The 121,896-nt window shown below is 42.7% G+C and overlaps 4 protein-coding genes across 16 annotated transcripts; 2 read left to right on the forward strand and 2 right to left on the reverse strand.

Annotated features, from left to right (window-relative positions):
• Positions 1–3,976: 3,976 nt before the first annotated feature.
• BCL2A1 (BCL2 related protein A1) lies at positions 3,977–9,179 on the reverse strand. Its single transcript, XM_083371406.1, has 2 exons — positions 8,634–9,179; positions 3,977–4,155 (listed from the first exon to the last, which is right to left on the reverse strand). Exons 1-2 carry the CDS (start codon positions 9,042–9,044, stop codon positions 4,045–4,047), a joined length of 522 nt encoding a protein of 173 aa, XP_083227532.1. The 5' UTR covers positions 9,045–9,179; the 3' UTR covers positions 3,977–4,044.
• A 31,524-nt stretch (positions 9,180–40,703) lies between these two features.
• Positions 40,704–94,499, forward strand: ZFAND6 (zinc finger AN1-type containing 6). Of its 10 annotated transcripts, none has more exons than XM_083371389.1 (7): positions 40,704–41,022; positions 78,935–79,104; positions 84,209–84,320; positions 85,835–85,941; positions 88,870–89,091; positions 93,267–93,380; positions 94,300–94,499. In XM_083371389.1, exons 2-7 carry the CDS (start codon positions 78,951–78,953, stop codon positions 94,446–94,448), a joined length of 858 nt encoding a protein of 285 aa, XP_083227515.1. In that variant the 5' UTR covers positions 40,704–41,022; positions 78,935–78,950; the 3' UTR covers positions 94,449–94,499. The 10 variants fall into 10 exon arrangements, with proteins under 10 accessions (XP_083227515.1, XP_083227514.1, XP_083227519.1 ...); XM_083371388.1 differs by lacking the exon at positions 40,704–41,022 and adding an exon at positions 41,324–41,563; XM_083371393.1 differs by lacking the exon at positions 40,704–41,022 and adding an exon at positions 42,636–42,647.
• A 3,975-nt stretch (positions 94,500–98,474) lies between these two features.
• Positions 98,475–114,357, forward strand: FAH (fumarylacetoacetate hydrolase). 4 transcript variants are annotated; one of them, XM_083371363.1, is made up of 14 exons: positions 98,475–99,129; positions 101,124–101,234; positions 102,565–102,686; positions 103,727–103,776; positions 104,825–104,915; positions 105,662–105,759; positions 105,866–105,918; positions 106,658–106,757; positions 108,451–108,581; positions 109,370–109,445; positions 110,250–110,296; positions 110,400–110,501; positions 111,354–111,471; positions 112,719–112,888. In XM_083371363.1, exons 3-14 carry the CDS (start codon positions 102,583–102,585, stop codon positions 112,793–112,795), a joined length of 1,047 nt encoding a protein of 348 aa, XP_083227489.1. In that variant the 5' UTR covers positions 98,475–99,129; positions 101,124–101,234; positions 102,565–102,582; the 3' UTR covers positions 112,796–112,888. The 4 variants fall into 4 exon arrangements, with proteins under 4 accessions (XP_083227489.1, XP_083227488.1, XP_083227487.1 ...); XM_083371362.1 differs by lacking the exon at positions 98,475–99,129 and adding an exon at positions 99,864–99,983; XM_083371361.1 differs by lacking the exon at positions 98,475–99,129 and adding an exon at positions 114,041–114,357 and having other exon boundaries at positions 100,732–101,234; positions 112,719–112,798.
• A 2,364-nt stretch (positions 114,358–116,721) lies between these two features.
• CTXND1 (cortexin domain containing 1) lies at positions 116,722–116,901 on the reverse strand (the record flags this gene model as incomplete). The annotated part of the gene is made up of 1 exon (XM_083370961.1): positions 116,722–116,901. The coding sequence occupies one exon, from the start codon at positions 116,899–116,901 to the stop codon at positions 116,722–116,724; it is 180 nt and encodes a 59-aa protein (XP_083227087.1).
• Positions 116,902–121,896: the final 4,995 nt, after the last annotated feature.

The following is a 121,896-nucleotide window of genomic DNA, read 5'->3' on the forward strand; positions in this document are numbered from 1 at the left end:
TGGGGGTGGCTGGGTGGGGGGGTTGTCTTTCCCGAGGTCCCTGAGCCCCCGGGAAGGCGGGCAGAGAAGCGGCCGCTGGCTCCCCTTGACTCGGAGAGGTGCCAAAACCAAGTGACGGCCCCCAAAGTCCAAAGATGAGCGATCGTCGATTTGTAACGTATGAGTGAGTTGCGTGGGTTGTTCTTTTTATATATATATATATATATATATAAAAGGATTATTTATTAAGCCGACATGTATCGATTTCCTCCCCCCCCCGGGTTTTTTTTTCTTAAGACAAACCTCTGGCCGATTTGTGCAGGGTGCAAGGGATAGCACGCTTGCAGCTCTATACGTGACTGATAAAACGGAAAGGAATCAATGAGGTGGTTTCAAAGGTGATGCAGTTCCTGCGGCAACTGTCGCGCCCCCGGTTAGGTTTGTGCATCCCTCTTCTGCAGCTTTTCATTATTATTATTTTTTTTAAATTCCATTTATATCCCGCCCTTCTCCGAAGACTCAGGGCGGCTGGGTGGAGGGGGTGGGAGATGGGCACCTCGCTGCAAGTTCTTTGGGGACGATCACCCACTTGCCGAGAACCCGAACTCCCTTCCTAGCCGATGATGGGTGATGCCACTTCATTTGTACCAGGGTGCTGCTTTTTGTAGATTGTTTTTAACTGATTGAGCTTAGTGTATTGTGTGGACCCATCCTTTGTAGGTTGTATAGTTTACGGTAGGGTGGCCCACCTTTTCTCACCTGGAGGTCATATGTCAGATATATGTGTTGGGATGGTGGTAGATAAAATGATTATGGGGGGAAAAAAGTTGGAGAAGGAGGTGCAAACTTTGTGGCATGGAACATACTATTTTCCCCAAAACATTCCGTTTTCCCTCTGGAACAGGGTGATCCAGTTGCTCACGGATCCGGCTGTTCATTCCCATCTGGAACATGGCAACCAATTTGCTATTCTGGGAGATTTACTTTACAGACTTTTCAGGAATGGCCAGAGTGCCCCATTCAGAGAAAAATACAGAATGTTCCATGCTTAGAACGAAGAGTTTTGCACGATATCCTGGAAGATGGTCAAAAGAGGCTCCTGGACTACACTCAAATCCTAACGTCTAGCTCTGTAAGGTCAGTTCTGCTTTATTCTGCATCCCTATTTCCTGAACAAAGTATCACTGTGCTATGATTTCATCTCATAGTTCAAGATTATATATTCATAATTAAGCAAACCACAGCCAAGCATATGTGGACCCAAGCAATGTTTAGCGGTAAGGTTGGCTGCAATTAAGGAATATAATGCCTATTATAGTCCACACAGTGAAGATTGGAGGAGTTGGGGTTGAATGCAGCTGGTCTAAGCAACACACTTAAGTTGTAATATTGGTTTGCTTGCACTTTGTCATGTCCTGTGAGTCAAGCCATTGTGCTTTATGACTTTGTGGTTTAAGAACTAAAGATTTACCACGTCAGGTGTAATGGTATGTGAGAAAGACCTTGAGAGCTAGGGTAAAGAAAGGCTTCCTAGGCCAGGGGTCCCCAGACCCCGGGCCATGGACCAGTACCGGGCTGCAGCATGCCAGCAACCGGTCCGCACAAACAAGCAAAGCTCCATCTGTGGGATGCAGGCAGCACACAAAACCACGCACTCTCCGGTCCCTGGTGCCCAAAAGGTTGGGGACCTCTGTGCTAGGGAATAATCAGAAAAGAAAGGGCTTTGCCCTCAGCTGCATAACGGGTAGAGAAAGAGACTCGAAAGGACCCTTCTTAGCTTCTCAGGCTGTATAGGAAATGATGGGAGATTTGTACTTTCAGACTTGCAATATTGATGTCAGTCTTTCTAGGTAGACCAGACAGTAAACACAACCAGGTGAGCTAATTTGGCTTCGTTGTAAGGCTACATTAACAGAATCTTGCTGGTCTGAAAGTAAAAAAAAAACCTCCTCTTATCTGTTCGTTCCCTAAACAGCATTCCTTCATTTGCTTCTCAAGGCCTTTCTCACATACCAGCACATTAAGCGGACTCAGAATACAGAATAAAAGAGTTGGAAGGGACCTTGGAGGTCTTCTGATCCAGACCCCGGCTCCAGCAGAAGTCACTATACCAGAAGTCACAGAGCCTTGGTGGAGCAGTGGGCTAATGCCTCCTTAAGTAACACCAGCTGCCTGCAATTAGTGCAGGTTCGCATCCCACCAGGCTCAAGGTTGACTCAGCCTTCCATCCTTCCGAGGTAGGTAAAATGAGGATCCAGATTGTTGGGGGCAATAAGCTGACTTTGTAAAAAATGCCGCTTGGGAGGGGGCGGAAGCCCTAATAAGCAGGCATATACATAGAATGAAAGCTATTGCTAAGCACATTGATTTGTGCTTCTTAGATTGTAAGCCGCCCTGAGTCTTCGGAGAAGAGCGGGATATAAATGGGATTAAAAAAAAATTCAGACAAGTGGCTGTCCAGTCTCTTCTTAAAAGCCTCCAGTGATGAAGCCACCATAACTTTTAAAAGCAAGCTGTTCCACTGGTTAGTTGTCCTCACTGTCAGGAAGTTTCTCCTTAATTCCAGGAGAAATTCCATTCTCTCCTTGATTAGTTTCCATCCATTGCTTCTTGTCTTGTCTTCAGGTGCTTTGGAGAATCGGCTGCCCCCCCCTCAACCGATGGCAGCCCCTCAAATACTGGAATACTGGTATCATGTCACCCCCTAGTCCTTCTTTTACTCTAGACCAGTGATGGCGAACCTTTTAGAGACTGAGTGCCCAAACTGGAACCCATAACCCACGTATGTATTGTCGTGTGCCGTGTGGGCATGGCCCATTGGGTGGGTGTGGCCAATTTGGTGGACATGGCCCATTGGGCGGGCGTGGCTGCGGTGGTAACAGCAGACTGGGTGGGACTAAAAAGTTCAATCAATCAATTCCAACTTTGCGAGAAGTTGAAATTGATTGATTGATGGAACCTTTTTTTTTTTGCACACAGCGGCAGAGGCCTAAAGCGAAAAGGTTTTATAAAACCCAGCTGAAGGCCTAGGACTGGGGCGACGGCATGCGTGCCCACAGAGAGGGCTCTGCGTGGCATCAGTGGCACGCGTGCCATAGGTTCGCCACCACGGCTCTAGACTAAACATACCCCATTAATGCAACCATTCTTTGCATTTTTAGCCTCCAAGGCAGGCCCTTAATCGTTTTAGTTCTTCTTCTCTACTCAAGCCACATATGATTATTTTCTTATCCAGACAACTTCTGGGACTGAGTTTGGCTTAGATTTCCTAACCAAGGTAAAGATAAATGTAAAGGTTCCCCCGCACATGTGTGCTAGTCGTTTCCACCTCTAGGGGTCGGTGCTCATCTCCGTTTCAAAGCCGAAGAGCCAGTGCTTGTCTGAGGATGACTCCGTGGTCATGTGGCCAGCATGACTAGACGCCAAAGGCGCACGGAATGCTGTTACCTTCCCACCGTAGCGGTCCCTATTTTTCTACTTGCATTTTTTACGTGCTTTTGAACTGCTAGGTTGGCAGACTGCGTAACAGGCGCTCACTCTGCTACGCGGCACTCGGGATTCGACCCGCCAAACTGCCGACCTTCTGATTGACAGGCTCAGCGTCCTAACCCACTGAGCCACGGCGTCCCTAACCAAAGGGTGTGTCAATGAAGCAGCTAGCCAGTTTGGAGGAAAGAAGGACCCCACTCTGGCCTCTTTTGTGTAACACACCAACATAACACAGCTCCGTGCTGCTTAGAGATGGCTTGTATCATGGCTTGTGTCACCTAGGGTAGCCCCACCATTCTCAGAAATCTTGAGAATCACCCTTGACAAGATAGAAATCATGTCTATGTTGAGTTGCTCAATGATTTGTTTTTCTGCACACTAACATCTGCACGCATTTGCACGGAAGGAAAAATATATATTATAAATAACATATAAATAAAGTTTGAAATATAGTATTCTCCCCCCCCCCTGCCCTTCCCACGTGAGCTCAATAACCACTCTCTCAGTCTTTTGCTAAGAGGAAATGTTTCTGGAAGTCATCCCAGGGTAACATCCTCAAGAAAGCATTGACCAGGTTTATGAGTGATATTGATTGAAGAGGGAAAAAACAGCCAAGATCTTTGTCTTCAAAGTGGACAAGGATATCCAGGAGCTTTTATCCTCAAATTTGGTAATAAAGCCATTGTCCTGCCAAACAAAGAGAAAAGGATGATGAGAACCAGTTTTGTCTAACGGTTAAGGCAACCTGGCCAGAAACCAGGAGTTGGCAAATTCTAGTCAGGCATAAAAGTCAGCTGGGTGACTTCGAGCCAATCATAGAAGACCATGAGTTCTAGTCCCACCTTAGGCAGGAAAGCCAACTGGGTGACGTTGGGTCAAGCAGGAGGAGACTCTGAGTTCTAGTCCCACCTTAGGCAGGAAAGCCAACTGGGTGACGTTGGGCCAATCAGGAGGAGACTCTGAGTTCTAGTCCCACCTTAGGCAGGAAAGCCAGCTGGGTGACTTTGAGCTAGTCTCTCTATCTCATCCCAGCCCACCTCACAGGACTGTTGTAGGGAAAATAGGAGGAGGAAGGAGAATTACGTATGTTCATCGCCTTGAGTTATTTATAAAACGTAATAAAAGTGGGATAAAAAGAAATACATAAAAATACATTATACATAACTTGCAATGAGTAAGAGATTCCCTGGGTGGTGGGGGGAATAAGTCTGATTGATTACCCTGGGTACACTCTTAAATATTGGATATGTTCACTGCCTTGAGTTACTTGTACAAAAAATAAAGGTAGGATATACATAAATAAATAATAACATGGTTGTTAAGATCTGAAGCGGTGTTCATAGTATATAAAAGCCACATTTGGCCTTCTCCTAGTGTTGGTGTGAACCCAGCTGTTGTGGCTTGCAAATCACACAATGTTGGGATCGCCTTGCTAAACATCTTATGTCTTCTAGTATGGTGCTGGGGCCAACCTGCCTGGGGCAATAATAACTTTAAATATTTCATATGAACAGTAAAAAATGAGCCGGATCTGATGAGATCTCTTTTGACAAGAGTTCAAGTCACCGTTCCTTAAGTGTTAATTCTGTCATTTTAAAAAATGGCAGTGTTTTATTTTTGATTTTGGAGATTTATTGCTGCCGTCTAGCGAATTTGGAGGTATTACAGTGCCCTCAAGAGTGAAAGGAAATTTTTGAACAGACTTAAAAGAAAAAACAACAATCCCAAGATTGCCATTTTTTTAAAAAAAAATGCATACATGCATCACAGCTATATGTTTTAAGGTTTCAGATAATTCCAAGATTTTTATTCCAGCAAGAAGAATCTGAGTCACAGAAGCTGTGGAAGAATCAGAAAAAAGGCAACTTCCTATGTTCATAGAACATAGAATAACAGAGTTGGAAGGGACCTTGGAGGTCATCTAGTCCAACCCCCTGCTGGAGCAGAAGTCGCTATACCATTTCAGACAAGTGGCCGTCCAGTCTCTTCTTAAAAGCCTCCAGTGGTGGAGCCACCACAACTTCTGAAGGCAAGCTGTTACACTGGTTAATTGTTCTCACTGTTAGGAAAATTCTCCTTAGTTCTAGGTTGCTTCTCTCTTTGATTAATTTTCATGCATTGTTCTGCCCTCAAGTACTTTGGAGAATAGATTGATTCCCTCTTCTTTTGGGGCAGTCCCACAGATATTGGAACACTGCTGTCATGTCCCCCCTCGTCCTTCTCTTCATTAAACTAGGCATATCCAATTCCTGCAACTGTTCTTCATATGTTTTAGCCTCCAGCCCCCTGATCATCTTTGTTGCTCTTCTCTGCACTCTTTCCAGACTCTCAGCATCTTTTTTATATTGTGGTGACCAGAACTGGATGCAGTATTCCAAGTGTGGTCTTACTAAGGTGTTTTAAACAGTACTAGAACTTCACATGATCTTGATTCTATCCCTCTATTAGTACAACCTAGGATTGCAGTGGCTTTTCTGGCATACTGTTCACACCTTACGCTGTCCAGATCCACTAAAGACCAACCTGATGTCACATTGCACGGTTAACTTGGTTAGCATTGATTGTGGTTAAGTCTTATTTGGACCTTAATAGTATAAGTTCTTTTGCTCCATTCTATTGGTTATTATTTTGGCTCAGTACATTGCCTGAAGCCAAGCTGACCACAATAAACAAGGTGCAATTTATTGCACTGTGGCTCAAATGATTTGAGAGAGATTTCTTTATTTTATTTTAATCCCATTTATATCCCGCCCTTCTCCGAAGACTCAGGGCGGCTTACAATCTAAGAAGCACAAATCAATGTGCTTAGCAAGAGCCTTCATTCTATGTATATGCCTGCTTATTAGGGCTTTTGCCCCCCCCCCCCAAGCGGCATTATTACAAAGTCAGCTTATTGCCCCCAACAATCTGGGTCCTCATTTTACCTACCTCGGAAGGATGGAAGGCTGAGTCAACCTTGAGCCTGGTGGGACTCGAACCTGCACTAATTGCAGGCAGCTGGTGTTACTTAAGGAGGCATTAGCCCACTGCTCCACCAAGGCTCTATTTTATGACTGCCGCAATTTACAATGGAAATTGCAGTCCTGAATGTGGTTGTTAAGTCAAGGATGCCTGTATTTCCAAGAAGGCCAATTTGATACACTGGACTTCCTAATTCAGTGTTTCTCAACCTTGTCCACTTTAAGATAGGTGGACTTCAACTCCCAGAATTCCCAGCCAGCTATCAGGGGACTGGAGGCTCAAACATATAAGGAACGATTGCTGGAATTGGGTATGTCTAGTTTAATGAAGGACTAGGGGGGACATGATAGCAGTGTTTCAGTATCTCAGGGGCTGCCACAAATTTGCAAAGGCAAACAGATTTGCCTTCTGTTACAGGAGCCTGGTTCTATTTGGTAGAAATTGAATGGAAACTCCAAGGGAAAAGCACAATATACTTTAGATGTAAATGTCACTCTCATATACACCCACTCAGACATCTTAGTACAGATCAAGATTAATAGAGGAACAGTCATATACAGGAATGGAGAATTTTTACAATTCCCTGAAAGAAAGATTAGGGGTTTCCCCCAAACATCAAAGTGAAAAAGCCATTTTAGATTTGCAGAGAATACAGTGAGGTGTCTTTTTCTATATGATTCACTTTTGGGGAATTCTGATTTTTTTTAAAATGCAGGAGCATTTTTTCTTTTCCTTGACTACAGTGTGTCCTTGAAATAACAGGAGACAAGAGTCCTGTCTGAAAGATCTCAGCAAGGCTGCTGTTAATTGAGAATCAATGTTTTCAGGATTGCACTGTACTTTGCCAATATCGTACCCTTTGCCACAAAAAAACAAATCAGGCATTTTGTAAGTTCCTGTTCCCTTGAGGAAGAAGAATACGCTACTGTGTGTTTGTCTGTCTTCTGCTATGGAAAGTTTCTTTTGCTGTGTTTCAAAGCAAATAATTAGCAAACGTAAAACCTCAACTTAGACGAGCCAGAGTTTTATTTAATAAGTAACAATCTGAGGACCCAGATTGTTGGGGGCAATTAAGCTGACTTTGTAATAATGCCGCTTGGGGTGTGTGTGAAAGCCCTAATAAGCAGGCATATACATAGAATGAAGGCTACTGCTAAGCTTGTAAGCCGCCCTGAGTCTTCGGAGAAGGGAGGGATATAAATGGAATTAAAATAAAAAAAATAAAAAAATAAAAAACTTGTTGCCTATTAGCTGCCTGGAAGATTCTATTTAAAAGAAATGTGTGTGTGTGTAGATAGATAGATAGATAGATAGATAGATAGATAGATAGATAGATAGATAGATAGATAGATAGATAGATAGATAATAGATAGATAGATAGATAGATAGATAGATAGATAGATAGATGATAGATAGATAGATAGATAGATAGATAGATAGATAATAGATAGATAGATAGACAGACAGACATGCACGCACACGCACATGCACACACACACACACAGGGGGAGAGAGAGAGAGAGAGAATTTTAATAAATGCCAGTTACCCATTCAGAAACAAAATTTCAATGAGATGCACAGTATTATTACCACACTATTGAATTTTTCTGATCTTTAGGAATAATCTTAGCCATATTGCATAGAAATAAACTCTTTGAACTCTCTGGGATTGCATTTTAGATAGTATTCTACTGGCTTGTGCTATCGAGTTGTAGGTACTTTATAAGACAAGATTTACTAGAATATTCATTCAAACCCCTGGTCACTAATGTGAGTTTTCCATTTTAATTTGCAAATAGATTTACAGATGTTATAAGGTAATGTTGAAGCAAACAATGCAGTACCCTAGACGCTGTGAGATCAGTGCAAAAATTCAGTATTGTTAAATTAATAAAAGACGTGCCAGTATGCTTTACACAGTTATGGTTGTGTTAAATTAATACCCGTTCATGTGAGCTTTTGGACTCACGTTCTGCATGAAAAATGAGTGAAGCTAAAAGGCCAAACTTTGAAGTTAAGAAGAGAAGGGGCTGGAGAGGATGAGATGTTAGTTAGTGTCATTGACACAATGGACATTTGGGCAGAGTCAAAGAGACAAGGAAGGAGGGGGGGTGTTGGCATGCTGTGGTCCACAGGGTCACGAAGAGTCAGACACAACTTAGCAATTTGAACAACAAAAAGACGAGCTCGGGCTGAGGACTTACCCATCCTCCGTTGTCACTGATCCACTTTCCTTTGGTGCCCACGATATAGTCTGTGATGAAGTAAGAGATCTGTTTCAAGTTTTCTTTGGCCAAAGGCCCTTGCAGTTTTTTAGCCAGGATGCCACCAAACAGGAATATGGTCAGAATGCGTCCCCAGTTAATTGTGCCATCCGCAAATTCATTTTCCATCACTTGATTGAAAATGTCACTGGCTTCCTCTACAGAATGAATCTCCAATGAGTCCACGTAAGGTCTCAGGTTGCTCTCAACTTCTTTCTGAACAGAAGATCCAGCTTTACGTAGGACTTCAGCGACTCTGTTTGGGGCCGCCGCAAGTTGAGCCTCTTGGCAAATGTATTTCAAGTAATCTTGCACCAAGGTGTTCACGTAAAGGAAATTGTAGCTTTCCATTTGAAAAAAAAACCAAAAAAAACAGCTGCAGAGAAGAAAGAAGAAGAACTTGCTTCGTAGCAGTGCTCTTGAGAATGTGCGGTCCCGTTGCTGGATAATTCACTAAACAACTTCAGCTTTTTCCATCAAAGGGTGGATTTTTCCTTTTTTCAAAGCCTTGTCAATAACCATCACTGTACGGTGTAAAATATCCATATGTAAATCAACATTGCACATGTGATTAGGAAGTGAAAGCTTGTGATCTGAGGGAGGGGGAAAAATTCAGCAGCTGTGTCGCTGAGCCTTCTAACATGATTTACTCTCGAAATGCAGTTAGAGGAAGTGTTGAAACCCTCCTATATCAAATAAAACATACAATAAAATCTGGTTTAAGGTTACCAAATCCAGGAGGCTTATATTGGTACAGTACCGTGTGTTGGGTAATATTTAGACATTTCACTAACATACTTGGAACATGGCAATCCACACGCTCTGTTTCTCTGTTTTCTGCCTCTTGTATGTCAAGCTTTTAATTTCCTTGGGACAGGGATATTTTTCTCTGCCAAACACGACTGAGAGCATATGTGGCTCTGGTAATTATTGCTATTACTCAGCACATAGCCATATGATAGTTATTTAAGAATGGGAAATGGGTAGTTCCCCAAATTATGGAATACCAACTCAGACAAACAGTCAAACAATAAACAACAGCCTAATCAAGAACTCTCCCATCACTACTGACAGGGCAAGCCATGAGTATATAAACAGTGAGCGCGCTTCTTCTAAGCACTTGATGATGGTACCTAGTTGGGTGATGAAAGGTCTGCAGGAAAACAGCCATGCTCAGAGAGGGCACCAAGGGCCCCTCAGTTCAACCTGAGCTACAAATATGACTTTCTATTGGTATTTCCTCTATACTCTAAGTTTTTTTCCCCCTGTGCTCTTTTTCCAATTAGGGCTTCCGTATTTGGGCTGGAAAAAACCAGCATCCACCAGATGGTAGCAAGGATTTCCATATTTCTCTCGGCTGATATTTAGCAATCATTCTAGATCAGGGGTCCCCAACCCCCGGTCCGTGGACAGGTACCAGGCCGCAGCATGCCAGCAACCAGTCCACACAGACAAGCAAAGCCCCATCCACGGGATGCCGGCACCACACAAAACCACGCACTCTCTGGTCCACGGAAAAAACTTTCTCCACGGAACTGGACCCTGGTGTCCAAAAGGTTGGGGACCTCTGTTCTAGATACCATCCAGATACTATCCCCTTTTTACTTCTTCCTAACAGGGAGGAGAGAGAGAGAGAGAGAACTCTCACCCAAGGCTGGGATAACTGTTTAGAAGGTCTTTGAAAATTTGGGGAAAAGCTGCCAGTTTTCCGGCTTTGCTTTGAGCTCCTTGGAACCAAGTTGGGCTAAGGCCAAAAAATAATGCACCTCTGTCTTTGTGAAAAATGAATAGATGTGCCCGTTTATAAAGGATTGTCCCTTTAAATCCTATCCAGCATCTTTTAACTTTTGCCCAAGAGGCAATGGAACTTTTTGTTCTTTCTCATTTTGACACGACCAAACCAAAACACCCTTTCCAGTACATATAATTTGATGATTTATTGCCATCGGGGAAGTCCCAGCTTGTCAGAGAGGTAATAGAATAAATTTATGACACTGGTTCTGCATTCATTAGATAAGTGGGTTGCATCCTGTGCTGGGAAAAAAAAGCTGAACTAACAAGAAGTTGGAATTTCCCAGTCTTCCCATTACATATCGGTTGTTTCCTAAGCAGCCCCTACTGCTGATTAAAACCTAGATCCCCATCCCTCTGCTTGCTGAAATGATCTATTTGAAATCTTTGTATGACTGAATCAATAAGCTGCTGCTCCTGCTGAATTAAGCCCCTCCTCCCAACCCACAAAAAAAATCAGAAAACCATTTCAGAGGGCCAAAACCTAAGGGCCGTGTTCAGAGTAGGTTATGATGTTACCCAGATAGGGATCTCAGTAATGTAGGAGCTTGCAAGAGCCCTGGTGATGCAGTGGTTAGAATGCAGCATTGCAAACTTACTCTGCCCACAGCCTGGAGTTCGATCCTGGCAGGAGTCCAAGTTGACACAACCTTCCACCCTTCTGAGGTCGGTAAAATGAGGACCCAAATTGTTGGGGGCAAAAAGCTGGCTCTGTAAACCGCTTAGAGAGGGCTGTCAAGCTCTGTGAAGCGGTATATAAGTCTTAGGTGCTATTGTCACTTAGTTATAAGTCACTACCTAAGAGCATGGGGGTGCAGTGGTAAGAATGCACTATTGCAGATTAACTCTGCCCACTGCCGGGAGTTTGATCCTGACCAGCTCAAGGTTGACTCAGCCTTCCACCCTTCTGAGGTCAGTAAAATGAGGACCCAGGTTGTTGGGGGCAATAGGCTGACTCCGTAAATTGCTTAGAGAGGGCTGTAAAAACTTTGAAGCTGGATATAAATGCTATTGCTATTGCATCATAAGTCCAGGGATCGCTCAGTTTAGAGTAAATGCAAAGTAATAAATATTTCTAACTAAATAAGGGACCCTAAAGGACCATTAAGTTCAGAGCTTAGAGTTATTAACTGCCTTTCCAGTTATGCTCCAGCTTTCCAACTGCCTTCAGGTTTAGTAAAGTACCTTTAATGTTTACAAAGTACAATGAGCCATTGCACAGAGGTGTAATATTGTGGTGCTGCTTTTCTTGTTTGTTTTGTTGTTGTTTTGGTTGGAAACATACTTACTGTCTTATTATAGAATATTGTGCATTTTCAGCTATATGGCACAGTTTACAGCTTAATATAAACCCAGTTGTGCTTTAGTCTACAAACCACAATTCAGCAAAACCAGGTCATTGAATACTGCATTTGTGATTAAATTTTGGTTCAAGCATATGCTTACCATAATAATGACAGGGGGTGGGGGGAAGCATCTGTAATTACTTAAATATGTGCATCATTTGTCTGCCTGGTTTTGCAGGATCAAAGCTGCTCTTGCATTCATAGACTATACAGTATATCTGATACATATTTTCAAGCGAATAGGAATTTTGGCAGCCCTGTCCTGGTTATTATGCTGCAGGACAGTGCCACCTAGCAGCAAATGACAGGTTTTCAGGCCAGCAAGCGACATCTCTAAGAGTAACAAATGTCATTTTTAAAAACAAGGTAGGATGGGGTGATTAACCCAAATTTAAGGAGAAAGGAAACACAGTTTTGAAAACCACGGAGGTCTTTGCCATATGTTTAATAATTCTTAAGAAACAAGGCAAGTAATTCACAGTAAAAACTGATTTATCACCCAGAAGGCCTATCTCCAGCCCGCCTCCCCCCCATCCCTTCAGTTCACATGACAAATGAGGATCGAGAATCACCAGTTATGGACAGAGCAGAGATGGCTTAAAATTCAGTGGCCATGAAGACCAAGAAAGGGTAGATTCATTGTAATTGCATTGCTTTAGTATAGATTAAAGCTGCCGTTAAGGGGAGCCAGGAATAAAGCATTCTATCAAGATCTGCACATTGGAATTTAGCAACATACCATATTCTGCGGTGATGGGATTCGAATATGTGAAAAACCGGTTCTCTGCGTTGAAGTTGCTTCCATTCTGGGCCTGGGCAACAAAAAATTAGCTACCGGTTCTGCCCAATAGGTGCGAACCGGCTGAATCCCATCACTGATATTCTGGCAACTTTAATGGACACCCCATTGCCAACTCCTCCAAGTCTCGTGCACCGATCATTTTGTCTTAACGATCCTATCTGGATTCCACTTTTTTAAAAAAGAAGAAGCCATTGCCATTTAAAACAGACTCAGTAATGGGATTCTCATGTAACAGTCAAGCAACCTGGGTATGCTGAGTCTCCTCTTCCATTCAGACAAGCATTTCACAAAAGGCTGTTGGTTTTGGAAAGATGAGATCAGCAAGCAGAGAACCCAACAGGCTGAGCCCAGCCAATGTGTCGAAACATAGTTTGTCTAACTAGTGTTTACTGAATAAACGTGAGGATGTTTAAACCTCTGCAGGGCACATGGTCAAGCTGCACAATATTCTATAATAAGACAGTAATTTATGTTCCCAACCAAAAAATAACAACAAAACAAACAAACAAACACAGCACTACAATATTACACCTCTGTGCAATGGCTGGATTGTACTTTGTAAACCTTAAAAGGTACTTTACTAAACCTGAAGGCAGTTGGAAAGCTAGAGCTTAACTGGAAAGGCAGTTAGCAACTCTAAGCTCTGAACATAATGGGTCCCTTAGGGTCCCTTATTTAGTTAGAAATATTTATTAATTTGCATTGGACACCAGATCTGAAAGGAAGGGTATACTTTGGGTCTGGTCTATTAAACAATGTCATATGTGGGATCACTGAACTGTGTTTTCACGGTTGCAGTGCCTGTCCTATAGAATTGCTTCTCCTCTGGAGATTCAAAAGACCTTCTCTGGGTCAGTCTGGATCCTTGCACTCGGCCGTCTAAATGTCCCCTTCCACTCTTTATTAGAGTAGCAGTGCATCGTCACAATGCAACACCAACAACTTGCTTTTCTGGAACAATACACTTCCTTCTCGTTTCCCAACAGTGTTATGACACACTAGGGATCAACAACACTCTCTGGATGACAGTGTGGCGAAGGTACGCTGACTCACCCTCCCGCAACTTAAGCAAGACCAGGGCTTACAACTTATTCACACCTCCCACACTTCACAGATCCTGGAGTGACTAGCCGGGATGGCTCTCTTTGCATTTTTTTAGGAGAGTGGGTGGATCACCTGTTTTTCAATTCACTTTGAGCCATGCAAGTATCTTGTGGACATCGGTAGTGGCCAGAAATCAATTCTTCCTTCACAGATGGATGCTTTGCTGGCTTTTTTTTTTTTTAAGGAAGATGAAATCCTATCTTTTGGGCATTTTACAATGTCCTTCTTTAGAGAAATGTCTTTTTCCAGGCTTGGTAGCAGAGGTAACTGGGATTCATTTTATAAGTGTGTGTACGCAGTGGTGGAAGTCAGCCGGTTCGCAACACTTTGGCAGAACTGGTAGCTAATTTTTTTGTTGCCCAGGCCCAGAGTGGACTTCCGGAAGCGGCATCCATGCAGAGAACCGTTTGTTCACCTATCTGAATCCCACCACTGTGTGTACGTGCTCATTCAAAGGAGAAAAAGAAAAGTTTAGACGTGCGATGGGGAGGGGTGATGGTGACCTGGTGGGAGGGTCCATCAGATATGAACCAATGAATGGCACTGATTCAGTGGCAGTTTTCCATGCTCAGCTGTTTACTAGGAGGAACAGACTCCCGATCAGCTGATGTTTCTCTGTAGGCTTAGGACCTCTGCAAGCAGTCAAATCCCATCAATCCAGCCATGCTCTCAAGCAGAATTGGAAGAGCTGGGTGACCAAAAGGCTTGCTGTCTAAAACAGGGGTAGGCAACCTGGGCTCTTTTATGACTCGTGGACTTCAACCCAGAATTCCTGAGCCAGCATGGCTCAGCTTGGAAATCTCTACTTTTCCCCTCAGCATGGCTGGCTCAGGAATTCTGGGAGTTGAAGTCCATGAGTCATAAAAGAGCCAAGGTTGCCTACCCCTGGTCTAAAAGCACCCATGGAAACTGCTTCTCCCAGGACCCATTTTATAAAATAATGCCAGAGCAGTAGAGCCTCCAAAGAACTGGATGCGTTCTTGTACATTTCAGTCCTCTGTTCAATAGGCTTCATTGTGCAACCATCTCCTTGAATATAGTCTACCTTAGCTTCCAATAACAAACAGTTGGGTCTCTTAGGAAAGCTGGCATATTGCCAGCTATGAAATCAACAGTCTGTAATGGGTGTGTGTGCATGAAGTCACTGTTGTGTGCCTATTCTAAGTGCAAATGTCTAGCTATAAGGGTATGTACTAAGGTCATATCTGAATTATCAGAGAACCCACCCAGAATATAAAAATATTCAGATTACACTAGCCAGATCTGCTGATGTAATAATAAATGGAGAGGATAACAAAATATAAAGACCTGCAAGTAGAAATGGAATGACTATGGCAAAAGAAAGCAAAGGTAGCACCAATAGTAATAGGCACCTTGGGTGTAATCCCAAATCAACTGGACCACCACTTGAACACCATTGGCATTGACAAATTCACCATTGGTCAATTGCAAAAGGCAGCTGTACTTGAAACAGCTTGTATCCTGGGACGATATCTGCAACAACATCAAACAATGACATCTGCCTATTTGGTTATTAAATTTGTTTGCTACTACCCATCTCACCACAAGGTGACCAGATCCTTGGGAAGGACTTGATAGGTGGACAAAAATGCCAAATCCAGTCTGAACATCTGGCTGACTGTGCAATGAACAATGACAATAAAAAACAACCAGACTTCAAGCCGAGGACCCAGAGAAGAAACTTGTACAACTGGAATTAATCTATCCTAACAGATTAATGTTGCCTTTTCTGTCTCCTTTTGGTAATTAGGCTATTTCATTTCTGACTTTACTCTTATTTTTAATTTTAATTCTTAGTTGTATTTCTGTGTACTACATTTGACTGGCTAATAACCACACATAAATCTCGGTGTTCACTTTTTCAATTCAATTTTAGCTCTGAAGGACAATAAATTGCAGGAAGGTGCCATAAAGTCCTAAAATATAGAATTAGGAGGTGTTGCAATTACCAGGAGCAAAACTTTATGCACAAGGTCTACAAAGTATCTGCATTGTGCCTCAATGGACCTATGAAACTGACACATGTCAGTGCTTATTGACCTAACACAATCCTTGACCCAGCCAGAATCCTTATGATGGCAGTAATTAGGATCTGTGTTGGGTTCTTTCTGACGTGGACGGTTTTCCTGCAGACGTTTCCTAAGCAGGCTATATAACCATGGTGGCAAACCTATGGCACGGGTGCCACTGGTGGCACGCAGAGCCCTCTCTGTGGGCACGCACACCGTCGCCCCAGTCCTAGGCCTTCAGCTGGGTTTAATAAAACCTTTTTGCTTTAAAAAAAAGGTTCAATCAATCGATCAATTTCAACTTCTCGCGGGGGAAAAAAAACAGATCTCGCAAGGTTGGAATTGATTGATTGAACTTTTTAGTCCCACCCAGTCTGCCGTTACCACTGCAGCTACGCCCACCAAATGCGCCCACCCAATGGGTCACACCCACCCAATGGACCACACCCACGCACCTGATGATACATAAGAGGGTTTTGAGTTGCAGTTTGGGCACTCGGTCTGTAAAGGTTTCGCCATTGCTGCTATATAATAATATCAGTGCACAGGGGAATGCGGTTTGCTGGCTGTTCATAGCCAGCGCGTGCCCTGTGGTTACACAGCCTGGCGACCAAACCCCTGCAGAAAACCAGTCCCAGCTCAAGAAACACCAAGAAGCCAACCCTGTGGTGTTAAGGATCAACCCCGAGCAACATATATACTTTCCTGTAGGATCCATAGACCCCTACCCTTGCAAATATCTGAAAAGGGTTTCTCGGGGGAAAAAGCATTCCCCTCTGCTTTTGTTAAGAGAGGAGGAGGAGGATAAAGAGGATGACCACCCATTGAAGTCATAAAGCTCTTGCTGACATCACCGCCTTGCTGCTTAAAAGGACATTTGTTCACAAGGCAGCAGCAAGAAGGCAGAGGACGCAAAGCTGTCCCGAGGGTAGAAAGATGAAGAGGGAGAAGGGGCGAGGTTATAAGAGGGGGCGTTCTAAAGGTTTGATGTCCTCAGATGCCTGACAAACACTTTCTGCCGTCAGTTGTAACCGTTTGATCTTAGGCTGTCATTTTATTTTATTTTTGCTTGCTTGTTTCTTCCACATTTCGGCAAGTGTGATGTTAAGGATCAACAGCGCCATCTCCATCCATCTAAGTCCTCTCCTCTATGTTCCCTGTATGTTTATCGACAAAGTCCTGCCTGCCATGTCTTGTGAATGGTTGATGTCAGAAAGGTGAGTTTTTTGTGTTTTGTTTTTTTCATACAGAGATCAGCAGTTCTCTTTGTAGAAAGGAAGGCTTCACACACGGGTTAAGCTCTGGTGGTGGACTGCTAGCTTGGGGCCTTGGTATGTTGTGTGAACTCGGTGGTTATGGCTCGTGAAACAGAGTTAAATGTTTAATGAGGGAGAATATTTGTAGCCCCCAGGGTTGATATGAGGGGTCCTTGATGTTCCTTAGCTTGCTTGTTTCCTCGCAGACGTTTCCTTAGACAAACTAGGTAACATCATCAGTGTTAAGTTACCTAGTTTGGGTAATGAAACGTCTGCGAGAAAACAAGCAAGCCCAGAGAACACCAAAGACCCCTTCAGAGATGAAGGTTTAACATGTTGTGTGAACTTAGCCAGTGATGGTTTGTTTAAGAAATCATGCTTAAATCAAGCCCTACCTGAACGATTCTGTAACCTGTATATCCTAGAATTTGAGAAAATGGCCAAGTTGTGACTTTCCCCTATAACCTATTGATTAAGTGTGGCAAATGGCAAAAAGTATTAGTATTTGCAGATGTTCATTTATAGATTAAGTTTCAGATTAAAACATATCATGATGATTCAAACAAAGGTTTGTGACCAGGTAATCTAGATGCTTATTAACTTAGGCGACTTAAATTTTTAGTAACTGAATATCTGGATCCTGGTCTGAATATCCTATTATTTGAGAAAATAAGCTATAACCTATTGGTTATATATGGCAAGAAGCAAAAAAAATATTAGCATTTGCAGGTGTTAATTTATAGTTTTAGTTTCAGATGTAAACATGTTGCCATAATTCAAACAAAAGTTTGTGATTGGGTGATCGAGATATTCACTGCTTTTTTTGTAAAAGAAAAAGGTGCCGGAACTCACACATGTCATACAATCCGCCTTGCCTACCCTACAAGGTTCCATCCAAGAAAGGTGCCGGAACTCCGTTCTGAGCGTTCTATGAGAAAAAATGCCCTGGAGATATTTACTAACTTAGGTGACTTAAAAAGCTGGTGCTATCTCTCTCTCTCTATTCTATTCTAGTAGAATAGAATAGAATCTGGAAAGGACCTTGGAGGTCTTCTAGTCCAGCCCCCCACTTAAGCAGGAGAACCTATATTATCTCAGACAAGTGGCTGTCTGGTCTCTTCTTAAAAATCTCCAGTGATGGAGCACCCATGATTTCTGGGGGTAAGCTGTTCCACTGGTTGATTGTCCTCACTGTCAGGAAGTTTCTCGTTAAATCCAGGTTGCTTCTCTCCTTGATAAATAAATAAATTAAATAAATAAAAAAAATGCAATGCACAATACACCTCCTTTTTAAAGGGCAAGCCTCTGTTTGCTTCTTGTTAATGCAGGCAGGTGAACTAGCTTCTGAAACCACGTGAAAATCCTATGCAGCAACTATTACTAGTGTATGCACAGAGAGAGAGAGAGAGAGAGAAAGATCAGGCTGATAAAATTGCATAGATGGGGCAATTTTGAAAGCGATGCTCTAGGAATCCTGTCTCTTCTGCACTGTTTATGTTTGATGACTTCTACAAAAGTCAGCAGTCACGCAAGACCTGAGCCTCATATTAACTTAGGAAAAATTCATTACACAAAGTCAGTAAGTTTGGCCTGCCCTCTGCTTGAGAAGTTCCCTTCAAAATCTGAACCACGGAAAACTTGAGCAATCCAACCCACTTTTTTTTCTCTACATACACATAGTCCTCGTTTAGCGACTCTTCACTTTGTGACCAGTCTTTGCATGGACAATCTTTGCAGGTCTGCAAAGCAAAGGAAAGCTGAAACAAGATCATCAGCCCAGTTGCGGTTTCTCTTAGCCATTGCTTTGCTTAACGACCAAATGGCTGGTTTTTAATTGTGGTTACTAACCGAGGAATACTTGTAGGGAGAAATGCTGCTGAACACCTGGAACGGTGTATAAAGCGAGGGATCCCAGATCCCCTCCTTCAAGAGATCCCAATGGCTGAGACACTTAAAACACCAATGGGGGGAAAAAGAGTGCCTTGTTTACAATGGAGTGGCAACTATTAAACCACAATCATAACTAGTAATTTGCAAGGGATTACACCGTAATCCTGTACAACTCTATTGAGAAGTAGGACTCATCAAATCCAAGGACTCGTTCACCAGCAAGTTAAAAGGCATCATTAACTGAATCAAATCCGAATGCTTAATGAGAAGCCTCTCAAGGATTGCCAGTTCTCTGGCAAGTGGTATCAGCAGAGAAGGCGGCTTAAATGTTTGATCACTGAGGTCATATAAGCAGCAAAAACACACCACTGATATTTTAAAGTGCTTGGTTGCCTTAACTGTAGACGCGCGGAGTTTGGAAGTTTTGCTTTATAAACAAACGCAGCCTCCTCAAAACAACTTGGCAAACAAGGCGTAACTTTGGCCAACTCTGCCTGCAAATACATTAAGCCAGGGGTCCCCAACCTTGGCAACTTTAAGACCTGTGGACTTCAACTCCCAGAATTCCCCAGCCAGCCATGGATGGATGGATGGGGAATTCTGGAAGTTGAAGTCCACAGGTCTTAAAAGTTGCCAAGGTTGGGGACCCGTGCATTAAGCTGTTTGCTTGGCCTGGCTGTGTATTGTGTGAACCAAGCCATCTGTGATGTGTAAACGGTCATGAGTAGCTTTGTGCATCACGGGGACCCTCCTATCCGTTGTCAGCGACTCAAGACCCTCCTATCCGTCAGTCAGTGACTCAATAAATCATCACGTTTAACAACAATGTGAGATCCCAAAGGTGCATTTTTCACGAGGCTGCTGGACTTTCTTGGTGTTCTTTGAAGACGTTTGGCTTCTCATCCAAGTTTAGCTTCTTCAGCTTCTTGGGTGAGAAGCCAAACGTCTTCAAAGAAAAACAAGGGAAGTCCAGTTACCTCAAGAAAAAGCATCTTTGGGACAAGTACATCTGGAAGACTGAGAATCTCCATTGACATTTAGCAAGGATGCGTGATATCGCTTGGAATTGCATAACAGCCAATGCATGAAGCCGCTTGCTCGTCTTGAAAGCCTCTGCCACTTTCTGGGGTTGCAGGGTGGTGCAAGGATTCACAAGATTATTCTCTTTTCTGTTCCAATGTCGGTTCCCAGCCAGAAGTGGCTTATTGGGTCCGATCCCAAAGGTGCTTTTTTTTCTCCCCCACGCGAGGCAACTGAACTTTCTTGTTTTTCTTTGAAGACTTTTCGCTTCTCGCCCAAGAAGCTTCTTCAGCTCTGACTAAAAGGTGGGGAGTGGTGCCAGCCCAGCTTCCTTCTCCCCCAGCCTTTCCCCAGCCTGGGTAGGACTACAACTCCCATCGTTTTACATCAGTGGGGCTGCTGTCGGTCGCAGCCCAACCCATGCGGGACCTCAACAGCCCTGCCCTACCTCGCGGGGTGGTTGTGCACAGCCCCTCCCATCCTTGCAAGCGTCCCCGCGACCGTGCCGGGGCATCCTCTTGCCTTCAGCCTGTTTGGCATGGGCATCTGGAATCTAGAATCGAGCTGGAAGGGACCCTGGAGGTCGTCTAGTCCAGCCCCCTGCTCAAGCAGGAGGACCTTTACCATCCGATGCTTCCCACCCTCCTCCCAGAAGCTCCGCCGCGCATCCTCCCCCCAACCCCCCTTTTGCAATTCCCAGAGGGGGGGGGGAAAGGGCAAAAAAAAAAAAAGCGGAGGGACACCAGGAGGCGACGGCGCCGCCTTCTCCCGGGGCGGCACGGGTCCGCTTTCGCCCGCCCGCTCGACTCCCGCCAATCAGCGCCCGCCCGCGTCGCTTTTTCTTTTTCTTTTTTTTTTGTGGAGGGGCGGGGCTGAGGAGGCAGGAAGGGAAAAAGGAAGAGCTGCGCGGCGGGGGGCGGAGAACTGAGCGGAGACGCGGAAAAGAACGGCGGCGACTTCTCCGGCGCGAGACCACCAAGCCCTTCCTCCCTCCTTCCCTCCCTCCCTCCGCGGCGGCGGCGGCGGCGTCAGGTGAGCGAAGTGCGCCTGCGTGGAGCCAGGTTTTTTTTTTCCCCCTTGCTGGCTTGCTGTCTGTTCTGCTCTTCCCTTCTCTTCTCTCCACCCCCCCCGCGGTGGTTGCAAGAAGGGCCTGGGGAACCTCCGTTTCCCACTTCCTTTCACTTTCTCCTTTCCACAGCCCCCTCCCCCTTTGCAACAGGCCCCTCCTCCCGCACGCCCCTCCCCCTTGCATGCACGAGCCTGGACCCCCCCCCCCTTGCAGCCACGTGCATGCCCAAACCTACACCCAACTCACTCCCCCCCACCCCCTTCTTGCACCCCGCTCATTTGCAGGAGGTAAGGAAGGTTTGGGGGGGGGTCTGCATTGCCCTCTCCGGAGAAAAGAGTTTGTGGGGGGTGGAAACTTAAGAAGGGAAGCCCCGGGCTCCTCTTTCCCTCTTGCACCCCATAAATGCAACTAAATCTGGAGCTGGGCAAGCAGCGTTTATTAGGATCTCGCCTAAATCCGCGCTGAGCCGCTTGGCTGGAGATGGTATTTTCGGCGCAAGCAAGAGTGAGTGAAACGATTTGGGCTGGGGGGGGTTGGGGGGGGAAGAGAAATCTTTCTAACAGTGCAGTAAACTATTTGTAACAGTGCAGTAAACTATTTGTAGCAGTACACTATTTGTAGACCTCCCCTCCTGGGTGTATTTCGTTTTTGTTTTTTTTTGCATTCAGAAGCAAGGAAAAACGGTCTGGAACGGTGTCAGCTGGCTTTCCTGCCTGAGCAAGGGGGCTGGACTAGAAGACCTCCAAGGTCCCTTCCAACTCTTGTTATTCTATTCTGTTCCCTTCTATTCTAATGCAACGGTTGGGATCGGTGGAAGGGGGGTGTTGTGTGAAGCCAGGCGCAGTTGGGTTCGTTAATCCAGCTTGTGAAATAGTAAAAGTTTTGGCTTGAGGAAGTTTTTTGACTTCTCGACCTTTTTTTTAAAGAAACTTCTGCAAAGGAGGAGATCAACTGCCCTACAGAGATGTCAGATTCCAGGCAAGGAAAGATAAGGGGGGGGGGTAGATTGTTGTTATAGTTGGGTCACAAATCAGGAAAATGTTTATATGGGGAGGGTTTGCTTTGGATTGTACTGTTGTTTTTTGAGAGATCTTCTTGGAAGGGAGATCAGAGGAGAGAAAAAAGGACAGCTGATGCCAAGGTCACTTTTTAAACATTAAGGGTCAAGCGAGGGTTTTTGGTTTTTTTTTCCTGATCAAAACCTGAGTGTGAAGGGAAGTAAGGAGGGGAGGGGGAGGAATTCCAACTGCAAAGTTCACTCCTTCGGTGGGGTGGGATGAGTTGCTTTTCGCCTGGGTTTCTCTGGACGAAGTGATCAGATTTCAGTTTTGATAAATAGCCTACTTTAAGAAGCTGGAGGAAAAAAGGTGTAAAGTTGAGGATGAAAGGGGGGAAACCAAGCAAAGAGGTGAACTCTTCCCATCCCTTCCCAGCTTCTTTGAGGGCTAGGAAGAGACATCTCTGAAATTTGAGGACTGAGGAAAGCCCAACTAAGGGGTGAGGAGAACTAGAACCCATTTTCCCCCCCTCTCTCTCGCAGCCAGAAAAATAACGTGTGTTTGGAGAGGCGTACGAGCATCACGCACCTGTAAGGAAACTTCAGATTGAGAAAAGGTACAGGAGAGATTCACTTAAGAGCCAGCAAAAGCCTAAGTGGACCTCCGTAAAGTAAGGTTGGGTGTAAGGACCAGGTTCCCCCCCTCCAGTGTTCTGGAGCAAAGTGATAATGAATCTAAATGGATGGGGATGTTTCTTCCCTCTTCATTAATTCCCCCCCCCCAAGTTCCTTTATTCTCAGTCTTTTAAGATTTATTTTATCTTTATTTTTTTATTTTAATTCCATTTATATCCCGCCCTTCTCCGAAGACTCAGGGCGGCTTACAAGCTTAGCAGTAGCCTTCATTCTATGTATATGCCTGCTTATTAGGGCTTTCACACACACCCCAAGCGGCATTATTACAAAGTCAGCTTATTGCCCCCAACAATCTGGGTCCTCATTTTACCTACCTTGGAAGGCTGAGTCAACCTTGAGCCTGGTGGGACTTGAACCTGCAATAATTGCAGGCAGCTGGTGTTACTTAAGGAGGCATTAGCCCACTGCTCCACCAAGGCTCTATAGATCGAACTTCCAGGTGTGGTTTCCTGTGAGAAATAGCTCCATTGTTTTCAGAGGGGTTCTACAAACAGCGTTGAGGTTGTCACAGGTTGCCAATGTCTATAATAAGGGATGGTCACTTTCATTAGGTTGAAAGGAGAAGCACAGGATGGCAGCCTGCCGCCCGATGAGACAGCAGGTTGCCATCCTTAGCTTCCCCTTTCAACCTTATGAAAGTGACCATCCCTTATTAACAGAGGTCCCCAACTTTTTGGACACCAGGGACTGGTTCCGTGGAGAGGGCTTTTTCCGCAGACCGGAGAGTGCGTGGTTTTGTGTGCTGCTTGCATCCCACGGATGGGGCTTGCATCCTGCGGACCGGTTGCTGGCATGCCGTGGCCCGGTACTGGTCCACGGACCGGGTGTTGGGGACCCGTGCCTTGTTACAAAGAACTTTTTTTTGAAGGGCAATAATTCAGATCTGATCTGGGAAGCGGCAAAGGATGCTACTCTTGGTCCCCAACTAATAAACAAGGTGACGGAAGTGAACTGAACCTTAAATAAGTTGTTGTTGTCCTCAGGTGCCCTGCCCTGGGAGCGGATGAGTCAGTCAGGTGACTAACATCCGTGAAGCACTTAGCTGTGCACCTGCTGGAGAGAGTTGTTTGCAGCAAGCAACCTCAGCTCTCCTGGGCAGGGCGAGCGATTCCTACGTTTTTAGGCCCTGCCGTAGTTTCTGTTCATCCTCTTTCGTAGAAGTCTAGAACTGGAAGAGGTTCACCAAGTTCCACCTCCTGCTCCTTGCAGGAATCCAAAATTGAAATGAGGGCTATCCAGACTTCTCTTGAACATGTCCAAGGAAAGGAAGGCCCACCACTGCTGGTCCTTGACTTACCACGCTTCATTTAGTGACTGTTTGAAGTTACAACGGCACTGAAAAAAGTGACTTTTAAGACTGTTTTTTCATACTTGCAACCATTGCCGTATCCCCCTGGTCACATGATCAGAATTTGGATGCTTAGCAACTGACTCCTATTTATGGCGGATGTAGGGTCCCAGGGTCACGTGATCCCCTTTTGCGACCACCTGACAAGTAAAGTCAATGGGGAAGCCAGATTCGCTTAAAGACCATCTTACTAACTTAGCAACCGCAGTGAGTCACTTAACAGCCGTGGCACCAAAGGTTGTAAAATGGGGCAAAACACATTTAACAAATTCTGCACATCGGCAAAAATTGCAGGCTCAATTGTAATTCACAGACTACCTGCATCTAACTGTGCAGGTTAACGCTGCCCACAGCCAGCAGTTCGAGTCTCACCAGCTCAAGGTTGACTCAGCCTTCCATCCTTCCGAGGTCGGTAAAATGAGGACCCAGATTGTTGGGGGCAATAGGTTGACTTTATAAACCACTTAGGGAGGGTTGTAAAGCACTGTGAAGCAGTATATAAGTCTAATTGCTATTGCCCTTCCTTCCTTCCTTCCTTCCTTCCTTCCTTCCTTCCTTCCTTCCTTCCTTCCTTCCTTCCTTCCTTCCTTCCCATTACTCTGCCAACTGCCAACAGTTCGATCCTGACTGGCTCAGGGTTGACTCAACCTTCCATCCTTCCGAGGTCGGTAAAATGAGGACCCAGATTGTTGGGGGCGATAGGCTGACTCTGTAAACTCCTTAGAGAGGGCTGTAAAGCACTGTGAAGCGATTATATAAATCTAATTGCTGTTACTATTATCTGGGCCAAACTGAAGGTTTTTCTAACTCTTATGATTCTGACATTGATTGCTCTCTATCTCTTCTCCTCCAGCATGTGGGACTTTGGTTAACCTGCTTATGATTGCAAGTATAGTAGTCCTTGACCTAGGGCGACAATCGGAACCAGGATTTTCATTGCTAAGAGCCAAGTTGTTAAGTGAATCACACCCTATTTTATGACCTTTTCTCACCCCACAATTTTAAGCAAATCACTGCAGTGGTTAAATGAAGCATGGGTTTCTTCAGCAAAGCTGGCCCCTATTGACTTTGCTTGTCCGAAGCCAGCTGGGAAAGGTGCGAAATGGCAACCACGAGAACCTGCAGCCGTTGTAAACATGGCCGGAATTTTGATCATGTGACCATGGGGGGGGTTCCTGTGTTGTAAGTGTGAGAACCACTTGTAAGTTTTTTTCAGTGCTGTTGTAACTTTGAACAGCCGCTAAACTAATAGCGGTAAGTTGAGGATTACCTGTGTTATAATCAATTAAACTTGATTATGCCCATTTCAGTGGGGTTACTTTTGATGTATACCTGGGATTAAAGACTCCATGTTATTTTTTTCGAATCATATCTTGAGAAATTTATTTTTGACTACATGCTGTTGCAAGCCTCTGGATGATATGGAGGTGATTGTGATAGTCTTTTGCAACGATAAGGTTGTGAGGTACCTTAGAAACATGCTAATTTATATTTGCATAAGCATTTGTAGGCCATCAGGTAATATGCAAAGTCTATGTTGTAGTTGTTTTCTCTGCAGGACTATAGCCCCAGTGTTAACAGTAGACAATGTGTCGATTCACACATTGCACTAAGTCTGTAATGCGTTTGATTTAGGCTTAGCATATTGTATGAATCCAGCCATTGTGGGTGGCGAAGTATAATTTATAGCTTGCGCAAAGTAGCCAATTGTGTCTTATCGGCAAAGGATAAATACATTTACAAATTTACACTGGCTGAGAAATACTGGGAGTTGAGGTCCACAAGTCATAAAAGGGCCAAGTTTGAAGGCCCCTGCTCTTGGCGATTGGGATGCTTAATTGTGTTAAGCTATTGAGCACAATGCCTGCCATTTTTGCAGTCATGATAAATGGCTTGTTGAAGGGTTTTTTTGCTTTTTGCGGGGAGTTGTTTTTGTTCCTGGAAACCTAATTTGATTTGTTAAAAATCCTTAAGATACTTTTAGACGGTGCTTGTTCCCATGTCTTTGTTGACAGAAGCACCGGTGGTTGGCAACTATCCCTCTAAAATGAGGATCCAGATTGTTGGGGGCAATTAAGCTGACTTTGTAATAATGCCGCTTGGGCATTACATAGAATGAAGGCTACTGCTAAGCTTGTAAGCCGCCCTGAGTCTTCAGAGAAGGGCGGGATATAAATGGAATTAAAATAAAATAAATAAAATAAAATTCACAAGTATGCCAGACCTGTTTCCTTTGAGCTATGCCTGGACTTGTTTTGGACAGTATCCTTACTCTGAGATGTGTAAGCTGATAAAACACTCCAGTACTGAGTATTACAAGAAGTCCTAGACTTACGACCGCCATGGAGCCCAAGTGAGACATTTGTTAAGTGAGTTTTGCCCCATTTTACGACCTTTACTGCCACAGTTGTTAAGTGAATCACTGCAGTTGATAAGTTAGTAACCCGGTTGTTAAGTGAATCTGCCTTCCCCATTGACTTTGCTTATCAGAAGGTCGCAAAAGGAGATCACATGACCCTGGGACACTGTGACGGTCATAAATATGAACCAGTGGCCAAGCGTTTGAATTTTGATCACATGATCGTGAGGAATCCTGCAAAGGTCATCAGTCACATTTTTCAGTGCTGTTATAACTTTGATCGGTCACTAAATGAACAGTTGTAAGTCAAGGTCTACCTGTAGTTCGCTTCATGAAAGGTATCAGGAAAACATTGTGTCTTTACTGATTGCCATTTCATGTGTGTGTGGATTAAATCTTACCAGTGATAAGTTAGGACATTGCAACTTTTACAGTTGTACTGAAACTGCGGAGTGCCAAGGATTGCTTACTTATTGCAAAAACTGCAAAAAAATGCATCTCTCTATAGCTTTGTCCCTTTCTTGGCTGTGCTCATTTCTAATCAAATCTTAAAATTGTTGGTGTGGGTGTCTATGCATGTTTTAAAGATGAGTTCTAGCTTTGGTAACTATGCCTCAGAATCTCTTTGCTTTCAACTTTGCTGAGAAATTCAATTGCTGTCTCATTTGTTGATGTTTTTTCAGATCTTGACATACCCCAAAGTCTGAAACTGTTTTTGGCATGCAAAATAAATACATTACAAACCAAATATTGATGGGTGGGGCATAAATGGAAAACATATCCTGGTATGGAGGACTGTGAATGAGTGCATGTTCCAGAGAAGAATATCCGTGGTGCAATTGGATGCTAAGCTTGTTTGTTCCAAAGCCAATTTTATTGATCCAAGTGGATCTTATTGCATAATATATTGTGTTTAGGATTGTGGGCTTGAGCTCCGGCAACCAACAGGTAAACTGACTTATGGTAGATAGTGAATTAATATATTTATTGTAATGATTATTGATTAGCCATTAGGCCATATCAGGATACAAAATACAGAACAATACAGGCAGGCTTCCCCATTGCTTGTCAGAAGGTCGCAAAAGGGGATCACGTGATTCCTGGAGACTGCAACCGTCATAAATATGAGTCAGTGGCCAAGCATCCAAATTTTGATCAGAAGATCATGGTGATGCTGCAAAGGTTATAACTTTGAAAAATGGTCAGAAGTCCCATTTTTCAGTGCTGTTGTTAACTTTGAACGGTCACTAAACAAGCTGTTGTAAGCCGAGGACTACCTACACTAAGATCAGGTGTAGCAGAGTACAGTAAAAGACAGAACTAAAAAAAAATGTGAATTATTTTTCTGTGTTACGCCTACAATTTATGCCAGTCAAACCCACCTATGCTATTCTCAGTTGTACTTGTTTTGTTCAGATAAAGGACTGTGTTTGATATATAATATTTGGGTTTTGACCACAGATGAAGTATGTGGTTTTAATATATGGATCCAGCAAGTTGTCCCTCTAATGCAGGGGTGTCAAACTCAATTTCATTGAGAGCCACATGAGCATTGCGGTTGCCCTCAGGGGTCCGGGTGGGCATGGCCTGGGTGGGCGTGGCTAAAGTGCGTATGGCCTACTGGGTGGGCGTGGCCAGCTCTACATCGTTCGCATCAAGGGTGCCTATGGGGGCCTGGGCAGGAGTGGGACAGAGGGTCTCTGGCAGGAGGAGGGTCTCTGGGCCAGGGCCAAGGCAGTGGGGGCCGTTCCTTCACTGTTTCCAGGATGGCTTCGCGGGCCGCATGAAACCACTTCGCGGGCCGGATCTGGCCCCCGGGCCTTGTGTTTGACATGTCTGTTCTAATGTGCAGTCCAAACATTATTTATTTATTTATTTTAATTCCATTTATATCCCGCCCTTCTCCGAAGACTCTGGGCGGCTTACAAGCTTAGCAGTAGCCTTCATTCTATGTATATGCCTGCTTATTAGGGCTTTCACACACACCCCCAAGCGGCATTATTACAAAGTCAGCTTAATTGCCCCCAACAATCTGGGTCCTCATTTGACCTACCTCGGAAGGATGGAAGGCTGAGTCAACCTTGAGCCTGGTGGGACTCGAACCTGCACTAATTGCAGGCAGCTGGTGTTACTTAAGGAGGCATTAGCCCACTGCTCCACCAAGGCTCTCTTCATATTTATTGTATTTTTTTGGGGGGAGGGGTTTAGGACTATCTTTCAATACTATTCTCAGGTCATCTGTGTCAGGAGGCATTGTAGATGTTTGTATTGCTTTACTGGGTGTTTTTTTTTAAAGAGGTGTTTACTTGGATTTTTGCCACCTCTTATCTTAGCTTGGCAAAGGAACACATGTTTATGAAAAAGGAACACTTCAAAGATCTCATGTTGAGATGCCACATCAGTAGTATATGACCCATTACTTAATTAAAACCATCAGCTGGATTTACTCCTGTGTTGACAAAATAACAACGTAATAAGATTATTTTATTATTATTTTGAAGTGGCTTAATAAGCTGCTTTGTGATTTGATAGCTGGGTTTGTGCATCTTGGGGAAACGGTTTTATTTCTATTCTGTTTTATGGGTCACAGTGATCTTGCTTGTTCTATTGCTCTCTCGGTGACGAAAGTTAGCAAATTGGGAGTCAAAGTGAACAAAAGAGAGGTGCGTTATTTCATTTCTGGATTTTTATTTAATGCAGCTGTTGGTTTGAGAAAGCAGGTAAATGTTTGTCTTCCATTTATTTTTCTTCCTGGGTAAGACACCAGTTTGGGGAAGAGGAAATGGGAGGATGGGACTAGTTGAGAACTGTTTTCCACCAAATTATGTTTGTCTTCTTTTTCAAAGCTTAAAAAAACAATTCCGATTTGTTTTTGGTTGGTTGATCATATCTGCTTTGTGCTCTCACGGTATGATAATCTGAAATAGGGAGTGTGATAATAACTGTTTCCAGCTTGTGTATTTAAATAAATGAACTATTCTTTTGAACTGAAACTGCTGAAAATTCATTTGACATAATAATAATAATAATAATAATAATAATAATAATAATAATAATAATAATAATAATAATAATAATAAAAATTTGGAAGGGACCTTGGAGGTCATCTAGTCCAACCCCCTGCTCAGGCAGGAAACCTTGTACCATTTCAGGCAAATGGCTGTAAACTTGTAAATTTGTGTTTGTTTTAAGCAAGTGAACTTGAACTTTTTAAACTGATTGAAATGGTCACACTTCAGCAGAACACTCTTCAACCAAATAAATATTTTACAGATCAAGAGATACTTTAGAATAGTTTTGAGTTTGTTGAGTGTTATATTTGGAAGGCATTGGCTAGCATATCTCTTTTGAAATGTCATGATACCCTAGGACTGAGAACACTGCCCTGATGTGGCATTGAGACCTGTTTAACTTCGTTGTTAACAAAATTTCCTTGCCTTATTGTGTGAGATTGCAAAAAATTTCGCTCTCTCTTTATTAAGCTGTGGTGCCTGTAAAACTATCTCGGAACTTGTAAGGACTTTGTGAATGCCATTTAAAATGACTGTGTTTTGAGAATTTTAATCTATATATTTTTCCTTGCATTACTGTAATGATAAGGAACAGCTGTAAACTGAATCTAATTCAAAATGTTTTGTGTTTTCAGATTGCTCTATAAGACCAGTTAATATTTGCAACGGCCCCAATTTCAGTAAGATTGACTCTGAGGTGGAGAATAATCTAATATTGACCCTGGCTTCAAATCAAGCCTTTATTATGGTCATGTGGACAGCAGTCTGATAGAAACAAGCTAGTGAAAATGAACATATGTAAGGCTAAAAGTGTCAGAGGCAGATGGTCCATATAGAGACAGAGAATTGGACAAGCCAAACATATAGATCCAGACAGTGGTTACACAAGAGAAGTGAGAGATTAATCTCATGGTATCTGCCTGGACATTTTTTTCAGGATAGAGTAGATAGAAAATCATCCAGGATTTCCTGTAGAATGGGAGCAATGAAAAAGCATATGACTCAAGGCCTCTTTTGAGTTGATGGATGTAGAGGAATGGTTTTGTGGTCTTCCAACAGAACGGCAGGAGGCAATGCATCACCCTGACTCAAAAGTCAAGGAAATTTCAGGAGGATGGTATCTACATTTAAAAAAAATAACCCAAGTGTTGGTGAGGCTGGAAAGCAGAACTAGATTTGAAAATAAATCTCTCCAGACAGACTTTTAGGAATGTTTCAAAGGCTTTTCAGTGAGAGTCCTAAGAAGTAATATTCAGATGTTCCTTTGACCATCTGTGGCCGGGGAGGGCAGAATTAAGAATTGTGTCTAGTTTAATGAAAAGAAGGACTAGGGGTTGATAAGATAGTATTCCAGTATCTCAGGGGCTGCCCCAAAGAAGAGGGAGTCAAGCTATTCTCCAAAGCACCTGAAGGCAGGACAAAAAGCAACGGATGGAAACTAATCAAGGAGAGAAGCAACCTAGAACTAAGGAGAAAATTCCTGACCGTTAAAACAATCAGTGGAACAGTTTGCCTTCAGAAGTTGTGGGTGCTCCATCACTGGAGACTTTTAAGAAGAGATTGGGCAACCATTTGTCCAGAATGGTATAGGACAGGGGTAGGAAACCTTGGGTCTTTTATGACTCGAGGACTTCAACTCCCAGAATTCCTGAGCCAGCTGTGTTCATAAAAGAGCCAAGGTTGCCTACCCCTGGTATAGGATCTCCTACTTGAGTAGGGGGTTGGACTAGAAGACCTCCAATGTCCCCTCCAATCTTGTTCTATGAGGCTTGCCATCAACTGTTTTTAGCTATATTGGCTTAAAGTGGTCTTTAAGAACAGTAGGGACGCATCCTCCTTTTGTCTTGATGCTGTACTTTTATTTTAATCAGCTGTGAATTTGTAGGTGGTTGTTTATTTGTGGAGAAAAAGGAGCTACCTTTTTGGTGCTGTGTAGGCAGTTGTAGCAGTTGTTGTATTCCTCTTAAAATTTGGTAGGCCTAGAAAACTGTTCAGTTTGCACTCCGGCCAGCATGTCAGGGTATTCTTATTTACCAGTCAGATTTTGGCATGGCCATCTTAAATCTCCTTTTCCTTAGTCTGTACAATACTAGAGGGGTCAGTTTGGGAAATGTCCCTTAATTAATTTGTCATTCAGCTGCCAAAGCCACTTGGGCACCTTCATTCTTGAGCCAAGGAATGGAGCAGCTGAGTTAAGCAAAGGAGAGATTCCCAACACAGCAGCCGAGAAAGAGAAGAAAGATATCTGTGTCACAATTTGGGAGAAGGCAGCTGCTGCTTATCATACTTCTGAGAATTAACTAGCTAATGAAGTTAAAGAGCAAACGGAGTCATTTCTTTGCCTGGCTGATTTCTGTTAACTGACGAGAGTTTTAGTTATTGTTTGGAAAAGAAAGTTCGAGCTGTGGTACCAAAGAGTCTGGCGTTTTTCCATAGCAGAGAAATTAACCTACAAGGGGTCCTCGGTGCTCTCTGAGCGAGCTTCTTTTCTTGCAGATGTTTCATTACCCAAACTAGGTAGTATCGTCAGTTGAAACCCTATTCCAGACATGTCAAACACAAGGACCGGAGGCCGGATCCGGCCCGCGAAGAGTGGTTTCATGCGGCCCGCGAAGCCATCCTGGAAACAGTGAGGGAATGGCCCCCGCTGCCTTGGCCCTGGCCCAGAGACCCTCCTTCTGCCAGAGACCCCCAGATCTGTCCCACTCCTGCCCAGGCCCCCATAGGCACCCTTGATGCGAACGATGTAGAGCTGGCCACGCCCACCCAGTAGGCCATACGCACTCTAGCCACGCCCACTCAGTAGGCCACGCCCACCCTGGCCATACCCACCCGGCCCCCTGTGGGCAACCGCAATGCTGATGCGGCCCTCAATGAAATTGAGTTTAACACTCCTGCCCTATTCCCTTCTAGCTCTGATGATGATACCTAGTATGGTAATGAAATGCCTGCAAGAAAACAGACAAGCTCAGAGAGACCACCAAGGAAGGACCTTTCCTGTCAAACCTGAGCTACAGATATTCTCCTTTATTGAAACTAACCTAACTTCTTCATCTGTGCAACGGTCAAGTTACACTTAAGTGTTCAAGTGAGAAGGCCAAGTCATGTCACTTTTTTCAGTGCCGTTGTAACTTTGAACAGTCGAAAAACAGATGGTTGTAAGCCCAGAACTATAACGGGTCTGAGGTTACGTCTTCTGCTAACAAGGGGGAAAAAAACATATTAATTTTAGACCAGACAAATTATATTTGAAAGATTGTTAAGGAAATATCATTATTTAGCTTTCTGAATTGTTGTTCCTGCCTTCCTTTTCAACCGTATTAATTGTGCTGATTTCAAAAGTTTTAGAAAAGGTTATTTTTGCTAAAGAAAGTCAAGTGTTCAAAAGTTAAGTTTTAAAAGGTGCTGTGCCAAAGTAAAAAAAAGGGTTTTTTCCCCCCATTGCAAAACAGTCATTCTAAGACTCTACATAGAATAATCTTCTTTTATTAAAATCTGGGACAGATGAGAAAACTTGTCACCTGGGGGGCCTAGCCTGGCCCACTAGACTAGATGGCCTGTCTTAAGTCTTGCTCTTCTGCCAAATCACAGCATATTGGGGGGGGATGTCCTATTCCTAGTGGCTCCTTATCAGGCATACTTTATCCCTTCGTTGTTGCTGATTTGGCACACCTTTCCCAAATGGGGGAAGAAAAAAAAAGCCAGATTAACTGCTTTTGTGTGACCTGCATGAAAAAGAAAATAAAAGCCATAATAACAGGGTGTGGCATGCAAGAGGACATGGCTCTGTGATATTATTCAGCCCACCAGGACAGGTGAGAAGTTGATCCCAACCTGTGCCAGATCCAGTTCCCCCTCCTACTTTAGTTTGTGCAGTTAAAGTTAATTTTTATGCAGTTGAAAAATAAGGAGTTCGCTACAAAAGAAGGATTGAGCTACCCAAATTATTGTTCCCGGAACAGCAAGAACAAGATTGCCAAATGCACAAAAGGAGACATTTGAATAAATAAACTGTCCTTAATTTACAACGTCGGAAACCTTTGGCTACTGGAATTGTGCAATGAAAGTCAGATTTCTGGATATTTTTAGTGTACAGTACTGCAGAATTTCCTGAAAGAGCAGTCATGTTTTCCTATAAAAATATAATGGCCTTTTCTGAAGAACACGACCCTGAATTTAAGACAACCCATGGTAATGGAGGCCAATAGAAAAAAAAAAACACCCCAAAATCTGCTTGTATTACTGAAGTTTCACTCAATTTAAAATGATCGTGTTAAAGGTAAATTACGTGCAGGGAAAATTGGATCATTTTCAGATAAATGCTGTATCTTCATAGAAATATATAAAGCATGTTAAAATACCTTAGTAGAAGAAATTTAGTCCATTTTTAAATTTTTACCTTCCCATGCTGTCAAATCGATCTTCCTAACTCAAATTGTCCCATTTTTTTTATCTTTTTCTCCCATTTGTTGCTGTAAACTCCCAAGCTTAATTTTGTTTCTTAGGCATTTTTTCTCCCCAAAACCTTAGATGCGATTCATGTCCCTTCATCATGTCCTAAGTAATAAAAATAGAGATTGATATCCATTAAGGAAGTTGTTTTGTTTTGTTATCTGATGCTGGAGATCTGCTTTTTAATGTGTCAACGATGTAGTAACATTTAGAAAGTTCTTTTCAGACAGAAGGTGCTAACAAAAGTCCATACATCTGAAAGCTGCACAAATAAGGCATTGCTTTTGAGAAAAGCAGGGTGCATGTGGAGCCAATTAGGATATTGCTGTACATTTCTAGAAAAAAATATTTTTACTGAAATATGAAAGCCAGAAACAGTGCTGAGGGTTAAAAGGCAGTTCGTTTTGTTTTCACACCTGTCTCGGGAAGTAACTTTTTATTAGAATACAATTCTTTTAATAAAATTATAAAGTAGCCGAAAGTAGAAAACATCTGTGGTTGGAAATGCTGTGAACTAATTTTTAACTTTTTGTATTTGCTGCTTGTCTTACAAATGCTTGTTTCTTAAGAACAATTCCTTTAAATAAGAACGCTTTTTTTTTCCTCCCACCTGTTTCTTCCTTACAACAACCCTGGAAGGGCAGTTAGTCTGCGAAGCGAGACTGGATCATAGAGATCACCCAGTGATCTCTCTGATTCAGTTGAAATTTCCACCTCGGATCTCCCTGATTCAGGTTCGCAGCTGTGCAAAAAAAATCCCAATTATCTTGTAAAAATCTGCAGCTTTATGCTGCAGTACAAGGTCGCAGTGGATTCAAGAATCCAGACAGTCCCCTCCTCGGATGAAGACTTTCTAAAGTTCTGCAAACTTCAGCTTCTCATGAAGCTGAACCCTCTGCCTTGTGTGTAAGACAAAGCACGAGAATGGATGCTGGAAAATGTGTTTCTTTTGTGATCTTTTGTTTATTCATTCGTTATATTTCTTGACACCCATTTTTAACCTAACTGACTCTCCTTAAGTCAGCCGGGGAAAGCATTTTCCTAAGATAAACTCACCATTGAATCTAGACCAGCGTTCCAATTTTCTGGACAAGTACTCTTCGGTTTTTACGGCCACAGTTGAGCCCAAAATTTTATGTTGCTAAGTGAGACATTTGTTAAGTGAGTTTTGCCACCTTTCCTGCCCCAGAGCTTAAGTTGGCAGCACGGTTGTTATAAGTGACTCTGCCTTCCCCATGGACTTTGCTTGTCAGAAGGTTGCAAAAGAAACCCTTCACCATTTGTCTGAAATGGTGAAGGGTTTCCTGCCTGAGCAAGGGGTTGGACTAGATGACCTCCACGGTCCTTTCCATCATCATCATCATCATTACTATTATTGTTGTTGTTGTTATTATTATTATTATTATGGATCACATGTACCCGGGACACTGCAACCATCATAAATATGAATCTGTGGCAAGGAGTCAGAATTTTGATCACTTGATCTTGGGAATGCCGCAACAGTTGTGAGTGTGAAAAAGAGTTATAAGTCATTTTTTTTTTCAATGCTACTGTAACTTTGAACAGTCCCCAAACTTTGAACGGTCCCTAAACGGAACAGTTGTGAGTCCAGGAATACCTGTACGCAAAAACAGCAATAATAATAAAAAAAACTTGAAACAATTTCTCTTCCCAGAATTTGTTCGCAGTGTCTGTTTTCCAACAAATCTGAGTATTTCTTAAAGATTACAGGGAGCTCTCGACTTAACAGCAGTTTGTTTACTAACCATTCAAAGTTACAACAGCACTGAAAAAAGTGACTTACGACCGGTTTTCCTATTACAACATCCCCAGGGTCACGTGGTCGAAATTCAGACGCTTGGCAACTGACTCATATTTATGACGGTTGCTGTGTCCCGGCGTCGTGTGATCGACCCCCTTTTGCGTCCTTCGGACAGGCAAAGTCCATGAGGAAGCCAGATTCCCTTCACGACCGTGTGACTCGCTTTAACAAGTGCCGTGACTCACTTAACAACTGCGGCAAGGGAGGTCGTAAAACGGGGCAAGGCTCCCTTGACAGCTGCCTCACTTAGCAACAGAAACGTTGGGCCCTAAGCAGGCTATATAACCATGGTGGCAAACCTATGGCACGGGTGCCACTGGTGGCACGCAGAGCCCTCTCTGTGGGCACGCACACCGTCGCCCCAGTCCTAGGCCTTCAGCTGGGTTTAATAAAACCTTTTTGCTTTAAAAAAAAGGTTCAATCAATCGATCAATTTCAACTTCTCGCGGGGGAAAAAAAACAGATCTCGCAAGGTTGGAATTGATTGATTGAACTTTTTAGTCCCACCCAGTCTGCCGTTACCACTGCAGCTACGCCCACCAAATGCGCCCACCCAATGGGTCACACCCACCCAATGGACCACACCCACGCACCTGATGATACATAAGAGGGTTTTGAGTTGCAGTTTGGGCACTCGGTCTGTAAAGGTTTCGCCATTGCTGCTATATAATAATATCAGTGCACAGGGGAATGCGGTTTGCTGGCTGTTCATAGCCAGCGCGTGCCCTGTGGTTACACAGCCTGGCGACCAAACCCCTGCAGAAAACCAGTCCCAGCTCAAGAAACACCAAGAAGCCAACCCTGTGGTGTTAAGGATCAACCCCGAGCAACATATATACTTTCCTGTAGGATCCATAGACCCCTACCCTTGCAAATATCTGAAAAGGGTTTCTCGGGGGAAAAAGCATTCCCCTCTGCTTTTGTTAAGAGAGGAGGAGGAGGATAAAGAGGATGACCACCCATTGAAGTCATAAAGCTCTTGCTGACATCACCGCCTTGCTGCTTAAAAGGACATTTGTTCACAAGGCAGCAGCAAGAAGGCAGAGGACGCAAAGCTGTCCCGAGGGTAGAAAGATGAAGAGGGAGAAGGGGCGAGGTTATAAGAGGGGGCGTTCTAAAGGTTTGATGTCCTCAGATGCCTGACAAACACTTTCTGCCGTCAGTTGTAACCGTTTGATCTTAGGCTGTCATTTTATTTTATTTTTGCTTGCTTGTTTCTTCCACATTTCGGCAAGTGTGATGTTAAGGATCAACAGCGCCATCTCCATCCATCTAAGTCCTCTCCTCTATGTTCCCTGTATGTTTATCGACAAAGTCCTGCCTGCCATGTCTTGTGAATGGTTGATGTCAGAAAGGTGAGTTTTTTGTGTTTTGTTTTTTTCATACAGAGATCAGCAGTTCTCTTTGTAGAAAGGAAGGCTTCACACACGGGTTAAGCTCTGGTGGTGGACTGCTAGCTTGGGGCCTTGGTATGTTGTGTGAACTCGGTGGTTATGGCTCGTGAAACAGAGTTAAATGTTTAATGAGGGAGAATATTTGTAGCCCCCAGGGTTGATATGAGGGGTCCTTGATGTTCCTTAGCTTGCTTGTTTCCTCGCAGACGTTTCCTTAGACAAACTAGGTAACATCATCAGTGTTAAGTTACCTAGTTTGGGTAATGAAACGTCTGCGAGAAAACAAGCAAGCCCAGAGAACACCAAAGACCCCTTCAGAGATGAAGGTTTAACATGTTGTGTGAACTTAGCCAGTGATGGTTTGTTTAAGAAATCATGCTTAAATCAAGCCCTACCTGAACGATTCTGTAACCTGTATATCCTAGAATTTGAGAAAATGGCCAAGTTGTGACTTTCCCCTATAACCTATTGATTAAGTGTGGCAAATGGCAAAAAGTATTAGTATTTGCAGATGTTCATTTATAGATTAAGTTTCAGATTAAAACATATCATGATGATTCAAACAAAGGTTTGTGACCAGGTAATCTAGATGCTTATTAACTTAGGCGACTTAAATTTTTAGTAACTGAATATCTGGATCCTGGTCTGAATATCCTATTATTTGAGAAAATAAGCTATAACCTATTGGTTATATATGGCAAGAAGCAAAAAAAATATTAGCATTTGCAGGTGTTAATTTATAGTTTTAGTTTCAGATGTAAACATGTTGCCATAATTCAAACAAAAGTTTGTGATTGGGTGATCGAGATATTCACTGCTTTTTTTGTAAAAGAAAAAGGTGCCGGAACTCACACATGTCATACAATCCGCCTTGCCTACCCTACAAGGTTCCATCCAAGAAAGGTGCCGGAACTCCGTTCTGAGCGTTCTATGAGAAAAAATGCCCTGGAGATATTTACTAACTTAGGTGACTTAAAAAGCTGGTGCTATCTCTCTCTCTCTATTCTATTCTAGTAGAATAGAATAGAATCTGGAAAGGACCTTGGAGGTCTTCTAGTCCAGCCCCCCACTTAAGCAGGAGAACCTATATTATCTCAGACAAGTGGCTGTCTGGTCTCTTCTTAAAAATCTCCAGTGATGGAGCACCCATGATTTCTGGGGGTAAGCTGTTCCACTGGTTGATTGTCCTCACTGTCAGGAAGTTTCTCGTTAAATCCAGGTTGCTTCTCTCCTTGATAAATAAATAAATTAAATAAATAAAAAAAATGCAATGCACAATACACCTCCTTTTTAAAGGGCAAGCCTCTGTTTGCTTCTTGTTAATGCAGGCAGGTGAACTAGCTTCTGAAACCACGTGAAAATCCTATGCAGCAACTATTACTAGTGTATGCACAGAGAGAGAGAGAGAGAGAGAAAGATCAGGCTGATAAAATTGCATAGATGGGGCAATTTTGAAAGCGATGCTCTAGGAATCCTGTCTCTTCTGCACTGTTTATGTTTGATGACTTCTACAAAAGTCAGCAGTCACGCAAGACCTGAGCCTCATATTAACTTAGGAAAAATTCATTACACAAAGTCAGTAAGTTTGGCCTGCCCTCTGCTTGAGAAGTTCCCTTCAAAATCTGAACCACGGAAAACTTGAGCAATCCAACCCACTTTTTTTTCTCTACATACACATAGTCCTCGTTTAGCGACTCTTCACTTTGTGACCAGTCTTTGCATGGACAATCTTTGCAGGTCTGCAAAGCAAAGGAAAGCTGAAACAAGATCATCAGCCCAGTTGCGGTTTCTCTTAGCCATTGCTTTGCTTAACGACCAAATGGCTGGTTTTTAATTGTGGTTACTAACCGAGGAATACTTGTAGGGAGAAATGCTGCTGAACACCTGGAACGGTGTATAAAGCGAGGGATCCCAGATCCCCTCCTTCAAGAGATCCCAATGGCTGAGACACTTAAAACACCAATGGGGGGAAAAAGAGTGCCTTGTTTACAATGGAGTGGCAACTATTAAACCACAATCATAACTAGTAATTTGCAAGGGATTACACCGTAATCCTGTACAACTCTATTGAGAAGTAGGACTCATCAAATCCAAGGACTCGTTCACCAGCAAGTTAAAAGGCATCATTAACTGAATCAAATCCGAATGCTTAATGAGAAGCCTCTCAAGGATTGCCAGTTCTCTGGCAAGTGGTATCAGCAGAGAAGGCGGCTTAAATGTTTGATCACTGAGGTCATATAAGCAGCAAAAACACACCACTGATATTTTAAAGTGCTTGGTTGCCTTAACTGTAGACGCGCGGAGTTTGGAAGTTTTGCTTTATAAACAAACGCAGCCTCCTCAAAACAACTTGGCAAACAAGGCGTAACTTTGGCCAACTCTGCCTGCAAATACATTAAGCCAGGGGTCCCCAACCTTGGCAACTTTAAGACCTGTGGACTTCAACTCCCAGAATTCCCCAGCCAGCCATGGATGGATGGATGGGGAATTCTGGAAGTTGAAGTCCACAGGTCTTAAAAGTTGCCAAGGTTGGGGACCCGTGCATTAAGCTGTTTGCTTGGCCTGGCTGTGTATTGTGTGAACCAAGCCATCTGTGATGTGTAAACGGTCATGAGTAGCTTTGTGCATCACGGGGACCCTCCTATCCGTTGTCAGCGACTCAAGACCCTCCTATCCGTCAGTCAGTGACTCAATAAATCATCACGTTTAACAACAATGTGAGATCCCAAAGGTGCATTTTTCACGAGGCTGCTGGACTTTCTTGGTGTTCTTTGAAGACGTTTGGCTTCTCATCCAAGTTTAGCTTCTTCAGCTTCTTGGGTGAGAAGCCAAACGTCTTCAAAGAAAAACAAGGGAAGTCCAGTTACCTCAAGAAAAAGCATCTTTGGGACAAGTACATCTGGAAGACTGAGAATCTCCATTGACATTTAGCAAGGATGCGTGATATCGCTTGGAATTGCATAACAGCCAATGCATGAAGCCGCTTGCTCGTCTTGAAAGCCTCTGCCACTTTCTGGGGTTGCAGGGTGGTGCAAGGATTCACAAGATTATTCTCTTTTCTGTTCCAATGTCGGTTCCCAGCCAGAAGTGGCTTATTGGGTCCGATCCCAAAGGTGCTTTTTTTTCTCCCCCACGCGAGGCAACTGAACTTTCTTGTTTTTCTTTGAAGACTTTTCGCTTCTCGCCCAAGAAGCTTCTTCAGCTCTGACTAAAAGGTGGGGAGTGGTGCCAGCCCAGCTTCCTTCTCCCCCAGCCTTTCCCCAGCCTGGGTAGGACTACAACTCCCATCGTTTTACATCAGTGGGGCTGCTGTCGGTCGCAGCCCAACCCATGCGGGACCTCAACAGCCCTGCCCTACCTCGCGGGGTGGTTGTGCACAGCCCCTCCCATCCTTGCAAGCGTCCCCGCGACCGTGCCGGGGCATCCTCTTGCCTTCAGCCTGTTTGGCATGGGCATCTGGAATCTAGAATCGAGCTGGAAGGGACCCTGGAGGTCGTCTAGTCCAGCCCCCTGCTCAAGCAGGAGGACCTTTACCATCCGATGCTTCCCACCCTCCTCCCAGAAGCTCCGCCGCGCATCCTCCCCCCAACCCCCCTTTTGCAATTCCCAGAGGGGGGGGGGAAAGGGCAAAAAAAAAAAAAGCGGAGGGACACCAGGAGGCGACGGCGCCGCCTTCTCCCGGGGCGGCACGGGTCCGCTTTCGCCCGCCCGCTCGACTCCCGCCAATCAGCGCCCGCCCGCGTCGCTTTTTCTTTTTCTTTTTTTTTTGTGGAGGGGCGGGGCTGAGGAGGCAGGAAGGGAAAAAGGAAGAGCTGCGCGGCGGGGGGCGGAGAACTGAGCGGAGACGCGGAAAAGAACGGCGGCGACTTCTCCGGCGCGAGACCACCAAGCCCTTCCTCCCTCCTTCCCTCCCTCCCTCCGCGGCGGCGGCGGCGGCGTCAGGTGAGCGAAGTGCGCCTGCGTGGAGCCAGGTTTTTTTTTTCCCCCTTGCTGGCTTGCTGTCTGTTCTGCTCTTCCCTTCTCTTCTCTCCACCCCCCCCGCGGTGGTTGCAAGAAGGGCCTGGGGAACCTCCGTTTCCCACTTCCTTTCACTTTCTCCTTTCCACAGCCCCCTCCCCCTTTGCAACAGGCCCCTCCTCCCGCACGCCCCTCCCCCTTGCATGCACGAGCCTGGACCCCCCCCCCCTTGCAGCCACGTGCATGCCCAAACCTACACCCAACTCACTCCCCCCCACCCCCTTCTTGCACCCCGCTCATTTGCAGGAGGTAAGGAAGGTTTGGGGGGGGGTCTGCATTGCCCTCTCCGGAGAAAAGAGTTTGTGGGGGGTGGAAACTTAAGAAGGGAAGCCCCGGGCTCCTCTTTCCCTCTTGCACCCCATAAATGCAACTAAATCTGGAGCTGGGCAAGCAGCGTTTATTAGGATCTCGCCTAAATCCGCGCTGAGCCGCTTGGCTGGAGATGGTATTTTCGGCGCAAGCAAGAGTGAGTGAAACGATTTGGGCTGGGGGGGGTTGGGGGGGGAAGAGAAATCTTTCTAACAGTGCAGTAAACTATTTGTAACAGTGCAGTAAACTATTTGTAGCAGTACACTATTTGTAGACCTCCCCTCCTGGGTGTATTTCGTTTTTGTTTTTTTTTGCATTCAGAAGCAAGGAAAAACGGTCTGGAACGGTGTCAGCTGGCTTTCCTGCCTGAGCAAGGGGGCTGGACTAGAAGACCTCCAAGGTCCCTTCCAACTCTTGTTATTCTATTCTGTTCCCTTCTATTCTAATGCAACGGTTGGGATCGGTGGAAGGGGGGTGTTGTGTGAAGCCAGGCGCAGTTGGGTTCGTTAATCCAGCTTGTGAAATAGTAAAAGTTTTGGCTTGAGGAAGTTTTTTGACTTCTCGACCTTTTTTTTAAAGAAACTTCTGCAAAGGAGGAGATCAACTGCCCTACAGAGATGTCAGATTCCAGGCAAGGAAAGATAAGGGGGGGGGGTAGATTGTTGTTATAGTTGGGTCACAAATCAGGAAAATGTTTATATGGGGAGGGTTTGCTTTGGATTGTACTGTTGTTTTTTGAGAGATCTTCTTGGAAGGGAGATCAGAGGAGAGAAAAAAGGACAGCTGATGCCAAGGTCACTTTTTAAACATTAAGGGTCAAGCGAGGGTTTTTGGTTTTTTTTTCCTGATCAAAACCTGAGTGTGAAGGGAAGTAAGGAGGGGAGGGGGAGGAATTCCAACTGCAAAGTTCACTCCTTCGGTGGGGTGGGATGAGTTGCTTTTCGCCTGGGTTTCTCTGGACGAAGTGATCAGATTTCAGTTTTGATAAATAGCCTACTTTAAGAAGCTGGAGGAAAAAAGGTGTAAAGTTGAGGATGAAAGGGGGGAAACCAAGCAAAGAGGTGAACTCTTCCCATCCCTTCCCAGCTTCTTTGAGGGCTAGGAAGAGACATCTCTGAAATTTGAGGACTGAGGAAAGCCCAACTAAGGGGTGAGGAGAACTAGAACCCATTTTCCCCCCCTCTCTCTCGCAGCCAGAAAAATAACGTGTGTTTGGAGAGGCGTACGAGCATCACGCACCTGTAAGGAAACTTCAGATTGAGAAAAGGTACAGGAGAGATTCACTTAAGAGCCAGCAAAAGCCTAAGTGGACCTCCGTAAAGTAAGGTTGGGTGTAAGGACCAGGTTCCCCCCCTCCAGTGTTCTGGAGCAAAGTGATAATGAATCTAAATGGATGGGGATGTTTCTTCCCTCTTCATTAATTCCCCCCCCCCAAGTTCCTTTATTCTCAGTCTTTTAAGATTTATTTTATCTTTATTTTTTTATTTTAATTCCATTTATATCCCGCCCTTCTCCGAAGACTCAGGGCGGCTTACAAGCTTAGCAGTAGCCTTCATTCTATGTATATGCCTGCTTATTAGGGCTTTCACACACACCCCAAGCGGCATTATTACAAAGTCAGCTTATTGCCCCCAACAATCTGGGTCCTCATTTTACCTACCTTGGAAGGCTGAGTCAACCTTGAGCCTGGTGGGACTTGAACCTGCAATAATTGCAGGCAGCTGGTGTTACTTAAGGAGGCATTAGCCCACTGCTCCACCAAGGCTCTATAGATCGAACTTCCAGGTGTGGTTTCCTGTGAGAAATAGCTCCATTGTTTTCAGAGGGGTTCTACAAACAGCGTTGAGGTTGTCACAGGTTGCCAATGTCTATAATAAGGGATGGTCACTTTCATTAGGTTGAAAGGAGAAGCACAGGATGGCAGCCTGCCGCCCGATGAGACAGCAGGTTGCCATCCTTAGCTTCCCCTTTCAACCTTATGAAAGTGACCATCCCTTATTAACAGAGGTCCCCAACTTTTTGGACACCAGGGACTGGTTCCGTGGAGAGGGCTTTTTCCGCAGACCGGAGAGTGCGTGGTTTTGTGTGCTGCTTGCATCCCACGGATGGGGCTTGCATCCTGCGGACCGGTTGCTGGCATGCCGTGGCCCGGTACTGGTCCACGGACCGGGTGTTGGGGACCCGTGCCTTGTTACAAAGAACTTTTTTTTGAAGGGCAATAATTCAGATCTGATCTGGGAAGCGGCAAAGGATGCTACTCTTGGTCCCCAACTAATAAACAAGGTGACGGAAGTGAACTGAACCTTAAATAAGTTGTTGTTGTCCTCAGGTGCCCTGCCCTGGGAGCGGATGAGTCAGTCAGGTGACTAACATCCGTGAAGCACTTAGCTGTGCACCTGCTGGAGAGAGTTGTTTGCAGCAAGCAACCTCAGCTCTCCTGGGCAGGGCGAGCGATTCCTACGTTTTTAGGCCCTGCCGTAGTTTCTGTTCATCCTCTTTCGTAGAAGTCTAGAACTGGAAGAGGTTCACCAAGTTCCACCTCCTGCTCCTTGCAGGAATCCAAAATTGAAATGAGGGCTATCCAGACTTCTCTTGAACATGTCCAAGGAAAGGAAGGCCCACCACTGCTGGTCCTTGACTTACCACGCTTCATTTAGTGACTGTTTGAAGTTACAACGGCACTGAAAAAAGTGACTTTTAAGACTGTTTTTTCATACTTGCAACCATTGCCGTATCCCCCTGGTCACATGATCAGAATTTGGATGCTTAGCAACTGACTCCTATTTATGGCGGATGTAGGGTCCCAGGGTCACGTGATCCCCTTTTGCGACCACCTGACAAGTAAAGTCAATGGGGAAGCCAGATTCGCTTAAAGACCATCTTACTAACTTAGCAACCGCAGTGAGTCACTTAACAGCCGTGGCACCAAAGGTTGTAAAATGGGGCAAAACACATTTAACAAATTCTGCACATCGGCAAAAATTGCAGGCTCAATTGTAATTCACAGACTACCTGCATCTAACTGTGCAGGTTAACGCTGCCCACAGCCAGCAGTTCGAGTCTCACCAGCTCAAGGTTGACTCAGCCTTCCATCCTTCCGAGGTCGGTAAAATGAGGACCCAGATTGTTGGGGGCAATAGGTTGACTTTATAAACCACTTAGGGAGGGTTGTAAAGCACTGTGAAGCAGTATATAAGTCTAATTGCTATTGCCCTTCCTTCCTTCCTTCCTTCCTTCCTTCCTTCCTTCCTTCCTTCCTTCCTTCCTTCCTTCCTTCCTTCCTTCCCATTACTCTGCCAACTGCCAACAGTTCGATCCTGACTGGCTCAGGGTTGACTCAACCTTCCATCCTTCCGAGGTCGGTAAAATGAGGACCCAGATTGTTGGGGGCGATAGGCTGACTCTGTAAACTCCTTAGAGAGGGCTGTAAAGCACTGTGAAGCGATTATATAAATCTAATTGCTGTTACTATTATCTGGGCCAAACTGAAGGTTTTTCTAACTCTTATGATTCTGACATTGATTGCTCTCTATCTCTTCTCCTCCAGCATGTGGGACTTTGGTTAACCTGCTTATGATTGCAAGTATAGTAGTCCTTGACCTAGGGCGACAATCGGAACCAGGATTTTCATTGCTAAGAGCCAAGTTGTTAAGTGAATCACACCCTATTTTATGACCTTTTCTCACCCCACAATTTTAAGCAAATCACTGCAGTGGTTAAATGAAGCATGGGTTTCTTCAGCAAAGCTGGCCCCTATTGACTTTGCTTGTCCGAAGCCAGCTGGGAAAGGTGCGAAATGGCAACCACGAGAACCTGCAGCCGTTGTAAACATGGCCGGAATTTTGATCATGTGACCATGGGGGGGGTTCCTGTGTTGTAAGTGTGAGAACCACTTGTAAGTTTTTTTCAGTGCTGTTGTAACTTTGAACAGCCGCTAAACTAATAGCGGTAAGTTGAGGATTACCTGTGTTATAATCAATTAAACTTGATTATGCCCATTTCAGTGGGGTTACTTTTGATGTATACCTGGGATTAAAGACTCCATGTTATTTTTTTCGAATCATATCTTGAGAAATTTATTTTTGACTACATGCTGTTGCAAGCCTCTGGATGATATGGAGGTGATTGTGATAGTCTTTTGCAACGATAAGGTTGTGAGGTACCTTAGAAACATGCTAATTTATATTTGCATAAGCATTTGTAGGCCATCAGGTAATATGCAAAGTCTATGTTGTAGTTGTTTTCTCTGCAGGACTATAGCCCCAGTGTTAACAGTAGACAATGTGTCGATTCACACATTGCACTAAGTCTGTAATGCGTTTGATTTAGGCTTAGCATATTGTATGAATCCAGCCATTGTGGGTGGCGAAGTATAATTTATAGCTTGCGCAAAGTAGCCAATTGTGTCTTATCGGCAAAGGATAAATACATTTACAAATTTACACTGGCTGAGAAATACTGGGAGTTGAGGTCCACAAGTCATAAAAGGGCCAAGTTTGAAGGCCCCTGCTCTTGGCGATTGGGATGCTTAATTGTGTTAAGCTATTGAGCACAATGCCTGCCATTTTTGCAGTCATGATAAATGGCTTGTTGAAGGGTTTTTTTGCTTTTTGCGGGGAGTTGTTTTTGTTCCTGGAAACCTAATTTGATTTGTTAAAAATCCTTAAGATACTTTTAGACGGTGCTTGTTCCCATGTCTTTGTTGACAGAAGCACCGGTGGTTGGCAACTATCCCTCTAAAATGAGGATCCAGATTGTTGGGGGCAATTAAGCTGACTTTGTAATAATGCCGCTTGGGCATTACATAGAATGAAGGCTACTGCTAAGCTTGTAAGCCGCCCTGAGTCTTCAGAGAAGGGCGGGATATAAATGGAATTAAAATAAAATAAATAAAATAAAATTCACAAGTATGCCAGACCTGTTTCCTTTGAGCTATGCCTGGACTTGTTTTGGACAGTATCCTTACTCTGAGATGTGTAAGCTGATAAAACACTCCAGTACTGAGTATTACAAGAAGTCCTAGACTTACGACCGCCATGGAGCCCAAGTGAGACATTTGTTAAGTGAGTTTTGCCCCATTTTACGACCTTTACTGCCACAGTTGTTAAGTGAATCACTGCAGTTGATAAGTTAGTAACCCGGTTGTTAAGTGAATCTGCCTTCCCCATTGACTTTGCTTATCAGAAGGTCGCAAAAGGAGATCACATGACCCTGGGACACTGTGACGGTCATAAATATGAACCAGTGGCCAAGCGTTTGAATTTTGATCACATGATCGTGAGGAATCCTGCAAAGGTCATCAGTCACATTTTTCAGTGCTGTTATAACTTTGATCGGTCACTAAATGAACAGTTGTAAGTCAAGGTCTACCTGTAGTTCGCTTCATGAAAGGTATCAGGAAAACATTGTGTCTTTACTGATTGCCATTTCATGTGTGTGTGGATTAAATCTTACCAGTGATAAGTTAGGACATTGCAACTTTTACAGTTGTACTGAAACTGCGGAGTGCCAAGGATTGCTTACTTATTGCAAAAACTGCAAAAAAATGCATCTCTCTATAGCTTTGTCCCTTTCTTGGCTGTGCTCATTTCTAATCAAATCTTAAAATTGTTGGTGTGGGTGTCTATGCATGTTTTAAAGATGAGTTCTAGCTTTGGTAACTATGCCTCAGAATCTCTTTGCTTTCAACTTTGCTGAGAAATTCAATTGCTGTCTCATTTGTTGATGTTTTTTCAGATCTTGACATACCCCAAAGTCTGAAACTGTTTTTGGCATGCAAAATAAATACATTACAAACCAAATATTGATGGGTGGGGCATAAATGGAAAACATATCCTGGTATGGAGGACTGTGAATGAGTGCATGTTCCAGAGAAGAATATCCGTGGTGCAATTGGATGCTAAGCTTGTTTGTTCCAAAGCCAATTTTATTGATCCAAGTGGATCTTATTGCATAATATATTGTGTTTAGGATTGTGGGCTTGAGCTCCGGCAACCAACAGGTAAACTGACTTATGGTAGATAGTGAATTAATATATTTATTGTAATGATTATTGATTAGCCATTAGGCCATATCAGGATACAAAATACAGAACAATACAGGCAGGCTTCCCCATTGCTTGTCAGAAGGTCGCAAAAGGGGATCACGTGATTCCTGGAGACTGCAACCGTCATAAATATGAGTCAGTGGCCAAGCATCCAAATTTTGATCAGAAGATCATGGTGATGCTGCAAAGGTTATAACTTTGAAAAATGGTCAGAAGTCCCATTTTTCAGTGCTGTTGTTAACTTTGAACGGTCACTAAACAAGCTGTTGTAAGCCGAGGACTACCTACACTAAGATCAGGTGTAGCAGAGTACAGTAAAAGACAGAACTAAAAAAAAATGTGAATTATTTTTCTGTGTTACGCCTACAATTTATGCCAGTCAAACCCACCTATGCTATTCTCAGTTGTACTTGTTTTGTTCAGATAAAGGACTGTGTTTGATATATAATATTTGGGTTTTGACCACAGATGAAGTATGTGGTTTTAATATATGGATCCAGCAAGTTGTCCCTCTAATGCAGGGGTGTCAAACTCAATTTCATTGAGAGCCACATGAGCATTGCGGTTGCCCTCAGGGGTCCGGGTGGGCATGGCCTGGGTGGGCGTGGCTAAAGTGCGTATGGCCTACTGGGTGGGCGTGGCCAGCTCTACATCGTTCGCATCAAGGGTGCCTATGGGGGCCTGGGCAGGAGTGGGACAGAGGGTCTCTGGCAGGAGGAGGGTCTCTGGGCCAGGGCCAAGGCAGTGGGGGCCGTTCCTTCACTGTTTCCAGGATGGCTTCGCGGGCCGCATGAAACCACTTCGCGGGCCGGATCTGGCCCCCGGGCCTTGTGTTTGACATGTCTGTTCTAATGTGCAGTCCAAACATTATTTATTTATTTATTTTAATTCCATTTATATCCCGCCCTTCTCCGAAGACTCTGGGCGGCTTACAAGCTTAGCAGTAGCCTTCATTCTATGTATATGCCTGCTTATTAGGGCTTTCACACACACCCCCAAGCGGCATTATTACAAAGTCAGCTTAATTGCCCCCAACAATCTGGGTCCTCATTTGACCTACCTCGGAAGGATGGAAGGCTGAGTCAACCTTGAGCCTGGTGGGACTCGAACCTGCACTAATTGCAGGCAGCTGGTGTTACTTAAGGAGGCATTAGCCCACTGCTCCACCAAGGCTCTCTTCATATTTATTGTATTTTTTTGGGGGGAGGGGTTTAGGACTATCTTTCAATACTATTCTCAGGTCATCTGTGTCAGGAGGCATTGTAGATGTTTGTATTGCTTTACTGGGTGTTTTTTTTTAAAGAGGTGTTTACTTGGATTTTTGCCACCTCTTATCTTAGCTTGGCAAAGGAACACATGTTTATGAAAAAGGAACACTTCAAAGATCTCATGTTGAGATGCCACATCAGTAGTATATGACCCATTACTTAATTAAAACCATCAGCTGGATTTACTCCTGTGTTGACAAAATAACAACGTAATAAGATTATTTTATTATTATTTTGAAGTGGCTTAATAAGCTGCTTTGTGATTTGATAGCTGGGTTTGTGCATCTTGGGGAAACGGTTTTATTTCTATTCTGTTTTATGGGTCACAGTGATCTTGCTTGTTCTATTGCTCTCTCGGTGACGAAAGTTAGCAAATTGGGAGTCAAAGTGAACAAAAGAGAGGTGCGTTATTTCATTTCTGGATTTTTATTTAATGCAGCTGTTGGTTTGAGAAAGCAGGTAAATGTTTGTCTTCCATTTATTTTTCTTCCTGGGTAAGACACCAGTTTGGGGAAGAGGAAATGGGAGGATGGGACTAGTTGAGAACTGTTTTCCACCAAATTATGTTTGTCTTCTTTTTCAAAGCTTAAAAAAACAATTCCGATTTGTTTTTGGTTGGTTGATCATATCTGCTTTGTGCTCTCACGGTATGATAATCTGAAATAGGGAGTGTGATAATAACTGTTTCCAGCTTGTGTATTTAAATAAATGAACTATTCTTTTGAACTGAAACTGCTGAAAATTCATTTGACATAATAATAATAATAATAATAATAATAATAATAATAATAATAATAATAATAATAATAATAATAATAAAAATTTGGAAGGGACCTTGGAGGTCATCTAGTCCAACCCCCTGCTCAGGCAGGAAACCTTGTACCATTTCAGGCAAATGGCTGTAAACTTGTAAATTTGTGTTTGTTTTAAGCAAGTGAACTTGAACTTTTTAAACTGATTGAAATGGTCACACTTCAGCAGAACACTCTTCAACCAAATAAATATTTTACAGATCAAGAGATACTTTAGAATAGTTTTGAGTTTGTTGAGTGTTATATTTGGAAGGCATTGGCTAGCATATCTCTTTTGAAATGTCATGATACCCTAGGACTGAGAACACTGCCCTGATGTGGCATTGAGACCTGTTTAACTTCGTTGTTAACAAAATTTCCTTGCCTTATTGTGTGAGATTGCAAAAAATTTCGCTCTCTCTTTATTAAGCTGTGGTGCCTGTAAAACTATCTCGGAACTTGTAAGGACTTTGTGAATGCCATTTAAAATGACTGTGTTTTGAGAATTTTAATCTATATATTTTTCCTTGCATTACTGTAATGATAAGGAACAGCTGTAAACTGAATCTAATTCAAAATGTTTTGTGTTTTCAGATTGCTCTATAAGACCAGTTAATATTTGCAACGGCCCCAATTTCAGTAAGATTGACTCTGAGGTGGAGAATAATCTAATATTGACCCTGGCTTCAAATCAAGCCTTTATTATGGTCATGTGGACAGCAGTCTGATAGAAACAAGCTAGTGAAAATGAACATATGTAAGGCTAAAAGTGTCAGAGGCAGATGGTCCATATAGAGACAGAGAATTGGACAAGCCAAACATATAGATCCAGACAGTGGTTACACAAGAGAAGTGAGAGATTAATCTCATGGTATCTGCCTGGACATTTTTTTCAGGATAGAGTAGATAGAAAATCATCCAGGATTTCCTGTAGAATGGGAGCAATGAAAAAGCATATGACTCAAGGCCTCTTTTGAGTTGATGGATGTAGAGGAATGGTTTTGTGGTCTTCCAACAGAACGGCAGGAGGCAATGCATCACCCTGACTCAAAAGTCAAGGAAATTTCAGGAGGATGGTATCTACATTTAAAAAAAATAACCCAAGTGTTGGTGAGGCTGGAAAGCAGAACTAGATTTGAAAATAAATCTCTCCAGACAGACTTTTAGGAATGTTTCAAAGGCTTTTCAGTGAGAGTCCTAAGAAGTAATATTCAGATGTTCCTTTGACCATCTGTGGCCGGGGAGGGCAGAATTAAGAATTGTGTCTAGTTTAATGAAAAGAAGGACTAGGGGTTGATAAGATAGTATTCCAGTATCTCAGGGGCTGCCCCAAAGAAGAGGGAGTCAAGCTATTCTCCAAAGCACCTGAAGGCAGGACAAAAAGCAACGGATGGAAACTAATCAAGGAGAGAAGCAACCTAGAACTAAGGAGAAAATTCCTGACCGTTAAAACAATCAGTGGAACAGTTTGCCTTCAGAAGTTGTGGGTGCTCCATCACTGGAGACTTTTAAGAAGAGATTGGGCAACCATTTGTCCAGAATGGTATAGGACAGGGGTAGGAAACCTTGGGTCTTTTATGACTCGAGGACTTCAACTCCCAGAATTCCTGAGCCAGCTGTGTTCATAAAAGAGCCAAGGTTGCCTACCCCTGGTATAGGATCTCCTACTTGAGTAGGGGGTTGGACTAGAAGACCTCCAATGTCCCCTCCAATCTTGTTCTATGAGGCTTGCCATCAACTGTTTTTAGCTATATTGGCTTAAAGTGGTCTTTAAGAACAGTAGGGACGCATCCTCCTTTTGTCTTGATGCTGTACTTTTATTTTAATCAGCTGTGAATTTGTAGGTGGTTGTTTATTTGTGGAGAAAAAGGAGCTACCTTTTTGGTGCTGTGTAGGCAGTTGTAGCAGTTGTTGTATTCCTCTTAAAATTTGGTAGGCCTAGAAAACTGTTCAGTTTGCACTCCGGCCAGCATGTCAGGGTATTCTTATTTACCAGTCAGATTTTGGCATGGCCATCTTAAATCTCCTTTTCCTTAGTCTGTACAATACTAGAGGGGTCAGTTTGGGAAATGTCCCTTAATTAATTTGTCATTCAGCTGCCAAAGCCACTTGGGCACCTTCATTCTTGAGCCAAGGAATGGAGCAGCTGAGTTAAGCAAAGGAGAGATTCCCAACACAGCAGCCGAGAAAGAGAAGAAAGATATCTGTGTCACAATTTGGGAGAAGGCAGCTGCTGCTTATCATACTTCTGAGAATTAACTAGCTAATGAAGTTAAAGAGCAAACGGAGTCATTTCTTTGCCTGGCTGATTTCTGTTAACTGACGAGAGTTTTAGTTATTGTTTGGAAAAGAAAGTTCGAGCTGTGGTACCAAAGAGTCTGGCGTTTTTCCATAGCAGAGAAATTAACCTACAAGGGGTCCTCGGTGCTCTCTGAGCGAGCTTCTTTTCTTGCAGATGTTTCATTACCCAAACTAGGTAGTATCGTCAGTTGAAACCCTATTCCAGACATGTCAAACACAAGGACCGGAGGCCGGATCCGGCCCGCGAAGAGTGGTTTCATGCGGCCCGCGAAGCCATCCTGGAAACAGTGAGGGAATGGCCCCCGCTGCCTTGGCCCTGGCCCAGAGACCCTCCTTCTGCCAGAGACCCCCAGATCTGTCCCACTCCTGCCCAGGCCCCCATAGGCACCCTTGATGCGAACGATGTAGAGCTGGCCACGCCCACCCAGTAGGCCATACGCACTCTAGCCACGCCCACTCAGTAGGCCACGCCCACCCTGGCCATACCCACCCGGCCCCCTGTGGGCAACCGCAATGCTGATGCGGCCCTCAATGAAATTGAGTTTAACACTCCTGCCCTATTCCCTTCTAGCTCTGATGATGATACCTAGTATGGTAATGAAATGCCTGCAAGAAAACAGACAAGCTCAGAGAGACCACCAAGGAAGGACCTTTCCTGTCAAACCTGAGCTACAGATATTCTCCTTTATTGAAACTAACCTAACTTCTTCATCTGTGCAACGGTCAAGTTACACTTAAGTGTTCAAGTGAGAAGGCCAAGTCATGTCACTTTTTTCAGTGCCGTTGTAACTTTGAACAGTCGAAAAACAGATGGTTGTAAGCCCAGAACTATAACGGGTCTGAGGTTACGTCTTCTGCTAACAAGGGGGAAAAAAACATATTAATTTTAGACCAGACAAATTATATTTGAAAGATTGTTAAGGAAATATCATTATTTAGCTTTCTGAATTGTTGTTCCTGCCTTCCTTTTCAACCGTATTAATTGTGCTGATTTCAAAAGTTTTAGAAAAGGTTATTTTTGCTAAAGAAAGTCAAGTGTTCAAAAGTTAAGTTTTAAAAGGTGCTGTGCCAAAGTAAAAAAAAGGGTTTTTTCCCCCCATTGCAAAACAGTCATTCTAAGACTCTACATAGAATAATCTTCTTTTATTAAAATCTGGGACAGATGAGAAAACTTGTCACCTGGGGGGCCTAGCCTGGCCCACTAGACTAGATGGCCTGTCTTAAGTCTTGCTCTTCTGCCAAATCACAGCATATTGGGGGGGGATGTCCTATTCCTAGTGGCTCCTTATCAGGCATACTTTATCCCTTCGTTGTTGCTGATTTGGCACACCTTTCCCAAATGGGGGAAGAAAAAAAAAGCCAGATTAACTGCTTTTGTGTGACCTGCATGAAAAAGAAAATAAAAGCCATAATAACAGGGTGTGGCATGCAAGAGGACATGGCTCTGTGATATTATTCAGCCCACCAGGACAGGTGAGAAGTTGATCCCAACCTGTGCCAGATCCAGTTCCCCCTCCTACTTTAGTTTGTGCAGTTAAAGTTAATTTTTATGCAGTTGAAAAATAAGGAGTTCGCTACAAAAGAAGGATTGAGCTACCCAAATTATTGTTCCCGGAACAGCAAGAACAAGATTGCCAAATGCACAAAAGGAGACATTTGAATAAATAAACTGTCCTTAATTTACAACGTCGGAAACCTTTGGCTACTGGAATTGTGCAATGAAAGTCAGATTTCTGGATATTTTTAGTGTACAGTACTGCAGAATTTCCTGAAAGAGCAGTCATGTTTTCCTATAAAAATATAATGGCCTTTTCTGAAGAACACGACCCTGAATTTAAGACAACCCATGGTAATGGAGGCCAATAGAAAAAAAAAAACACCCCAAAATCTGCTTGTATTACTGAAGTTTCACTCAATTTAAAATGATCGTGTTAAAGGTAAATTACGTGCAGGGAAAATTGGATCATTTTCAGATAAATGCTGTATCTTCATAGAAATATATAAAGCATGTTAAAATACCTTAGTAGAAGAAATTTAGTCCATTTTTAAATTTTTACCTTCCCATGCTGTCAAATCGATCTTCCTAACTCAAATTGTCCCATTTTTTTTATCTTTTTCTCCCATTTGTTGCTGTAAACTCCCAAGCTTAATTTTGTTTCTTAGGCATTTTTTCTCCCCAAAACCTTAGATGCGATTCATGTCCCTTCATCATGTCCTAAGTAATAAAAATAGAGATTGATATCCATTAAGGAAGTTGTTTTGTTTTGTTATCTGATGCTGGAGATCTGCTTTTTAATGTGTCAACGATGTAGTAACATTTAGAAAGTTCTTTTCAGACAGAAGGTGCTAACAAAAGTCCATACATCTGAAAGCTGCACAAATAAGGCATTGCTTTTGAGAAAAGCAGGGTGCATGTGGAGCCAATTAGGATATTGCTGTACATTTCTAGAAAAAAATATTTTTACTGAAATATGAAAGCCAGAAACAGTGCTGAGGGTTAAAAGGCAGTTCGTTTTGTTTTCACACCTGTCTCGGGAAGTAACTTTTTATTAGAATACAATTCTTTTAATAAAATTATAAAGTAGCCGAAAGTAGAAAACATCTGTGGTTGGAAATGCTGTGAACTAATTTTTAACTTTTTGTATTTGCTGCTTGTCTTACAAATGCTTGTTTCTTAAGAACAATTCCTTTAAATAAGAACGCTTTTTTTTTCCTCCCACCTGTTTCTTCCTTACAACAACCCTGGAAGGGCAGTTAGTCTGCGAAGCGAGACTGGATCATAGAGATCACCCAGTGATCTCTCTGATTCAGTTGAAATTTCCACCTCGGATCTCCCTGATTCAGGTTCGCAGCTGTGCAAAAAAAATCCCAATTATCTTGTAAAAATCTGCAGCTTTATGCTGCAGTACAAGGTCGCAGTGGATTCAAGAATCCAGACAGTCCCCTCCTCGGATGAAGACTTTCTAAAGTTCTGCAAACTTCAGCTTCTCATGAAGCTGAACCCTCTGCCTTGTGTGTAAGACAAAGCACGAGAATGGATGCTGGAAAATGTGTTTCTTTTGTGATCTTTTGTTTATTCATTCGTTATATTTCTTGACACCCATTTTTAACCTAACTGACTCTCCTTAAGTCAGCCGGGGAAAGCATTTTCCTAAGATAAACTCACCATTGAATCTAGACCAGCGTTCCAATTTTCTGGACAAGTACTCTTCGGTTTTTACGGCCACAGTTGAGCCCAAAATTTTATGTTGCTAAGTGAGACATTTGTTAAGTGAGTTTTGCCACCTTTCCTGCCCCAGAGCTTAAGTTGGCAGCACGGTTGTTATAAGTGACTCTGCCTTCCCCATGGACTTTGCTTGTCAGAAGGTTGCAAAAGAAACCCTTCACCATTTGTCTGAAATGGTGAAGGGTTTCCTGCCTGAGCAAGGGGTTGGACTAGATGACCTCCACGGTCCTTTCCATCATCATCATCATCATTACTATTATTGTTGTTGTTGTTATTATTATTATTATTATGGATCACATGTACCCGGGACACTGCAACCATCATAAATATGAATCTGTGGCAAGGAGTCAGAATTTTGATCACTTGATCTTGGGAATGCCGCAACAGTTGTGAGTGTGAAAAAGAGTTATAAGTCATTTTTTTTTTCAATGCTACTGTAACTTTGAACAGTCCCCAAACTTTGAACGGTCCCTAAACGGAACAGTTGTGAGTCCAGGAATACCTGTACGCAAAAACAGCAATAATAATAAAAAAAACTTGAAACAATTTCTCTTCCCAGAATTTGTTCGCAGTGTCTGTTTTCCAACAAATCTGAGTATTTCTTAAAGATTACAGGGAGCTCTCGACTTAACAGCAGTTTGTTTACTAACCATTCAAAGTTACAACAGCACTGAAAAAAGTGACTTACGACCGGTTTTCCTATTACAACATCCCCAGGGTCACGTGGTCGAAATTCAGACGCTTGGCAACTGACTCATATTTATGACGGTTGCTGTGTCCCGGCGTCGTGTGATCGACCCCCTTTTGCGTCCTTCGGACAGGCAAAGTCCATGAGGAAGCCAGATTCCCTTCACGACCGTGTGACTCGCTTTAACAAGTGCCGTGACTCACTTAACAACTGCGGCAAGGGAGGTCGTAAAACGGGGCAAGGCTCCCTTGACAGCTGCCTCACTTAGCAACAGAAACGTTGGGCCCCATTGCGGTGGTGCTTGTTTTACAGTCTGATAACCGTGAGAGATCCTGATGGGTTGTGCCGTTTTCCTCCGCTGTCTGGGGAAAATACAACTTGAAATATTGTATTGTTTTTTTTTAGTGGCGGGGCACCCTCCCCTCGTGGGTCGACTTGAAAACAGCCTGGGTGGCGCCTGAGCATTTTGCAAGTGGGAAGGTTGATCTTGTCTTTGAAAATAAACAAGAGCGAAGGTGCCCACATAAATCAATTGCCTTCCACCGGGTGTGTTTCGTTTTTTTGTTGTTTTTTTTTTGCAACTTGCAAAAGTTTTTGCTCCACAACCAACTTAATAACAACAGGCTCGACCTCAATCTCACACAGGTTGTTGTTTTTTTCCTTCCAGGTGACTTCACCTTGCTCTCATCCCCCTGCTGAGAGCCAGGACAGTTCCCAAATGTAATTAAACTTGTTTTTCCCAGGCCGGCCTTGCTCTTCTGCGGGTGGGTGTTACACTGTGTGTTTTTGCACACCCCCCCACCACCCCCGCCTGCCGAAAAAGTTGCCTGCGTGCCTGCACTGTACCTTTAAGAAACCCAGCCTGCTCAGCATTGCCTTAACCTGCTGAACCTATCTTGCTAGCAAGGAAAAAGTTCTTTAAATAATAGATATTAGCCTTTACCAATTAGGATTATAAGCTTTGCAAACAGGGTGGAGTTTTGCCACTGCGGCCAGTCATCTTGCAGAAAGGTGGAGCTTGGTGCAAAGGATAGGCTGCGCTGGACTCCAGCTTCCAGTGAAGTTAATCTGGGGTGAAGCAAACAGGAAAAAAAAATTGTGCAGAATTGGTTGGTAGGCTTGTTTTTGTTGTTCAGTTGCTTCTTTCGGGTGCCGCTTGGGCTTTAAGGCAGCCGGGGTGGGGCGGGGGCCCGGTTGGCGCTTCTAGCTTAGCTGTAAGCTTTGTTCCTTTTCTGAGGTTGGCAAGCTGTTAAAATTAATAGCAGAACAAAAGGGATCTTTTGGGAACAGGAAATCAGGGTGCCCCAGAAACAAACTTGGTTTTTTCCCCTCGTGGTGGAAACTTCCTTAAAAAAAAGGGGGGGGGTCAGGGAGATGGCGAGGATAGTTTTGCAGGGCTGCAAAACTTACGGTAACAGGTCTGTTTTGGGATGACACGGCAGCTCTAACCCTCGCCTGGCAGTGTGTTCGCTTTTTTCTTTTTTTAACCTTTTCACTTCTTGGGATCTGATTTCCTTTTTTTTTTCCCCGGGGTGGGTGGGTGGGTGGGCGGGTAGGGGGGGGGTCTTCCTTTTCATAGCGGTTGAAGTTCTAAAGTCTTCCTTGGTTGTTTCAGCTGGCCCGGGGACCACTTTGCGGAAAGAATGCGAGTAACAAAATTTAGTGGAGGCTTTGGGTTGTAAACAGCCCTTGCATCCCAAGAAAGACGGGAATACAGCTGGGCTGGGGTCAGTTCTTGTTTCAAGACCGATTTCTATTCTATTCTATTCTATTCTATTTTGTTCTATTCTGTTCTATTCCCATTCCCATTCCCCTATTCTATTCTATTCTATTCTATTCTATTCTATTCTATTCTGTTCTATTCTATTCTGTTCTGTTCTATTCCCATTCCCCTATTCTATTCTATTCTATTCTATTCTATTCTATTCTATTCTATTCTATTCTATTCTATTCTATTCTATTCTATTCTATTCTATTCTGTTCTATTCTATTCTGTTCTGTTCTATTCCCATTCCCCTATTCTATTCTATTCTATTCTATTCTATTCTATTCTATTCTATTCTCTATTCTGTTCGTATTCCTATTCCATTCTATATTTTCTATTCTATTCTATTCTATTCTATTCTATTCTATTCTATTCTATTCTATTCTATTCTATTCTATTCTATTCTATTCTATTCTATTCTATTCTATTCTATTCTAAATCTCCATTAGAGCTGGAAGGGACCTTGGAGGTCTTCTAGTCTAGCCCCTTGCACAAGCAAGCAGGAGACCCTATACCATTCCAGACAAATGGCTGCCCAGTCTCTTCTTAAAAACCTCCAGCGATGAAGCACCTACAACTTCTGGAGGCAAGGAGTTCCACTGGTTAATTGTCCTGACTGTTAGGAAGTTTCTCCTTAATCCCAGTTTGCTTCTCTCCCTGGTTAATTTCCATCCGTTGCTACTTGTCCTGCCTTCGGGCGCTTTGGGAAATAACGTGACCCCCCTCCTCTTTGTGGCAGCCCCTCAGATACTGGAACACCACTTACCACGTTACCTCTGGTCCTTCTTTTCTTTGGACTAGCCAAACCCAAATCCTGCATCTGTTCTTAAAAAGCGACCCACCTTTGTTCAGATGTACTTTGGGGGTGTTGCTTTGAAATCTGTGCAAGGAGTGGGCTCGTGAGAATAGCAGGAAGCTTCACGGAAAAAAGCGTGACGCTCTTACTTTGGAGGTGGGAATGTGCAACTTGGTGGCTGGGCTTAGCTGGAAATAAACACCTTCTACTTGGGAATATCTGTCCCTTATAGGTAGCCCTCAACTTATAACTGTTCATTTAGCGGCCCTTCAAAGTTACAACAGAAAAAGTGACTTTTGACCGGTTGTCATGGTTACAACCGTTGCAGCGTGCCCATGGTCACCTGATCAAAATTCGAGCACGCATTTATGAGAGTTGAGCTATTTGTGGGGGTCAGGCGATCCCCATCTGTAACTTTCCCACTTGGCTTTTGACAAGCAAACTCAGTGGGGGCAGGATGGGCGGGGAGCCAGGTTCACTTAATGAGCACATAATTCACTTAACAACCGTAGCGATTTGTTGAACAGGTCGTAAAATAGGGCAAAGGTCCCTTTAAGAACCGCTTTGTTTAGCAGCGGAAATGTTAGGCTCGTTTGAGGTCATTATAATTGAGGACTAGCGTTGTGCAAAGCTCCCTATTTTGGAGGGCACGAGAGCCTGCGCCTCTGGGTGTAAGGTCTCCCTCGTGTGGGAAGGAAGTTTGCCCGTTGCCGGCTTTTGAATTCCTGAACCAATGTGTGTGTGTGTGTGTCGTTTTAAGGGCATGCCCTACCCTTCAGCTTGCATCAGCCTTGACTTATCTCGGAGGAACGTCCAGGATTTGGGCAAGGAAGGGGGTGTCAGCTGTTTGGAGCAAATGTTTTATATCTGGGACGTAATCTGGAAGCCTTGGACAGGAACAGCTGACTTTCAGGGACAAAGTGGTGTTGGTGGCAACAGGACGTGTTGACAAGCAGATCTGAAGAGGGCGAGGCCGTCAGTCTGTCCTTTCCGCTCTCTAAGAGGGCTTCCGGTGAAGCCACTGGCAGATCCCAAAGAGATTCCTTTAATTCAGAAGTCCCCAACCTTTTGGGCACCAGGGACCGATGACGTGGAGAGAGGTTTTTCCGTTTTGCGTGGTTTTGCGTGCTGCCTGCATCCCGTAGATAGGGCTTTGCTTGTTTGTGCAGCCCGGTGGTTGGCATGCCACCGCCTGGTACTGTTCCACGGAACTGGGGGTTGGGGACCCCTGCTTTAATTGATGTGATTTATTATTTGACAGATTGGATGGGAAGAAAACCCTTTGCTATGTAGGGCAGACTTCTTTCTCTCCCTGCAAAAGCAAGGTCTGGAAAGTCAAGCGAGCAGCAGACTCGAAAACCTTCCCTCCGGGCACAGTTGTCTTTATCCCACAAATTGGACGGAATAGAAATTGGCTGAGTTTCTTCCATTCCAGCATACCTTTCTTTTAGAATCAACATTTTAAATCTCCGATGCCCTGGTGAAATGTTTTTTTGTTCCGATGAGGAATTTCTCTGTGTTTTTAATGCACATGTTGGAACAGTTCAGGTTTTATCTGTAGGGATGCCAAGCGGTAGCAATAATAATAATAATGATGATATGCTTTGGCGGTTGGTGAATGTGTGAAATGGCACGTAGGGGTATTTTGCCCCCCTAGGACATTCTTAGGGTGGATTCTCTGAGTAGGATCTACACTAGCTAGCAAAGATCTCATTCTTGCAAGCATTAGATGGAGCTTCAGCTAGGCTGTATGCCAGTTGTATATGTTGTATGCAGGGAAAGTAGATTTCTTACAGCTGAAATTTTTTAAAAAGCGGATTTCAATTTGACATTATGTAAAAAAAGAAATTATATTGCTGGGAAATTCTGGGAGTTGAAGTCCACACATCTTAAAGTTGCTAAGGTTGAGAAATACTGTTGTATTTCATTAATGGTGGAGTTGTCACCCTATCCCTCTTCCATCTGACATGGTGACTCTTGGCTTTTCTTATTCATCTCTTGAGAGATGTACACGTAATCCTCAATCTACAACTATTCATTTAATGACTGTTCAAAGTTACAGTGGCCTGACAAAAATTACTCAGAACTGGTCCTCACGCTTAAGACTATGGCAGCATCACGTTTTGGGTGCTTGGCAACTGGTATGTATTTACAATGGTTGCAGCAGAAAAAGATTGTAAAATTAGACATAGAACACTTAACAACCTCTTTGCTGAGCAACAGAAAATCTGGTGTCCCGATTGTCATAAATTGAGGACTACCTGTAATATGCAGCATTAGGGAAAAGAGTCACATCCAGTCCTTTCCTCTCTCCACTGAAGCTCTTTGGCCCAGTTGTTATTGCTCTCATCCTAGTCAAATTAATGGTGGCTATGAAGTTGAGAGAGGAAGGAAGGTGACCCGTAGATTATGATTTGAGTTCCTTTGAAGAAAGGAAGATAAAATAGAACAGGGGTGTCAAACTCAATTTCATTGATGGCCGCATCAGCATTGCGGTTGCCCTCAGGGGGCCGGGTGGGTGTGGCCTGGGTGGGCGTGGCCTACTGGGTGGGTGTGGCTAGAGTGCGTATGGCCTACTGGGTGGGCGTGGCCAGCTCTACATCTTTCGCATCAAGGGTGCTTATGGGGGCCTGGGCAGGAGTGGGACAGATCTGGGGGTCTCTGGCAGAAGGAGGGTCTCTGGCCAGGGCCAAGGCAGTGGGAGCCGTTCCCTCACTGTTTCCAGGATGGCTTCGCGGGCCACATGAAACCACTTCGCGAGCCGGATCCGGCCCCCCGGGCCTTGTGTTTGACATGTCTGAAATAGAATTAAGGAACAGTATCGGGCAGCTTCTGTGAATTGTGCCCTTCCTCTGCTCACTTGGCAAACCACTTGCAAAGCAGAAAAACAAGTGTTGGAAGGGACCTTGGAGGTCTTCTAGTCCAACCCCCTGCTCAGGCAGGAAACACAATACCCTATACCAGACAATGGCTGTCGAATCTCTTAAAAACTTCCAGTGTTGGAGCCCCCATGATTTCCGGAGGCAACTTGTTCTACTGATTAATTGTTCTAGCTGTCAGGAGTTCTAGGTTGGTTCTCTCCTTGATCAGTGTCCTGCCTTCAGGTGCTTTGGAAAATAGGTTGACCCCCCCTTTTCTTTGTGGCAGCCCCTTAACTATTGGAACAGCCCTATCATGTCACCCCTAGTCCTTTTCATTAAACCAAACATACCCAATTCCTGCAACCGCTGTCCGTATGTTTTAGCCTCCAATTCCCTAATCAATAAGGAGAATAATTGTAGCTCAGGGTTGAAATGAGGGGTCCTTGATGCGCTCTGAGCTTGCTTCTTCTCTTTCAGCCGTTTCATTACCCTAACTAGGTAACATCATCAGTGCTAGGAAGGACTGCTCTCAGCTTATATTCTGGTGTCTTGCCTGTCTGTGTGGGTGGGGGTGGTCGTAGAGCAACGGTTCCCAACCTTTTCTATACCCCGCACCCCTAGAACACTTGTGAGATATTCTTGCTGCCCTTAGAAAAGTTGGAAATAATGACAACGAATTATGCATATACACTACAATTTTGAAACTTCTCAATCCAGGTTTTCGCGCACACACACACACACACACACACACTGGAATATCGTCTCGTACCCGGTGCAAGCACCCCCAGTTGGAAACCCTTGGTGGGCTGTTTGCTGTTGACTTGTTTGGCAGTTCCTTGATTGGGGAGGTGGGGTGTTTACTTGATGATTGGTCTGAAGTTAATCTTGGAGAACCTCTATGCCAGACATGTCAAACACAAGGCCCGGGGGCCGGATCCGGCCTGTGAAGTGGTTTCATGCGGCCCGTGAAGCCATCCTGGAAACAGTGAGGGAACGGCCCCCACTGCCTTGGCCCTGGCCCAGAGACCCTCCTTCTGCCACAGACCCTCAGATCTGTCCCACTCCTGCCCAGGCCCCCATAGGCACCCTTGATGTGAATGATGTAGAGCTGGCCACGCCCACCCAGCTGGCCATATGCACTCTAGCCACGCCCACCCAGTAGGCCACGCCCAACCTGGCCATACCCACCCGTCCCCTTGAGGGCAGCCACAATGGTGATGCGGCCCTCAATGAAATTGAGTTTGACACCCCTGCTCTATGCTGATCTGGGTGCTGATTGCTGGTGGAGAGGTCCTTGGGTCTTTTTGTTCCCTTTTGGGCTGGTTGATTGTCTCTTTTGCATAGTCTATAGATGTTGTGTGTCTATTGATGGCTGATTTGTCAGAGTGCCAGGCTCCTAGAAATTCCCTGGCGTTTTTGGACTTGGCTTGGTCTAGGATGGTCGCATTTTCCCAACTGAAACTATGGCTAAAACAGTCCGTATGTTGTGAAATTAAAGAATTTTCATCATATCTTCTGTCTGTTAGTTGGTGTTCACGGATGCCTTCTGCCAGTCTTCTACCTGTTTGCCCCACATAGTGGTTGCTGCATTCTTACATTGTGTATTGTAGATGTCTCCTCTTTTTTCTTCTGGGGTTGTTGGGTCTTTGGGGTTGCTTAGGATGTTTTGAAGGGCTTTAGTTGGCTTGTGTGCCACGCTGATTCCATGTGGTTGTAGTAGTCTTATCTGCGGTTTTTGAGAGATTCCTGATGTACGGCAGTTTAATTCTTTTTGGGGTTTCTGTTGCTTGGGCTGTATTGGCTTGAGCAGTCAAGGACTTTTTGGTAAAGTTGCACGGATATCCATTTTATTTTATTTTTTTTATTTTAATTCCATTTATATCCCGCCCTTCTCCGAAGACTCAGGGCGGCTTACAAGCTTAGCAGTAGCCTTCATTCTATGTATATGCCTGCTTATTAGGGCTTTCACACACACCCCAAGCGGCATTATTACAAAGTCAGCTTATTGCCCCCAACAATCTGGGTCCTCATTTTACCTACCTGGGAAGGATGGAAGGCTGAGTCAACCTTGAGCCTGGTGGGACTCGAACCTGCACTAATTGCAGGCAGCTGGTGTTACTTAAGGAGGCATTGGCCCACTGCTCCACCAAGGCTCTCATTTTGTTGGAATGTGTTTCCTTTTTCCCCTGTCCAGGTTGCTGCAGTGTGTTTGGGCTGCAGTGTGTTTGATAGCGGAGTACCTGGTTAGTATGGATGGTTTTTTGTTTTTTTTTAGACTTGCGTTTCTACTTTGCCATTGTGGTCTCTGCTGATCAGGATGTCCAGGAAGGGTAGTGAATTGTTTTTTTTTCTTCTCTATAAACTGGATTCCTTTAAAAATGTTATTGACGGTTCTGTGGATGTTTTCTAATTCAGGGGTCCTCAACCTTGGCAACTTTAAGACTTGTGGACTTCCACTCCCAGAATTCCTCAGCCACACGTCTTTAAGTTGCCAAGGATTCTGGGAGTTGAAGTCCACACGTCAAAGTTGCCAAGGTTGAGGACCCCTGCTCTAATTGGTCCTTTTTTTTATTACGGTGAAGGTGTCGCCTACGTACCTGATCCATATTTTCAGTTATATTTGTGGAAGTGCTATGGCTTCTAGACGTTGCATGAAGATGTCTGCCCTCAGTCCTGAAAGCGGTGATCCCATAGGTGTCCCTTTAATTTGTCGGTAAATTTGGCCATTAGATTGGAAGTATGTAGACAAGCAGACGTTTATGAGATCCATAATCCTGGGTGTTTTGATCTTCGAGTATTCAGTTAGGTTAAGTTAGGTTTTTTTTGTTAACTCTTTTGCAATGTTGTATTTGGGGGGTCCTTGCTAGGGATACAATTGGACAGAGGGATATGCCAGGTTTGTGTATTTGGGGGCGTCCAAATACAAATAGAAGCGTGGGAGAATGAGTCCTCTGCTTCTCATCCACAACTGTTCCTCTTTGGTAATATGGCCTTTCTTAGTGAGGTCATCAAGGATTCTTTTGATCTGGTTGTCTAGTTTTCATATTCTGTTAGTGTTCACAGGGATGTAAGTTTCTTTGTCCTCCAGGATTTCTTTTGCTTTTTTGTAGGTATTGTGTTCTCTCCATAATCATAATGGTTTGGCCTTTGTCTGCAGGTAGGATGACGATGGTCTGGTCCTTTTTTAGGTTTCTGAGGGCTGCTTTGCCTTCCGTTGTAAGTTGATTCGTTCTACCTGCAGACAAAGGCCGAACCACGGTCCAGTTCTGGCTTTTAAAGGCGGGTTGTGCAAGTAGAATGGCAAGTCGAATTTTTTTAGGTAGATAAGATGGCAAATTCATCAAATGTATAGATGAACAGCTGAGCAAGGTGGAAAGGGTGAACAAAATAGAGTAAGCAGATAGGGTAATGCATTTATCCTTGGATTTTATTTGCTGAAGAAGAGAGATTCAAATGCTCCAAGTTTTTAAGAGTAGTTTAGACCTAGCCAAACAGTTGAGAATTAGAGAAGGTAAATAAATGCAAAGAGGCTTTGCTATCTTATCCCAGCCATTCAGATGCATGCATGGAAAATGAAGATTGCTTACACTGGGTTGAAAAAAGCATTAGCGTGTTGGAATTTGTGGTTTTCAAACCATAGCTTATGGCTTAGCCTTTCATCAAGCTGAATTGTGTTTTGTTCAGAAACAAGTAAACCCAGTTTGATTTGTGTATCCAGTAAACCACAATTAAATGGTAGCTTAGAGCAATGTATGAAGCTTTTCATTTTTTTGGTGTTCTAGAGTCTTCTTGTTGTTCAAAATACATATAATTTAAGACACATGCAGTATATACAAAACTGGGCAAGCAATCATCAGCTCAGTTTGTGGCGTTTGTTCCAGCCCCTCTATCTGTGAAACTAATAAAATCCTGATGCAATCCTGTGTCCCATGTTGGTCAGACCTGATCATATTCCAATCCCTTTAATAACCACAAAATAGTTATTACAGAGGGACTGTCTTTCAAGGGTAGTGGCTGAGAAATAATCTCAATAAGTCATTGCTTCCTTCTTAGTAGAACCCTTTAAAGCAAGCTGTTCTTTTGTCCTTAATTTTCCCAAACTTTAATTATTTAAAATGGAAAGAAACTGTCCAGTTTCCGATTTGTAGCCCTGATAATTTCCTCTAATCCATACAGACCACAAAGTTTATCTTGTACTCAGAATAACAGAGTTGGAAGGGATCTTGGAGGTCTTCTAGTCCAACCCCATGCTCAGGAAGGAAACACTATACCATTTCGGACAAATGGCTGTCCAGTCTCTTCTTAAAAATTTCCAGTGTTGGAGCATTCACCACTTCTGGAGGCAGGTTGTTCCACTGGTTAGTTGTTCTAACTGTCAGGAAGTTTTTCCTTAGTTCTAGGTTGCTTCTCTGCTTGACTAGTTTCCATCCGTTGTTTCTACTGGTGATTTGGAAAATAGGTTAACCCCTTTTTCTTTGTAGCAGCCCCTTAGATATTGGAACACTGCTATCATGTCACCCCTAGCCCTCCTTTTCACTAGACTAGATAGACATACCGAATTCCTGCAATCGTTCTTCATATGTTTTAGTCTCCAGCCCTATTAATCACCTTTGCTGCTCTTTTCTGCACTCTTTCCGGAGTCTCTACGTCTTTTTTTATAATGTGGTGACCAAAGCTGGATGCAGTTTTATTTCAAACCGGATACAAGTATTCTCAATTTACAACAGTTTATTTAGCGAGCGTTCGAAGTTGCAGCGGCGCTGAAAAATGTGACTTATGACCGTTTTTCACGCTTTGGAACCCCTTGGTCACATGATCAAAATTTAGACAATTGGCAACTGACTCATATTTATGACGGCTTCATGATCCCCTCGGGCTGCCTCCTGATGAGCAAAGTGAAAGGAGAAGCCAGTTTCACCGTCTTCCCATCTTAGTAACCATGTTATTAACTTAACAACTGCACGGCGATTCACTTAACAACCTTGGGTAAGCCATGGTAAGAAAAGTCACAAAAGGGGGGTGGACAAAATTCACTTATCAAATGTCTCCAAATTTTGATCACCTGACCCTAGGGATGGTTGTTGAGTGTGGAAAACGGTAACTTTTTTCCACTGCTGCTGTAACTTCAAACAGTCACTAAATGAATGATTGTAAGTCGAGGATTTACCAGTACAGAATAACAGTTGGAAGGGGCCTTGGAGGTCATCTAGTCCAACCCCTGCTCAAGTAGTAAGACCAGGGAAAATCCCCTGGACAATTCCATGTGACTTGCTTGAATAATTTCAAGGGTTGTTTTTTTTTTTAGAAAAATTATATTGTGAATCACTGCTTTCCATTTTTTATTTCCTAAAACTGCTTTTCAGAAACTCCCTTTTTCCCGCTTATCTCATGTACTGTAATCCCACTAAAATCTAATGTACTAAAAAAAAGGCAAATGTGGATGTTTACATACCTCTTTAATCTTTAATCATTGCTCCGAATTTTTGATTACCTGTACTCCTTTATCTTGACATTGCAATAGAATTGACAAAGTGGCACGAGAGCTTTTTTTCCTCTCTTCATATTTCTCATTACACATTAATTACGTTGAGGACAGTTTCCAGACTGGGTCACCCTCTCTTGTCTGTTGCAAAAATACAACAAAAGAGTTTTGCGGCTGTTTAAAAGCTAGCACGCCGATTATGGCATTTGCTTTCATTGTTATATCATGGGAAAAGAGAGCCGTTCTTCTAAGCTTAGTGCTGTAGAAATCAGCAGCTAATTGAATTTCCCAGGGGGATCATCACAGTTCACATATGCCAGGAAGCAGGAGTTGGATTCTGAATTTTGGCCTACAAATTGGGGTTTTCCTCCTGTGGAGGTATTGTGAGAGTTTATCCAAAATTATACAAGCCCTGCAACAAGGATACCCACTTGTATGCATTAGTTAAGCAAATTAAGCCGGTATGCACACATAATCTTACAGATAAATAGTCTTCAAAGAGCTAAGATGTTTCTTTTGTTGAAATTTCATATCCCGCTGCACCCCAAGGGCCCTGAGCATCTGAGAGCAGTTTACTAAATATTGACAGATAGTTCTCTGGAGGCTTGCAATAGCACAATAGAATAGTCTAAGAGCATGAAAAGAAGGCAATACTAAACCTGTAAAAGATAGAATCCGTTAAGAAATAGTAATTATAAAAACCTGAAGTCTATATTCCACTATCTGCCCCCTAAAACTATAAAAACAGCATCCCAAAGGTGCTTTTTCAAAAGGCAACTTGACTTTCTTTGTTATTCCTTGAAGACATTTCGCCTGTCATCCAAGAAGCTTCTTTAGTTCAGATGTCAGAACGGAAGAGGCTTCTTGGATGAGAAGTGAAAAGCCTTCAAGGAAAAACAAAGAAAGTCCAGGTGCCTTTTTTCAAAAAAACACCTTCGGGACAACCATGGCCTGGATGACTGACAATCTTCACAAACCTAAAGACGTTGGTGCTCTTTGTTGAACCTCTGTACTTTTAGCTGACCTTGCCTAGTTTGAAGAAAGCTAAGCAGTGTCAGATCTGGCTGGTACTTGGATGGGAGACCAGGAAATTCCAGAATTAGAGGCTCAAATGGCTGGTTGAAAAGACCTTTTGGAAGAAGGCCGTAGCCACTCCTATCCGAATGATTACTCAGAAAAACCACATGTCCATGGCCAGGTAGCCTTCGGAGTCAAGGAGAATCTTTTATCAGCGAAATGCTCTTTTCTTTTAAAAATGTTAAAGAGTTGAGTGAGGAGCTCAGTTCCAAATAGCACTAGCACTTATACACCGCTTCACAGTGCTTTACAGCCTTCTCTAAGCGGTTTACAGAGTCAGCACATTGCCCCCAAACAATCTTGAGTCCTCATTTTACCGACCTTGGAAAGATGGAAGGCTGAGTCAACCTTGAGCCTTTCAGCATCAAAGTCCAAGCTGTGGGCAGAGTTAGCCTGCAATAGCAGTAGCACTTAGACTTATATGCCACTTCACAGTGCTTTACAGCCCACTCTGAGTGGTGTACAGGGTCAGCCTATGGCCCCCAACAACCTTGGGTCCTCATTCTACCAACCCCTGAAGGATGGAAGGCTGAGTCAACCTTGAGCCGGTAAGGATCAAACTTCTGGCGGTAGACAATGAGCTAGCCTGCAAATAGTGCATTCTAACCACTGCGCCACATGGCAAATGTGGTAATGACGATTTGTTTTGCTGAAACAGCAGATACCTATTGAGACTGAGGGGTAGAGCACAGTTCAAGTTCTGCTTAAATCCCAATGGTTCTGCGTTTTCCGGGCTTGTGCTTAGATCAGCGACTGATTTTTTCCCCCAGCTTCGCTTCCCACCGGCGAAATGGGGGATTCATGATAGTCATTGCGGGATGGCAAAAGGAAATAATGGTTTGAGAGTCACTCTGCCTATGGAGACGGCTGGAGATGGTGTTTGAAGAGTTGCAAAAACCTGTAAGCAGAAGAACGAGTCAGGAGGCAGTTGCAGCACAGAATGTGCAAGAGTTCAGGAATATTGCCAATGGACGATTGGGTGGTCACAGCGCCCTGCATTGAAATTATTTCCTTCAGCGTCTAGAGGTTACCCCCAAGGTTGCCGAAGATTGCTCACCAAAAGGACCACATTTTTTTTTAATCCCATTTATATCCCGCCCTTCTCCGAAGACTCAGGGTGGCTTACAATCTAAGCACAAACCAATGTGCTTAGCAATAGCCTTCATTCTATGTATATGCCTGCTTATTAGGGCTTTCACACACACCCCAAGCGGCATTATTACAAAGTCAGCTTAATTGCCCCCAACAATCTGGCTCCTCATTTTACCTACCTCGGAAGGATGGAAGGCTGAGTCAACCTTGAGCCTGGTGGGACTCGAACCTGCACTAATTCCAGGCAGCTGGTGTTACCTAAGGAGGCATTAGCCCACTGCTCCACCAAGGCTCTTTCTTCATAAGGAACCCCAACTTTTCAGGATGATGAGTTCCAAATTTTGTTACTGGAATATGCCAGGGAGATTGCGTGTCTGCTTAATTGAAGGCGATTATAGCTTTCCTCCCCAAACCTTATCACAGCATGGTGATAAAAGTTTGATAAACAGCCTGTAAGAAATAAAAGAGAGCTGGACTCAAATCGTTCCTGGTGAAACATCATATTTGGTAGCTGTAAACATTTTCTGCTAGAAGCCTGCGACTGCTTTGACTTTCGAAAACCGATATCAAGCTTCGTCTCTTAAGAATTCCAATCCTACTTTTAGTTAGGGCAATCAATTTTTTTAATTAGATCTGAGCAGCCCCCCCTTTTTCCTACAATGTGTGGATGGAGAAAGGTGGCAATGCAGTTTCATTTGCTTCTCCTATTGGCAGATCTTGCTTATCTTGTTTTTCCAGAATTTTGCAGGCTTAAAAATACAGAAACAAAAGTCTCTTTGGCTGGAGCGTTGCCAAAAAAAAAAAAAAGTAGAAATGGATCCTTCCTCCACTCCCTTTGGCTTCTTCCTAAGGCCGTTTGGACTGTCTTTGCTGAGCCTTTAAAATCGTAAACTTTGTATGCTGATCAAAGCGCAGGGATTTTTGGAGTTGCTAGGAGAATGAACAGGCCCCTTGGACCATGGCTGTACTTTTGCCAAAACAAATTCACAGGAAAAAGCAAAGTGCCTTTGCTAGAAGAAGGTGATGTCTAGATGGCTTTAAATGGTGAGAACTGAACTAAATGAAGGGGCATGGTAGCCTAGTGGTTAAGATGCTGGGCATGTCCACCAGAAGGTTGGCAGTTCAAGACCCAAACACTGCAACCTAATGATTCGAAAGCATGAAAATGTGAGGTACCACTTTGGTAAGAAAATTAACAGTGTTTTCAGAAGATAGTCAACTGTGACTTTTTTGAAATGCTATAGGCGTGGTAAACTACATCATTGGAGGTTTAGTGATACTGAGAATAGACAAAAAAAAAGAACTACTTAGATATTATGCAATGTAACCTCTGTCTGGACTCATGATTTGGCTGAGTAAGTTTGTTCCCTTCTTTTGAACAATTTGAAATGCTCAGATCAACGCTAGCAAGCTCTTCATTAAAATGCAAGCATTCTGATCTGATTTAAAAGCCGTGGTGCCACAGTGGTTAGAATGCTGTGACCTTCCAAGGTCAGTAAAATGAAGAGCCAGATTGTTGGGGGCAAGATGCTAACTCCGTAAACCAGGGGTCTTCAAACTTGGCCCTTTTGGGACTTGTGGACTTCAGCTCCCAGAATTCCTTGCCTGGCTGGGGAATTCTGGGAGTTGAAGTCCACAAGTCCTAAAAGGGCCAAGTTTGAAGACCCCTCCTATAAAACTCTTAAAGCAGGCTGTAAAGCACTATGAAGTGATATTTATTTTATTTTTATTTTTTATTTTTATTACATTTATATCCCGCCCTTCTCCGAAGACTCAGGGTGGCTTACAAGCTTAGCAGTAGCCTTCATTCTATGTATATGCCTGCTTTATATAAGTCTAAATGCTACTGCTGGTGCTATTGCTATTTAGCTAAATGGCAGGTGTAATTTTTTTTAAAAAGGTAGGACTAAAAAAGAAAGAGGTTTGTGGGGAAAGTCCATTAATTCCGGCTTAATTTTCCAAATTAAGTAGATTCCTGTTTCAGGATTTTGACTGGGGGTAAGTAAAGGGTAAGGGACGCGGTGGCTCAGTGGGTTAGGACGCTGAGCTTGTCGATCTGAAGGTTGGCAGTTTGGCGGGTCGAATCCTGAGTGCCGTGTAGCAGAGTGAGCGGCTGTTACTCGTCCCAGCTTCTGCCAACCTAGCAGTTCGAAATCACGTAAAAATGCAAGTAGAAAAATAGGGACCACTACGGTGGGAAGGTAACAGCGTTCCGTCTGCCTTTGGCGTCTAGTCATGCTGGCCACATGACCACGGAGATGTCCTCGGACAAGCGCTGGCTCTTCGGCTTTGAAACGGAGATGAGCACCGGCCCCTAGAGTCGGAAATGACTAGCATGCATGTGCGGGGGAACCTTTACCTTTACCTTTAAGTAAAGGGTTAGTTGCCCATATAACTAGAGAAAATTCCTGAATTTAAGGAATATTCAGAGTTAACCATTGATATTGTTGATGACTAGCCTTAACATTTATTGGGATAAACATGCTTTTTACTGAATTCCATGTATAATTATTCACCTATAAATGTGAGATTGAGTATCGGATATCCCAAAAGTCACATTTTGGGTGGTAAATTGAAAATGTCACTCTCTTCCTGGCTTAGAGTAACCTTTTCCAGGAGGACTGTTTTAGCTGCTTCAGGAGCAGAAAAAGAAAGAGAGAAAAAACCTGCTGAATTTCTTTTTTGTGGTCATTGTTTTTATTGAACGGTGTCATTAACAATCATTATCAGATGCATAGGGGAAAAATACATAATATAAAAAAGACCACTAAACAGTAAGTAAAGGGACGAGTACTGTTTGTGTACATACTTATCAGAGGTGTAAAATATTGCTATTGAGGTACATCATGAAATCCATCCATATTTGATAAAGTTGTGCTTCCAGCCTCTGATGTCTCATTATTTCATGTTGTTGCTGTTTTTTTCCCCTAATGTGGCAATTAAAGAGGTAGTAACATTGTTGGGTTATTCTTTTTTCATTTAAAAATAAAAAAAAACTTTGGTGGAAACAATCTTTACAATGTATAAGGAGACAAAATAAATCGCTAAAGTTTGTTTCAGTTTTTTTTTTTTTTTTTGGTCTGACCTCTCTGTTAGGTTTGAGAAGCTTCCAGCATTGCTTTCTGTACTGCAAGTTCACATAACACAGTACTCTGTCTTTTTAATTCGGTGTGGCGCTTTACAAATATGTTCCACGTAACTGCAAATGTATGTGTGTTTGGTTGGTTTGTTGGCTGCTCAGTGGCCAGGTCCTCAAGGCAGCGTACAGAAAGGGTGCAACACACATCATGATAATGAGCAAAAAATAATAATGAACCAGCCAGGTTGAGGAGGATAGAGTGGAGTGGAATAGAGTTAGAATTAGAATTAGAATTAGAATTAGAATTAGAATTAGAATTGAATGGAATAGAATAGAATAAAATAGAATAGAATAGAATAGAAAATATGGAATGGAATGGAATAGAATAGAATAGAATAGAATAGAATAGAATAGAATAGAATAGAATAGAATGGAGAATGGAATAGAATAGAATAGAATAGAATAGAATAGAATAGAATATGGAATAGAATAGAATAGACTAGAATATGGAATGGAGAATAGAATAGAATAGAATATGGAATGGAGAATAGAATAGAATAGAATAGAATATGGAATGAATAGAATAGAATAGAATAGAATAGAATATGGAATGAATAGAATATGGAATAGAATGGAATGGAATAGGAATGGAATGGAATAGGAATAGGAGTAGAATAGAATATGGAATGGAGAATAGAATATGGAATGGAGAATAGAATATGGAATGGAGAATAGAATAGAATAGAATATGGAATGGAGAATAGAATAGAATATGGAATGGTGAATAGAAAATAGAATAGAATAAAATAGACAGATTGTAGAGTAGAATAGATAGAATGGAGTGGGGAATGGAAAGAATGGAATGGAATAGAATAGAAAAGCTTTATTGTCACTTTAAATGTACATTAATACATTAAAACGAGATTTTTGTAATTCTTAATTTTGTAAATTTTCATAATTTCATAACTCAAAACACACATTGCTGTGATGGATTCATAATTTCCCCTAGTCCAGTGCCTTTCCTAATAAACAGTTACTGGCCTTTGGGCAGAAAGTGAGGTGCTAGGTTACAAAATTAGTTTGCCCCTAAAAAGTTGAATTGAATTAAATTACTCCTTGACAACAGTCTTATCTAGAGACAGGTTTTACATTTTCCAGTTTTACGGTATCAGGAAGCGAATTTCTTTCTTTGATCCTACTGTCCCTTTTTACTACAGTAGTAACTTCTCTGTTTCCTTTTAGTCTGACGTGGCAGCTTGCCGTTTTTTTTCCCTGCAGTGACTAATTTGACGTTCTGCCAAGTCATGTCAAACCTTTGACCTAGTTCAGCTCTCGTGTCATCAAATTATTGTAGGACTTCCTCTTCCCTGCTTATCTTAATTTTGTTTTTGTTTGCAGAGGTGCTATCTCCCTTCATCATTAAGTATCTACCTATCTTGTCAATAACCTATAATTAAGTATTGGTTGGATCCTGTTTACCAGATGATTGAACTTGGAGTAAATCCATAGTACATTATTTAAATTATTGTTCATCTTTGGATTGTTATACCATGCTGTGAGTACTTTACATTAAAGGCTGGTTTACCATGATTAAAATAAGTCTACTTGTTTGGAGTGATTATTACCGTGAAGCTTGAACTTAGATTAACTTGAAACAAGCTAAGTTTCAGTCATAATGGCTAAGCGATTTTTTTTAGCATTTTTGGGGTGGTTTTTTGAGAAAATTATTGATTCATTTAATCAGAAAACATCTTTTTCCTTGTACTGGCTTGGTTAATGTTGAAAACTTTGTTTTTGTTTTTTTAATGTTACAAGAGCTTGGATATAGTTGCAATTACAGTTTTTTGTTTGCTTTTAATATATCTCCTTGTGTCATTTTTTTTTCCTTTTGTGTATGGGCAAATTGCTCATGTTTATTTTTGTTTTATGTTAATCTTGTTTTGCTTGAAAACGTGTTAATAAGAACCATCTGTTAAAAACAGATTGTGTTTTATGCAGCTGATTTGCCCTCAAGTGGTCTTTTGTTTGCTTTTTATCTCCATTAATGTATGAATCAATAAGCATTATTTTTAATCTAGCTGTAAACTCTAATGGCTCCAATACGTTTCCCTCCCCAGAATATTTCTCCGCAAACACTTCCATGTCAGGAGTTAACATTTTTTCACTTTTGTAAATGAGAAGGTGAAACTCAAAAGAACCTAGAGCAATTGGAGTTTTTGATCTTTGTATGTTCTTGTTTTGCTCTCTAGAATAGTCCAGAGGCGAGGATGCAGATTGATTGAAAATGGAAACAAACTGCTTTCTTAATTGGTAATGGTTCTTTACAAAGACTGTGTTGCAACTTTGCAATATCTTAGAATAATATCACAGGGCTGATAAGGCGTGAAATCCATGATTGTGAGCCATATCATGCTTCCTTTGATACGCAACACGTTTCCTGCCCTACCTGGATTTTTAAGGGGATTTTCTTAAATCAACTGTTGGTCGCTACATGGACATTTTCCTGCTCCTAAGATGGAAGTGGCTTATCGTTTCTTTCCGATTTCACCTGGGCAGTCTCTAAGGTCTATGGATATTCTTAGTCATCCAGGTCATGATTGTCCCAAAAGTGCTTTTGGGACTTTATTTTTCCTTGAAGACATTTCACTTCTCATCCAAGAAGCTTCTTGAGTTCTGAAGAAGGATTTTACCCAAGAATTAAGGGGCTGTCCAGATTAAGGACAACCCTTAGATATGGGTGGACTGCCTATTACTAAAAGTGGTGGACAGCGTTGTCCTTCCTCAAGCCGATGAACTGCTGAAGTTGTGCAGTGCTTTCAGGAACCTCTGAAGCCAAACACTTTTAATGTACAGTGTTACCTTGGTAGTCACCTGCTTTGAAACTCATCGAATGTGGTACTCAATGCATTTTGATGTCAAAAGTTTGTCCCGGTACTCATCATTTGTTTGATACTCAACACCACAAGCCTACAACTTGTCAGCGTCAGCTGCCTTGTGACTCACTACATTATTCCTTATGGGAAAAATGTGTTTGGTACTCATTGTTTTTGATACTCATCGCACCTCCCAGAATCAATAAAGGATGAGTACTGAGGTACCACTGTACAGCCGGTTTTCAGAGGTTCTTGAAAGCATTGCGCAACTTCAGCAGTTCATCAGCTTGAGGAAGTACAATGCCATCCGCCATTTTTAGTAGTAGGCAGTTCATTTTTTTAAGTATGAGTAACAATTTAAATAGAAATTTGAGTTAAAAATTTGCCAAATTAGGGAATAGAACTTATTCTTATCCTAGGGACTGCCTCTAGCCCAATTCGGCTTGGCTTCCAAGATCTAACTAAGATGGCCAGATGCTACCATTTGGTGAAGCTAAGGAAATATAAATGAAGCCATGCTAATTTTAGCATGATCTGTAAGAGGCAAAAATGCCTACTTCTTAGGGCTAATCACTTTATTAGCATTAGCATATTTTAGTTTGGACTGGCATTGCAACACTTCTGGTTGCTTGATGTGATTTGATCCATTATGTCATTTATTTTCTCCGATGAAATCATTGAAAAAAAAAATCTCCAAGAAAAATAATGCAATTCATGACATGTTTTTATTGTATCAGCTCCTGCAGAGATTTCTACTAGCTATTGGATATTTGGATGGAGAGATGAGGTCTAATTCCAAAATGTTTTTCCCAGTTTCTTGGAAAATTAGCATTCACGTTTAGATTCTTGCTTGTAAGCATGGTGTTGAAAGATGCATTTGGCGGGGCCGTATAATATTTGACATGACTGTACTTTGCAAATCCTGAATTGTACTGGTGTGGCGTACAAATTCCTTAATGCCAAAATCTGAGCTACACTTGTGGAACTACTGAGGCTTTAAGCGTGCTGGGTGTTCAATTTGGGCTGCTGAAAAATATTCTGTACTAGAGAAGCTCTTTGCTACTTACCATAAAGGGAAGAAATTACCAGTCAAAAGTCCAAGGTGAAAAAATCCCTTGGGAAATTCTCTAGTTGTTTTGGGTTAGGGGTTTTTTTTTTGTTTGTTTGTTTTTTGTTGTTGGGGGGGTTGTTTTTTTAAAATCCCATTTATATCCCGCCCTTCTCCGAAGACTCAGGGCGGCTTACAATCTAAGCACAAATCAATGTGCTTAGCAAAAGCTTTCATTCTATGTATATGCCTGCTTATTAGGGCTTTCGCCCCCCCCCCCCCCCAAGCGGCATTATTACAAAGTCAGCTTAATTGCCCCCAACAATCTGGGTCCTCATTTTACCTACCTCGGAAGGCTGGAAGGCTGAGTCAACCTTGAGCCTGGTGGGACTCGAACCTGCATAAATTGCAGGCAGCTGGTGTTACTGAAGGAGGCATTAGCCCACTGCTCCACCAAGGTTCTATATTTTGCAATTCCCCAGAGACAGCAGTCCGAGTTGAGAGACGATGGGCCCTGATTAAAACAAAATGGTGGAAATTCAGCTTAAGCTCCCTTCTCAATTCACAAAGGATCTCCTTCTAAAAATAAAGCTTCCTCCGTCCCTATTGACAGATTCTGAATTGCGTTCAGAAGGTCAAAACGGGAAGTGGCCATCAAAAGTGAGAGGCGTTGTCAAGGTTGAAAGGAGGAGACAAAACTTTGCACGAAGGTCCAGGCGGTCTTTTCAGTCTAAGCAGTTAAATGTTTCTTCTGGCAACACAGGCAGTCCTTGACTTGCAAAGGGTTCATTTATTGACCATTCAAAGTTACAACGGCATTGGGGAAAAAAAGGGACTTTAGGACTGTTTTTCACACTTAACAGCCGGTGCTGCATCCCCCCCCCCTCGGTCATGTGATCAAAAGTCAAATGCTTGGCCACTGGTTCACATTTATGTCAGGTTGCAGTGTCCCGGGGTCACGTGATCTTCTGACAAGCAAAGTCAATGGGGGAAGCCAGATTCATTGAACAACCGCGTTCCTAATTTAACAACTGTTCGTGATTCACTTTAACCACTGTGGCAAGAAACGTCAGAAGAGTGGGGCAAAAGTCACCTAACAAACATTTCGCTTAGCAGCAGAAATTTTGGGCTCTGTTGCCGTCGTAAGCCGAGGACATTTGCCATCCATAGTTCCCGCAGAGAGCTTGGTTTTGGGGAGGAGATGCTATATACAGAAATACAGGAAAGTCGAAGTCAACTTTTTGTGCTCTCTCTCTCTCCATTAGCTGCCGAGTGGGTGTGCAATTTCCACCAGAGCTTTTAATTCCTGCCCAGTGAATTCTTTTGCAATACATGTGGAAATCCTGGAATATTGCTAGCTGTTTGGGAAAGCGCAGTTTTAATAACAGAAGTGTAAAAATAGTCATGTTTCTCAGTCACCGAATCAGATGTGACAGCGCCCCTTGATGCTAAAAAGGAAATGGGAGATTTTGCCTGTGTGGGTGGCTGCCGTTGTATTTACTTTAAGAAAATCAGTGCTTTAAAAAGTAAGAAAGCAGGAGTGCTTTCTCTCGGCGTTAAAATTTATATTTTGCTTGTAGAAATTGCAATTCGTGGCCTCTTTAAACATAAAAAAAAAATAGCCGGGTTGGAGAAGACAGTTAAGTAGGAGCATAGAAAGCTAATGGCTTTGATGAGTTCTTTATTTAGATTGCATTTAATAAAACTTTTTTTTTTTTTGCAATGCTGTTGATTTGAGGTGGACGATATGGATTCTAATCAGAAGGATGGAAGACTGAGTCAACCTTGAGCCTGGTGGGATGCGAACCTGCACTAATTTATTTAAAAGCTTAGCTTTCGTCATTGTCTGCTGACATCGTCAGAGTTCTAGCCAGGATTGAGAATCACGTTCTTATAGTCTCTGTAATGCCAATCGTTTGGCTAACGAGCATGTTACCGGTCTATTCGTCTATTCGTTGCGCTCGTTGACAGCTATTTGAATTTCGGTGCTCTACAGAACGGAAACAACAGGGCAATTGATTACGGGAGGGCGTGAGCCGAATAGACCGGTAACATGCTTGTCAACCAAACGATTGGCGTTACAGAGACTATAAGAACGTGATTCTCAATCCTGGCTAGAACTCTGACGATGTCAACAGACGCTAACGAAAGCTAAGCTTTTAAATAAATTCTTTAGTCTCGGTGATCTGTGTTTTAGTTTTTGAATATAGATTCTCAGTCATCCAGGTCATAGTTATTCCAAAGGTGATTTTTCGCGAAGCAACTGGACTTCCTTGTTTTTTCTTTGAAGATGTTTTGCTTCTCATCCAAGAAGCTTCTTCAGCTCTGCCTGGATGGCGGGGCATGGAAGGATTCCATCAAGGATTATAGAAGCTTCTTGGATGAGAAGCAAAATGTCTTCAAGGAAAAACAAGAAAATCCAGTTGCCTCCTGAAAAATCACCTTTGGGATAAACAAATCCAGAATACCTTTGCTATCTAACGAACTCAGTTGAAGCTGTTTCTTGATTGACATTTAATTACTGCTTAATTCGAAAGAATGGAAAGAAACCAATCTTTTAACACCTTGGAAAGTGCAGATAATGTCTTTGGAGTCATTAGTCTGATTGATGAGTCTCAAGATTCATCCTCCAGCTAGGAGAAATCAAGAGCTAGTTGGACTTGTACTGAATCTGGTTTTCCCTGTTACTCCATTCTTTCTCTGCTCTTTCTTCCTGTTTTGGTACATTTGGTAAGGTGGAAACTCGTTTCTTCTGTGGTTCTTACTGGTTTTGCACCAGTTACTCCAGTTTCAGAATGTTGATCTTCAGGGTATGCTTTTGATATGTAAGACAAGGGATTCCGAGATACCCTGTAATCTTGCTCTCCTACCTTTAGATGAAGAATTGGAGGCAGATAACACCTGGTTTATTAATCCATGCCAAGGCTGGTTGTATACACTTTGTCAGTCTCCCAAGGAAGGAAGGAATGAATCTTTATTGTCAAAGTACAACATGTCATTCTAACCTCCTGGGGTAAAAATACGGTTAATTTCTTGAAAAAGGACGGAGTTGGGTTATACGGACTTCTGTTTAGCAGTTTGAAAAGACTGAGGTTGATCTGTATTTGCTGAAATCATTCCTCCCTTGTTTCTTAGGTCACGAGAAAAGATTATGGCTCAAGAAACTAATCATAGCCAAGTACCTATGCTATGTTCTACTGGATGCGGATTTTATGGAAACCCTCGTACAAATGGCATGTGTTCGGTATGCTACAAAGAACATCTTCAACGGCAAAACGGTAGTAATGGTAGAATTAGCCCTTCAGGTAAGTGTGATGCAACAAAGGGCTCTGAATTCATGTGTTGTTTCCTTCCTAGAGGCAAAATCTGGGGGGCAAAGTGGAATACAGGCCAAACCAACCAACCAACCAACCAACCATTGGACAAAGTGCAATGGTGTCCTTAGAGGCTAGAAGAAGAGAAAAATGTTAGGGATCAAGGCTCTCCAATTTATGCTCAGCTTCCCTTGAGGGAAAAGTTCAACCCAGTTGATTAGGGGGCTAGAATAATTGGTTTCCACTTATATGCCTCCTTCTGGGTGGTCTTCAGTTTCCATGAAAACTCAGCACTGTCCACACCAGCTGTGGAATTCTGGTGATGTCTTTGTATCAGGACACTGCCCAGATGTGTTTGCATTGGGAGATTGCTCTCTATATCAGAGAGAGGATAAGAAATGATAGAGAATGATAAAACAGAGTTAACGTATGGATGATAATGGATAAAAGAGAATTGTTTCCCCTTCCGTTGTGATGTTAGAATTCTATTAGAATGAAGTTTGGTGAGGTACAATTCTGTTGAGAGATGTCACTTTTTTATCCTCATACATCTCTGAAAACCATGAGCTTATAGTGGTTAGTGTGTTGGGATTGGATCAGAAGATCCAGATTCATATCCATTCTCAGCCATGGAACCTTTTGCCCGATGACCTTGAAGGTGTGCTGTGGGGAACGGGGGAAAGGGAATGTTGTGTGCCACCTTGAGTTCTTAAAGAACTTGTTAAATCTTAATAAATGAAATTGTTGACTTCCAGAACATCTGCCACTAATTGCTGGGATGGCCACTAGTCTGGGTGGTTTTCAAAGGGAAGTAGAGAGATTAAGGGAAGAAAGTGATATGAATGACTTCTGTTGGCAGTGTACAACCTCTTACAGACAACAACCCTGGAAAATAGTTCCAGGGAAGCAAGTTGGAGTCATCACATGCTTCTACTCTACCTCCAAAGTCTCCAAAAGCATCTGGTTAGTTGCCCTGTGTTACAAAATACTAAAGCTGATGGGCCTTTGGATTGATCCAGTTGACCTCTTAGGTTTAATTTAATTTAATTTAATTTAATAACATTTATATACCGCCCTTCTCCCTGAGGACTCAGGGCGGTTCACAGGGCAGAATAAAATAGCAAATACAAACATTAAAAAAGATTAAACAATTGCCCTAGTTAAAAACAATGGAAATACAGTGCTAAAAACCCCAAGAAAAATTAAAAGACCCAAAGATAAAACAACCCCAGCAATCCCCATCAGGCTAGGCCAGCTTGTACAAACAGAAATGTCTTAAGATCGCGACGAAAGGAGCGAAGATCGGGCGCCATCCGGAGCTCTACCGGTAGCTGATTCCACAGCTCCGGAGCGCCCACAGAGAAGGATCTCCCCCTGGGGGCCACCAATCGACATTCTCTGATCGGTGGCACCCTGAGGAGGCCCTCTCTGTGGGAACGCACAGGGCGCAGGGAGCTTGATGCCGGCAGTAGATGTTCCCTGAGGTACTCCGGCCCCATGCCATGGAGTGCTTTGAACACCGTTACCAGTACCTTGAATCTCACCCGGAAGACAACTGGCAACCAATGCAGCTCACGGAGCAGAGGTGTAACGTGGGAGTATCGGGAGACTCCCAACACCACTCTCGCGGCTGCATTCTGTACCAGTTGGAGCTTCCGGGTGGTCCTCAAGGGCAGCCCCATGTAGAGAGCGTTGCAGTAGTCCAGACGAGAGGACACGAGCGCATGAGTGACCGTGCATAGATCATCCCGGCTAAGATAGGGCCGCAACTGACGCACCAGGCGAACCTGTGCGAAGGCCCCCCTAGTCACAGCTCCTATATGGTCTTCCAAGGTGAGCCGTGAATCTAGGAGGACCCCCAAGTTGCGAGCCCTATCTACGGGGGGTAATAGTTCACCCCCCATAGCCAGAGGTGGAATGTCCGAATAAACCCGGGATGAAGGTATGCAAAGCCACTCAGTCTTGTCGGGGTTGAGTTGGAGTCTGTTCCTCCCCATCCAGACCCGAACCGCCTCCAGGCAACGGGACATCACGTTGAGGGCATCACTGGGGTGGTTTGGGGTCGAAAAGAAAAGTTGGGTATCATCAGCATACTGATGATACCCAACTCCAAAGCCACGAATGATCTCACCCAGCGGCTTCATGTAGATGTTGAACAGGAGAGGCGAGAGGACCGACCCCTGAGGAACTCCACAAATGAGAGACCTCGCGGTCGACCTCTGCCCCCCTGCCAACACCGACTGCGAACGTCCCAAGAGATAGGAGGAGAACCACTGTAAAACTGTGCCTCCCACTCCCAATCCCCTGAGACGCCGCAGCAAGATACCATGGTCGATGGTATCGAAAGCCGCCGAGAGGTCTAATAGGACTAGGACAGAGGAATGCCCCCTGTCCCGAGCCCTCCAGAGATCATTCACCAGCGCGACCAATGCCGTCTCCGTGCTGTGCCCGGGCCTGAAACCCGATTGGTACGGGTCTAGATAATCCGCTTCATCCAGGACCAGAGGGAGCTGATGCGCCACCACACTCTCAACAACCTTCGCAAGAAAGCGAAGGTTGGAGACAGGACGAAAGTTGTTCAATACAGCCGGGTCCAGGGCAGGCTTCTTGAGGAGAGGCCTCACCACCGCCTCCTTCAAGACGGCGGGGAAGATACCCTCACTCAAAGAAGCCGATATAACTGCCTGGAACCAGCTGTGTGTCCTCTCCCGGGCTGCATAAACCAGCCAGGAAGGGCACGGGTCCAGTAAACATGTGGTGGTGCTCAGCCTCCCCATGATCCTGTCCACTTCCTCCGGAGTCACAGAATCAAACTCCTCCCAGGTGATATCGACAAGACCACCCGTGTCCTGATCGTCAGACTCTGCCCAGTCAGAGTCCAGACCGGTCCGAATCCGAGCGATTTTGTCCGACAGATGTTGGTTAAACTCCTCGGCACGTCCCTGCAAGGGATCCTCCCTCACCTCCTGATTTAGGAGGGAGCGAGTCACCCTAAACAGGGCAGCCGGGCGATTATCTGCGGACGCAATAAGGGTGGCGAAGTGGTTGGACCTCGCCTCCCTAATTGCAGCGAGATAAGACCTAATATAGGCTCTTAGTCGCAATCGGTCGGGTTCGGATCGGCTGGACCTCCAACCGCTCTCTAGGCCCCGTCTCCGACGCTTCATCTCCCGGAGCTCCGCAGAGAACCATGGAGCTCGACGGGATCTGCACCGGGTCAGGGGCCGCAGGGGTACAACTCGGTCAAGGGCCTCAGTGGCCGTCCTTTCCCAGGCTTCCACTAAGGCCTCGGCCGAGCTGTGAGCAAGGGAGGCAGGTGGGGACCCCAGCGCCGCCTGGAACCTCTGGGGATCCATTAAGCGTCTGGGGCGGTACCATTTGAGTGGTTCCAAACACCCACGGTGGGGGGTGGCAAAACGGAAGACCAGCCGCAGGAGATGATGATCGGTCCATGACAGGGGCATGATAATTGGAGAGCCCCCACCAAGATCATCTAACCACCGTCCAGACAAGAAAACAAGGTCAAGGGTGTGGCCTCCCTCATGAGTCGGTCCCGAAATTACTTGCGTCAGGTCCATGGCCGTCATGGAAGCCATGAACTCCCGAGCCAACTCAGATGATCCTCCCAGAGATGGTAGGTTGAAGTCCCCCAAAACTATAAGTTTCGGGTTCTTAGATGTCTCTTCTACTAGTCCAGGGGTAGGGCAACCTTGTCTCTTTTATGACTTGTGGACTTCAATACCCAGAATTCCTGAACCAGCCATGCTGACTCAGGAATTCTGGGAGTTGAAGTCCACAAGTCATAAAAGAGACAAGGTTGCCCTACCCCTGGACTAGTCTGTTGCCATTACCCTGTGAGCAGGGTTGAAGCACCTGATTCAGCTTCTGGCTAGTTAGCTTCTGTAAATGAAGGAAGGGCACCATCTCACCCATTTTTGGCTGCCTAATATATCCTGGGGCTGTTGGGGTTTTTCACTTCACTGTCTGTAGAAGACAAGGCCGATGGATATCTTGCTTCCTGCTTTTATCAGAAACGATGGAAAGAAGGAGGAAGAGAATCTGCAACCATGATTAATTGTGTGGGTCCTCCAGTCTTACATTTCGGATATGATTCAGCCTTAAATGTACAAATCATGATACCACGGCCTTTTCAGTATAATTAAAGCCTGATTTTGGTGGCTTGTGTATGTTACCCAACTCTGATCAACGTGCCTTTGTCAGCAAAAGCTTGCACAACCTAGTTGGAAAAGGGAGGCATAAGTAACTTGGAGGAGGAAAAACAGGTGATACTCTGTTAAGAACTGCAGTGGAGTCAACACTGAAAGACAAAATTGCAGATGTTCTCATGACAGGGGCAGTTTACTTGCCAAGTTCTGTGTTGTTGCTTAAGTTAACAACAACATAGGAGTCTTATGTATTCCAGCAATTTGCTTTTTGTCAAGACAAATTGCGGGGGCCTGTGGCTGAGTCAGGGTGTCTGACCTTCCCATCCTCCAGGTTAGGAACCTCCTCTTTTTCCAAAAGCCAAACAAAACTCTTGCACCTTCTAGCTACATTATTTTATTTTATTTATTTATTTTAATTCCATTTATATACCGCCCTTCTCCGAAGACTCAGGGCGGCTTACAAGCTTAGCAGTAGCCTTCATTCTATGTATATGCCTGCTTATTAGGGCTTTCACACACACCCCAAGCGGCATTATTACAAAGTCAGCTTAATTGCCCCCAACAATCTGGGTCCTCATTTTACCTACCTCAGAAGGATGGAAGGCTGAGTCAACCTTGAGCCTGGTGGGATGCGAACCTGCACTAATTGTAGGCAGCTGGTGTTACTTAAGGAGGCATTAGCCCACTGCTCCACCAAGGCTCTTTGAAAGGCAGCCTAGGTTGAACCTGCTGCTAATCAGCATAGATTTGTCTTGCAAAAAAAACCCGGCATCTTAATTTGATGAATTCAGAATGGGTAACATTGGCTTGTCTACTACAGTTTGAAACTTTTGCAAGCCACTCCTCCAACCCCAAGGAGATAGATAATGTTGACAGTGTGGAGAATCTTGACATAAATGCTGTTTTGACATGAGTGTCTCTTCTTCTAGCAACTTCAGTTAATAGCCTAACCGAATCGTTACCAGTTCAATGCACTGACGGCAGCATTCAGGACGTTCCCTCAACTCTAGATTCTACGCTTGTACCAGCTACACAGCTAAGGTAATGTTTCTCTTGTGCCACTGGAAATTGTTGAATGTTTTTCGTTAGCAGTCCGATTTGCAAGCTACATGGCCCAGGATGATCAGGGGTCTTCAAACTTGGCCCTTTGATGACTTGTGGACTTCAACTCCCAGAATTCCCCAGCCAGTTGCTGAGAGTAGGGTGGTTCTTGCTCTATCTGCCCATAATTTTTAACAAGGACTAAGCAATTGGGCAGTGTAATGCTTTGAACTTAGTTGGGATGATTTGCTTTGCAAAAGTCAGTTTGGTGTAGGAATTAAGGTGCTGGATAGTAACTAGGAGACCATGACTTGTAGGCCTCCCTGAGGCATGAAAGCCAGCTGGGTGACTTTAGACCAGTCAACCTAACACAACTTACAGTGAGGTTATAGGGAAATGAGGAAGGAAAGATAAGTATTAGGTACACCACCTTGAGCTGTATAAAATAAAAGGGAGGATATAAATCTAGTGATTAAAAAAATATGCACAACCACAGCCTCTCTCCAGGTAAGTAGCCAGATCTGTTTCTTCTTTAATAAATAATGTACCAAATTTACAAGCCATCCAACTCTGTAGATTTTTGCCCAAGCAATCTGCCGGTCCTGGGAAGGATAAGCTGAAGCTTTGCACCTAAAAATCATTGCAGTTGATATGTCAGTTTTCTTTATATCCTTTTAATATGCACTGTAGCAATAGTAATAACACTTAGCGATTAAAGTTATGTTACTTTTATGTAAGGGTGTAGGTCTAAACATACGTTGTATATAGGATGTTTAAATGCGTGTTATGTATGTGTACACTTTGAAAGAAAGCAGCTATATTTCATTTTTAATGTGTGCCGTTGTGCCCACAGTAAAAAAAGGACAATAAAGGTAATCTAATCCAATCCAATCCAATCCAATCCAATCTAATATCTACTTATATACTGGTCAATAGTGCTTTACAGCACTCTCTGGCCAGTTTACAATGTCATCATATTGTCCCCCAACAATATGGGTCCCCATTTAACCATCCTCAGGAGGACGGAAGGCTGTCAAACTTGAATCAGTCAGCATCGAACTCCAGGCTGTGGGCAGGTTTAGCCTGGAATAACTGCATTCCAACCACTGCCCCACCAGGACTCCTGTAGACCCAAGTGGTGCACAAGTAATGTGTCTTGCATTGCTTGGCTTTTGATAACGGGCATTGTCTTCTTTCTGCTCTGTGTTGGTGACTCCACTGTTCTTCTGTCTGGCAATCCTGAAGGCAGGGGCTGTTGTCCTCCTTTGGGTCTTCACAATCACAACCTTCTGTGAAGGAAGCTAGGCGGAAGCAGTAGCTAGCTTGATGAACTTCAGGGTTGAGCCAGGAGTTTGAGCTCCAGTCCCTGTGATGCGTAACCTCACCATCCCAACTCCCTTCCCCCTTTTAATAAACCATTGAAATGGTAGATCTGAGAAGATTCCCCCTGGGTGTTTCCCTCCTTAGCGGAACACGGATGCCCTTTCTAAAGCAAGCTTTTCTTCTCTCCCCAGTCCCGTATCCAGCCCCTCGTCCCTTTTAGCAGAATCTGTGGCAACATGTGAAGTGGAAAGTACAGACATCATGGATAAACCCGGGCTTCAAGGAGAAGATGTACAAGGTTAGCACGAGGGCCCCCCGGAAGGCCTTTGGCTTCTGTTTTCATTTCGGGAGTGGGTTTCTTCATCATTCACTTGCACACTTTGTCCAAAGGCAAGAAAAGGAAAAGCTTGTTCACTTGCCTTAGGACTGGCTATTGATCGTTCTGCAATGCTGGCTTGTTCAAAAGCTGCCACCAGCAGAACTGAAGGAAGGTGTGGAGGGCTGCAGATTGACGCGGGGGGTCGCCGTAAGGAACGTCCTTCTGGAATTGCCATAATAGCACTCTGTACTAAAGGGCATTTGAGCCTCCTCCTGATTTTAGTCCCTTTATTGGATCTGGGTTGTTTTTAGTGGGTTGTTTTTCTCCCCTGGGTAATTCTTTGTTGGCACCGAATGTGACACTGATTGTCTGTAGAGTTACAATAACCAAATTGCAGCATTTGAACCAGTTTGGTCTAGTGCAGGGATAGGCAACCTTGGCTCTTTTATGATTCGTGGACTTCAACTCCCAGAATTCCTGAGCCAGCCATGCTGGCTCAGGAATTCTGGGAGTTGAAGTCCACGAGTCATAAAAGAGCCAAGGTTGCCTACCCCTGGTCTAGTGGTTAAGGCATCAGGAGGCTAGAAAGTGGGAAACCGTGAGTTCTAATCTCTCCTTAGCCATGAAAGCCAGCCGGGTGGCTTTGGGTTAGTCATTCTCTCTTAGCCCAACCAATTTCACAGAGATTGTGTCATTGTGGGGAAAATAGGAGGAGGAAGATGCGTTGGGTATATTTGCTGCCTTGAGTTATTTGTAAAAGGGAAGGAAAGAAGAAAAAAAATTGAACGAACAGGCTTTGTTGACTAAATGTTTAGATTTTGCCAAAGTTAGTAGTTCGACAACTACTTCTGATCAGGGGTTGGTGGCCTAGAATCGGTAGGGGTCTAGTTTTCATTCTTCTGTTGCTTAGAAATATGGTGACTCTAGGTCAGGGATAGGCAACCTGGGCTCTTTTATGACTCGTGGACTTCAACTCCCAGAATTCTTCAGCCAACATGGCTCAGCTTGGAAACCTCTCCCTTTCCCCTCAGCATGGCTGGGAGTTGAAGTCCACAAGTCGTAAATGAGACAAGGTTGCCTACCCCTGCTCGAGGTCTTTATTATAAAGGAGAGTCTTCTATTTCAGAAAGCTGTCCTTTAGATTTATTTACTTTTCAAAAGCTCACTTGTGTCCTTTATTTTCGTCATTTAACTTTTAGAGTAGAACTGCTACCACTTCCCATGCAGCCTCATTGTAGAAATCCCTTTTAGTGCTTGCTTCTTATAACTTTATAGCTTTTTATGCTTTTTTTTTTAAAAAATTTTTTTTATTAGAATGTGTGTTTCCCTAAGGGTTCTTCTTGGTTTCGTTCTTGAATTTTCCTTTGTAAAAGCCGAGTTATAAATATAATTAATAGATAGACAGACAGACAGACACAGACAATGTAGCTATGTGGTAAGAACTCTCAGAGTTTCATTTGAAGTTTGTGGGCTCCAGCCAAGCCTCTCTCCTGTAGTACGATGAGCATGATGTGACTAGATGTAAAACAGAGCTAAACTGATGATATAGAATTTTAATTTCAGGTCAAATGTTCATAATTCATGGAAACTGGAATGCTTGGAGAGAATAGAATAGAATAGAATAGAATAGAATAGAATAGGAATAGAATAGAATAGAATAGAATAGAATAGAATAGAATAGAATAGAATAGAATAGAATAGAATAGAAGAATAGAATAGAATAGAAGAATAGAATAGAATAGAATAGAATAGAATAGAATAGAATAGAATAGAATAGAAGAATAGAATAGAATAGAATAGAATAGAATAGAATAGAATAGAATAGAATAGAATAATAGAATAGAATAGAATAGAATAGAATAGAATAGAATAGAATAGAATAGAATAGAATAGAATAGAATAGGGAATGGAATGGAATGGATTAGAATTGGAATTGGAATTGGAATAGGAATAGGAATAGGAATAGGAATAGAGCTGGAAGGGACCTTGGAGGTCTTCTAGTCCAGCTCTCCGCCTTCCCATCGGGTGGGATATTCACATGTACAGTAAGAGCGTTTGGTAATGCAAAAGGGAAACCATCGCTTCTCCCCCCTGTCTCCAATGAGCCAATGTTTCCCCGCGCCAATAAGAAAAGGAGGGGGAGGAAAATACGTGGATTAGAGGCTTCCCAACATCTGTAGGGAACAGCTGATACAGGAAAGTTGTCATACCTAAGACAGGCAGAGAGAGAGAGGCATCTTTGATAGAGAGCTTTCTCTCTCACACCTCGGGTCCTTGTGAAAGGATGTGTGTATTCATTTAGGCAGCAAACGGTGTCTTGTCGCCTGCCAAATGAAGTGATGGAGAGAGGGTGGAGTATTTGCTACATGGAACCACTTTGGCAAGTGTCTGTTAATTTAAAACACTGACCAACAGAGTCAGATCTGAACAATTCCTGGGTAGGGCACAGCCAGAAAGTCTTAAGTTTGTAAGCTAGATTGGACAATTGATAAACACGGTAGAAGAAGACAGTGCCCAATCACGCTGAGAGTTATGGAAGTAATGGATGGGTGGAGCATTCTGGGAAAAATATGACTGCAAAGGGGGGATAATAACTTTGGATAAACTTTTCTCCTATGTTATGAATACTATTATTATCTTCTTTCTAACCGCAGCAGGGCTAAAATTGCATCCCGTTGCTAAACAGTCCATCCTTACTACCCATTTACCTACCATGTTATCTGCTGTCTCTCTAGAACTAATTAACTTTATCGTTCACAGACCTTGAATCCAATTATTTTGGGGCTGGGGTGTTAACAATAAACAAATTGTTTTTAAAACTGTGCATGTAGCATGTTTTTTTTAATCTGAAGAAAAAAAAACAAACACAAGCACATACCTAAAATACATATCCCGTTGAACAAATAGAACCAACATCAGTGGATCTTGCCGAGACAATTTCAATAGACAGTACCGGCGACGAATTTTCGATGGATAACTCAGATTTACCTGACACTGCCAGGGGCTCAGAAACAGAATGCGATTATGACGTGAACCTAGACAATAATGTAGATGGCCCTGATTTCCTGGAGGAGAACTCGAGAGCCAAAACGAGAAGCTGTGATTCAGATTTAACACTAACCACAGTAGGTAAGTGGGTTTCCTTGTTAAGTTTGCAGGCTCTAACCATGCTTCCCAAACCATGTGCTGGGTTGCACTAATTTGTCACAAAAATGGTTGAAGCGTGTCTGGAAATCTTGTTCCAGGGTGCACGCCCCCCTCCCATTTTTGTGTCCTTTTCCCCAGATGTTTCACATCGATAACAGAATCCAGCAGCAAAGTCTTAATTTTTGAGTGGTGCATTTTGTTGAGCTCTTTCAGTAAAGCAGAGGCTAAAATAAGCTTCCGATCTCTATTAGAGGCTTATCTCTATGTGTCTCCCGCTTGCCTTAAATGGTTCCTTGAAGTTTCCCCCTCCCATGGAAAAGTGGCTATGCAAAATGTTAGCTTCCCCCCCCAAAACGAGGTCACTAGGTTATCCCTCCTCTGAATTCTTGAAAACAGGATTGTTGTTTAAATGTGGCTTTTAAACTTTACCAGAGAAGAGCTTCCGTGAGCAGAGATGGCCTTCAAGAACTCTGTAGGACACGTTCCTAAAAAGTAGTCAGGTTCAGGTCAAAACTAAACGTAATTTAATTTAAACTGAATTAAAATTAAATGCAGTTACTGTTAACTCCGCTAGTTGTTGTCGACTATAAGAGGGCGGTGTTCATCTCTGTTTCAAGGCCATTGAGCCAGCGCTGTCCGAAGACATTTCTGCGGTCACGTGATCACGGTCATGATGTCATGGAGCATGATGTCATGGAGCACTGATTCCTTCCCACCAAAGTGGTACCTATTTATCTACTCACATTTGCATGCTTTTGAACTGCTAGGTTGGCAAGAGCTGGGGTGAGGACGGGAACTCACCCCGTCGTGTGGCACTGGGTCTCGAACCTGAACTGCCGGCGGCTTTCCAACCGCCGTCCAGCGTCTTAAACCGTTGCGCCAGTGTGCCGCTTCAGCATGACTAGGAAGTCAACAATTCTTCCAGTCATGGTACTTCTATATCATTGGCAAAATAACAAAATTGATTATCCTCTCAGCCTTCAGGAGTTGGGCTCAACTCAAAAGACACGTTATCTTGGCTTTGGTTTCTCCCTACATCGCTCACAATTTTCCCTTCCCTTTACATTAAAAACGGCACCATTTTGGAAGGGGAGTTATAAACCCAGAGGGCCTCAATTGCACACTCGTATTCTAGAGCTGCTGAAGAAAATGTCCACCTAATTGTCATTAAAATATCTATCCTGTTCCATCTGGTGGGGGTTGGATGGAATAGTTGTGCCCCAGATTTCACATGTTTGGGAAACCCTGGTTGATACATTTGATAAAATGGAGCTCAGGAGAATCTCACAGTGAGAGTGGAGAACATGGACTCTCCTCTTACATCAAGGCAGAAAGCATTTGATTGTTAAGTTTATTGGAGTCAATTGAGGAAAATCAGAAAGGATAAACTATATAAATGGTGCCCATTCTTATCAAGTGGTATCAGACTAAAACATTTTATCTCAATCTTTTTTTTTTCCTATTCCACCTCTTTTGCCAAACTGGTTCTCTGCTTGCAAATGTCTTCCTAATGTGCTTCTGTTGTCATTTTATTCTTGCATGCACTGTGTAGTTTACTAATGCTGTCTTGAACTATGTGGTGCCAGTCAATGTGTGCCATTTTTTTTTTCACTTTTTCCACACTGTTGCTTGTATATTCCCCTTGTCACAATTCTACTCTAATCTCTTTTTCTTTTTTTCATGTTTCTACTTGCAGCCTTTCAACTTCATGCAGTTTCGTAAAGAACAAAAGTGTTAACAGGCAAAATTAACCATAATCCTGACCTTAAATGAACGCTTATTTTTACACAGTCTTTCATTGTCATCTAAGATGTTTGCACTGCTGTATGACTGAGTGTGTGTGAGAAAGCCGCTATCTCCCTCTTGTCATAATTCAAGACATACTTTGGAGAGATAATTTTATGAACACATAAGGAGCAGTGGGGTCATTGATCAGCATTCAGGGAACTGTAGGATAACGTAACCAAGTATTTGCTTGCCATTATGAGATTACATTTTTGTGGAGAGCTGTCTTCTTCCACTCTGCAATTCACAATGCTTCAAAGGTCTCCAGTTTGGTCACCCAACGAGGGACCAGGCAGATACTCATAAAACCAGGGAAGGAATAATCAGGAAAAACTTCGGGATTGTCCAATGCACATTTTTGCTCCAAGCAGGAATCTTGCAAACATAGCAGATCCTTTGGGCAGTGGAACATTCACCTTACTGCTAAATCCAGGGAACAGGTCTTATCATCTCATCCCTTTTAATTCAGGTTGCTAATGATTGAATCAAGAGCCTTCTGGAAGTTAAGTATGTGAGTTACAGAGCTTTCTCTGTTTTAAAGGGTTTTATTTGGTGGTCTTTTTCTTTAAATGCTCACCCCTGTGCTTAGCACTCATTCTGTATGTCTTTTCTTCAGACTCAAATGTCACAGATGTTATTGACCATTACCTGGGCTAACCCAAAGCTATTTTTATACATCTGTGAAGTCAATTTTTGTTCTCCTCTGTTGGTCAAGAAGATGGTGTACCTGTGCCTGTCACTTGCAGAATCTGGTTATGAGACTCCCATTAGTCTATTGCACGGGTGTCAAACTCGCCGCATCACGTGACGTATCATGACGTATCGTGACTTTTTTGGCATTGCCGTAGCTGGGGTGAACGCGGCCTCCGTATGATGCAACCGGCCCACGGGCCGGCAGTTTGATACCCCTGGTCTATTGTATTGAGATGGTCAACAGGCTATTATTTTGTAACTATCATATCGAAACTAGTCCACAGGATTTTTTTTCCTGCTTGTATTAGTTCCTCTGGAAACTCTTCTTGTTCTAGTGCTTTAACATTCCTTTCCTCCCTGGTAGAATGATTTACAGCCTGGATCCACACATTGTACTGATCCATCGTGTGCAAACCTGGTCGCTTTTGTCTCTTACGTTGTTTAGTAATCATTATGATTAGCTGTTGAATACAGGGGCTTCCGACCAAGCAGTCAACGAGTTGCCATTTCAGTTAATTCTTAGCTCCTTTGCAATATCACGTCCACTTGTCTGGAATTGTTGGTTTGGGTATAACTGTATGAATCAATGTTGGGACAGTACTTTCCTGGGATCCTTTCCTGTAGCCCATTATGTGAGCAATCAAGAGAAAATACGATGGTCGTCTTGGGGTGGGGTTGGGTTGAACTTTGTTTATCCTTCAAAAGTGAGGGCAGGATTCATTCTGAGAACAGATGTTAAGAATCTACAGGATGAAACAAGTGTCTTAAACAACTGCAAGAAAGGAGGAAGGGGATAAAAATGAAAAGCGCAGTCTCAGAGGGACTTTGAAGTCCACAAAGTTTTCTGACAGCACTTTTTGGAAATACAAGAATTAGACCTTTTAATTTGTTGTAATAATTTCAGTTGTTTCACCAAAAAAAAAAAAAGAAGTTATGTTTCATTTTGAACAGCTACCTTGAGTTTCTCCTGCATAGCAAGATAGACTATAAATGGAAGAGGGCAATGGATATTTTTTCCGGCAATGTCATGGATATATTCCCTTGTATTTGTGCAAAATAGGGCTCTTTCATTTCGCCCCAATGACTTTGGAGATGGGCTCTTATCCCAAAGAGCTGGGTGCTACATTCAGAAACCCTTGTAGTGTGAAAGAAAGGTTTTTTTAAAAAATGAGGATAGCTTTGCAACATTGGGGTGGCAAAACGAGGATATATGTTGATGAGTGGCTTAATCTGAAAAGTTGAGTGAAGAAGACTTGGTATCAAGTCATTCCTCTGCAGCCATTTTTCACCAGAGCAGCATAAATTTGCAGCTTCAATTCTTCACTCTCAGTGTTACTTTTATTTTACGATGTCCCGGGACCAGCAGGAGGCTGGGCGGCCTTCACCTCTGGAGTGTATTCTGAAGAGACCAGCCAGCCTGTATTTGCAAAAAAAATTGGATTGATTCCCTTGCACATTACAGAGGATTAAACTACTAATCCTTTCCAACTGCAATTCTAAACAGGATTTTGAGTTGCTCGTAGAAGAAAATGGAGTAGATGGTGATGATTGAATGGCAGAAGATCCAAGGTCAATTCCTTGGAGTTAAAAACCCCAAGGCTGTGGATTTGAACTGTGCCAAAGTTGGCTTCCAATGTTCTGGCTGTATCCTCATCTTTCTCCCTCTTTTCTCTTTTCAGCTTCCGCTTCCGATGGTGCAGAGCCTTCCTCTGAAGAACAAGGCAAATCATTTGATAAACCCAAACAGAAAAAAACTCGATGTTTTATGTGCAGAAAGAAGGTTGGTCTTACGGGTAAGTTCTCTTGGATTCTGCCCTTTGAACTGAACAGTTGAGTCTAAAGCTGGGCTGACAGTTCGCAGAACAATAATTGACTGATTAGCCAATAGGCTATATCGGAATTTTTTTTAAAAAAAGGACAAAATGTACTACAGTAATAAAACCATGTATTAGAAAATACAGTAAAAGGCGTAATGAAAAGGAAAAAGTTTGAATCTTACTTAGGTCACCCCTGAATTTACCCCAGTCAGATCTCAGTTATGCTGTTTAGTTCAGAGAAAGAGTCATATTATATGTAATTTGGGGCTTCTAACCACATGAGGGACGCGGTGGCTCAGTGGGTTAGGACGCTGAGCTTGTCGATCAGAAGGTCGGCAGTTTGGCGGGTCGAATCCCGAGTGCCGCGTAACAGAGTGAGCACCTGTTACTCGTCCCAGCTTCTGCCAACCTAGCAGTTGGAAAGCATGTAAAAATGCAAGTAGAAAAATAGGGACCGCTACGGCGGGAAGGTAACAGCGTTCCGTGCGCCTTTGGCATCTAGTCATGCCGGCCACATGACCACGGAGACGTCCTCGGACAAGCGCTGGCTCTTCGGCTTTGAAACGGAGATGAGCACCGGCCCCTAGAGTCGGAAACGACTAGCACGCATGTGCGGGGGAACTTTTACCTTTACCTTTAACCACATGTGAAATGTAAGGATCCCACCAGGCCATATGCCTAATCTGTGACCAAGAGATTGATCCATATTTCTTATACAGTAACATTTAAATACTATGTTGTGTTACGCTCCAATAAAATCATGTCCGTCGTAAGGGTCTTGGTTAAACCTTCCACATTATCCATTGTGTCCAGCAATCCACATAAAATCAGCCACTTTTGTGGCTTCAGAGTTCCCAAAGACCAGACACTTCCATCTTTTGTTCTTTCTTTCCAGGGTTTGAATGCAGGTGTGGAAACGTTTACTGCGCTGTACACCGTTACTCAGATGTCCACAGTTGCTCTTACAATTACAAAGCTGACGCAGCTGAGAAGATCAGAAAAGAGAATCCTGTAGTTGTCGGGGAAAAGATTCAGAAGATTTGAACTGCTCCTGTAGCTGGAATATTAAAATGTTTGACCACCTGCAGATGAAAATTGACTTGAGCTTTTTCCTTCCCCTTTCACAAACCCACACACACATAAGTCTTTCATTTTTTTTTTCAGGCCCGCCCCTCGTAGACTTCAAGAACACAAGAGGACAAGTGTCCCAAAGCATGCATGTCATCAGAAACATAGATTCCCCCCTCCCCCCACATACACTTTCTTTTAGCACACGACAAACCACCACCTTTCTTTTCAGGGTGCTTTGTTTTTAGGTCCTACAGATGAAGACATAAACTTTACACAACTGAGCCTGTGGGAACTGATGAATGGATACCATGGCTATCAAATTATCGTCTTTTTTTTTAAAAAAAAAAAACATCGAGTGCAGAAGGCTTTCTCAAAGTTACGTTGGAAGGCATCCGTGGTTTTCCCACTTCTCATCCTAAACGTGCATGCATTAACCCAAGACACTTCCTGGTCATTTTGTATATAGCGTTTCTTTTTCTCTCTGCAGCACAATTTCCCCCATCTTTTTCCACTTTGGTAACGCCTTGTACGGCACGACTAGCAATCAATAACTGAATGTATTTAATCATTAAGGCTGCTTGGTTTCCCCTCCCACTTAACAAAAAAAATATACACACGTTTATCATAATAGCTTGTTTGCACCTACTATCTATTTATGTATGCATCGTTTGTTTCGGGAGCGTGTCGAGAGAGTGCTGAGATTTTAAAGCCTGCGTGATTTATTTTCTCTCTTCAAGGTTATTTTTTAGGGGTTTTTTTTTCCTTTCTCCTCCTCCCCCTCCCCTTTTATTTTTATTTTATTTTCGTTTTCTCCAGCGTGCATGTTGAGAGTTTGCTTGCTCTCAGAGTTCCTTGGGAATTGTGCTCATGGGGGTCTTTTACGCGCACCAGTACAAAGAATGAAGAACTTTTAAGCGTATTGTATTTATGTTCACCCACGTCTTTTAACTTTGATTAAAATAAAATTTTAAAAATTTGGGATGGAGGAGTGGCAGTTGCTGCCTTTTGCTTGTTGTAAGAAGTCGGGGCGCCTGCATCCCTTTCGGGGCCTGGAAAAAGGATTTGATGAGAAGCAATTGGATGCAGTTCATTGCACGGAAGAAAAGCGAATTAGATTTGATTAGGAATATCGGTATCGATGGAATCCACCTTGAGGAAAGCCCATTTGAATATTGGACTGAGCCAGGTGAGTCTGGATTCAGATGACATAAAGACACGGGTTAACCTGAAAGTGCTTTGTTCTTTTAACAAGACGAGCCTGACTTCCTTTTTTCACAGAATAAAAGAAAAGGGAGAATTTTGAATGGATATGAAAACCTGACAGAACAATTAACCAGTGGAACAACCTGCCTCTAGAAGCGGTGAATGCTCCAACACTGGAAGTTTTTAAGAAGTGACTGGACAGCCATTTGTCTGAAATGGCATAGAGGGCTTCCTGCCTGAGCAGGGGGTTGGACTAGATGACCTCCAAGGCACCTTCCAACATCATCATTATTATTATTACCTCACCCTGGAAACCAATAGCCTCTCACCACATTAAAAACCTATATAAGAAGTCCTCAACTTACAACAATTCATTTAGCAACCGGAGTTAACAATGGCACTGAAAAAAGTGACTTAGGACTGTTTTTCACACTTAACGACCATGGTCACATGATCAAAATTAGGATGCTTGGCAACTGGTTCATATTTACGACAGTTGCAACGTCCTGGAGTTGTGCAATAACTTTTTCTGACCTGACAAGCAGAGTCAATGAGGAAGCCAGGTTCCCCTTTAGCAAGTGTGTTATTAACTTAACAACTGCAGTGATTCATTTAACAGCTGCAGCAAGAAGATGGCAAAACGAGGCCAAACTCAGCTGTCTCACTTTAGCAACAAAAGTTGTGGGCTCAGTTGTGGTCGTAAGCAAGGACTACCTGTAGGTTGAAATGTGAGCTTAAAGCTAACATGGTTAATGAGAAGGATGAGAGAGCACTGGGCAGTGTGTGTGCAACCTTTTACAACTTTGGTGCAAGTAGAGAAAACCCTTCGCTTAGGGTTATCCAGATGTAGAGATGGGAAGGCCTGGAAAAACAATGGAAAAATTGGGGGAACAAGATTCTTTTTTGTTTTCAAAGCCCTTTGGAAAAAAAAACAGAAGAAAACCCCCCTCTTTTTTCCCATTTTCCAGTTTTTTTCCAGGCCTTCCCATCTCTATCCAGCGGTATCTTTATTGTTGTTTTTTCCCCCCCACAGTTGCTTTTCTGCCATGAAAGAGCATATGGGAATAGGTGTGGATTTGATTTATTTCGACTTCAGCCTCTCTTCCTGGTTTTGTCGATGTCTCAGCTCTGGAAAGAGATGTCTTTTGATTTTTCCTGTCTCTGAAAGCATGAAAGACAAACACGGAATTCTCCCGATTTCTCTCTCTCGAGCTTTGAAGGCGTTGAATGCGAATCTTCTGAGGGAGAAAGTCCCAAAGTCCAGCGCGTTTTATTTCTGGTGAAGAAAAGTCGCTGCTGAACACCTGATAACACCGGAGAATATCTTCCAAGCTTTTTCGCCGAGAGTTGCCATCTAGTGATTTTAACCCAGGCGTGTGTCTTCTGGAATTAAAACACGTTTGCTCCATGGTTCTGTGGGCAGCTTTTCAGATAGTTAAAAAACGTTCTGGATTTGCAATATCAGCGCGTGCTTGCTTGCTTTTGTGCAGGCCGTCCTCAACAACGGTTTGTTGAGTGACCGTTCAAAGTTAGAACAGCACTGGGAAATGTGATTTGTGACTGATTTTCCCAGTTATGACCTTTGCAGCATCTCTAGGATCAGGTGATCAAAATTCAGATGCTTGGCCTCTGGTTCGTGTTTGTAACCATTGCTGTTTCCCAAGATCGATCTCTTTTTATGACCTCCTGATAAGCAAAGTCAATGGGGAATCCAGATTCACTTAACAACTGGGTTCTCTTTTAACTGTGGCATGGCAGGTCAGAAAATGAACATGTCTCACTTAACGGGAAATTTGGGCTCAATTGTTGTAAGTCGAGGACTGCCTGTATTCTGTAATGATTGACCCAGATCATAAATGCTTTGTTGAATTTGAACTTGTTTGTAATAAAGGGAACCCCCAATTGCATAAGGACCTCCTGTAAGTACATGGCCTGGGTCCGGGATATCTGAGGGAACACCTGCTGCCGGCATCAAATGCCCTTCGCCCAGTGCGCTCCCACAGGGAGGGTCTGCTCAGGGTCCCGCCGGTAAGAGACTGCCGGCGGGTGACACCCAGGGATAGGGCCTTCTCGGTGGGAGCGCCTGCCCTCTGGAACCAGCTGCCGGTGGAGCTGAGAACTGCCCCCGACCTTCGATCATTCCGCCGGGGCCTGAAGACCTGGCTCTTCGAGCTCTCGGGCCCAGACTGAGGAGGAATTTTTAATTTGGGGTTCTTTTTAACTGACTACAGGGTTAATTTAATATTTTTTAATTTGGTTCTTAATTTTTGTATTCTGGATTTTTAATTCCCTGTAAACCGCCCTGAGTCCTCAGGGAATAGGGCGGTATATAAATATAACTAAATAAATAAAAATAAATAATGAATGATGAAGTTCTGCTTTGTTCCCTTTCTAGAAATGCATATTTGTAAGGAAATTATGGTCTTTTGACTTAACAGGGATTCAAGAATTATCAGAGGATTGACTATTTGCGTATGACTCTGTGCATTCAATTATATGTTGCAAAAATGCTGTTTGTTCATTAATGGCATTTCTAACCAACTCAGTCTGAGAGGATCCTACATATAATATGCCACAAAGGAAGCAATCTGCATGTACAAAAAAAAGAGTTGTATATCACAGCAAGTCATTGTGTTGTTGGTTTGTTTCTGGCTTTGGTTAGGCTGAGTGAGCCAAACTATTTCTTGTTTGTAAAGTTTTATTAATGGCTTTGCATTATTTATTTGAAATGTTTATTAGCCGAAGAGCCCTGAGATTAGAAAATACCACCAGCCAAATTTCATTGTATATCCCCCAAGGTCACCTGGCCTTTGGTAAGAGCACCTCCAAGTTGTAAACCTTCATCTTTAGAGCAAGCCATCCCTCCACTGGGCTGATTATTCCTCTAGAAAGAGTGGGTTGAGTCTGGTTTATTAGCCATCATTCAGTCCATTACAGTACCAAGTCCTGGTTCTGAAGGTCAACCAACCTGCATTAGATGAAAAAGAGATACTGAAAAGCATAGAGGACGACATGGAGCCTTGAGGGACCCCATAGTCCAACCAGCAGGAAGCATAGTAGTTATACCCCACTTCCTGGAAATGAGTATCCCAAGTAGGAGAAGAAAGTTTATACCCCATTACAAATCCTAGAACCTACTTAGAAGGACCTGGTGGTTGAAGTTACTCAAACCGTTGAGAAGTCCAAAAGAACCAACAGAGTCACACACTCACTTTTCCTGGCACAAGCCGTCCCTAGAGTGATATTTCTCTGTTCCACAACAGGGCCTGAACACAGATTGAAATTGATCAAGACAATCAGTTTCTTCCAACCAACCTGGAGTTGATTGGCTGCTCCTGGCTCAAGGATCTTGCCTAGGAAAAGAATAGATTCCTGATCTACAAGAGTTTTTCTCCTCTAGATCCAGATTGGGTTTCTTTCTGAAGGTGACCTGGTCTCTTCTGAATGAAAGGTCAATTACACATTAATGAATTCATCTATGGACAATTTAAAAAGCAAAAACAAAAAAACCATAGTTTCAAAAGAACCTAGTGTCGGTACGTGGAAGATTGCAAGAACTCTGCCTGACAACATTTAACCATCTTTCAAATGGAGTTGTTTCGGTCAGAAAATCTGAAAAGCACCATGCCAGTTTCAAACTTTTTATAACGTAGCATTACAAAAAAGGAAGAATCTTAAGACAAATGTTTCTTGATGGTTTGAAGGAGTGGGGGAGGGCGGGGAAGGATTTCTTGTTAAATTTCTACGCTGTCCATCTCACTAATTAATACATACAGCAACTGGGCTAGGTGCATCTCTCAGCCATCACAAATTCTCGCTTTTGATCTCGAGAGATTACCTCAAAGTAAAAAAGTAATATGTTTTACTTACCTCACCCTCTGTGGAAAAGGATTCCATAGGGCAGGTTTTGAATGGGGAAATGGGAAATTCTCATCCACTTTAATAAAAGACGTGCTGGTGTCTTTTATTAGGTTTGAATCCGCTGGATTTGGCAGAAATTTGGAGGCTGCAGATGTTGCCTCATGTGCACATCTGGTACTGTTTAACTTCCTGGTTTTATAGACTGTAAATTCAGTGAGGGAGGGATAGAAAAGACAAAGGCGGATTGGCTGTTTCACGTTGAAACAGGAGGGGCCCACGGGGTGGGTGGGTGGGTGTAGCAACCCAAGCAACATCTGGGAAATTCTCTCTTTCTCTCCATTGTGCGTGAAAGATCAAAGCAGCATGTCTTTTATTACAGTGGACGAGAATTCCCATTTCCCCATTCAAAACCTGCCCTATGGAATCTTTTCCACACAGGACGAAGTAAGTAAACAAATTACTTTTTTTTTTACTTTGAGTTAATCTCTCTTGTTTTCCTTCTGAGTCCTGGGAATCCAATGCGGGCATTTTGCCTTGGGAAATTGCAACACTGCAAAGTCTTAACGATTGGGAAACCGTCATCAAGGCTGCCATTAATTGTCAGGAAACTCGCTTGTGAAAATCACTTTTAAAAATCTACCCAGACTGCTACTAATTTCCATAGCATTGTAGCCATTGGTGGGCAGCGGCTTAAATGATAATTGGAATAGTATCAAAGGATGTTAATTGAGAATGCTAAGCCTAGAATAGACCACAGAAGTTTTCATAAAGCTGCAACTTCTGCTTTGGCCTCCCCCTTCTGCATTCAAAGTGTCGAGTTGACATCTCTTTTCAATCTTCTCTTAACTGGATTCTAATCTTGATGAATCTGCTAATAAACGTTGACTTAACAAGGTTTCGCTTAGTGACCATTCAAAGTTACAACGGCACCGAAAGAAGTGGTTTATGGCCATTTTTTACACGACCGTTGCAGCGTCCCCATGACCACATGATTTACATTCAGATGATTGACAAGTGGTTTGTATTTATGACAGTTGCAGTGTCCCGAGGTCACGCAATCAACTTTTGCAAACTTCTGATAAGCAAAAGTTTCATTTAACAATTGTGTTACTAATTTAACAGAAACTCAAAACCAATCCTCTGCTTTTTCCAGGGGAACCCTAAGAGGGAGAAGATTTATGTAAATATTAAATCTATGATTCCTCTCTTGACAATAACAGCTGGCCAGCCATAAAGCTAACATGGAGGGCCACCAAGATCAGAAGCACCAGAGCAATTGAACTCTACACTGCACGTTACACATTAACTTTCCTGTTTGCTGAAGTTAACTGAGGGACAAGCATTTGAGGGATGAGATTTTTCAAAATGTAAAAAAGACTTAACCTGTCCAACTCCAATTCTCTTTCTGTATTTATTTCTGACGGGATACATCTGCAGAGAGACAGAGTAAGATTTTTAATGCCTTCTCCCCGCTTCTCCCCAATTCACTTTTGGGAGCCGTGGATAACGAAGATTATTACTTTGGTAGATTGGAATAGCAGCCGAGAAATTTCTGCTCCTCATGTATATTTCTCTCTCTTGCAGCCAAGACACAGGATTGGAGTAGCAATTGGTGATCAAGTGCTAGACCTCAGTGCTGTTAAACATCTTTTCGATGGGCCTGTCCTTTCAAAGCAACACCATGTTTTTGACCAGGTATCTTTCTTTCTTTCTTTCTTAGGAGAGCCATCTTATATAGAACGTCTTCAGTCAAATTTAACTACTGGTGGGTTTCTTAGATTTTTTCAGGGCTTGCCAGCCTATTGCTTCTTCTGAAAACCATAGTAGTTGAAACATGGTGGTCAGCTATAGAGTTGGTTACATTTTGGTACCAGGATTAATTTTGAAGATCAATAGAACAGTCTACCTGCAGAGGTTGTCAGCTGTTCATCTTTTAGAGGTTTTAACAAAGAGCTGGTCACCTCTTGAGGATGGATTGATGGGTCTTCCTGCAGAAGAAGATGCTTGCCGTTCCTTTTAGTTGTATAATCCTTTGATTCCATGAGTGGGTTCAAAGTTTATGCCAGCCCTTCAAGTCAAGGTGTTGTCCAGGAATCTGGAAGTTAATGTTTATAATCTGGAGGATGATTGTATTGGAGAGAGAGTGATGTCAGGAGTCTCCAACCTTGTGCCACTTTAAGACTTGTGGACTTCAACTCCCAGGCTGGCTGGGGAATTCTGGGAGTTGAAGTCTACAAGTCTTAAAGTGGTCAAGGCGGGAGACCCCTGAGTTATGTAATAGCTTAGTAGGCAATGGTGCACTTCTATATGTTTAGATTCTGGACTTAGCAATCATGGATGACTCCCTTAAAAGCCACAGTGCTTATGAGTTAAGTCAATGAAATAGTTTGTTGCCCTTTCTATGTGAAGGTCCCTCATCTTCATTCGTCTTGAAGCTACTGCTCTCAAGACTTACCCTCCCCACCAGGTCCACCTTTGACAGGAGCCACAGGGATCACGATAATGTCAGGTTTCTCTCAACAAGCTAGAATGGAAGACTGCATTCTGGGAAACAAAGAGCTCCAATCCAAGATCATGAAGATTTTACAAAAGCATTCCAGTGACTGCTCTTTAGAGTGAAACCAAACGTTATTTTTTGTTGTGTGTGTCCTTTTCTCCTGTCCCTTCATGTAAAGAGCTCCGAGTCCCTCGCTTTTGAGTGGGAGAAGCAGTTTTCGTCTACCGCTTGTTCTATTGACTGACTGATATAGTATCAAGTTCTAGAGCATGGCCCTTGAGAAAACTGACAGAGATACTGTATTTGTGCCTTCCCCAAAGAGTCCTTAGCTATCCCTCCGTGGAGCCTACATTCTGCATGCATGACTAGCAGAGTATCCCGCCACGATTTTCCATTAGTATTGGAGTGGACAAATGGCTTCAAGGTTGCACATCGGGCTGGAATTGAGATCTTTGGGGGGCTTGTTGTCCATATCCTGTATCAGAGCCCTGGATAGACATGCTTTTTCTCCTTTTACCTTGGTTGCAGTCGACTCTCAATGCTTTTATGGCATTGGGCTGGGAAGCTTGGACGGAGGCCAGATCATTGCTGCAAAAGATTCTCTCTGACAAAGAGCCAACACTCAGAGATAACACTGAATTACGCAAAAGGTACTTGAATACAGAACTGGAGCATTGCACTTGGGGCTGTGCATGTACGCGTGATGTGCAATTTAGTGGGAGTGCAGTAACAATGGTTTCCAAAAGGTCAGACTCAAAGATTTAGCTTGTTAGCTAGCTAGAATGTGCCCTTAAAACAGCAATTCACTGGACAAGAGTAACAGTGTCATCTTACCTTGATGGAGATATCCAGCTTCTATTGCCTAGGGCCCTAGGCACTGCATTGGCAGATTTGCAAGGTTGATGTCAGCCATGCTAGGTAGACCTGACCAAAAAAATCAACCCCCACAGGAGGGCTTAACTTGCTTTTATTGAGATTGACCATTATAACAGAATCTTGCAAATTTTATTGTGCCTCCTCCCCCTTCTTATACTCCACTGAATTAGGGAAATATCTGCTGAAGTCACTTCTTAGTGTTATCTCATAGGTCTTCTGGACTGTAGAACAAAAAGCAAAAAAAAAAAGGAAAAACATCTGGTAAGATCGGAAAAAAACAATAGGCTATACCTACATTGAGTGTTGCCCATCACTATACAGTTTAAGCACTATGTTGCAGCAAATGAGAGAGATTTGGAAATGGGAACACTAAGTGGTAATTTATGCCCTCTGAGCTTGGTTGTTTTCTTGCAGATGGGTACTCTAGGTACTCCTAGAAGGGAGTAGGGTTTGCCTTCTAGCATTAGTGTTGTTAGTTAGTTGGGTAACATCTGCAAGAAAGCAACCAAGATACCCCAAAGATGCTTTTCCACAAGTCAGCTGGCCTTTCCTGTTTTGCTTTGAAGATGTTTCGCTTCTCATCCAAGAAGCTTCTTCAGCTCTTATTGAGAGTCTGCATAGACAACCCTGAGCTATAAATATTCTCTTCTATTGGCACAAGTGATTTATACTTTAAAAGCCAAGGAAACTTTGAGGACATTCAGCCTGAGTTAGTCTAAATCCTTGTATTAGTGGTAGAGAGTGAAGGAAATGTCAGAAGAATTGTTTCTTGAGAATAAAAATGCTCGACCTGCTTCCTTTGCTTTCTCCCCAGAGCATTTTTACCGCAAGCCTTTGCAATAATGCATCTTCCAGCTGAAATTGGTAAGTTCTTTGAATGTATATCCTCTCTATAGTTTGTAACCACGTAGGAGCAAAGTGATCAGATTCTGAAATCTGCCACTCAAACTCCTTTATAAAAGAAATGGCAAACTACTTTCCTGTGCGTAAAAGAAGACTTGAACCTGGTCGCCTTCTTGTAGAGTTAACATTTGGCTTGCAAGGAAAACTATTGGCGTGTTGTGTCCAGAAACGGAGACTGCTTCTCAGATCTGACTTGATGAAAGCGGATTTGAAAGGGCCTACATACCTTTTACAGTCAGTAATATCAATGAAGCGGAAGAGAATTATAAACCTGAAAAAGGGTTGTTTGGAGGGGTGGGTTTGTACATGGATGCAAACACAAATAATAAACAAGAATAAACAAGAGATTCCATTGAGGAACACCAGAGGGCAGTAGAAGAATTGTAGAAGAACCTTCCTTTAAAAACAAATAAATACTTGTTAGTCATTGGAGAAGGGGGGGGGGGGAATTCCAAACTTATTTTAAGACATTGATTGTTTGACTGATTAATTAACCAATACTTGCCTGTCTGTCTGGATCTGGAAGTTCCATAGGATCTCAGCTTTCTTATTTTCCACAACCTTTTGTGGGGCCTGCCTGCCTGCCTGCCTATCTATCTAATCTATCTATCTATCTATCTATCTATCTATCTATCTATCTATCTATCTATCTATCTATCTATCTATCATCTATCTATCTATCTATCTATCTATCTTATCTATCCATCCATCCCTTTGGGTCTTTCTTCCTTTTGTCTCTGTTTCTCTGGCACCATAATTTTCTATCTGACATCCCCTCCTTTCTTTCTGTCTGCCTGAGATTTCATTTTTCTTATTCTTTCTATTTCTTTCTCTCTCTCTCCCTCCCTCTCTCTCATATCTCTAGGTACATTTATATCTGTTTGTCTGTGTCTGTCTGTCTGTCTGTCTGTCTGTCTGTCTCTATCTATCTATCTATCTATCTATCTATCTATCTATCTATCTATCTATCTATCTATCTGTCATCTTCATTCATTCATTTTCCTTCTAGGAGATTACACAGATTTCTACTCCTCTCGGCAACATGCTACAAACGTTGGAATGATGTTTAGAGGAAAGGAGAATGCGCTGATGCCCAATTGGTCAGTAACTGTTTTTCCCTGTCTGTACACGATATGGGGGACCAAATTTATTGGTGAATATCTGCAATCATTTATTGTCTGCATTTTAGCTGCTTCATTTTCAAGGGGTTGACCTTTTGTTGGGACCAGAACAAAAAGTGGAATAGGCTTAATGTAATTATACTTCAAACGTAATCGAATGGAAGCTGAATTAGTGTTCTGAAAATATCAGTTGGATAGTAATTTGCTGTCCACTTTGTGGACCACAAAAAGAAATCAAGGGATGAATAAATAAAGATTTGGGGCCAAATTGTAGATTTGTGTGGTCCACAGCTTGAATCTAGTTATCTGTCTCTCTCTGTCTAGCTAATTTTTATGTTGCCTCCTTCATGGTTTTGGAGTGACTCACAGCAAAATCCTTTAAGAACCATCCCAGAAAGCATTGAAAGCAACAGAGCCTATAAAATCGTTAGCACTGTTCCATAATTTGGATGTTTCCTTTAAAGTGCAGTCTCTCCCCACTGAATTTCAAAGGGCAATGAAGAGAGTACTGTTGTCATGTGGGCAGGAAATTATTCCACAACAAGGGCAAGACTTGGTTTTGTGTATTGTTTCACATTGGTGAAGAAACCTGCTCTGGTCCTTATGGTCTACATGGAATAGATGTGCAGATTCTACCACTCTCAGACCATTCCACAGATGGTGAGATGTGCCTCCAGAGATCAGAACTAAGATATGCTTTTAACACACGACCCATGTTTTCCAAGGTTGCATCTACCAGTTGGGTACCATGGACGTGCTTCCTCTGTTGTCATATCTGGGACCCCAATCAGAAGACCAGTGGGCCAAATGTGTCCTAATGACAGTGAGTCTTTTAGGTTTCTACTTGCAGTTTTCAGTACTTAATTTTTCTTGGTTTTTTTGTTGTTGTTTTTTAAAAACCACATTTACAAATTCTGTTTAAACTGCAGGTAAAAGTCCCCTTGTTGCTGCTTCCAAGCGTTTGGACATTGAATTAGAAATGGTGAGGTTGTGTTGTCCTATAGCTTCTTCTTTCTTCTTTCATTGACACGATCTACACCCCCTTTCCCTTTTTTTAAAAAAAATATTCAATTACTACATGTACACACACACACATATGGCTACAACTTGATTTAAATTAATCAAAACAATAAAAATGTTAGAAATTCTTGTTTATGTATAAAGTGTACAGTCACCATGTGCTTTACTGCTTAACTGTTTTACTATAACAGGAAACTCTACTTAGGACAAAAGAATATAAGAGTATATATACCATAGATCCAAACTTTTAAATACTTCCATCTATGGACTGAATCCCACTGTAGGTGTTGCACAAAAATATATTCCAACAATGAATTCCAATGAAAAGCATTTGGTAAACACTGCAATTGAAAGCAGCAAGAGAACGAATGGCATCCATCTATGAGCAAAGATGAGCAAAATTGTGTAGTAATTTCTGGATCCTCTTCAGTAGAATTTACTGGAGAAATGTGGGGAAGAGAAAGAGGGATTCCAAGATCCAGAAAATTGATTTAAGGCTGTTTCCGGAGCTGGCTAGGCAGGGATTACAGAAGAGGATCATAATGCAGATTTTGCTTCACTATTCCATCATTGCATGTTGAGGTTTCTGATCAAGAATTCTCAAGAGCCCTTCCATTTTGTCTCAAGGTCAGTTGTCTGGCCATATGCTTTTGATATGCTTTTCTGATACGTCTGACAAAGTTTTCCTTCTACCTTTCCAGGCATTTTTCGTAGGGCCTGGAAACAAGCTTGGAGTACCCATCCCCATTGATGAAGCTCACAAACACATCTTCGGGATGGTCCTCATGAATGATTGGAGTGGTAACGAACCATCGATCTTATTTCTTTGATAGTAGACAATATGCTAACATAAGGCAGAACAAATCTTCTGATTTGCTCAAGATTTGGCTTCCAGATTTTGCTGGAAGTTGGGCAGCTGAATGAGTGAGTGAATGAGTGAGTGAGTGAGTGGGTGAGTGAATAAGAGAACAAAGTGAAGCAGAAGACCCAACTTCTATAACTGACGGATGGATGTAGAAGTCACTGTACATACTATTTGACATCTTCTCTTTTTTTAAAAAAAAAATTAGAGTATTTTATAAAAAAAAATCTTCTGGAATAGAGAATGCAATAGGTATCAGGAAAAATATCTAGGGGCACAATGTTTATATCTGTGTGAAAAGTTAATTAATAATTGTCCCGGAAATGCCAGTAACATTTTAAAAGCTTATGATACTAAGACATTTACTTATGGTGTTATGGAAAATCCCCTACTGTGTCTAATTGCCATTGAGTGTGTTCAGGTTTAACACCAAGCTATTATTCTGACTGAAGATTTTTAGATAACGCTTAATTTTTAAAATTACAGTAGTAGCCAAAATTGTGGAAACCTTTTGGGAAAAGTGTACAGTAGAAATGCCACCTTTGGTTAAGTTTCCACCAATTTTTCTTCTAATTTCTTTATAACTGTAGCCTTGTTCACTTAATAATACTATTTTACATCACTTTCTGGGCAACCAGTCAACTCTCTGCATCATTACTTTAATTTTATTACGTTTTACAAGCTCACTAAATGAAAGAACCCAAAAAAACCCAACCAACTTGATAGCGATCACGTAACACACTGACAAATGTCCTCCTCTCAGTATGACATGACATCAATAGCTGAATCCCACTGTGATCTGATTGGCTGATTGCCAAAACACGATGACCCCTGATTGGCTCTCTAAACACTCATGCTCATTGGCTACAATGAGATGAAGGAAAGCTACCTGATTTCAACCTGAGCAAGTTGTGCTTCCTTTTTCTGGTTATTTGGCTATAACTTTTCATAGAATACAGTACAGATGATTAAACCAACTATGTTGCATTACGTTCTTGATTAAATCATCTTTCCATTGATATATAATTTTATGGTACTACTCCAAAAAAAGAAAAAAGTGGTGTTATTAGCCATCGAACCTCAAAGATATACTTTTCCCAAAAGGTTTCCACAATTTTGGCCACTACTTTATATGCTATCTAGTAAAAAAAAAAGTAAATAAATAGGGCTTAGCGTGTTCTAAAAACTAACAGAATAATGGAGTTGGAAGGGACCTTGGAGGTCTTCTAGTCCAATCTCCTGCTCATGCAGGAGACGCTATACCATTCTGGACCAATGCCTGTCCATTCTGTTCTTAAAAACCTTCACTGTTGGAGCACCCACAGTTTCTGGAGGCAAGTCGTTCCACTGATTAATGATTGATCAGTTGTTCCACTGATTATGTGGATCTACGCAGTCAGAAGCAAGCACACCTAGATTAAGTCAAGCCTATTTCTAGGGATCTAGAGAGGTTTGGAAAACTTCAAACATGGGTAACATGTGCTGCTCTCTGTGTGGATCTATGTTCATGTTCTTTCTCTGATAAGATGGGTTTATGGAACTCAGAATTCAGTTGCTTACAAACAAATTAAGAGTTTTTAGACACAATTTTGATGATTTCATCATGAAGGTTTCTCTTTTTCCCCCCTTTAGCTCGTGATCTTCAGAAATGGGAGTATGTCCCCCTCGGTCCATTCCTTGGCAAGAGTTTTGGAACCACTATCTCTCCGTGGGTTGTCACCATGGAAGCCCTGATGCCCTTTGCATTGCCAAATCCTATCCAGGTTGGTACAAAGTATAAACACATGAAACTCCACCATGAACTTAAAGTAGTCAAGATACCAGACCCTACCACTTTGGGGAGATACTGTCTCTCCAAAATTCAGTTTAGCTTCATTCACTACACTGATCCAAGATGTGTTCATACATATTCATGTGCACAATACCATGGAGGTTTCAATATTACCTAATTAGCCTGAAACTATTAACATGTAACTAATACTTTGATATGAGCTGCAGCATTTTTTTTCTTACTCTAATGTTATTCTTAACACTGGATGGAAAGCTAAATAATTCTATGCTTGAAATATTGATATCCTAAATTATAATTAATACTGACAAAACCTGGTGCTCTGTTTTCGGCATCTTAAACTTTTTAAACAATTATGGAAAATTGTTTTATTGTCAGACAAAGAATCAGGACCGCCTGTTACGTTCTACTTAAGCTGATTTATTGCTCATGTCAAGAATCTAGTTAACAGTCAGCACTAAATTGGCACTGGAGAAGAGCAAATGGAATTCAAGAGGGCCTGGTGTTGGGTTCCTTGTGGGAATGTAATGATTCCAGGCTGATTCCTCTCTTGATTCCACCCCAGACTCTGCCTGTCCTTCTACATTTATACAACCATCACTTCACTGAAACAATGTAATATATCAAGAGTTAAACAATATAATAAAATGGAAAACAGGTACTTTGGTTAGCTTCTGCTTCTGAGTGTTGCATGAACCATAGTAGTTAGCATTCTAACTACCCAGTTTGGTATTAGAATGATATTTCTTATACTCTTTCAAGGACCCCAAGCCCCTGCCTTACCTTTGTGATGACCAGCCTTATACTTTCAACATAAACCTCTTTGTTGCTATAAAAGGTAGGTACGCTGTGGTTCCAAGTCAGTTTACAACTTGCGGAGCTCCAGAGGAGCAAATTCACGAGACCATGACATGTGACTTGGAAGCATGGATGATGCAATCTTGTTGAGAATGTAGAAAACCGTCCTCTCTCCAAGCAGTTGATCCAACCTGAGAGAGATCAAGATTCTTGCTTGGAGCTATCTCCATCCTGTTACTACCTAGATATATGCCAGACCCTTTGAGGTAGTCCAGACCAAAAAAAGCACCAACCATGATCACTAACACTACCTTTATTGTAAGGTTTCAGTAACAGAATCTTGCAAATCTGAAAATATTTCTCCCCTCCTTTCCTTTTAATTCCTAGAGAACTAGAGGGGGGGGATCTTCCGAGACACTTCCCATGCCCCTTTTTCTTGTGTGGGTTGAGATTCCTTTTGCATGATGGTTATCTAGTCTCAAGAAAGGAGACTATTTGCAGCTCAGGGTTCAAATGAGGGGTCCTTGGTGCTCTCTGAGCTTGATTGTTTTCTTTCATTACCCAATGAGGTAGCGTTATCAGTACTAGCTGCTTGTCTGCGCCATTGTTCTTCCTCTTGTCTCCCAAATTAATTCCCACATACCATTACAATATACTAGACACATTATGTGAATTTCAGATGGAAGTCATCATTGCCCAATAGTTAATGAAAAGGAAAACATCCTGCAAATGTGGTTAATTTGTGCTTATGCAGATTAAAGTTCCCTGGTGCATGTGTTTGATCCCGTTCAAAATTTAGGGTGGGCACAACCTTGTTCCCTTAATAGTCTTTGCTTGCTTTCAGGAGATGGTATGAACAAGCCGGTAAATATTTGCAGGTCAAACTTTAAGGTAAGAGCAAAAGTTATTCTAATCTAATCTCTCGTATAACCTATGGAAAACTGATGTCGCTTCATTTGTCTATATGGCTATAATTCTCCTTCTTGATACATAGCACATGTATTGGACCATGAAACAGCAGTTAACTCACCACACTGTTAATGGTTGCAACCTCAGACCAGGAGATCTTTTGGCCTCTGGAACTATTAGTGGACCAGTAAGTATTGAATTGATCATACCGTTATCAAAATATTTGCATTAAACTTTTAAACCTGCTGTGAGGAATCTAATCTCCATAGAACTAAAGCCGTCCAGGTTTTCAATCTATTCCAAAATGTATCTCAATAATTCCTTGGTAATCTCCAGATTCAGGCAGACCAGTAATAAACGAAACGCTCAGGAACCAACCCATAAGCTCACCAGTAATAAACATTGAGTCATAGAAGAACTTGGGAATCACAGCTTTTGGCATTAGGAGTTAGGTTCCCTGCTACTGTGTCAAAGTATGGTAGGAAAAGACAGAAAGTGCCCACAGAACTTCATTCCTTGTTATGACTATAGCTGGTATCAAGGCCTTAGTGGTATAGCAAGGAAAGATGGCACCATGGGACATGTAGTTCTCCATTTCCAGTATCCCCAGTTGCAGTATATGTGTAGTAACAGCCATTGCTGTAGGTCCTGCCGCATGCTTTATCAAGATTGGGTTCTTCCTAATTCTTCACTTTCTGCTTTGAGAAAATAACGTAGAGGATGGAAGATAGAAAGAGTGGTAGGCTTTTCTGCCAGGCAAAGTAGAATTTAGATATAGCTTAATTTGAATTCTTCCTGGCAGTTTTTATTCTGTCGTGATTCTGAGATTGTATATGCTTTAGCTAAAAATAACAACAGCCAAACATTCTCCAGGCTCTCTCTCATCTCCCATATAATAAAATATTAAATTATGGTCAAGGATTGACAGCAGTCTCATACTTCAAATCCCAGCCTTAATTTCTGCAAAAGAGAGGCCAGGGCAATAGTTACATCCGCCAACTGATGCTCAGTTTTCTTGTTCCGATTTCTACTTTTGAAGGAACCTGAGAATTTTGGGTCCATGTTGGAACTGTCCTGGAACGGGACAAAAAGTATCGATCTGGGGAATGGTCAGTCCCGAACATTCTTGCAGGATGGAGATGAGGTGATTATGACAGGTAAGCAAATGTGAGCATCTCTAGCCTGGGCTGGATAGGAGAAACATCTGGATGGGAAGAAAGAAGCTGATATGAAATCTTGGGAAATGTTTATGCATCAATATTGGGGCCAGGATGTTAATTTCATGGGAGCTCTGGGGCATGTCCCTGAGATTTTAATAGGGGCCTCAGCCCGTGTCTTTTCTGGGCTTTGAATGAATCGGATATGTTTTCATGCTGCAAGATCGAATCTGGATCAGTCAAAGGTTTAGTCTTCTGAGCTTTTGGATTCATGCTGGAACCCATCCTTAGGGGAACTTGTCTTTACTGGAATATGTGCTTGGGCTATTCTATGAGTCGTATTTATGTGGCGCCTTCCCATTGGTTGATTGGTGTGGCCGTTGTTTCCTTGTGCTGCCAAACTCTCAGCCCCTAAGTACTTGATAAGCTGGCGATAAATCATCACTCCAGTTGACTGACAAGGGGCCCGTTTCCCAGGCTTCAATCATTATTCATTCCAGGAGAGAGAAATTCCCTGAGGATGGGATCCAGCATAAGTCCTAAAGTTCAGAAAATTAAAATCCTGGTTCCAGTGACCGACCCAGATTGGATCTTGCAACGTTATTCCGGGACACGCATATTTGCCTTTATTCACATTTTCGTGTTGTTTGCTGCCCAAGATATCTCAGTGGATTGATGATTGACCCTGGAAATAAATATTCATCCATTTTGGCCCCTGAAAATATTGATTCTAGTTGCAGCTTGGGGGTGGGTTTGTTCTCTCTCAAAGGCATTGCTGGCATGTTGAGTAAAAAGCTGAGCTGGATTGCAGTCTTTCTTGTCAGTTAGATTTATAATATAGTTGCAGGGATTTGGGGAAAACATGTTTGATTTGTTCCACATGCTTGCACTTCTTTGATCTTGTTCTCTGGTGAAACAATCTCGACTGTTAATTCCTAAGTAACCTGATTCCAAGTAGGTACAAACTCTGTATGCTTATTGTTGTGTAGCCAAAGCATAATCTTCCATATTCGAGATCAGATCAAAGCAATTTTGGGAAATTCTGGAGTTTTGCCAATACAATAATACTAATCATCTTTAAGATGGAGGAATATCCCCTCAAACGTCTGGTTTGTGGCCTCAGAATGAGTAGGCTGTGATGGGAGGAAGGGAAATGCATGTAAAGGAGGGAATGTAATGGAGTATACCAGAAAAGAGCAATTTTTAAAAATTGGTTAACAATTGCCGATATGATTCTTTTCTTTCAGGGTACTGTCAGGGAAAAAGTCACCGGATTGGATTTGGTGAATGTTCTGGAAAAATCCTCCCTGCCAAAACCATCTAAGAGGTTGTCCTTGACAAAACATACAAAATGTAGAATTTTGGTGTTATTTCTATCTTTGTTTGATGTAAAGAAACATACAAACACTATGTTGGTTACAGTTTTCTCTCTCTTTTTTTTTTAGTCAATGTTTTTAAGAAACAATTTTTGGACACTTACAGATTTCTGATTTCCTGATATTTTCTTGGCAAATTTATTTTGCTTTTTCAAAAGGCAGCTGGACTTGCTTAGTTTTTCTTTGAAGACGTTTTGCTTTTTCATCCAAAAAGCTTCTTCAGTTCTAAACCGAGGAAGCTTCTTGGATGAGAAGCAAAACATCTTTTCAAGAAAAAAACAAAAACAAAATCCAGTTGCCTTGTGAAAAATCACCTTTGGGACAACCATGACCTGGATGACTGAGAATCTTCACAGGTCTGGTTTTGTCAGCTCATTTTTTTTTAAAAAAAATCATTTATAAAAAATTCCATCATCATACGCAGGCATGTTAGCCTTGTAAGCTAGCTGAAAAAAAGTATGCACTGAATAGTTAATAATAATAATAATAATAATAATAATAATAATAATAATAATAATAATAATAATAATAATAATAATAATAATAATAAGTTGGAAGGGACCTTGGAGGTCATCTAGTCCAACCCCCTGCTCAGGCAGGAAACCCTAGACCATTTCAGACAAGTGGCTGGCCAGTCTCTTCTTAAAAACTATTAAGTAATTCTATAAAATAAGGGACGCGGTGGCTCAGTGGGTTAGGACGCTGAACTTGTCGATCGGAAGGTCGGCAGTTTGGCGGGTCGAATCCCGAGTGCCGCGTAACAGAGTGAGCGCCTGTTACTCGTCCCAGCTTCTGCCAACCTAGCAGTTCGAAAGCACATAAAAAATGCAAGTAGACAAATAGGGACCACTACGGTGGGAAAGTAACAGCGTTCCGTGCGCCTTTGGCGTCTAGTCATGCCGGCCACATGACCACGGAGATGTCCTCGGACAAGCGCTGGCTCTTCGGCTTTGAAACCGAGATGAGCACCGGCCCCTAGAGTCGGAAACGACTAGCACGCATGTGCGGGGGAACCTTTACCTTTTTAATTCTATAAAGAATTACATTATTTTTCTATTCTTACTCCCAACTTCTTAGCACAGTTTTATACCAGTCAGTTAAGGCTAATCAAGCATCTGGTGAACATTTGACTCATATTGATTTATGTTCCAAAAAAAATCTTTAAGTGTCATAGAATTTCTTTTGTTCACCAGGTTCTTTCACCAACGAATTGCGTATCAATGGTCCATGGGAACCTTTGGAAGCTTGAGAACATGTTGCTCTCACAAAATGGTGGACCCTGGTGGGTGTGGCCAGTGGCAAAATACCCCTTTCCCAAAATGGAATCAATACCCACAGGACGCTGTCTATCATCTTCATGAGATTTTTTGAAAGATCACAAAGACTTTCCTGCCAGTCCATTTGATGCTGAAAGCTAGTTCTTTTTTATGTCTTTCTTTTCTTCGATAAGAGGTAGTCCATTTTGCAAATCCCTATTTAGGGATTCCTACCTTCTAACCATGAAATAAACCTGGGGTCTTCAAACTTGGCTCTTTTATGACTTGTGGACTTCAACTCCCAGAATTCCTCAGCCAGGCACGCGTGCCTGGCTGAGGAATTCTGGGAGTTGAAGTCCACAGGTCACAAAAGGGTCAAGTTTGAAGACCCCTGAAATAAACAAAGGAGATCTGTTCTTTGGGATGCAATGGCAAAGTGCTAGGATTTCAGCTCAGAGTATTCTAGAATTGCCTCCAGACATTTACAAACTAAATTTCTGTGCAGTCCTTGATCGGACCTTATTTTGGGGAAAACAAAATAGAAGGTACCAAGGCAAAGATCTCAACAAGTCCTCTGAAGCCACTTTGCTGCATGAATTGATCAATGACATGTGTGTACATGTTATCAATGGATTGTGGGGGCCCTCTTTTTTTGCAGCTTTGTGCTAAGGTATAAAAATGGGCTTATCCAGTAAATCAAATTAAGTGCATCGTGCAACTGTCCTCATGAGATCAAAAGTCAGAACTTGGATCCTTGAATATAGTCAAACTCTCATTTTATTGCAGAGGCAATAAAACAAGACTAATAGGCTTCGCTTAATATGAGGCAGGATGGAAGCCAAGCTAAAATTGTTGAGTATGCAGATTTCTGCTGGCTCTTGGATTGATTTTTCTAAATTATGCCAAAGAAATAAAATGAATCTTCCTATCCAGGGGTATTTGTTTGGGTAATGAGCTCCTGTTGTCTCTTGAAATGAGCCGAGATTTTTTTTTCTTTTAGATAAAGAACTATTGGAAATTCCTAAAATTGTTATGCAAAAAGTCTTCCTCGTATTCTGCCAGCATTTTGCTGGAAGGAAAACACCTACTTTCTATGCATTGCATGAAGTTTATTCATTTTTGCTCCCCTTTTAAAATCATTTCTGCATTTTTAACAATGCTAGTTCTCACTTCTTTTGATGGAAAAGACCATGCTTTAGAACTTACCTGAAGGAAGAAAAGTTTGGAGAAACATTCCTGGAGAACATAGGGTTCCTGAACTTACTTAGCAATAGCACTTAGATTTATATACTTCATAGTCCTTTGCAGCACTTGCCGAGCAGTTTACAGAGACAGCCTATTGCCCCCAACAATCTGGGTCCTCATTTTACTGACACTGGAAGGATGGAAAGCTGAGTCAACCTTGAGCTGGTCAGGATCGAACTCCTGGCAGTCAGCAGAATGAGCCTGCAATACTGCATTCTAACCACTGTGCCACCACGGCTCTAATTTGGTTACACATTATAAAAGGGACGCGGTGGCTCAGTGGGTTAGGACGCTGAGCTTGTCGATCAGAAGGTCGGCAGTTTGGCGGGTCGAATCCCGAGTGCCGCGTAACAGAGTGAGCGCCTGTTACTCGTCCCAGCTTCTGCCAACCTAGCCATTCGAAAGCACATAAAAATGCAAGTAGAAAAATAGGGACCACTACGGTGGGAAGGTAGCAGCGTTCCGTGCGCCTTTGGCGTCTAGTCATGCCGGCCACATGACCACGGAGACGTCCTCGGACAAGCGCTGGCTCTTCAGCTTTGAAACAGAGATGAGCACCGGCCCCTAGAGTCGGAAACGACTAGCACGTGTGTGCGGGGGAACCTTTACCTTTACCTTTTATTGTTAAAAACAATCTCAATTGACCAATTTACCCTAGGATTTGTGGATTCACGGCAAGTGTACAGTTTGATTCCACTTGAAATAATGACTTAAATCGTAGGCTCACAACCTGAACCTGTAAATCCTTGAGAGTGGCCGAAAGAGACCTTTGCATAATTGCTACCAATCTTTAATTCTACGGAAGATACACAGGGACTAAGCCTAGTAGCTGGGTCTAATTAATATAATCTCATGAATACTAAACTGACATGAATCCAGAAACAATTTTTGAGTTTTCCGTGGACCCCTTACACCTTTTTGCCCTAGGTGGGGGAAGGATGACACCGCCCAGGCCCTACTCAAATGCTAAGCAGTTTGGATAAAGTTGCACATATTGGATTTAAATGCAGCCCGTTGTTAAGTACAGATTACGCTAGAGAAAGCTTGAGAGAGAGTTCTAGTATCGAAAGAGCATTTGTGCTACGTGATGTGATAGAATCATCATAATTGTTCTCATTAAAACCCGGAAGAGAAGAGAGCATAGCAATAGATCGAAGGGCTGAAGAATTCAAGTAGATCTGCAGGGATCTGTAATCAGTGTGCTCTCAAAACTTCACCATTGCTGTGAGCATCTTGGCGTGAAGAGGAGTTATATTTAGTGCTTTCATCCTGGGAAGGTGGCTTCTGAAGGTGTGCTTTCTTGCACCAGGTCCTTGGTTGGTCCAACGCTTAGAGGACCTGGGGGCCACCTCGTCCCCAAGCCCTCATGTCGGTCAGTCATCCAGATGTTGTTCCTCCCACGTGGATGTTGGGATGGCACTGTAAGGGTCCATGATCACTTTGGCACAGCGGATGATCATGACAATGAGAAAAAGGCAGAGGAAGACAATGCACGCCAAGGTTAGTCCTTTATCCACATCGACGAAGGCTGGTTCAGGCGTTGCTCCTTCCATTGTTTGTGTCTCTCCACATCAGGGTTAATTCCTGCTGCTACCATGATTTTTTTTACCTGCAGGAAGTGACAATATTGAACAAATAAGATTTTCATCTCGGTTTCAATTTGCTCTTCTCTTAACGTCGATGCATTTTTATGTCTGTAAGCTGCCCAGAGTTAGCTTGTAGTAAGGTGGGAGGCCAATAAATTTTATAAATAAATAAATAATCGTCCATGCACCATCTTTAGAATTCTTCCCCACCCACCCCCTTAGAATGCAAGTTTAAGGAATTCTGCACTGATCTCTTTCTCTCTCCCAGTATTAACATTGGAGACCCCAATTTACTTCATTAAATTTCATCAGATTGATGGATATCAATGACAGGTCCTTTTTTTAATGGTGGCTTGATATATCTATAATCATTTCATCTAATATGAAATTAAAGTAGCTCCTGTTTCATTCAACATTTTTAAAAATGTTTTTAGTGGCCCAGTTCCTATATCCTGTTTTTAAAATCTACGCGGTTTTCCCCAAAGGGAGGATATGAAATAATAATAAATGTGTGCCAAACTGTTTTTTGAATTAGGTAGACATAATTGATCAAAATGACTTGTGCAGTTCATTAGTCTGTTTTTAATAGACGTGGCTATCTTGATGTTCAGGATAAATAATGCACTGTTTTATTGCTCTTTTATTGAGACCAGATTCTGGAAACCTTACCAGAAGGCAACAGGTTAGGCACATATTTATTAGAAGCAATTATCTTCTATCTTTCCATGACCAGAATAGCACTAAGTCAAATGGCAATAAAATAAGAACAACAATACACCACAATGAAACCATTGTGGGTAGGGAAAAAAACACGCAATATAACAATAGCACTTAGACTTATATACCACTTCATAGTGCTTTACAGCATTCTCTAAGCGGTTTACAAAGTCAGCATATTGCCCCCAACAATCTGAGTCCTTGGAAACCAGAGAGGCAGCAAAAAGAAGATTGTGTAACAAAAAAAGGACAATTATAGACTCCTTGATCCCTCTGTTGCTAAATAAATGCAACAACATTCTACCCAATTCATGACTTTTGATCAGAAATTCTCTTCTTTGAAAGAAATTTCAAAAGCACATTTTCTTTCACGTAATTGGAAGAGTACAGATAGATCAAAAGGTAAGAACTTCTTTCTGCAGGGGATGAGGATTTTTTTTTAATATGTCACTGCTGTCACATTATTTTCACACACCATCCCTAGGCTTCTGATTATGCTCACACAGAGAGAAGGCTCTGATTCAGTGGCCAGAATGTAACACTGTCTGCAAAGGATTCCAGTTCATTTCCTGCATATCTAAACAGGGCTTAACCCCCCCCCCCAAAAAAAATATCTTAGAAATCTCCTGTAAATCAGTATTATTAATGCAGAATTAGCTGGACTGAAAAAGTGGCCCATTGTAAGTCAGGTTTGATGGGTCCTTGATGATCTCCAACCTTGGTTGTTTTCTTGCAGATGTTTCATTACCCAACAAGGTAACATCATCCATGCTAGCTTCACTAGCACCCAGATTGGATAATGAAACGTCTGCAAGAAAACAACCCAGCCCAGAGAGCACCAAGGACCCCTCATTCCAGCTCCGAGCTACAAATATTTCCTTGGTAAGTCAGCTTTCCATGGTTGCAAATATTTCAAAGATGCTAACAATGTACAAAACAATATCCAAAAAAACATTCTAGCTCTGAAGTAGCAACTACAAAGAATATTATAAATAACTACTATTGAAGCAGAGCTTAAGTACTTAAATTCCAATGGAGCAGACACAATCCAAAATATAGAATAGAATAGAACAGGAGCTGGAAGGGACCTTGGAGGTCTTCTAGTCCAGCCCCCTGCTCGGGCAGGAGAACCTATAACATTTCAGACAAGTGACTGTCTAGTCTCTTCTTTAAAATCTCCAGGGATGGAGCGCCCATGATTTCTGAAAAAGATTGAGATTTTTTCCCCCTTAATGATAGGAAAAGGCATCTTGATTACATTGCAAGGGCAGTTGAGGAAATCAGATTTGGAAAGGCTGTTACAGATCAAGTCAAATGTTAGAAAAGCTGTTGTGATCGGGATGTTTCTTATGAGACTTACCCTGGATTTTGGCTTTGTTGCTCAATTCCTGGAATATGGCAGCTTCACCAAGGTTCAGGAAAACTGATTCTTAGAAAAAGGCATAGATCATCATGGAGATTCCCTGGACGTTGCTTTCTTTTCATTGCCCTTTAAATATGTGTTCCTGCAATGACACCATTTTATGTCAAATCGTTTGCAAAGATACTGACCAGATTCGCACATAGTTGCTAAGCACTGGCATCGTTAACCATGGTTTACTAAATTAAAAAAAACCCACCCCAAATCTAATGGGTTGTTTTCACGCAGCCTGCTACGCCCCATTTCTCCTTCAAAGAAATGGAGGTTTTGATTCAGATTTTTAAGAAGCATCCCTGCTGCATTTCCCACAGTGCAAATTCAAGCTCACCCTCTCCAAAGGGGAGAGACTCTTTGCGTCTTCATTGCAGGCAATTTCTTTGTTGCATTGTGCACTGGCACATCTCATCCAAGTTTTAATGTCTCTCGAGTTTTATAAGAGTTGCTTCATTACCAGCCACCCTTTCAATTTTACACCCGTGAAACCGATTCTAATTTCCGTTTCAGGTCCATTAACCATCCCAACTGCTATTTAATCATCTTGCAGTAGCTGTGAATACCCAACTTTGATTTAAAACAAAAAACAAAACAACAAATACATCTCTTGTTTTTCTGATTATGAAGTGATAAAAAAGCAGCCAAATGACTTCAAATACCCAGACAACACCCCTTAAAAATGAATTGTCCTTTTTCAGAAAAAAGAAATGGGTCTCTTTATTAAGCAGTAGGGAATCCTTTCATTTGACTGCAGCTCTTTTTATATATTCCCCCCCCCCCACTTTGGTATAGTTCTCTGAGTCAGTTCCTTTTCTTAATTACGTAATATGGAAAGCCACATCAATTTTTATACCTCATTTAATTCATGACAGGTCTCTTGCTGCAAGACATCAGAGTTTCCCTGAATGTTCAACCGGAGTAAAATAGTATAGAACAGTTTCAAAGTAGACTTACAAATCAGTAGCCTGCAAAAGGACCTCTTAGCATAGATGGGCCATTTGTGATTATCTGGAAATATGTGGTAAGAGTTGATGACAGGTCAAAATTATCAAAGCTGGGGGAATTTTTTTTCCTCCAAAAATATAGTAATTGAACCCTCCATTTTCCTCTTTCCTTCCTATCTAATAAATATGCATTCTTGCACGTAACTATTTCTTAGTGCATTTTTGTTTTAAAAACATGCGCTGCAAAATTGGCATATAATTACTCTCTGTCTCTCTCTGTGAGGTAAGGTATTAAACTAAATTTAAAATACAAAATGCATTCCATCAAACTGGAATTATCTCTGTGGCATAGGGTGCAGGATTACACCGCTTCTTTCCAAAGCATCTCCCCTACCACATAAAAATAATCCTATAGATATTTGTACCTGAAGCCACGCTGAGAATGGGTAGAGAAAAGTTGGGGTTGCAGCTTTCAGAGCAACTGATATAGCTGATCAAACCGTTCTGAAGATTAATTTATTTATCAAATATAAGATCCGCTCATCTCCCCCACAGAGGAACTCTGTACACTGGGCTTGCTTTGCAGAAGATATACAGAAATGGGGAAATTGCTTCAGAGGGTTAGAATATGGCTCCCTCCCCTCCTTTCCTTTTCCCTCTTCTCTCTTCCCCTTTTCCCTTCTCCTTTTCCCTTCCCTTCCCTCTCCTCTCCTTTCCCACTTATATCCATCCCTTGCAAATTCTTTGTTTTAAGCCTAACATGCTAAATCAGGTTGAGGTTGACAGTTTATGAAATTAAACGTAGCTAAGGCGTTCCGTGTGCCTTTGGCGTCTAGTCATGCCGGCCACATGACCACAGAGACGTCCTCGGACATCGCTGGCTCTTCGGCTTTAAACGGAGATGAGCACCAGCCCCTAGAGTCGGAAACGACTAGCACGCATGTGCGGGGGAAACTTTACCTTTACTAATGTCACTGGAGAAGAGCCTAATGCTGGGAAAGATGGAGGTCAAGAGAAGAAGGGGACGACAGAGAATGAGGTGGCTGGACGGAGTCACTGAAGCAGTAGGCGTGAGCTTAAATGGACTCCAGAAGATGGTAGAGGACAGGAAGGCCTGGAGGAACATGGTCCATGGGGTCGCGATGGGTCGGACATGACTTCGCAACTAACAACACCAATGTCTGTTCATTAGGTTTAAATTAATGAGTGAATGCTTTTAAAACAACAAGCCAGGAAACCTTGCAGTTCCATCTTAATGTCACAACTGAATCAATGCGTCTCAGTGGGGTGAGAAATAAACAGTGGACTCCAGATTTCAAATTTGCACATTTTGGGCAGGGCTGTGGCCAAGTATTCAGAAAACTCATCTTAAAAAATTCTCCTTTGGCCAGAGCTGGTGCGTGGGGCTGTCACTCTGTGACCTGTCGAAATGATACATTTCAATTATACATTCTTATTCGCATATCACGATCAATCCAATGCTTGAATTTCAATAACCCTGAAGATAGTTCATAAAATATTTTCCACTTACTATGATTCAAAAACCATTCAAGCATCAAGCTGGGCAGCCCATAATTTAAATCCAGAGCATGACCCCTGTTGCCAAGATTACCCTTTTCTCCTCCTGAGATACAGTTTCTATACTCTGTACAAGAGGGGTCCCCAACCCCCGGTCCGTGGACCAGTACTGGGCTGCAGCATGCCAGCAACCGGTCCGTACAAACAAGCAAAGCTCCATCCGTGGGATGCAGGCAGCATACAAAACCACGCACTCTCTGGTCTGCGAAAAAACCTCTCTCCATGGAATCGGTCCCTGGTGCCCAAAAGGTTGGGGACCTCTGCTGTATAATACAGGCAGTCCTCAACTTAGGACCACAATTGAGCTTA

This window comes from Vipera ursinii (genome assembly GCF_947247035.1).
Source record: "Vipera ursinii genome assembly, chromosome: 11".
Classification (NCBI taxonomy): domain Eukaryota; kingdom Metazoa; phylum Chordata; class Lepidosauria; order Squamata; family Viperidae; genus Vipera; species Vipera ursinii.

What these genes read in the sequence shown, in the direction of transcription:
- FAH (XM_083371361.1), top strand. Translation starts at nt 100,998, where the DNA reads ATGCCTTCTCCCCGCTTCTCCCCAATTCACTTTTGGGAGCCGTGGATA. An exon ending in AACACTGAATTACGCAAAAG is followed by an intron (nt 102,687 to 103,726) that starts GTACTTGAATAC and finishes CTTTCTCCCCAG; the next exon opens with AGCATTTTTACCGCAAGCCT. An exon ending in CCAAATGTGTCCTAATGACA is followed by an intron (nt 105,760 to 105,865) that starts GTGAGTCTTTTA and finishes TTTAAACTGCAG; the next exon opens with GTAAAAGTCCCCTTGTTGCT.
- BCL2A1 (XM_083371406.1), bottom strand. Translation starts at nt 9,044, where the DNA reads ATGGAAAGCTACAATTTCCTTTACGTGAACACCTTGGTGCAAGATTAC. An exon ending in TCAGTGACAACGGAGGATGG is followed by an intron (nt 4,156 to 8,633) that starts GTAAGTCCTCAG and finishes TTTGTTTGGCAG; the next exon opens with GACAATGGCTTTATTACCAA.
- ZFAND6 (XM_083371389.1), top strand. Translation starts at nt 78,951, where the DNA reads ATGGCTCAAGAAACTAATCATAGCCAAGTACCTATGCTATGTTCTACT. An exon ending in TGGTAGAATTAGCCCTTCAG is followed by an intron (nt 79,105 to 84,208) that starts GTAAGTGTGATG and finishes CTCTTCTTCTAG; the next exon opens with CAACTTCAGTTAATAGCCTA. An exon ending in TCAAGGAGAAGATGTACAAG is followed by an intron (nt 85,942 to 88,869) that starts GTTAGCACGAGG and finishes TTGAACAAATAG; the next exon opens with AACCAACATCAGTGGATCTT.